General features: G+C 38.6%; 3 protein-coding genes across 7 annotated transcripts in view; 2 read left to right on the forward strand and 1 right to left on the reverse strand.

The window, feature by feature from the left end:
- The window catches only part of ITGA6 (integrin subunit alpha 6), a 66353-nt gene extending 66022 nt beyond the window's left edge, over positions 1-331 (forward strand). The window contains exon 26 of the mRNA XM_083351834.1: positions 1-331. This exon is cut by the window's left edge and continues 3246 nt beyond it. The gene's annotated coding sequence lies outside the window, so the exon portion shown is untranslated.
- Positions 332-5445: 5114 nt separating this feature from the next.
- Positions 5446-26149, forward strand: PDK1 (pyruvate dehydrogenase kinase 1). Of its 3 annotated transcripts, none has more exons than XM_083351844.1 (11): positions 5446-5789; positions 9381-9522; positions 10725-10796; positions 13014-13198; positions 13714-13809; positions 14985-15062; positions 18538-18614; positions 19218-19316; positions 20472-20582; positions 24356-24469; positions 24571-26149. In XM_083351844.1, exons 1-11 carry the CDS (start codon positions 5669-5671, stop codon positions 24709-24711), a joined length of 1236 nt encoding a protein of 411 aa, XP_083207970.1. In that variant the 5' UTR covers positions 5446-5668; the 3' UTR covers positions 24712-26149. The 3 variants fall into 3 exon arrangements, with proteins under 3 accessions (XP_083207970.1, XP_083207972.1, XP_083207971.1); XM_083351845.1 differs by lacking the exon at positions 5446-5789 and adding an exon at positions 8506-8602 and having other exon boundaries at positions 24571-26148; XM_083351846.1 differs by lacking the exon at positions 24571-26149 and having other exon boundaries at positions 24338-24441.
- A 106-nt stretch (positions 26150-26255) lies between these two features.
- On the reverse strand, positions 26256-87511 carry LOC310636734 (neurabin-1-like). Of its 3 annotated transcripts, none has more exons than XM_083356821.1 (18): positions 86951-87511; positions 83727-85633; positions 75343-75475; positions 72325-72445; positions 70630-70734; positions 69882-69999; positions 67169-67312; positions 64432-64485; positions 63020-63249; positions 61067-61160; positions 60809-60980; positions 60066-60217; positions 56874-57186; positions 52557-52638; positions 48425-48496; positions 46923-47118; positions 34651-34839; positions 26256-31438 (listed from the first exon to the last, which is right to left on the reverse strand). In XM_083356821.1, the coding sequence occupies exons 2-18, from the start codon at positions 85341-85343 to the stop codon at positions 31271-31273; spliced, it is 3960 nt and encodes a 1319-aa protein (XP_083212947.1). In that variant the 5' UTR covers positions 85344-85633; positions 86951-87511; the 3' UTR covers positions 26256-31270. The 3 variants fall into 3 exon arrangements, with proteins under 3 accessions (XP_083212947.1, XP_083212946.1, XP_083212948.1); XM_083356820.1 differs by having other exon boundaries at positions 86856-87511; XM_083356822.1 differs by lacking the exon at positions 86951-87511 and adding an exon at positions 86474-86513.
- Positions 87512-144179: the final 56668 nt, after the last annotated feature.

Genomic DNA, 144179 nt, shown 5'->3' on the forward strand with positions numbered 1-144179 from the left:
TGTCTCCTCCATCCATTTTATTTATATGTGGCCCATAAAAATAAATCTTAGGTATGATGGATAAATTTTATTTAAAACTCTATCTCTGTAATGGGCTTATTGAACCGAAAAAGTAACTAAACACTACTATAATTTTTCATTAAAACTAACGTTATTCTGGTGGTTTGTCAGGAAAAAATAAATATGTAGTCAATAAGTAAAAGTATCATCTTGAGTCACATCACTGGTATATATTTATTTTCCACATTAATTGTTACTAACATCTAATGTTGCATCATGCCTGAAAATTACCTGTGGATATGTCTAAATGTGTGAAATAAATTTTGTATGAAAACATTTTCTATGCTGGTATTAATTATGTATTACACAGTTACTTTAAATTTCTACATACTTAAGAGTTGTATCACATTTTTTTTAAATTCCCATTTATATCCCACCCTTCTCCGAAGACTCAGGGCGGCTTACAAGCTTAGCAGTAGCCTTCATTCTATGTATATGCCTGCTTATTAGGGCTTTCACACACACCCCAAGCGGCATTATTACAAAGTCAGCTTAATTGCCCCCAACAATCTGGGTCCTCATTTTACCTACCTCGGAAGGATGGAAGGCTGAGTCAACCTTGAGCCTGGTGGGATGCGAACCTGCACTAATTGCAGGCAGCTGGTGTTACTTAAGGAGGCATTAGCCCACTGCTCCACCAAGGCCTCTTTTTTGGTGTTTGCATGACTTCTTAAACCATAAACTCTATAGACTGGATTCACACAACAGTTCAGTTGAAAAGTGGCTGACTGGTTTATGGTTTAATTCTTAGGGCCAAACATGTTTGGATTGAGTAAATACAGAATAAATCCTCAATTTATCGTACCTTAGTTTAGCAGATTTCACAAGCAGCAGGCAGAATTTATTCACTATTATCTATGCACAAACAGTATTATGCATAAATCAAATCCCATTTGCAATTTTATAGCTTTTAACAATGATCTTTTTCCCTCCCGTAATCTGTTAAATCGACTGTTTGCTCTAACTCCCTCAACATACGCTCAACAAGTGAATTGGATAAAAGCTTGGGAGATTTAAAGCTAGCAAGCAAACTTTTGGTTTAAATTTAAATCCAGGAATTATGAGCAGTGGCAGATATACAAAGTAAAATTAAGACAGCAGAAGTAAATATGAGTATTTTAACTATAAAGAATAATTGGTTAAAATAAATTCTTATAAGCGGAATAAAACAAAATATGTAGGGATGGTTAAATTATGCTGGGATGGTTAACTATTTGAGCTTGGGAGGACTGCAGAAACTAAGATGTACGTGCTACCACCTGTTTCTGACATATTTACCCCACTGAACAAGTAAATTAGGAATCCAGCACTAAATTTCTTTCCAGCTGATTTATGGAGACAGCTCGGTTATTAGGCAGAATTACTTAAATCAGTAAACACTAGGGAAAAAGGTAAGTGGCAAGGCGTGGAAAGGGTTGTAAGATAGGAAGTTTGCCTTGTAAACTCCAAACAAGGTCCTTACTCATGGGCATAACAGAATGTTATCCTGTCATCTGACTGAAACAAGACTTGGTTATTAATTCAGCAGGCATTGTCTTTTGTTGGTCCCAATCAGTGCTTTTTTTGTAAACGAAAAAGGTGCCGGAACTCATACATTATTATTATTTTATTATTTATTAAATTTGTATACCGCCCTTCTCCCGAGGGACTCAGGGCGGTGAACAGGGCACATACAAATAGAAAATACAAAAATTAAAAGGAATTAAATAATCGCCCAGATAAAAACAATAACAGTATAAAAAACCCCATTAAAAACCCTAACATCCCCCATCAGGTCAGGCCAGCTTGTTCAAATAAATGGGTCATCAGACCGCGTCGGAAGGAGCGAAGGTCCGGTGCCGTCCGGAGCTCGACCGGCAGCTGGTTCCATAAAGCCGGAGCGCCCACAGAGGAGGCCCTCTCTGTGGGAACGCACAGGGTAAGTAAAATATGTTTTATAGCAACATAGTTTAAATACATGTCATACAATCTGCCTTGCCTACCCTACAAGGTTCCATCCAAAAAAGGTGCCGGAACTCCGTTCTGAGCGTTCTATGAGGAAAAAAGCCCTGGTCCCAATTATTCAAGGCATACATAACTCAAATGTATTTAAACTATGTTGCTATAAAGCATATTTTACTTACCAAACTAAAGCTATTACACAATAAGTTACTTTATAGCATTTTGATTCCAGAACTTTAAAACTTTTCATTTTATCCATTAATTTTAAAAAGGCCCCAAACCCTTTAACTACCACTAGCAAAAGAAGAAATCAAGTCCTAACTAAATGTGGCATTGTGATATACATAACTATTGCATGCCTCCTGGTTGTGGGTACTTGCTAAAATTAACTGAAACCCTATTAACCCTGAGAGATTTCAACAGGATTTCTTTCTCATACTTCAAAGTCCTGTTTGGCTTTAGAATTTATTTTGTTCTCCTTTATTTTGCCTCTGAGATAACATGACTGGATGGAATGAGAAGAAGATCAGTAAAAAATATTTGGTTAATAATTAAATAACCGTGTAATTTATAGGTTCACCTGATTCTATAGAGTTAATATTCGCCTATCTTGATAATATATTGCTCTCCAATAGAGGGCGGTATTCCCAAAGTCTGTTTCAACCTACACCACCAGTTCTCTTCAAGTCTCTCCTTCCTCTGAACTAAATGCTATGCTTTGAGTGGGAGTTCCAATCACTGTGAGCACTTGCTAATAAAATCAGACTATAAAATAGGCATTTCTATACAGAGCCCCAAATGAGAGTAGAAAGTTGGTAACGGCACTATAAGATTTACAATACTTGCAAATTATCACATAATTAATCAGCTCCTACCTAAGGCCCCAGGCCTGCACATAGGCTGTTTTTTTACTGTACTGCGACTTAACTAGGCTTAATGAAAGCCAATAAAAAGTGTTTGAAAAGCTTGGTCCTGCATGCTTCTTCTGTCAATTTTGTATCATTAGCCCAAAATCTTAACTACCACAGAAGATTGCCTTAAAGGCAAATAAGGCACGTGAACTTGTAAAGCAGACATGTCAAACACAAGGCCCGGGGGCCAGATCAGGCCCGCGAAGTGGTTTCATGCGGCCTGCGAAGCCATCCTGGAAACAGTGAGGGAACGGCCCCCACTGCCTTGGCCCCGGCCCAGAGACCCTCCTTCTGCCAGAGACCCTCAGATCTGTCCCACTCCTGCCCAGGCCCCCATAGGCACCCTTGATGCGAACGATGTAGAGCTGGCCATGCCCACCCAGTAGGCCATACGCACTCTATCCACGCCCACCCAGTAGGCCACGCCCACTCTGGCCATACCCACCCGGCCCCTTGAGGGCAACCGCAATGCTGATTTGGCCCTCAATGAAATTGAGTTTGACACCCCTGTTGTAAAGGAATTATCTATCTATTCCCTTCCAATGGATAATTACATACCATGCAAATTTGCTGAGAAATTCCAGACTTCATAACTATTGTCTTCCTTATATTTTATTATTTATTTTAATTCCATTTATATCCCGCCCTTCTCCGAAGACTCAGGGCGGCTTACAAGCTTAGCAGTAGCCTTCATTCTATGTATATGCCTGCTTATTAGGGCTTTCACACACACCCCAAGCGGCATTATGACAAAGTCAGCTTAATTGCCCCCAACAATCTGGGTCCTCATTTTACCTACCTTGGAAGGATGAAAGGCTGAGTCAACCTTGACAGCACACGGACCAGATTGCAGCACATATGTGCATATTTTCTTGGAAATTAGTGACTTGTACACATTTTTATTTCAGCAAAGCAAAATACAGGAAGTCCGTGACTTACAACAGTTCATTTAGTGACCATTTGAAGTTAAAACGGCACTGGAAAAAGTAACTTATTACCATTTTTCACACCTTTGACCATGGCAGCACTCCCATGGTCATGTGACGAAAATTCAGATGCTTGGCAACTGATTCATATTTATGACGGTTGGAATATCCTGGGGACATGTGATCCTCTTTTGTAACCTTCTGAAAAGCAAAGTCAATGGGGAAACCAAATTCACTTAACAACTAACTTAGCAACTGCAGGGATTCGCTTAACAACTGTGGCAAGAAAGGTCATGAAATGGGACAAAACTCACTTCACAAGTGTCTCAGTAACAGAAATTTTGGGCTCAGTTGTGGTCATTAGTTGAGGAATATCTGTACTAAAATAATCGAGAATGATTAACAAACTAGAGGAATTTTAACGAGTTTTTTTAATGGAAAAAAAACAGTGCACGGTTTTGTGGTATATTATGCCTGCACACATACAGAAACTTTGTCCAAAGAAACATACTTTAATTCTCCAGTTGCTACAGAAGACCCGGGAGATTAACATAATAAATTGGAATTGATTTGTTATGAAGTTCTGGTTCATAAATCTCCAGGGAAATGGACAGTAGAGCCACCCTGAAATGAATACAGCAAGGTAGTCCTTGACTTACAATTCATTTATGACCCGTTACAACGGCTGTGAAAAAGTGACATGACCATTTTTCACACTTATAATCATTGCAGCATGCCTGTGGTCACGTGAACAAAATTCAGAGGCTTGACAACTGCTTCATATTTATGACTCTTGCAGCATCCCGGGGGTCACACAATCCCCTTTTGCCACCTTCTGACAAGCAAAGTCCATGGGGAAGCCAGATTCACTTAACAAGAGTGTTATATTAACAACTTGGTGGAGCAGTGGGCTAATGCCTCCTTAAGTAACACCAGCTGCCTGCAATTAGTGCAGGTTCGAGTCCCACCAGGCTCAAGGTTGACTCAGCCTTCCATCCTTCCGAGGTAGGTAAAATGAGGACCCAGATTGTTGGGGGAAATAAGCTGACTTTGTAATAATGCCGCTTGGGTGTGTGTGAAAGCCCTAATAAGCAGGCATATACATAGAAAGAAGGCTATTGCTAAGCACATTGATTTGTGCTTCTTAGATTGTAAGCCTCTTCGGAGAAGGGCGGGATATAAATGGAATTAAAATATAAAAAAATAACTGCAGCGATTCACTTAACAACTGTAGCAAGAAAGGTTGTAAAATGGGACAAAATTCACCGAACAGACGTTTCGCTTGGCAACAGAAATTTGGGGTTCAACGGAGGTCGCAAGTCGAGGGCTACCTGAACCGGCTAGATTTCAGGCAGGGCTGCTGGCCTTGCCCCCCCCCCCCAGGGAAACGGAGGGCAAGGGAACCCACCTCCTCGTCAAGGCAGCGAAAGGTTTACGAAGCAAAAAAAAGCGGGGAGGATTGAACGCCTGGTTGCGGGACCTGGGTGGTTCCAGCTCGGAGGAGCGAGCGAGGGCTCTCGCGCTTCCTTCCCACCGCGGGCCTCCGCAGTTTCGCTCCTCCCGGGCGACCCAAGCGGCTCCGCCTCTCCGCCCGCCTCCTGCCCTCACGGAGGGCAAGAAATAGCCCGGGCCTTGGCCCGTGCTGTTGCTGCTTTAACGCTTCGGCCTTTCCTTCCCGGGCCGGGAAAGGAGGCCTAGTGGGGGGCGGCCGTTCCCTCTCGAGAGGCTGCAAGCGGCGGCTTGGAGCGAGCTGAAGAGGGAGGCGGGAAGGCCAGCCGCCGCTCGTCGTCCCTCTGCTCTGCCCGCCGCCCCGCCGGGTGGGCCGCCGCCATGAGACTGCTGCGGGCGCTGCTGAGAAGCGTCTCCCCGGTGAACACCATCCCGCAGCAGGTGGATTTCTACTGCCGCTTCTCCCCGTCCCCGCTTTCCATGAAGCAGTTCCTCGATTTCGGTGAGTGGCGGCGGGTGGGGGGGGGGTTCCCTTCTCTCTCCCGGCCCGGGTTGCTCCTCCTCCTCCTCCTCCTCCTCCTGGCTCCTTCCTCTGCAAGCCTCCCGCCCCCCCTCCTCGGCCCACCATTTTCTCTCCCCGGAGGGAGACCCGCCACCCCTCTGAGGGAGGAAAGGCGCTTCCATCTGCCCGGGCCTCGAGGGCGCCGAGCCGAGCGAGGTCTCGCGCGGAGGCTGCAGCCGAAGCCGGCCCTTTGCGCTCCGGCCGCGGAGAAGTAGTGTGTGTCCTCGCCCTGCCTTTCTCCACCGACTTCAGGGACACGGACAGAGATGGAAAACGGGGTATAGGCGCGCCCCTGACCCCCGAAATGCAACTCAGAAGTTGGGCTTACAAAAGGCGTTGTGCAATGGAAGGTGTTGTCATGCAAATAAAATAATAAAATAAAATCCTAGACTCGTGTCATATGCTCCTGCCCAAATACTTTTGGACCGTACCGTATTCCTGGTCATTGATTATGGTGGCCGGAGTTGAAGCGGGAGCCTGAAACATACGGAAGTTTTTGGCTATGCTAAGGTCACAGGCGAGTCCTTTTCAAGGGCGACTCCTGGGTTTAAAAGACCATCCCATTTCCCAGAGGATTGTTATTTACTAATACTAGCACGTCATACAGGGACGCGGTGGCTCAGCGGGTTAGGACGCTTGAGCTTGTCGATCAGAAGGTCGGCAGTTTGGCGGTCGAATCCCGAGTGCTGCGTAGCAGAGTGAGCGCCTGTCCCAGCTTCTGCCAACCTAGCAGTTCGAAAGCACGTAAAAATGCAATTAGAAAAATAGGGACCACCACGGTGGGAAGGTAACAGCGCTCCATGTGCCTTTGGCGTCTAGTCATGCTGACCACGGAGATGTCCTCGGACAAGCACTGGCTCTTCGGCTTTGAAACGGAGAAACTAGCACGCATGTGCGGGGGAACCTTTACCTTTAGCACATCATAGCTCTGTCTGAAGAGTTGGATGTGCAAGGTTGTTCCTGTGTATAAAAATTGCGCTTGGGACACACATTTGTCCACAAACACCCTTGGTGATTATTTTTCTTTTTCTTAAAAAAAATAATTGTTGCTTCAGCAAAATGATAGACCTACTGTTATACCTATTACAGATAGTCCTCGACTTACGACTACAAGTGAGCTCCAGTTTTCTGTTGCTAAGTGAAACATTTGTTAAGTCAGTTTTGTCCCCCCTTTATGACATTTCTTGCCATAGTTGTTGTTACATTGGTAACGTGATTATTAAGTAAACCTGGTTTCCCCATTGAGTTTACTTGCCAGAAGGTTTCAAAAGTGGCTCCGGGACTCTGCAACTGTCATAAATATGAGTCAGTTGCCAAGCATCTGAATTTTGATCACATGACCATGGGGATGCTGTAATGGTCAGGTAAAAAAACAGTCATCTCACTTTTCTCAGTGCCGTTGTAACTTCGAACAGTCACTGAGTGAACTGTTGTAAGTCGAGGATTATCTGTATTGCTTTCAGAAATTGTAATATTCTGCTGTATTAATATGCATACAACAAACTGCCAGTACTATGTAGTCCTTCTAAGCTTACTTAGAATTACTGTTCCATTTCACAACCCGAAGGAAAATAGGATTGTGTTTGAATATTTTTCCCCCCCTGCAATCTCTCTCAAAACTGCAACTGCCTCTTGCTTCATTCAGTATGTTTGTTCGAGGTGACAGAACTGATAAGTTATAGTCTAGGAATGTAACTCTAATGCAGTGTTGCATGAGAAAAATTGGAGAACCCCTCAGAGCAGGAGTGTCAAACTCGCAATGTCACGTGATTTGTCGGGATGTATCACGACTTTTTTTCCATTGCCGGCAATGGGGTGAGTGTGGTTTTGGCATGACGCATCCGGCCCGTGGGCCGGCAGTTTGACACCCCTGCCTTAGAGGGGGGAAAAAAAAATCACACTGTAATTCTTTTGGTTCTACTGAATGTGAATTATGCAACATGACTAGAATTTCTACTGAACTTTAGTAAAAATATTCAACTGGATATTGCCCTGATAACTATAAATACTGTTATTTGGCCTTAGATGTTTTAATACATAATGATATTGGTATTGTAATCAAAGCAATCAGATATCCACACCAATGTATCCTGCATATATTTTACATTGAGTAATAATAAAGCTTCAGGAAGTTTCAGTTTATATTATTACATTGAAAATTCTGTTGTTTGTATATTATGTCTCATTATCTCCTATTCCTAAATGTAGGAGTAGCTGATGAGTAGCATTATCTCCTGTATCTTCCTTTAAGGATATCATCTTTAGGAGTGGTGCCTTCTGAGATGGCTTTTGAAGGCAGATATCACTATTGCCTCATCACCTTTCAAGAAGATCCCCTCTTGAAATGATGAATGCAGAACATTTAAGAGGAAGAATGAGACAATTCAGGGGGTGCCCTGAACCAGATTCTCTGGTTGGGAGGGCAGAAAGCAGGTCCTAGGCCAGTTCACCAACACATCCCAGTTTGCAATCAAAAAATGCTGCTTTGTTCCACCTAATGATAGGGCTGTTCCTGTCATTCATGCTCCATCAGAGAGATTATATTTTAAAATATTTTAACACAGTCCACAACACTTTTTCTTTTCTCTTTCAAGTAGCTCTAACCCTGAAATGGTATTCCTTTCGAATTAGCTGTAGACTTTGTCACAAAGCTATACTCAACTGAAGACTTCTGATCTGCTTTGATAATTTCTTTCCCCACATCTGTATCAAGCCATTGTTTTCTTCAGAAATGGCTGTGCTCTTCAACACAGGTAGTACTCAACGTACGACTACAATTGAGCCCAAAATTTCTGTTGCTAAGTGAGACAGTTGTTAAGTGAATTTTGCCCCATTTTACGACCTTTCTTGCCACAGTTGTTAAGTGAATCACTGCAGTTGTTAGGTTAGCAACATGGTTGTTAAGTGAATCTGGCTTCCCCATTGACTTTGCTTGCCAGAAGGTCACAAAAGGTGATCCCATGACCCCGGGACACTGCAACCATCATAAATATGAGTCAGTTGCCAAGCATCTGAATGTTGACCACGTGACCAGGGGGATGCTGCTACTGTCGTGTGAAAAACATCATAAGTCGCTTTTTTCAGTGCCATTATAACTTTGAACAGTCACTAAATGAGCTTTTGTAAGTTGAGGACTTCCTGTAATGGAGAAGAAGAAATTATTTTTTTAATATCTTTCACTGCTCCATAGTTTCTTCAAAAAAAGAATAGTTTAAGATAAGTAAAAAGCCGCAATCAATAATATAAAATGTTATGCATCTTGAGCTTTAATATGAATGTTAAGAATCCAGCGTGGTCTTCGTGGGAGATCAAGCCACATTAGTCCAACTACTAGTACAATTTTGAACATCAGATTACGTACTACTTTCTGAATTTAATTAAACCTATTTTTACTGTAATGATAAAATATCATCCAGGATTTCATAGAGAAGCTGTTATTATCTACCACCCTGAATGGAATTGCCTAATGAATTGTTTATAATCTATTCACTGTGGTTTCAAAATTGTTTCCTTATGATGTTTTCCCCATAGGATCTGACAATGCTTGTGAGAAAACCTCTTTTATGTTTCTGCGACAAGAGTTGCCTGTAAGATTGGCAAACATAATGAAAGAAATAAGTCTGCTTCCAGACAATCTTCTTAAAACACCTTCAGTTCAGCTTGTTCAGAGTTGGTAAGAACCCATTTCTTTTTTAAACAAAGCCTCATGAAGCCAAATTTGAACATTTTGCAAAGATATGTGAAGATGCAGAATATTAAAAGCTGAGTCTTATGGCTATAAGGTGCCTAATAGCATCCATGCACTGAGTAGACATCTGGCTTATATTTTCTCCCTCGCCACCTACATAGCTCTGTGCCAGAGGCAGGAGATACCAACACTGGTCATGAACACACAGCCGAGACTCCTAGCATATCATCTGTCAGCCATCATCATTTACTTGAAGCAATCCCAAGGACAAACATCTTGCCCACATATACAACTTCATCTTGTGGTTTCTGAGCCTGACTTCAATTAATATTAATATTTACAGACTGAGACCTAGGCATCAAAGCGTGATGCAAATGAAAAGTCCTCCTGGTTGAAGAGAGAACATACAGACCCTTGTCTCATTCTGTTTTTGTTTTTTCTCCTCAAGCATATTGTGCCAAATTGGCAGTAGCAATAATGTTACATAGTAATGTTTTATCCTTCCCCAAAAATTGTTCAACAAGTCAGATTTGGCCCATTTGAATTAATTACACCACCTGTTTGTTCTCTGCACCCAATTATCTTTTAGAGTGCTGCATGCATGTAAACAGTTAATTTAGTAAAGCTTATTTCCAAGTGAATGGACATGGCATTGCAACATTAGAAATTGATTTTGAATAATTCTTAGAAAAAGGGCCTCTGTTGTAGGATGGAAACAGATTTACACGATGAGAAAGTAAGGGTTTGCAAAAGGAAGGGGAAAGCTGAAAAAATACTCCCCTTTCCTCTTGAAGGAGTTTCTTACATATTGGAGGCCCTTTTGTTGTGAGGGGAAAAAAATCTTCACTAGTGGGTGGCTAGACATAGAACAGTAAAGCTAGGAAGTGTTTTACTTTTGAAAATCCATGTGCTACTACCACTATTGCTACTATCACTACTACCACAACTGCTTCTTGGTTGAGGTAAGATATAATGGGCATTCAGACACACTTGTAGAAATGGATAGAACTTATTATCTTACATATGAAGGCTATTAAAATTTTAAAAAAAATATTTAAAAAATTAGAATGTGCTGAAATTTGGAAATATTACTTTGGCAAATTCATATTCTTGTCCTTATTAGGTGAGAGGAAATTATTTATTTCTCTTTATGACAAAGATCAAACTTACCGAAATTGTGTTTTTAGGTATGTGCAAAGTCTGCAGGAGATCCTTGATTTTAAAGACAAAAACGCTGATGATACAGAAGCTGTTTCTCGGTGAGACATTTTGGCTTTCTCAAGAACAGTGGATTATCTTACGTTTTTTACGCCAGTCTTGTAGCATGAGACATTCAGTGCCATGTATTATATTTGTTTTATTATATAGATCTCAAGAAACAGTATGGAGATATTAAGTAGGAAGAAAAATCTCTCTTAATTTATTTTTGTAAGTTATCAGGGTGGTCTAAAAATAATAAACTCATAATCAATGTTTTTTAATTCAATTGATTAGTAGTCTGTTAATTTTCTTTAAAGGTTATTAATAATGAAGTGATATTTTGAGTTCACCCATTGAAATTTGCTTAGAATTTGAGTAACTTAATTTTAATGGCTCTGTTTCAAATTTCAGTAGCTTCAGATGCCATTGTTCTATCCAAAACAGGCATTCATCCTTAAGAAATAATCTTAGTGAGATATAGGTGGTAATAAATAGTTACTTCTATTGTCATGTATCTCTAGCTGTGAAGAGATTAAATTATGCTTTTCTGAGGAAAAAGGCCCTTAGGGTATATAATCTCTCAGAGATGAGATAGAATTATGATAAGAGTTTATCTGTTAGAATTTGAACAGCTGCTGAGTTGAAAAATTCTGATTGTATTTTGTGTTAAAAGAATTGTGAGATGGACTTTGGAGGAAGAAATGGTGGACTAAAGACGGCTGGGTGAAAAGTGGAGCCAACAACTTTAGCAAAGAATGTAGCTTGGCTCTTTGAACCTCTCTGGAAAAAGAAGATGAGAGATCACCCACAAGTACTCCCGACAGTTGATCCTTGTGAGGAGTGCTTTGAGCACTGTGGGATAAGGAAATAGCCATGTTTCTCAAACCAGAGTTAATGTCTTTAAAAAGACATTACATTTGCATACTTCCTTAACTAATCCTATTCGGAAGTTGCTTATTAAGTACTTTGCACGTATTAGAAACCATTGGGTGAACAATAATAATAATAATAATAAACCTTTATTGTCAAAGTACAACATGTGTACATTGAGATTAGCTGAGCCCCCCCCCCCGTGCTCTCTTCCCCCCAACACACAGTGACAACAAACCCTCCATCCTACCACACCATGTGAACCAACTACACCACACACCGGCCTCCCAAGTCAATTCTGCATAAGATTATGTCCCATTTAAAAGCCTAACAGCCCATGGATAAAAGCTATTTTTCAGCCTGTTGGTACGGCAGGCTATATTCCTATATCTCCTACCGGATGGTAGGAGAGTAAAGACATACCGTCCAGGCTGTGAGTCATCCCTGAGAATTTTCCTCACTCTTCCAAGGCAACGAGCCCTGGCAATGTCATCCCTTCAGACCTTTTTGAAAGAATTTTTAACTTACTGGCTAAGAAGTTTAATTTCTTTAAGATTTAGAACTTAATTAAAATAAACAGCAAAAAGCTAATTAAGATTTTGAGTTTAGAAAATGATAAATGGATTAGGAGTTCAGATAAATTTGAAGTAAGTTTTGGAATTAATTATAAAGAATCCTTCCCACCAGAAAGTCAACTTGTATTGAATTTTCTCTACATTAAAAGGGCCGGGGAGGATAAAAATTGGACTCTATTAGAGGACTAAAGTTTTTAATTAAGGGAGAATAATAATATATTTGATTAACAGCTATAATATTGGAAATAGTGAAAGATACTTTTGAAAAAACAAAATAAATAAGCAGTGATGTTTGCTTCTATGGATAGATTATATCGGAAAGATGTTTTGGAAGAAATGATAGAACAGGAAGTAGTTTTGTTTGACAAAGTGAAATTGAAAGTGGACTTTTGCTTTCTGTTAGCTTTCAAATTCCTGCTGACAGATATCGGTGACCTCTGCAGCCCACGGCTATCATTTCCCCAGACCTAGGGAAGATATTCATAGGGACTACTGGGAGAAGAAATTGATTGTTGGGAACATCCTGTGAGCTGAACTCTATACACTCAATCCCAGCCATTATTTCTTAAGTATCTAAACCAAAGCAGGACATAACATAAATACAGATGATAGACTTCATCTAAAAATAATTGTGTCTATGCTATTAGAATACCTTGAATTTAGAAGCCCAAAATCCATTTAAAAAGATTGCTTTCTTGTCCTGTTTTAAACACAACCCAATTTTTGTTGACGAGTGGGATGCTTCCTTTAGTTTCTTGCTTTTGCAGTAGTTAAAATTTTAGTGACGGGTGTATTAGTATTTTAATACAAGTATACCATACTTGATTTCAGTTTTAAAGATACTGTGATAACAATCCGGAACCGTCACAATGATGTCATTCCTACCATGGCTCAAGGCGTGATTGAGTACAAGGATAACTATGGGGTTGACCCAGTGACGAGTCAGAATGTGCAGTATTTTTTAGACCGCTTCTTCATGAGTCGGATTTCAATCCGAATGTTGCTTAATCAGCACAGTAAGTACATTGATTGATTGATTGATTGATTGATTGAATGGAGTAGGGTAAGAAAACCTTTAGAAGTGAAGGATTTCAATTAAGACTTTGGTGAGCCAAAACTTGCAGTGGGCATAATGGTGATATTGAGACTGCAAAACCATTTCATGCATGCAAGCAGAGCTGGGGTTTTCTATTTTTGCATCTTAAGGCTTTGAGGGGAAGTTAAAACTATGGTTTTTCTGTGACTCAAAATGGCAGGAAGCAGTCATTAGTTCTTCCCGGTCAGAGAGGGGAGTCTGGGGGCAATAAAGTAGGCCACAGGATGCCAATCACTAATGTAAAACAAGGTGCAAATAGTTTCGTTTAAGAATAAAAAGGAATCTTCTATGCACTTAGTATCATCCTTTTTATGAAGTAATAAATCCTTGTCCTTTGTTTTTGTTCAGTCATTATCATCTCCCTACCTATAAAATATGTTGTTCGTAGCCTCTTTACTGAAATCATTTGTGTTACTTTGTTTTTGTTGTTGGCAGCTTTGTTGTTTGGAGGAAACGTTGAAGTTAACCCAGCACATCCCAAACACATTGGAAGCATTGACCCTAAATGCAACGTTGCTGAAGTTATAAAAGGTACATGGTGAGGAAAATATATAGGGCAAGAAAACAGTCTTTCTGGGCTGTTGACTTTGTACAAGCTCATTCTGTCAGACATGGAAAATTTCTATTCTGCTGAGACCCTGTGTTTATCCTTGAGATGTCATTCTGTAGGTGAAAAAAATAAATAAATACAACTTGATTCAAATTTTGTAGTAATGACCTGATATTTGGGAGACTTTTATGTAGTGTTCCTATTGCCATTCATTTAACGTAATATATTATTTAATAAGGTAATTTTTATTCTAAATTGCATTTTGAAAATCAAGACAGGTATGCCATACCATTAAAAGCTAGCAAGCACAGTGAAAAAGACTTCTGAGCAAACATGCATAAGATCATGCAATTATTGGGCTATATATAAGGGTGGAGCCATTTAGGTTTCCTCAAATCGCTAGCCTTTCCAAAAGAAGGATCAGTCTAAAATGCCTGATAGAGGAAGGACGGTGTGCAGCGTGGGAATTTCCAACAATATGGAGATGGAAAATTCCCTCCTCTTACAATACAATTGATTTTGATTCTAGGTGCAAAATCAGAGATAGTGCATTCAATCCCTCCTCCATCATCTTGCCAAATCCCTGTAGCTACACGTCCTATATTTATAGAATTCAAGAGTACAGAGAGCCTCTCTGAGGGAGATGGGTGGTTCAAAAATGTGATGAACGAATGGATAGATAAATGTAAAAAAAAAGCTTTTGGTATAATTTTGCTTGTTTGAATTTGTTGGACTGAAGGGGACTTGAGTAAGAAGTAACCATCGATGTCAGCGAAGTCCCATCTTTCGACTACTGGAAAGCTTTGCCGTCTGAGATTTGTACTGGACATCTTCCACCTGTTTTAAGATATTAATTTAGGCTATGCGGGATAGATAAATGCTGTTCTATTTGTGCAGAGAATCCAAACATAGACATAGTTCTTGTTAAACTGGTAATTGAAGTTAGCCAGAAGTATGCAAGAGAAATGTCACTTGCTATTCGTAGAATACAACAGTAAAAGTTGGAATGTGAATGACTGTTTCTTCTCAGAACTCTTGTTTTAAGAATTGCTGCCAGCTAATTGAATAAACTCTGATGGGGTGAGGTCTCTCTCTCTTTCTGTGTTTGTGTATCTTTGCGTGCATCTTTTAAGCAAAATTGTGTTGCTGTTTTCAGATGGTTATGAAAATGCAAAGAGCCTCTGTGACTTATATTACATGAGTTCTCCAGAACTTATTCTTGAAGAGAAGAATGGTAAGTATGGAAGGGGGAGGATTGGCTTATTCATGGGAATTGCCTGTTCTTAACCAATTCCTAGCAAGTTTTACCATATCCCTCTGCTTTGCCTTGGACGTACTTTAAATATTTCTGTAACAGATAGTTTTTTAATTGGTTAGAGAACTAGCCTGCTTATGCTGTAAAATACTCTACTTGGTGCTTTGACTCTGTCATGAGAAATGCTAGAATCTTTTGACAGAGAGATGGACAATATTTAGTATATGTTCAGAGTACATCCTAGAACAATAAATGTTTGCACATACTCATTTCACTGCAGAAATTGGTTTTTGGAAGCCAAGTGCAATTATCTGTGTCATGTTTTCAAATGTGCCTATAGGTTATGGCTGGAATTCAGTGTACACTAATATGCTGACTAAAAATGCATGGTAGGTACATTTATCTGGAATTTGGGAAACAGCCTTCAGTATCAATCAAGCTAAACCTAACTTAGAGTTTCTCTAATTACTTGATATATTCTGTCATACGTTACCTCAAATGGTCCAATAATGCCAAGAAGTCTTTCATTTGCTTTTATTCTTTATTCTTTTGACATTTTAGCTAACTTTTATTCAAAATGCATTTTGAACGTCTATATCTTGATGTATATGTAGCACAGTTCTCTGTTCTCCATTACATTTGGACATCTTATACATCATATGGAGAACTTTTGGCTCATGAAAAAGCTGCAACAGCTTTCAGTGATTGTGACTAGAAGCAGGTATGGTATGTAATGACCAATATGGACATATCACAATCCAAATGGATATGTAGTATGAATTTGCGAAAGTATTTAGGTTGCCCCAGAGATTCTGTGTTGTTGTATTTCTACCTTTTGATCTTTTGGCAGATGATATTTCAGAAACCTTGGTGGTGGTAATAAGGTAAAGGTTTCTCCGCACATGCGTGCTAGTCGTTTCCAACTCTAGGGGCTGGTGCTCATCTCCGTTTCAAAGCCGAAGAGCCAGCGCTTGTCCGAGGACGTCTCCGTGGTCATGTGGCCGGCATGACTAGACGCCAAAGGCGCACAGAACGCTGTTACCTTCCCACCGTAGTGGTCCCTATTTTTCTACTTGCATTTTTACGTGCTTTCAAACTGCTAGGTTGGCAGAAGCTGGGACGAGTAACACGCTCATTCTGTTACGCGGCACTTGGGATTCGACCCGCCAAACTGCTGACCTTCTGATCGACAAGCTCAGCGTCCTAACCCACTGAGCCACCGTGTCCAATAGTAGTGCCTATTAATTTTTTGCTGAGAATATTATTTGCTTACTAATATGGAGGTTGAGAGTTCAATCCTAGGCAGCGGCAGATGTTTCTCTATCATAGTGCAAAGAGAAAATACCTGTTGCAAACACCGTGTAGGTGTCAGAAAGGGCATCCAGCCAGTAAACTTTCAGCTCCATTCAGTCACCCTGACTCTACCCCAAATAAAGGTATTACAGATAGTTCATAGAAAGAAAAAGATCACTTGCTTTTGTATTCTTATTCCGATCTTCATCAGTATCATTTGAAGTGTAATAACAATTTCTATTGTCTATTTGGGGTATTTGGTTGTATTAGTCATTTTATACAGAAAGGTAGTTTAAAAATAATTGAAATGCATAAATGATGTATGACTGCAGTATTAATGTGAAGGATTAATGTATAACCTGATAAGTGCTGCTATTAGCTATCAACTCAGTGTTGACTCTGAGCAACCACATGTATAGATCTTCTCTAGGACTATACAGTATGTTCCAATCCAGTCCTTCAGGTCTTCTAACAATGTGGTCTGTGTTTAAACCCATATTAATAAGAGAAGAACTGTATGGAGTAGCTTCATATGCATAAGAGTCCTTTTGTAGCTTTCATGTCATTTAAACAATAACAAACCATTTTTGGAAAGGCATAGAACATAAAAGATTATCTAGCTTCTAGTAATTACTATTACAGTAATTAGTACTGAGTTGTCCAATGATGTTTAATCCTTATTCTGGGTTAGTTTTAACACTATACATTTTAGCATTCTATATGTGTGTGTGTGCGCACACGGGCACACACACAGGCACAAGTATCTCATAATCTGTTATATCTTGAAGAATTATCGAATACTGATTGCTAGACACAGTCACATTAAGAATGTACATTCTGCTTCAGTCACGGAGTCTAAAATCAATATAAGGAGAATGAGAAATTTTGCTCTGACCCGTGATACCTACACGAATATGCTAAATTGACATTCTTTTTTAAAATGTACTTTAAATATCTGCTGTTGAGAACAGAAATTTTCTCAAACATAGGCTTCGAATAAATTTTCTTAACAATACTTAATACTTATATATACTTATGTATATATGTGTCCCTTACTTATGATCCAGTTTTGAAGCTCTGGCAGCTTCCCCACCCCCCCCAGTCTTGTGATTCCATTTTGGGCTGTTGACCACATTTATGGCCATTTGCAGCATCCTGCAGTCCACATTACTGTGATTTTTGCCATTTTTTCCTAAAAAAACAGCATTTTAGTTCCAGTTTTTGGCAAAAAAACCCCTCCTATTGGGTAGAATGGATTTGTTTAATGACCGTGGCATTCGTTTAACAACCAGGGTGTTGGTTTAATACCACCACAAAAGTCATAAAAACAGGCATAGTTACGTGACCTGCTTAACCTCCATGATTTCCAACCATAATTCCAAACTCAATTACAGTCATAAGTAGAGGATTACAGGTATATACGTGTACAGACATAGACTTAGTCTATTGACTAAGACTATAGACTAAATGTATAGACATTTATAGACTTACAGTAAAATGTATTGGGATCCCAATAAACATGAAAGTAATTCCACTTGCCCATTTTATCTCTTTTATCTCCCAAATGACAGACTTCCACTACTGCAAGAAAGGCTGCTTTTAAGAGAATTTCAAATTGAGTTTGCAGTGTTCTATGAGTGAGAGTAGCAATTGGGGGGAGGGGGGAGGGGGGCTCCATAACTCTACAGGCTCATGTGAGCCCTTAGGCAGGACCAAAGTAACTGGATCTTAGTAATCTTTCAGCTATACCAGGGGTGTCAAACTCAATTTCATTGAGGGCCACATCAGCACTGCGGTTGCCCTCAGGGGGCCGGGTGGGTATGGCCAGGGTGGACGTGGCCTGCTGGGTGGGCGTGGCTAGAGTGTGTATGGCCTACTGGGTGAGCATGGCCAGCTCTACATCGTTCACATCAAGGGTGCCTAGGGGGGACAGATCTGAGGGTCTCTAGCAGAAGGAGGGTCTCTGGGCCAGGGCCAAGGCAGTGGGGGCCATTCCCTCACTGTTTCCAGGATGGCTTCCCGGGCCACATGAAACCACTTCGCGGGCCCGATCCTGCCCCCGGGCCTTGTGTTTGACATGTCTGAGCTATACGGTTGACCCATGAGGATAACAGTGACCGTGGGTGTACAACTGATCCTTTCCATTCATCTTGTTTTGCAGTAAAATCACCAGGGCAGCCTATGCAAGTGGTATACGTGCCATCACATCTCTACTACATGGTTTTTGAACTTTTCAAGGTTTGTATTGATCTCTTCTATGTACTCTTCCTGTTTCCCTTAGCCAGATTACCCAAACATAATAATATCTCCCTCTTGATCTGTTAAGAACTGTGTGTGGGGTGGGGTGGGGTGTGTGTCTGTGTATGTGGGGGTGGGTGGGTGGGGAGGTGGGAAGATTTTAAGGGCAGTGACTGTAAATTCTATTCAGCACATGATCTGTGCATTCATAGAAGATTTATTTAGGTGCTCTGCTGAACTTTCTGTCTGATTCTCCCTTCAGGAGCATTGCCAGTCTGCTGGCTGTTTCTGTAAATGTGACACACTTTACCTGCACTTTAGAGCCAGGTGTGTCTCTCCACACCCTTACAGCTCTCCACTGAGGGTGAGACAGCCTGTGTGTTTGGGAACTTTCAGAAAAGCAGATAAATGGATAATCCTACATCAGGGTAGGAAGGCCACATTATTACGAGAAGCCAGAATTCCTACATTGCCAAAACAGATGCTTCTCTCATATTTTGAAAACGAGTCGAATACATTTGTAGAAAATACTGTCTTTACTTAGTAGGCAAAGATGTGTATAAATTGACTGTAAATTATTATTATTTTTTTAAAAAAAATTAGAATGCAATGAGGGCTACCATGGAATATCATGCAGATCGGGGCATTTATCCTCCAGTTCACGTCCAAGTCGCTTTAGGCACTGAAGATTTAACTGTGAAGGTAAAGTCTTTATTTATGGTCTTACATTTTCTGTTTGCAAATGACTAGCAAAGCAATTTGCAGGGCTTAGAGCCACAACTTCCTTTTTTTTAAATAGGACTTATTCTCTGACCTGATCAGATGACTATGAATAATTTTACTTCTAGTGTTTGATTATTTTTAGCTGCCTACAGGTAGTCCTTGACTTATAACAGTTCATTTTGTGACCGTTTGAAGTTGACAATGGCACTTAAAAAACTGACTTATGACCATTTTTCACATTTACAATTGTTGCAGCATCCTTGTGGTCATGTTGTCAAAGTTCAAGCGCTTGGCAACTGGCATGTATTTATACAGTTGCCTTGTCCCATCCCAGGATCGTGTGATCACCATTTGCAATCTTCCAAGCTGGCTTCCAACAAGCAAAGTCAGCGGGGAAGCCAGAGTCATTTGTTACTAAATTAACAACTGCAGTAATTCACTTAACAACAAGAAAGGTGGTAAAATCAGAGCAAAATTCACTTAACAACCATCTGGCCAAGGAACAGGAATTTTGGGCTCAATTGTGGTTGTAAGTTGAGGACTATCTATTAGTTTTCTATATGCTTTATATAGATGATTTATTGTTTGTGTTTTGTTATACTTGTTGTAAACTGCCCAGAATTGCAAGAATAGGTGACATTCAAATAATCAGAGAGTGAAAGAGAAGGGGAGGGTGGGGAGGGAGGGATCCTAGATTTAGCATTGCCTCTACGTATTCATATAGAAGCTATGAACGGAAAAGTCTTGTACCAGCTGCGCCTTTTTTTGCAGAAGGACTAACCTGGTCACAATCGTGGATGCTTTATTTGCATCATGCTCTAGTTAGCTTTTGTTGCATTTTCGAAAAAAAACTTTTGAAGCTTCGATTCATTTATTTTACATCATTTTATTGAATACTAGAATAAAACATAATTTAATAACCTTTTTGTCTGTGCAGACTACGGTTGGAGTAAGCGAGAAGAGTCTGTTGGTCTCTTTACCTAGATCAGGGACCGGTTGTATGATTACAATTTGTGTGTTGTTGTTTCTAGAATTTATTCTTGATAGTGACCCATTGTATGTAGATATAGAATCACACCAAACATGCATAAAGGAGCTCAATACTATACAGTTAATTTTTCCCCCACAATTTAGATGTGTGACCGTGGTGGAGGTGTTCCTTTGAGAAAAATAGACCGACTGTTTAACTATATGTATTCAACCGCACCGCGTCCCCATGTTGAGACGTCACGAGCAACACCTCTGGTTTGTAGTCCATATAATATTTTACGTTCTCAGTTTTGAGATGAAAAACTCAAGTTCTTATTATTTTTCCTGTAGCTTTTTTTAAAACATATGATGAAAAAGCTTTAATCACAGCACGCTTAAAGCAAAATGAATAAAGAAATTCTCGGACATTCTACATATAGAAATAATTTTTTCCACAACCCGTTCTTAACGCCCATAAATAGTTTGAAGGTGGTCCATGATTGCATTTGCTTTTGCTCAACTCAGAAAGGTTGGGGAAAAAGATAAAAGTATGGTCTTGCCCTAAATTGTTGCAGGTCCTAAGCAATAAAAAATCCCACCCATGCCAATCCCATCTTAAAGGGGGTGGGGGTGGGGAAAGTGAAACATTCTCAGTAGCTTAGCAGTTTGGATACTGGCTGGTTTCCTTCTGAGAGAAGAGAGACTAAGAAGTGCTTGCCAGTCTTATCCCTGCTGATTTTTGTCTAGGCTATAGAGAGACCTGGGTAGCCATTAAGACTGGTATTATCCTTGCAGCCCCTGAAGTGTAAGAATTTTCTCCAGGGGTGTCAAACTCACCACGTCACATGACTGTTGTGACATATCGCGACTCTTTTTGCATTGTCGGCAATGGGGTGGGCGCGGCTTCGGTATGATGAAACCGGCCCACGGGCCGGCAGTTTGACACCCCTGAGCTGAAGCATCTGCAGATGAACAAAACACTAGGTCAGCGGTAGTTTTAACGACTGGAAACAAATAAGTACAACTGCTAGTATTGTTGAAACCCCTGAGCCCTGGAGCTACTTTGAAACTGGTGCTGAATTCTAGAGTAAAAAACCTGTCCTGTGGGGGTTTAGAGGCAAAAAAGAAAAAAGAATTCCAGGAGAAAAACAGAGCTTTAATCATGAGCTCGGGAAGATTCCATTTTGGGGAACTTAAAACAGCACGTAACTTAGTTAGCTAATTTATTTGTCTGCTGCTTTCCAGTATAAATCCCAAAGTGACTTGACAATAATTTAAACTACAAATATTAAACAGTAGCTTTAAAACAGGGTAACATAGTATCGGTTTTAGAAATAAAAGAACCAAAGCAAAATGATATATTCAAAGCATTCATATAAAGACAGCTTGGTTATGGGTCTTTACAGGCACCCGCTAGATTTCAATATAGTTGCCCTATGAATTTCAGCATTTCAGAATGAAGGTGCCTGTGCATGAAGGTGGTCTGCCTTCAGGAGGACATTTTGGGAAATGCTTTGAGTCTGACTCAGTTGGCAGTTAGTGTAATTGCTTCAGTAGCAGAATAATGTATAGAGTTGGTTAATCATTTAGCAATCTGGCCGTTGCATTCTGCAGTAGCTGCAGCTTCTGAAAATGGAATAATCCACTGTAATCCCATTATATTTAATAAAGGAAGGACATATTCAATCTGTCATTTGAACCTGGTAAAGCAAACATCTAGTAATGGAAATCACTTGGGTCTCTAGGACCTGTTCATTCCGAAGAAGCCCAGCTCCATTCAGAGCAGGCAAATTGTCCAATTTCCAAATCCATCATTCAGCAACCCACAGTGCCTATGTTTTGTCAGGTTTCATGGGCATTCATCCAAATTTTAATTTAATTTCATTTAATTCTTTTTTCATCCTGGAATTCTCCTACAAGTCCAGGGTTTGCCTTTTTTGGATCAACTGAGCATTGATCCATTGGTTGTGACATAAATTGGCAACTGGCTTGTCAACTCAGCCCTGTCGTTATTGGCTAAGAGAATGGCTTTCATATGTAATGTGGGACTAGAACTCATAGTCTCCTGGTTTCTAACCTGCTGACTTAACTACTAGACCAGAGTGATTTTATTTCTCATTTACATACTGATTTGATACACAGCTTTTTGTGATTTACAAGTCCCCAAACTCCTAATAACTACACTTGTGGTTTCACAGAGTGTCCTCAAGGCACTATTGGCATAGTTGCTACAATATAGAGACATAGCCATCTGATGCTGTTCTTTTTTTTAATCTTAATCCCATTTATATCCCGCCCTTCTCCGAAGACTCAGGGCAATCTAAGCACAAATCAAATGTGCTTAGCAATAGCCTTCATTCTATGTATATGCCTGCTTATTAGGGCTTTCACACACACCCCCAAGCGGCATTATTACAAAGTCAGCTTATTGCCCCCAACAATCTGGGTCCTCATTTTACCTACCTCAGAAGGATGGAAGGCTGAGTCAACCTTGAGCCTGGTGGGATACGATGTTGTCCTGCAAGTAAGATTAGAATTAATGGAACTCAGTGTCTCCAGTCCAAGAAATAATTCAAGACCAAACAAAAATCAATGATAATCAAAAGTACCCAAGTGATCAAACATGATCAACAAGTCAGAATCTGTCTTTTCTCCTGCAAGCACTTATCTAGACAATTAAGGCTGAATTTAATTCAAAACCAGGCCTGAGCCAACCTTGAAAAAGTTCAAGATAGTTGGCTGCCTTCCAACTTGTTTGACATTGTGGGTAAATGTAATTTCTCTTTCCTCAATCTTATGTTCTAAAGTTTGGTTTAACTGTACAAAATCACACTAATTTTTAACTTATTCCTGACCAAGTTGGCTCATTTGGACTAATAAACCAGTTAACTAAGTGATCTAGTTGTGTAGGACATGTACGTGTTTGAAAATGGAGCTCAGGGATCACTTTGATTATAAAACTATTTTATGATGGTTTGTTGTATGTCAAAAAAGGCACAATGTCATTTTCCTAAGTAGAGCTGGGCTCCAACATTAGCACTCTTCACTTTAATATTAGCACTTACATATCTTGAAATAGGTATTAAGTTTTTAAAGACTTACCAAGAGATCTACTGTGAGAGTCCCTATATGCTCTGAAGCGCCCCTCCCAAATTGGAAGCATTGCATGGCCCTAGTTACTGTTCCTGCATCAGTATGGCCTTGGAAAACAGTATTTTGTTTCTGAGCAATGTAGTGTTGCTCTCAAGAGGAGTACGAAAAAGGCTTTGGAAATACTATTTTCACATTTTCTTGAGAAGAAGCACAGAAAAACTTCAATCTCATTAAAGCCCTGATCATTTAATAGAGCAAAAGTGAATTTAAAAAGTGGCTTGCTGTTTGGAGGGCGAAGGCAAAGGGCCGTCAAGTTCAAACTTTTTTAAAACTACTTTTTTGAGTACTTGTTACATGGTGGGGGAAATTATTTAATGTGTTCTGCTTCTAACAGCAGCTTGTTTTGTAGTCGCTGGCTGATGAAACGTCTGAGTCACAGAGATAACATCTTCCGTTAACATTAATAGACATAAATAATTTTACAACCTTATCTGTGAGGGCTAGTGGTTAGCAGCAAAACAGAAACATGGATTGCATAAAGCTGCAATCCCAGCCTAGAAATAACCCCACTGAACTTTGAACATTCCTGTAGGGCAGGGCTGTCAAACTGGCAGCTCGCAGGCCGGATGTGTTATGCGCAGGCCACACCCACCCCGGCTTTGCAAAGGTAAAAAAAAACAACACACGATACGTCATGTGACACAATCAGGTTTGACAGCCATGCTGAAGGGGGAAGCATTTCAGGAATTAGGAAGAAGAGAGAAGGAAAGGGCAAAATGCGAGTTGTGCAAAAAATTCCTTGGCATCAGTGGGAAAAAGAAACACAGAGAATGTTGGCTTGTACCTTCATGTTCTTCTTTGTGGTTAAAAATAATGTTTTAGTCTCTTCATCTGTCCTTTAAGCATTCGATCTGCTTCAGATGTTTCAAAATTTTCAGTTTTTGTTTTTGGCTTAGGCTGGATTTGGTTATGGCTTACCGATATCGCGCCTCTATGCTCAGTACTTCCAAGGAGATCTGAAGCTCTATTCTCTAGAGGGTTATGGCACAGATGCTGTTATCTTTATAAAGGTATGTCAGGGACCAGTTGTGGTGGCAGATTCCTTTCTGTTTAAAATATAAAACTTGTTCATAGCAAGGGATTAACTCACTTCTCCTTTCTTTTGCTGCAGGCTTTATCAACTGAGTCTGTTGAAAAATTGCCCGTGTATAACAAATCGGCTTGGAAACATTACACGGCCAATCACGAAGCCGATGATTGGTGTGTCCCAAGTAGCGAGCCAAAGGACATGACAACATTCCGCAGCACATAGCAGCAGGAAGCCAGGTTTGCTGAGCCAAAGATGGATCCTGCCACCAATGGTCAGCCTACTTAGTACCACTATTACATGTTTAATGGGGACGGATGCATCTCCGTATCCAAGCTGGAGTATGAAAACCACATCATTGCCTAAAGTTTTCTGCAGTGTTCATTTCTAAGAAGTGAAGCTTTTCCATCTTAAATTACTTCAGCAAATGCACCTTAGGTTACTTGAGCAAAGTCTAGATGATAAAAGACCTGAACAGTGTCTTCAAATATTGTTCTGCTTCACCACCAGTCGTTCCAGTGAACAATTCATGGGATGTATGATTTTCTTTTAGACACCTCCTCTGGGATCAGTTGCACTAGTGTAGCTTTTTGCTCTCAAGGACTCCAAAAATGATTTTCAGTGTGAGAGAAAACAATGTGAGCTTATCTCGTTTGTTCATTTTTGTATTAAACATTATGTGGAATTCATTAAATTGTTGCCGTTAGTGTAAACAACTCTTTAGCTTTATGTTTATAGGTATGTATTTACAGCTAGACGTAGGACTGCTTGAGCCTCATTCATTTTGTTTTGAAAATGGAACCATTTCAATCTTTGTCACTGAAATAAATATTTCAAGCACTTGGCTTGTCCAGGTGTAGTGTTTTCCCAACTGGGGAAAGCAAAGCTGATCTTTTAAGAATGCAGGGCCACCCGAGACCTCAGAAAGGAATCCGACCCCTGAGTTACTACCAGGTTAAGTAGGCAAAATCTTAATTTCCTCTGAGATATTAATGGAATTTAAAAGTGTATAACTTGGGCTGAATTTTCCATTTATGTTCAGGGAACTTAGTGATGTTGATAAAACCCTTCCTAATAGAATGCCACTCATACACAAGTGCTGCCAAATACAGTTGGCCCCAGAGTTAGATCACAATATGTGAGGTAAGGGTTGACATATGATTGCAATGAATTAGTTTCTTTTCACATTTTTATTCTGATAGTCCCATAGAACCGTGAGATACGCTTGCGTTCTAAGAAAACAGAAATTGGAACATTATACCAGGTGATTTATGTTCCTTTAGGTATATTCTAATGATTCCAGTTGTGTTTTCCTATCTGCAAGGCAGGTTTGACAAATGACCTAGGTCAGGGGTAGGCAACCTCGGCTCTTTTATGACTCATGGACTTCAACTCCCATGGCTCAGGAATTCTGGGAGTTGAAGTCCATGAGTCATAAAAGAGCCGGGGATGCCTACCCCTGACTTAGGTTAAAAACAAATTTCATTCCACTGAAATCAGTTGAATACTGATATCACTGCTAATCTTTTACTATTGCAGTAACTTACGAGATATGTCTACTCAAAAATAAAATCCCGTTGCATGAGTAAAGGACGTAGCGTGAAGCAGCAGACTTAAATACATTACATCAGAGGTCTTCAAACTCGGCCCTTTTATGACTCATGGACTTCAACTCCCAGAATTTCTCAACCAAGCATGCTGGCTGAGGAATTCTGGGAGTTGAAGTCCATGAGTCATAAAAGGGCCGAGTTTGAAGACCCCTGCATTACATCATAAGTTCCATTGAATATGATTGGACTTGGTAGGACACAGAGAAGAAGATTGGCTTAACTCCCTCGGCCGATACTTGGGAAAACATCACACACATCTTGAGTGATGTGAAGCCCCACACCACTGCAGATTGGATTTAGGACCCATTTTCAAGTCAAAAGATTGCTAGAACATTTTTGTCTTGACAGACTGAAATGAAAGATTCAGGAGACCATATAAGGAGATGATATATAATGAATTTCAGACCAATCAGTACAGAATGGGTTGTGTGCAGAACGAAACAACATAACTTTGAAATTAAAACAAAACCAGCCCCTTTGCAAAAAATGCCTGTTACAGCTTTGGGTTTCTTTCATCAAGGAGGCTGTTGTTGAGCATTAGTTTGTAGTCATTGTACCACTCCACTTGGAGATAGGAGACAACTTTCTGTCTTCTATCAGGATTCGTGAAGGAATAATTTAAAAAAAATATTGGTCAGAAGATGAAATACATCCTCCCAGCGAAATGAGCCCTGGATCGTAAAAACTATTGCAGATAGCTAATAAGGATAATTAAAACAAGGGTGCAAAGCAGTTACAGTCACTAGATAGATACATAAAATAAGCTTCTGCCTGCAAATAGAACCGTTTACTCAATACTAAAATTAGTTAATTTCCTTCTATTGTACTTTGTTGTGTTTCAGTGATTTCAATTCTCAAGCTTTTTATTTTAGACATGCACCTTTTTATATCCCTCATTATTATTTTTTTTCATACTCCCCAGTTACTCAGGCAGACTGTCCCCAGATGATATGCAGTTATCCTCATCTGCAGTTATGATAGAACATTTCAAATAGATTTTGATGGAACAAAACTTCACATACTGGGAATCTTTTTCCCCACAGTGAACAATGGCAGTTCAAATTAGCTTCATTGTTTTGTCCTGGAAGCACCAAAGGTGGTGGCAGTCCATCCTGTGTGCTTCTTACCACAGAGTAAATAGCCATGTTTAAAATGTTTTGAAAAACTTCCAGTCAATAATGAAAACAATTGTTCAGCATAGCCATAGAACAGAGGCCAGTGAGGCAGCACCGTCAGTGAACTCGGGTCAGCCATTCATGGCAGAAAGGTAACAAAATGATAGAAACACCTCCATTACAAGGAATTTTTAAAATTCATCATGCTTACCTCTCTTCCTTCTGTCCAAAATAAATCTCATTTGTCTACTGGCCCATAAACCAACCTTCTTTGCACTGGTTCTTTCCTGCTGAAATAGCTTTAGACAATAGCAGAGATGGAGCCTGTGTCCCTTGCGTTATGAACTACTGCCTTCATTATAAGCTCCATGTTTGGGAGAATGAAAGAAAAGGTAGATCAAAGGTGTGGAAAACCGGCTTTTTTGTTCCATGTTTAGCAAACTTGAAAAAGCAATTTTGAACGCAAAGCATTTTAAATGTCTTGGCGCGAGTGTTACGAAACACATTACATTATGCTTTTTTATTTTTTAAAAAAATGGAAATTGGTGATCACTTCTAGGCTAACTGTTGAAATTTCTTGGGGGAAAAAAGTTCTGAGAGTAGCCCTGTTAAAATTCCTTATGAAAAAGTTCAGGCTGTTTTGTGGAAAAAAATAGTTTCTATTTTGAGTTCTGTCCCCCCCCCCCCTAGGGCAATTGTTAGAAGAATAATGGAAAGGCTAGAGACAGCAACTAAGGAACATCCCTCTCAATTACAGTGCTTAAGGCCATAATCCTTAACACATTTTTACTTAGGAGAAAGCCTTAAAACATGACAGTGCCAACATATATATGGATTTTAGATGATCAAGGATAGCAGGCTAAAGCTACCTTTGTTTTGGGAAACTTTACATTTCTTCTTATCAAAAACTAAGCTAAATGTACTAAATCACAGGATTAGATTACCCTTTCAATAACCGGTAGATCAGTGCTGGAGTTTTCAAGTGAGCTACAGTACATCGTAAGCCTACATTATTTAATTAATCATTGTTGGAAGGAAATAATTTGTTACATGAATCATCAATCAGGAGCTTGATAGATGGATTTGGCCCTTGAAAAGTTAATTTTTCAAGCTTGGGTGTTCATTTGAACCTCAAGAAAATATGATCTTGGGTAAGGGAACAGAGAAAGACTGGATTAGTGTTATGTATCCCTGAATGAATTACAAATGTCAATTGTACTCAAATAAGCCTGTGGTCTGATAATCCAATAATGAAATTATCTGCCATGTGCCAGACTGAAAATGATACAAATAGGTTTAACAGACACCACTAGAGTTGCATATAGGCCTTAGGTTATATGTATATGTTGTCCTTATTGAAATAAGATAATATTGGTGTTTTGACAATTCAGATTACTGAAAGTTTATAGAAAATAATTGTTCATGTTACAAAATGGATTTATTTGCTATTTTGAAGTTTGATTTCTATTTAATACAGTATTTAAAATAATAAAAATACACCTTTTGGGGAATTTCTCACATTGATAGTACTACCAACAAAAATCATTATCCTTATAGTTGAAAAGTAAAATGGAAAGCAATCACTTTTTGTTTTTAGAATATTAGTCTTGTAATATGAAGCATTGGATTTGTAAGAAAAATTACACTAATTTTTGAATAAAGTTTGATTTTTTTAAAAACAAAAGATCTACAGTGTATTTAATGAGTGACAGCTCCTGTTTCAGATGAATTTTCAGTTCATTCTGGTCAGAAGAAATGTTTGTAGTCTGCTTCTCTGAATATATGACTATGCACCGAAACATTTACATTTTATAGAGAACAGAAAGAAATCTCATCCCAAAAGACAAGTGAAAAGAAAATTTAATCTGATCTCACAGTCTGGGTAGTGGACAATCGGATTCTGAACATTCTGAATGAAATTGTTGTCATTTGAATTTTCTAATTCTCTCTGTTAGCTACCCACTGAGTGGTCGAATCAGTGCAGTTAGTCAAAAGGTTGTGTGTGGTATTATATAATTTCAGGAGTTTCCTGTGATTAATTGTGTCATAAGCTGCAAATAAGTCCTTTGACTAGACTTTATTGAAAGCCATCGTCTATATGCTGGACAAGTTTAAGTATCTGACTTGTGAAGGACTTCCCTGACCATAAAGCAGCCTTTTGGTAAATAAGAGTTAGTTCAATAACAGGAACTATTCTCTCTCATAAGAGTTTAAAGGGATGGCAGATGAGGGAAACTGGACAAAATTTCTTGTTTGGTTCTTTCCCAGATTTCAAAAATTAAAAAAACCTGGGCTTTCCTCCAGGTCATTGGAATACACTTTGAGGCCATACAAGCATTAAAAAGTGAGAACCACCATTGTTTTATTAAAGTTTCTATTTTTTTATTTGTTCAACATGAATATCAACCAATCCCATTTTTCGTATCTTCGTATCTTGAATTGCTGTTTCTGGTTCTTCTCTATGAAAGGCCGAGTATAATTATACACTGGCCTCCCATTTTCCTTGGAAGCCTGCATTTCTTAAGTTTCCCCTTAACCCTGCCATTTAACAACGGCTGATGAGCTATTTGGTTTGCCATGATGTTCTTACAGTGACATGAATTTGTTGGATCATTATTCAGATGTTTCAAGTCGTCTGACTATTCTTCGTCAAATCATTTGATTCCAGGGTAGCCTTCCATTTCTGCAAGGAGTGCCATTATATTATCGTCAGCTTCAATTGTTTCTTCAGAGAATGGGTTTTCTTCAAGAATAGAAACTATTCTTCTAGAAAGTTATTAAAATGAAGAATATCTGGAGAGAGCCCTGGCACAAAGTGAGTTTAGCACCCTCTAAGAATAGATTTTCTAGGCTCAAAACGTACAGATTTAACAAAAAGATCATAATTTTCTGTGGAAGAAAATGTGAAAAGCTTATGTGAAAAATGAATCATGATTTGGGTTCTTTGAAACAGTATTTTTTCAACAGCTTGCTTATTAGATTACATCATTGTGCAGCTTTCACAAGTTAATAACATTCCAAAATTCAGATTTCTATTTTTTGAACAAAATTTATTCCGTTTTTCAAAAGTGTCATTCTAAGATAGTGTATTTTACAAAAGATTGTGCTGCTGCTCAATGGCAAATCCAATTGTGATTTACACCATTCTGCAGAACAAATAATTATTCATGAAAACAAAGACATGTTTGAAGTCTACAGTGTAAATACGTATAATGCAGATACCTCATGTTTAATTTAAATGGAGAGAGAGAATAATTCTATCTGTAAATTGTAAATCTAGAAGACCAACAGCATGTAAAAATCATCAAAAATATCATTTGGTCCCCAAACATTTAAGTAGGAAAGGGTTATGCATTCTGACATTTATCACATGAACTATAAAAACATTGTATACAAAAGTATATAAAAGATAACTTTTGAAGTCATGCTTAACATATTCAAAACATAGAAAAATGTATTTTAGAAAATATTAACGAATTATATTATTACAATGCTTTGAAATTAAAATGAACTCTGAAAAATACAGATTGTAAACACTTCATTTCATTAGATTAAATTAATTTTCTATTACTTTTTAAAACTTAATTTCTCTCTATACAATACTATGGGCAACAAACTATCTCCAACAGAACATAATGTCCTAATAGCATCTGTTCACCAGATACCCCTGTTATACTGTAATTTGTAATCTTGTGTTTTAAAAATTGTATATGCCATTTCCAAAGACACTTCAGGGAATTAGCCAGACACATATATATACATATTTCTTAAAAATAGTTAATTTAATATCCACTAGTACAAGTTAATAATCTAAATATAAAAATTGAAAATATTTTAATGCAACTGTATAAATGGGAAAGGACTATAGAAATCAGAGGTAAACTAAGTTTGTTACTGTAAAACTACCATTTTCTTCCCTCCATAATTGTACAGAAATATACAGTTGTTACATTTTCTCAAGTTAAGATTCTTATTCAATAAAGACTGAAGCATTATACTGGTATAGCTCTACTTTAGTTCCAGCTATTCCAGAAGAGAGTAGTATGGCATCAAATCATGTTAGCAGTTTGATTCCACGGCAGCCACCAATTTGCCAGTTTTCCGCACTTCCTTCTCTTTCTTCTGAAACTTTTCTTTCTGTTTCTCCAGTTTTTCTTGTGTTTTTTTAATATCTTTAATTTTTTTCTTTATTGTTGCTCGGTCATTTTGACTGGATACTCCTAAAGCCTTTAAAAGAAAAGTTACGTTGAGCAGAGCAGAATACAGTAAAAAAAAAGAGTCTTTTATTGTGGCATTAATTTTCATAAAACAAAAAATTAATATTTCAATTTTTAAAATATTTTCCTTGTATCAGCTATAGCAGAAATAAAGTCCAACTTCTATGGCTTCCTCTACATAAGTAACTGACAACATTATCGAAAAGAAATCATCAATATGTGGGCAATATCCAGTTGTTTATCATCACTCTGAGCTAAATGACAGGTGTGTTAAACATCTGACTGGTGTTTGGAAGCTATCAGGTCTTGGATTAGGAATAACACGCTCAGACCTAACCCAAACAGGGTGGAGGAGGATTCAGAAACCCATGAATGAATGAACCTTTATTGTCAAAGTACAACCATGTATACATCGAGATTGGCTGAGCCTCCTTTTGTGCCCCCACCCCAACTTACAGTGACACAAACCCACCATCTTATTACACCATGTGAGCTAATTGCACAACACACCAGCCTCGCAAGTCAATCATGCATAAAGTTTATAAAATTATATCCCGTTCAAACAGCCCATGGATAGAAGCTGTTCTTCAGCCTGTTGGTGCGGCTGGCTATACTCCTGTATCTCCTACCCGATGGAAGGAGAGTAAAGAGATACCGCCCAGGGTGTGAGTCATCCCTGAGAATTTTCCTCACTTCCAAGGCAACGAGCCTTGGCGATGTCATCCAGTAGTGTTGGGACAGCCCACAATGTCTTGTGCTGTGCTCACCACCCTCTGTAATGCTCTCCACCCTCTGTAATGCTCATCATGACTTAATGAGGCCCCAGGGAGAGAAAACTCACAATCTAGGTGTACTTGACTCAGCTCTTTCTGGAAGGTGGAAGTCATGGCTTTTACCCAGTTTTGGTAAAAATGGAATGGAATGATCTTACTTGTAGTTACAGGCACCAGAAATTGTTGTTGTTGTTGTTGTTATATGATTACTTTGGTTGTGGCTTCTTATTGTATACATCACTAACTCCATTTTAGACCAATCCCATAAACAAACAAATGTAGCAAACCTATTAACAGTGTCATGATGATTTTTGAATCTTTACTGGTTTTTTTGAAATTCTTACACTGTTCCAGGTGTAAGTCTGGATTCAACCCAATGTGTTTCAATGTAACTAATATGCACTGGACTACAAAAAATCTTTTCAGAATTTTTCTTCTAAAAACCATTAGGTTGTCCTATAGAATCTAAAAAACCAAATGGCCAGTTCTAAACATGTGTTCTCACATTTGTAAATAGCAGCTGCTTTTTATTACCATGCACAGACTGCTGCGAATTCTGAGGGAGCTTTCAAAAATGTATTGTGGCAGAGAATTTTGAAGGGGTAAAAATGGAATATCATTCAGAGACTAAGTAAGTAAACCGATGTACCAAATGTAGTAGCCAATAGAAAACAAATAGGATTCTAATACCAGACCATCTTATTTGTCTCTTGAGAAACCTATATGTGGGCCAAGAAGCAACAGTGAGAACTGGACACGGAACCACTGATTGGTTCAAAATTGGGAAAGGAGTCCGGCAAGGCTGTATACTGTCGCCTTGCCTATTTAACTTATATGCAGAGCACATCATGAGAAAGGCAGGGCTAGATGAATCAAAAGTTGGAATTAAGATTGCCGGAAGAAACATCAACAACCTAAGATATGCAGATGATACCACTCTAATGGCAGAAAGTGAAGAAGAACTAAAGAGCCTCTTGTTGCGGGTGAAGAAGGAGAGTGCAAAACTTGGGTTGAAACTTAACATTAAGAAAACCAAGATCATGGCATCCGGCCCTCTCAATTCCTGGCAAATAGATGGGGAAGAAATGGAGGTAGTGACAGATTTTATTTTCCTGGGTTCCAAGATCACTGCAGATGGGGACTGTAGCCAAGAAATTAGAAGACGCTTGCTCCTGGGGAGGAAAGCCATGGCAAATCTAGATAGCACACTAAAAAGCAGAGACATCACCCTGTCAACAAAAGCGTGTACAGTCAAGGCTATGGTCTTCCCAGTTGCAATGTATGGCAGTGAAAGCTGGACCATAAAAAAGGCTGAGCGCCAAAGAATTGAGGCCTTTGAACTATGGTGCTGGAGAAGACTCCTGCGAGTCCCTTGGACTGCAAGGCAATCAAACTGGTCAGTCCTAGAGGAGATCAACCCTGACTGCTGTTTAGAAGGTCAGATCCTGAAGCTAAAACTCAAGATACTTTGGCCACCTAATGAGAAGGAAGGACTCACTGGAGAAGAGCCTCATGCTGGGAAAGATTGAGGGCAAGAGAAGAAGGGGACGACAAAGAATGAGGTGGCTGGATGGAGTCACTGAAGCAGTAGGCGTGAGCTTAAATGGACTTCAGAAGATCGTAGAGGACAGGAAGGCCTGGAGGAACGTTGTCCATAGGGTCGCGATGGGTCGGACACGACTTCGCAGCTAACAACAACAATACCGCCTCAGTCATCAAGATCACTCTAACAGCAATTTCTGGAATAACTTAACTTCACAGGACAATTGTCAAAATTAAAAGAAAACACCTCACTCATATAGACCGGGCTGTATTTTTTTTTAAAAAGATAGATGAAATCATAGTAATGTTATAAACAGATGTAATATATTTTTTTATCAACAGATGGCAACCTCTGATAAGACTATAAACCCATTTTGGCTTTTTTTAACATTACATCATGCACTTATAATTCTCAACCCAAATAAAACTTAAAATGAATTTGGACAGATTATTATCTACTGCTTAATAGTGAATAATCCTCACTGAATACAATGAGACTTGCTTGGATTGTTTCCTATAGTTTAGGAGGTAAATCCTAAAATGGTTTTACAACATAATCCTGAACAAGCTGTTTCCTGAGAAAACCAACTGTGTCAAATGGGATGTCTTCATTGATGAGCAAGCATATTGGGCTTGCCTTCCTATGGAATATATAATCATTTAGGGAAATACAATATTCAATGTATTATTCTGTTCTGACACGGAGAGAGTATGTAGACTCTAGAAGAAACCACAAATTAATGTTACAAGCCCTACATAGGGAAAGAATATTACTGCATAATTCAGCAATAAAAATCCATTTAATACAAGGTACTGTTCCACCCAGGATTTACTAAATACAGTAAAAATTGTAATTTATACTATTACCTCAAGTCTAATATAGATTTACACAGAAACATGGGCTTACCTTCAACTTTTCACTGTCAAGCAGCATTAACTGTTGCCCATCAATATTTCTGCTCGTGAATTCTGAGATGTACTGCTCCATGTTCATTCCCATTAGCCAATGGCAGACCTGTTGTGTGGTCCATTCAGAAATGGGCCTGTTGTGCCACTGGTTTTGTTTTCCAGTAGCTGAAGGTTCATCATCTATGGTCTGATTAAGTAAAATCAAATTAATCAATTTTCCCCAATAAACAATAATTTAATTTTATTGACTTTAAAACTAGAAAACAATTTCCAGTGTTTTAGAATCTTACAAGGCTTTCACAATGGACTTAACTTGAAGATTTTTAAACACACCTGTGTCAAAACAAGTTTAATCATTAGATCTCTGAGACCATTCCTTACATTGTTCTCCATATAAAACGTTAACATCTTTTGAATAGATGAGTCAGTTACTTTTTTGAAGTTAAGTAACATTCCATGCTCTTTTTATGTGCGTAACAGCACAAAGTGAGCCTCATTAAGACAATGAACAAAACTTGCCAAAACCCTGGCAAGAGGCTGTTGCACTTCCAAGAACAGTTTGATAAATTACAGTTGCAAGAAAAAGTATGTGAACCCTTTGGGATTACGTGGAGTTTTGCATGAATTGGCCATAAAATGTGCTCTAAACGTCATGTAAGTCACAACAATAGAAAAACACAGTCTGCTTAAAATAATACTACACAAACATTAGCTGTTGTCATGTTTTAATTGAACGTAAGATGGAAACATTCACAGTGCAGGGTGGAAAAAGTATGTGAACCTTTCGACTTAATAACTGGTTGACCCTCCTTTGGCAGCAATAACCTCAACCAAACGTTTCCTGTAGTTGCAGATCAGACCTGCACAACGATCTGGAGTAATTTTGGACCACTCCTCTTCACAAAACTGTTTCAGTGTAGCAATATTCTTGGGATGTCTGGTGTGAATCACTCTCTTAAGGTCATGCCACAGCATTTCAATCGGGTTTAGGTTAGGACTCTGACTGGGCCACTCCAGAAGGCGTATTCTGTTCTGTTGAAGCCATTGTTTTGTTGAATTACTTGTATGCTTTGGGTCATTGTCCTGTTGCATCACCCATCCTCTGCGGAGCTTCAGTTGGCGGACAGATGGTCGTACGTTTTCCTGCAAAATGTCCTGATAAACTCTAGAATTCATTTTCCCATCAATGACAACAATCCGTCCAGGCCCTGAGGCAGCAAAGCAGCCCCAAACCATGATGCTCCCTCCGCCATGTTTTACAGTGGGGATGAGGTTTTGATGTTGGTGTGCTGTGCCTTTTTTTCTCCACACATAGTGTTGTGTGTTTTTCCCAAACAACTCAATTTTGGTTTCATCTGTCCACAGTATATTTTGCCAGTAGTGCTGTGGAACATCCAGGTGCTCTTTTGCAAACTTCAAACGTGCTGCAATATTTTTTTGGACAGCAATGGCTTCCTCCGTGGTGTCCTCCCATGTACTCCATTCTTGTTTAATGTTTTCCTTATTGTAGATGTGTCAACAAAAATGTTAGCATGTGCCAGAGATTTCTGTAGGTCTTTAGCTGACACTCTAGGATTCTTCTTTACCTCATTAAGCATTATGCGCTGTGCTCTTGCAGTCATTTTTACAGAATGACCACGCCTAGGGAGAGTAGCAACAGTGCTAAACTTTCTCCATTTGTAAACAGTCTGTCTTACCATGGACACATGAACATCAAGGCTTTTGGAGATACTTTTGTAACCCTTTCCAGCTTCACGCAAGTCAACAATTCTTGATCGTAGGTCTTCTGAGAGCTCTTTTCTGCGAGGCATGGTTCACATCAGACAGTGTTTCTTGAGACCAGTAAACCCAAAACAGGTGTGTGTTTTTAAAGGGCAGGACGGCTGTCAGCAACACATCCAATATTATCACACTGATTGGAGTCAAGGTTGGCTCACTCCTGGCTCCAATTAGCTCATAGAGAAGTCATTAGGCTAGGGGTTCACATACTTTTTCCACCCTGCACTGTGAATGTTTACAGGGTATGTTCAATTAAAACATGACAACAGCTAATGTTTGTGTAGTATTATTTTAAGCAGACTGTGTTTTTCTATTGTTGTGACTTACATGACGTTTAGAGCGCATTTTATGGCCAATTCATGCAAAACTCCACGTAATTTATTTATTATTATTTATTAATTAGATTTCTATACGGCCCTATTCCCGAAGGACTCAGGGCGGTTTAAAGGGTAAAGTTAAAAACAGTTAAAAAAGTACAAAAGTTAAAATACAGTTAAAATTAAAATAGAATTAAATAACGTTAGCCCAAATTTAAAATTTAATTTAAAATTTAAAAATTTAAAACCCCTCAGTCCAGGCCAGCTAAATCAAACAACCAGGTTTTTAGGTCCCAGCGAAATGAACGAAGGTCAGGGGCGGTCTGGAGTTCCACAGGCAGGTCGTTCCACAGGGCAGGCACGCCCACGGAGAATGCCCTCCCCCTAGGGATAACCCGCCGGCACTCACTGACCGGCGGCACCCTAAGGAGGCCTTCCCTGTGGGAGCGCACAGGATGATGGGAGATTGATGCTGGCAGCAGGTGCTCCCTAAGATAACCTGGACCCATGCCATTTAGGGCTTTATAGGTCATCACCAGCACCTTGAATCTCACCCGGAGGGCAACCGGAAGCCAATGCAGCTCGCGGAGGAGAGGTGTTACATGGGAGTGTTGGGAAACTCCCATCACAACTCGCGCGGCCGCATTCTGCACCAGCTGAAGCCTCCGAGTGGTCCTCAAGGGCAGCCCCATGTAGAGAGCATTGCAGTAGTCTAACCGGGAGGTCACGAATGCATGAGTGACTGTGCGTAGGGCATCTTGGTCCAGATAGGGCCGCAACTGGCGCACCAGGCGAACCTGGGCAAAAGCCCCCCTGGTCACAGCTCTTATATGATCTTCCAAAGTGAGCCGTGAATCCAGGAGGACGCCCAGGTTGCGAGCCCTATCAACGGGGGGTAACACATCATCCCCCATAATTAAAGATGGACAAAACTGGTTCATCAGAGATGCCAGTATGCACAGCCACTCAGTCTTGGCGGGATTGAGTCGAAGCCTGTTTCTCCCCATCCAAACCCGGACCGCCTCTAGGCAATGGGACATCACGTCGAGGGCATCGCTGGGTTGGTTCGAGGTGGAGAGAAAAAGTTGGGTATCATCAGCGTACTGATAATACCCCACCCCGAAACCACGAATGAGCTCGCCCAGTGGCTTCATATAGATGTTGAACAGGAGGGGGGAGAGGACCCAAAGGGTTCACATACTTTTTTTGCAACTGTACATCTGTTATTAACTTCACTAATTATATAATTAAATTGGTCTAACACAGAAAAATAATTTGAAATTAATCATAAAAACCCTTTAGATTCTGGTCTTCTAAGTACAGAATAATGATTGAGAAATCTATGATTGTTGGCTTTAGATTGCAAAGCTTCCTGGAACTTAAAGATGGACCAATTAGAAAAAAATAAAAGAAAAAAATCTGAAACCATTTTTATACTGTTTGACTTAGACACGTAATTTCTGTTAATTCATTGAATGGGCCAATGGAAGCAATTGTAATGCTTAGTTATATATACATAATTCTATATTGGTTTTAACATATAATTAACTGCAAAGTATTCTTTTAATGGAGAATTGGTTTGTTTGCCCTAATTTGCAGTATCTCATGAAGATATTGTTAAGGGATAAAGACCACATTCTTTGTCATTAGTATCACTTCTAGCAACAGTAAACCCATATTACTTTACATATTTCTCCTACAGCAGATTACACTTTTAGCCAATAGCTGATACTTTGATCAACACATTTGATCCTGGAATTTCATCTTGTTTGCTAAAAACTGGTAATCTACTATTTTAGTTTGCATGTTCTTTCTGGACCAAGATATGCCATTCATTTCAAATTCACGACAAAAGAGGAAGTCTAAAATGCTTCCAGTTTAAACTCAATTACTATATTAATCTTGGTGGCCCTGCTCAGACTGAAGTATAAACTAGCTTGTACATTGCATAAAGCCATAACATGAATTAGAATGAGTTAAAGCACAACTTGAGTCAAATCACACAAGCTGGTATGTCTGGCCAATAAGAAACATTCAGATAAAGGTAATCAGCTAGTACTGTAAATCAGTGGTCCCCAACTTTTGTGGCTTGGTGGCCCGGCTCTGGGGGAGAGGGGAACTGGGCTGCACGAGCAGTGAGCCAACCCACATGCGTAGCCTTTATGCACTCGTGGAAGGGCTGCACGTGCATGGGCTGGCCCACTGCTTGCGTAGCCCAATTCCATATAGGTCACAGCCCAGTAGTGGGCTATGGCTCAGGGGTTGGGGCCCCCTGCTGTAAACTTTAAAGTATTTTTGTTCATTGTGTTTAACACGTTGTAAGATGGGAGTTAAATAGCTGGGCCAATCCCATTTTAATTTTTTGGCTACAGTACCATTATTCAGGAGTTAATTACCAAATTTCAATACATACTGCAAAATTGGAGACGCTTGGAGACGATAAGCAGTGTACAAGCTACAGATTGCCTTTCCCTACTTTAGTGTATCAAGCAAACCAGAGAATTCAGTTTATTTTTTTTAAATAGGAAAGCCATAATTTTAAACAAAACATGTATGGAACCATCATTCTCATCCAACCAAAATCAACTCCTGTTTCCAACAAAGAAAATAAAGAGCCAAAAATAATTAAACTGCTCAAAAAATACAACACTCGTAAGACAACTGGAAGACACAGATACAGGGGGGGAGAATTAAAGTCCAAAATAAAATTCTTACAAAGAAGCCCCAAGAGCATAAAAAAAGAAATTACTAGCAAAAATGTTGTGTTAGAGCAAGGGTGTCAAACTCAATTTCATTGAGGGCCTCATCAGCATTGCGGTTGCCCTCAGGGGGCTGGGTGGGTATGGCCAGGGTGGGCGTGGCCTACTGGGTGGGCATGGCTAGAGTGTGTATGGCCTACTGGGTGGGCGTGGCCAGCTCTACATCATTCGCATCAAGGGTGCCTATGGGGGCCTGGGCAGGAGTGGGACAGATCTGAGGGTCTCTGGCAGAAGGAGGGTCTCTGGGCCAGGGCCAAGGCAGTGGGGGCCGTTCCCTCACTATTTCCAGGATGGCTTCGCGGGCCACATGAAACCACTTCGCGGGCCAGATCTGGCCCCCGGGCCTTGTGTTTGACATGTCTGTGTTAGAGTAAACTACATGCAGGGATGTTAACACTTATCAGCAAATGCTAAGCTTATCTTTTATTACAAACAAAAACAAAATAAAAGCCCTCACTCAATCCTGCATAATTCTGAAAGACGCAATTTTCCCACTTTAAAAAAAAAGGCTTCAAAAAGACTCTAAAATAATTTCAACGGCTAGAATTATACCTTATGGTCCAAAGACTGAAGAAGCATCTTAGAATGGAAAATAGCAATTGAGAACTCTGTATTCTGTTAGAAATGCCATTACATGCCATTCATATCAATCCTACCAGCAGCTTCCTTATGAAGTATATTGGATTCATTAGAGCTACTCAGAATCAATAAATCATAGATTTGGGTTGCAATTTTAAAATGTTGTGTATTGGACTCACGTTTGAAAAGATAAATGTCTTTATCTTTTCAAAGATATATTTTCTAAATGATGGTTTTGTTTTTATATGGACTGTAACATTTACTACTGTTTATTTTAAAATAAATTATAACAAATAATTGATAAAACTATCACTTCATTTAAATATTTAACGAAAAATATCATTTATTATATTTAGAAAAACATGCAATAAATGCATTACACATTTATTATTTTATTTACAAAACTCCACAGAAAATGGTAATATTGACAAAGAAAAAAAATAATGTATTGAATTTAACAGGCCAAAATCTGGCTAGGATTACTAATGCCTATTATTGTTATGTCAGACAAACTGAAATGACAAGGTGGTCTGAATTGTGACATCAACAACACACAGAGACACACTGAAACTCACCTCATCTGAAGAGAAGGTTAAAGTGTGTGAACGCCCTGAAAGATTAGGCTCTGCCACTAACCCTGACAGATCACAACTTGGCTTGCTATGATATGAATCATCTATGAAAATTCTACTCTGCAAACAAGTGAAAATAATGTTTTGTTAACTTATCCCTTGGAATAAATCACAAGGAGACAAAGCACCTTTTTTAAAAAGTAAAAATAAAAAAGCACCTACTTAACAATAGCATTAAGCTATATATATCTATGATATACATCATTTATACAATCATTTATGTATTCTTCCCAACATATAAAATATATAAATATTGAGAATTTATCAGTGGGAGTGAAGGAAGTCTTTTAGGAATACAGGGTTAGTGACAGTTATTCCTTGAAACCAGTGGCCATCTCAGATATGAAGTTTTAAATCTTAAAGGAAAACCCGAGATTTCCACCAGCAGTGTTAGCTACTGGCTATTTCCAATTAAGCAAAGGAAAAGCAATTTTGTTGGCTGACCCTTCCCGTTGCAGCCATTTTATTTTGAAGTTTCCTTCTGATCCTCAGAAATGTATTTTACTAAGAAGTGCACAAATGGGCAGAGGAGACAGAAATCCTCTCTCCTGAAAATATTAACACCTAAGCACTTTGCTCAAGTCTTATGGGAAACGTGTTTTAGGATTTTGCTCATCACAGTTTAGATTACAAATCTGAGTATTAGTTTATTTAGCCAGAATAGTCATCCAAAAGGAAAAAAAAAGAAACAAAAATTCATAATTCCAAGCTTTTGTAGGAAAGTTAAAGCTCTCCTTAAAACGGGTGATTTGTATTATTATTATTATTAAGTGTGTAAGTTATTTGATTCTGTTGTAAGTCTGGGTGACATCTAAGTTTAAAATAATAGAATCTGAGAATGGAAATGTCTGAAAAATATTAACAATTAAATCTCACAAATCAAACATCATATAAAAAGCTACCACCCATTGCAACTCAAAGTTGGAGGAAAAGCCCAACTTTAAGGGCTTGTTTAAACAATGGGGACCATATAAATATCTGGGAAGAATATTGTTTCAGAGAGCAAGTGCTATGACTGAGGTGGCCTACTTCCTATGTCCCTTTGTGTGATACTGTTTAATTGATGGGATATGGCCACTCTGCTCAATTATATAGGATGGGCAGAAGCTATGGAATAGTAGTCCCCAAACCTTTTTGGCACCAGGGACTGGTTTCGTGGAAGACAATTTTTCCACAATCTGGGAAAGGAGGGAGGAGGAATGCACAATCAAAATCCAGTGCATGTGCAGTTTTGCTTGCCCACCGCTTACCTCCGGTGTGGCCCGGTTCCTAAGAGGCCACGGACCGGTACTGGTCTGTGGTCCATGGGTTGAGGACCCCTGCTAAAGATAGGTAGATAACCAAACCTATACCAGCCTTTATAGGTGATCACTAGCACCTTGAACAATAACCGGAAGCTTACTAACAACCAGGGCACCTCAAGAATTGGAGTTGTTATGTGGGCATGCCCATCATCACTACCCATGCCACTGTATTTTGGATCAGTTGCAGTAAGTGATCTTTAGGAGCTACTCATGTACACTACTGCAGTAGTTCAAACATGAGGTGACCAAAGCATGATATCAATGTTTTAAAGGTTCCTGGTCCACATATGAACACGAACACTTGAAGAATCTGTATGAAGGCCATCTTGGCCACAGCTGTCCTCTGCTCTTTCAGTAGAAACTATAGTTCGAGAATATTTGCAAGTTATGTAACAGTCCTAAAGAGGAAGTGTAACCTCTTTCAGGGTAAAAGAGAGAACATTTCTAGATTTGGTGGTCCAAAAAAAACCCCACACCAGTTATTCAGTTTTGTCATGGTTAAGCTTAAACTTATTCCTCCCCATACAGTTCTCCACACACTTCAGAAAATTTTGACAACATCATCTGGTCAGTGAGGGGTTGATATGTACAACTGGGTAACTTGGAAAGAAGGAACAAAGTGACAAAATAAGAAAGGTTAACTATTTTGATCCTAATTATGCTTGTCGAAAATGAGTTAAAAATCTAAGTACATACTTGCATATAAGTTTAAAGGGCCTAGATTATATTTATTTTTATGCCTATATCCTGCCTATCTGGAAGAATAAACTTTTTGTCCCAGTTTGAAATACATTTAATTATTTATTTTTTCACTGTGTCAGGGAAATAATGTTTGGAAAAGAAGTAAATATCTTGCTCCCTTCCTCTCCATCTTGGTCAATTTAAATTCAAATTTAATGTCTCTATTTATTGCATTAATGTTTTATATTGGCATTTATATTGATTTTAAATGGCCTAGAGTTGCCTTTGGCAAGATGAGTAGCATATTAGTTTAATAAATAAATACATTCCAAATGTATATTATAGCTGCTGCTACAAAGGTGAAAAATATGCACAGGTCGTCCTCAACGTACAATCGTTCACTTAACAACTGTTTGAAGTTGCAATGGGCTCATTGCAACTTCATGTTTATATTTATTTTTATGCCTATATCCTGCCTATCTGGAAGAATAAACTTTTTGTCCCAGTTTGAAATACATTTAATTATTTATTTTTTCACTGTGTCAGGGAAATAATGTTTGGAAAAGAAGTAAATATCTTGCTCCCTTCCTCTCCATCTTGGTCAATTTAAATTCAAATTTAATGTCTCTATTTATTGCATTAATGTTTTATATTGGCATTTATATTGATTTTAAATGGCCTAGAGTTGCCTTTGGCAAGATGAGTAGCATATTAGTTTAATAAATAAATACATTCCAAATGTATATTATAGCTGCTGCTACAAAGGTGAAAAATATGCACAGGTCGTCCTCAACGTACAATCGTTCACTTAACAACTGTTTGAAGTTGCAATGGGCTCAAAAAACGTTATCTACATCTTGTCCTCAAAGTTACAATTGTGGCACCACCTGGCAGTCATGTAATTGCATTTTGGACACTTGGCAGCCAACTTACATTTACACCTGGTTGCAGCATCCTGCAATCATGTTTTGTGATCCCGTTCCCCCCCCCTTTTTTTTTTTGCAAAAACACCCATTGGATGAGCTTGATTTGGACTTACGGTCTTGTGACTTGTTTAATGACTGTCATAAAAAATGGCTGTAAAATAGAGTCTGATAATATGATAATATGGTGACTCAACTTATGGCAGCAATGACTTATGACCAAAATTCCAGGCTCAATTGCGGTAGTAAGTTGAGGACTACCTGTATCCGTTTAGCTACTTAATATTTCATAGCCCAGAGACACCGAACATCGTTAAAACTTTTAAGTCACTCAACATTACATGCTAGTAAAACTCATTTAGTATTTGTTATTTTGGGATGCATTACAAACAAATACTGCAAAGGATTAATGATCAGAATCACCAAAGGAACAAGTAGCTTAACTGAAATTAGACTACTTTACTAATACTTTTATTAAGATCTCAGTCACTAGGGATTTGAAGAGCAATGGGCAGAATTGATTGGGAACACACTCTAAAGCTCCTATTTTCCTTGAAGAGGTTCAGCTTTTACATCAAGAAACAACATGAGAAAAATGTTAAACCAGGGACTTTAATAGTATGTGATAAAAGGTAAAGGTTCCCACGCACAGGCGTGCTAGTCGTTTCCCACTCTAGGGGCCGGTGCTCATCTCCGTTTCAAAGCCAAAGAGGACGTCTCCGTGGTCATGTGGCAAGCATGACTAGACGCCGAAGGCGCACGGAACACTGTTACCTTCCCACCGTAGTGGTCCCTATTTTTCTACTTGCATTTTTACGTGCTTTCGAGCTGCTAGGTTGGCAGAAGCTGGGACGAGTAACAGGCACTCACTCTGTTACGTGGCACTTGGGATTTGACCCGCCAAACTGCCAACCTTCTGATCGACAAGCTCAGCGTTCTAACCCACTGAGCCACCGCTCAGTGATACTACTTGTTTAATAGACATACTTGTTTAATAATTTGCAAAAAGCATTTGCGCAATAGCTTACTTATGCAAGAGGAGTTATCTATATGGATTCAATATTCGCACAAGAATCAAACGGGTGATTCTACAACTATTACTTTGCACCAGCTAAATGATCCCATTTGATATGACTCAATCAATTTGTATTTCATATTTCTTGCATTAATATATTTAATGTACTACAAATATTAATTAATTTGGATGGAAAAAGGGAAATGCCAGTCAGGCTCTACAGTGGGGATATAATAGCTGGGTAAGGGGATCAAACAACCAAGAGTTTGCTTTGCATCCCAGAAGACTCTTAGACAAACATACATGAATGTATGCATTGTGCTAATGGATCCACAGAATGGTCAGTCTGGATCCAACCCATTATTGCTTCACTAATGAATTACAAACTGCACTGGCTAAGTTCACACAACATCCTAAATCAAACAAAACTATATTATGGTTTAAGTTAAACCTTAGGATGATTGTGAATCTAACCAGAGAGCCACTTTCCTTATTGATTCACTTTATTTTGTCAGCTGAAAAGCCATAAAACACAAGTTTTCCCTAGTGAAAGGAAACCATTCAGCCATTTGCAAGCAGGCATAAATTGGTTAAAATTATGTTGGCAAATACTTTGCAAGCTTCCAAAATATAAGAAATGATCTGCCAAAGAAAAGTAAGACAAAATGAAAAAAAGCATGGTTTGGATTGCATACCCAAGATTATCACAAACTTGAAATAGCAAATGTATCTGTAAAAGAAAACCAAGCTACAGAAAGATTTACCCACTAAATTTGAAATTAACATTATCACAAAGGATGTAGAATGCAAACTTATAAACTCTGTATAAGATATAAAACAAAGCACTAGACTAAATGATGACATTATTAGATTCAGCTTTGGAATAATTACTTTCTGTAAGCACAGAAAATGTAGCTTTTAACAGATTTAGCTATTTATTATTTATCTAAATATCAACTCTTGATACATAAAAATATGCAAGAGCCCCTCTCAACCATAAACAATTTCAGCAAATTTACTTAATATTTTTACTTAATTCTATAATATTTTTATTATAGTAGAGGAATCCCATGGTCCTCCATGTGTTACTGCTTAAGAAGTTTAGAAGAAAAATTTGCCTGAAGTTTCACTAAATACATTGAACAATTTTACTATTTTTAATATGTTATTTGCATCTTAACCAAGAAAGTTGCAGTTGATAGAAATTTCTTCTAAATGATATGATGGATCACTGGTATCAAAAAGTAGTTTGTTTACTATGATTAATTAATATTGATTAATTAAATTAATTAAATTACTGCACAGGCCACATATATCAACTTTCTGACTCAGTACTTTAACAGTTCTGTTAAATATGAAGCAGGGAGTTTAATAGTAATGTTTGATTTAACAACAAAAATAAAAAAGGCATGGATTCATGCCTTCCCACATTTCACATTCTTTTTTTAACAACTTGACAGCCATCTTGCAAGATCTTGGATCCATCATTACTAATCAAGATTTGCCAAGGAGAGACATGTTAACTTAAGGAAAGTTAGCATTAGTAATTTTTTTTCTATACTTGTGGTTAGTTGCTTTAACTGTTGTACAATTATACATATCTTTATAAATGATTGGAAAAGCTGTCAGAAGCAATTTGTTAATTTTTTTAAAATAAATTTTTAAAAAAGCTAGGAGAAAGAAATAGTTCTTATAGTTTGTAATAAATTACCTTTCATAAACAATATGAAAGGACCACTGAACCCAGAAAGATTTTGATCTAACAAAACATTTCTCCTGTTGGGACCGAGCTCAACAATTCTTTCTCTCTTAGCAGAGTCTTTTACACTGCTAAGTCCAATGCCCTAAGGATTGGATTATTCCTTAAATAGAAGATTTGACTGAAAAGAAAGAAAGAAAAGGCTCTCTTTCCCATGACTTTAATTACTCGAAATGAAGTACTGCCTTGTCAGGAGAAACCTGAATCCAACCCTACATATTTCAATAGTCCTTTCTGGACTGTAGTGTAGAAGCTAAATTTTGCCTAGCATTTCATGCCATACTGAAATTTCACACATTGAGAGATCTCTATAGTTTTAACATAAACATCCCCAGAAATGTCAGTAATATGTACAGTGATGACTAACTTGTAAACTGCATTCCCAGGTTGTATACAAGATATAAGGTAGTCCTTTGGGTTCAAAGAAGACATAAGATAGCTCTAGAAAATCCAAGCAATATTAACTATTGAGGAAGTCAGTGTATCTAAAATGCATAATATATTCAAACAAGCTACATTTACCTTGCTTCTGGTCTTCTCTTGACTTTGTTCAATGGCAATATCCTGCCCACCCTGAGAAAAACTCAGGGTGCTACTAGAGCTATGTTCCTTATGGCTGTCTCCAAACCAAGAGAAAGGCATACAAGTAGGAATAGGTGAATCGGAATCTGAGGCAGATAAATTGTTGTCAGGGTCTTCCAATAATTCTCGGGAACCTCTGAAATAATATCATGTCCATAAAACCATATATCAACATTTACTCTACATGCAAATCAAGCTATTTAATGTGTTTGTCACAGTTCCTATTTTAACATTCAGTATAACCATTTATAACACAAAACTAAAATAAATTTAATAAACTGTGAATAAGCTTGGCTTACTATTTTTAAAGCATTTTAAAAATAGTTGTTACTAAGGGAACAGAAAAGAACTGCCAGTGCTGAAAACCTTTTAGCAATAACTTTGGAGTTGGTACACAGAAAATGTATGTAAGTAAAAAAAATATCTGATTATGTTACACTTTTCTTTTTTTAGGAAAGTTTAAGATTGGGTATAGAAACAGGAGGTGTTGTTTTCTGTATGGAAAAAATTACCTCACAATTTAATCCATGAAATTCCCTTTTTCATCTCACTGTTAGCTTATTTTATTTTATAAAAAGGATAGAGTTAAAACTGCTGCATCTCTGAAATCTAAAACATGTTTATAAAGTTATTTCCAAATTAAAAGCAGAAATACAAATCTTTTAAAGATATAAATTGGACACAATAAGCACAAATGAATCATTTGTACAATATTCTGAATATGAACCCAAGTTCTTCAAACCTTAAACCAATTTTTTAGTAAATTGCTGTATAATAGTATCAGAGGATACTACAGCCAAATGATAAAGCTTGCTGTTAGACTTTGAACACAGTGTGTAACAAGACACAGGAACAGATTCTTCAAAAATATAAGAAATGGTTCTTAAAATACTACATAAAATACTTCATCCAATTGTACTTTCTCACATGGCTCATAGTTATTCATTACTATTCCGGACAGTGTGTAATAAAAAAAGGAATATTTACAGTGATTTAGCAATACAATATAAAAAGTTTCACCAGAAGTTATTATATTGTAATCCTAGGATTAATAACTTAAAAATATATAAAGGAAACTGCAGTGCAACTTGGACTTTTAAATATAGAATTTAAAAACAAAACAGTATAGGACATTTGTCCACTTTTCCATTAATATCACTTCCAATGAAGTACAAGAAAAGAAATTCATTGAAACTTTGGTACAGTAAGTGTTTGGATTCTAGATTTTCTGGAAAAAGATCTTACAATTTATAAAATTGTTAAAAAAAACCAACATGGAAAAAAAACTATATTATGTAGATTGATAGAACACTTTCACCTGAAGACTGAAATTCTCAATAAAGTGTGCAATACTGAACTGTGAATTCATTCAGAAAAAACATTCTAGTTCCAAAGAAATATTTCAACTTGGAATGTATCAATAAGAATGTATCTATGTATACCTGCTGTCCAGAGAACCTCTTGCATTTTCTTTTTCTTGCTTCTTGCCTTTACCACCTGATTTTCTTAGGCCCCTGAAATTATATTGAACCAATAAATTAAGCACTTCATAAATCTTAAATTGCAATCCTTACCTAGAAGTAAGACTTATTCATTAAAGCACAGATTTGAATAGACATCTACAGGATTGAGTTGTTCTAAAGTATTCACATTAAAAGCCAAAATATAGCAGTTTTATCACTCTACTCTGATAAACACATAAATCACCATGTATTTTACAGTTCAAAATGTTCACAATAGAATATATGCTACACTGAATACTCTTTTATGAAAAATTATTTATTGAAGAATGAAAAAAACAATACAGTATAATATAAATTAATAATATAATGTAAAGAGAAATGTTTTTCCTAGATTCCCATAGATATGAGGCCTCACCCAACCCTAGGGCATTCCCAAATTTTAGGCCACAAATGATTTGATTAACTCGAGTATAATGCTATTTATTATCACCGAGAATTCCTATGACTTGTATACCAGTAGTGGTTCTGAGTACTTTTCAGCATTATGTATAACACAAGATAGAAAAATGTGGGTTAGACAGCATCATCACCAGATGGATTTGTGGCTGGCTGACCAACCGTACTCAGTGTGTGGTCCTCAATGGAACTGCATCTACATGGAGGGAAGTGTGTAGTGGGATGTCCCAGGGTTCTGTTCTGGGCCCAGTGCTCTTCAACATCTTCATCAACGATTTGGATGAAGGGATAGATGGGGAATTCATCAAATTTGCAGATGACATCAAGCTGGCAAGAAAAGCCAACACTCCAGCAGACAGGCTTAAAATACAGGAGGATCTGGACAGACGTGAACACTGGGCGCTGTCTAACAAAATGAAATTCAATGGTGAAACAATCACTTGCAGTCATGGCCAAAATTGTTGGCACCCCAGAAATTTTTCCAGAAAATCAAGTATTTCTCACAGAAAAGTATTGCAGGAACACATGTTTTGCTATACACAGGTTTATTCCCTTTGTGTGTATTGGAACACAACAAAAAAGGGAGGAAAAAAAGCAAATTGGACATAATGTCAAACAAAACTCCAAAAATGGGGTGGACAAAATTATTGGCACCCTTAACTTAATATTTGGTTGCACACCCTTTGGAAAAAATAACTGAAATCAGTCGCTTCCTATAACCATCAATAAGCTTCTTAAACCTCTCACCCAGAATTTTGGACCACTCTTCCTTTGCAAACTGCTCCAGGTCTCTCTTATTGGAAGGGCGCCTTTTCCCAACAGCAATTTTAAGATCTCTCCACAGGTGTTCAATGGGATTCAGATCTGGACTCATTGCTTCCCACTTCAGAACTCTCCAGCGCTTTCTTGCCATCCATTTCTGGGTGCTTTTTGACGTATGTTTGGGGTCATTGTCCTGCTGGAAGACCCAAGATCTCGGACGCAAACCCAGCTTTCTGACACTGGGCTCTACAGTACGACCCAAAATCCTTTGGTAATCCTCAGATTTCATGATGCCTTGCACACATTCAAGGCACCCAGTGCCAGAGGCAGCAAAACAAACCCAAAACATCATTGAACCTCCACCATATTTCACTGTAGGTACTGTGTTCTTTTCTTTGTAGGCCTCATTTCGTTTTCGGTAAACAGTAGAATGATGTGCTTTACCAAAAAGCTCTATCCTGGTCTCATCTGTCCACAAGACGTTTTCCCAGAAGGATTTTGGCTTACTCAAGTACATTTTGGCAAACTGTAATCTTGCTTTTTTATGTCTCTGTGTCAGCAGTGGGGTCCTCCTGGGTCTCCTGCCATAGCGTTTCATGTCATTTAAATGTCGATGGATAGTTCACGCTGACACTGATGCTCCCTGAGCCTGCAGGACAGCTTGCATTCCTTTGGAACTTGTTTGGGGCTGCTTATCCACCATCCAGACTATCCTGCGTTGCAACCTTTCATCAATTTTTCTCTTCCGTCCACGACCAGGGAGATTAGCTACAGTGCCATGGGTTGCAAACTTCTTGATAATGTTGCGCACTGTGGAGAAAGGCAAATCTAGATCTCTGGAGATGGACTTGTAACCTTGAGATTGTTGATATTTGTCCACAATTTTGGTTCTCAAAATCCTCAGACAGTTCTCTTCTCCTCTTTGTTGTCCATGCTTCGTGTGGAACACACAGACACACAATGCAAAGACTAAGTGAACTTCTCTCCTTTTTATCTGCTTTCAGGTGTGATTTTTATATTGCCCACACCTTTTACTTGCCCCAGGTGAGTTTAAAGGAGCATCACATGGTTGAAACAATCTTGTTTACCCACAATTTTGAAAGGGTGCGAATAATTTTGTCCGGCCCATTTTTGGAGTTTTGTTTGACATTATGTCCAATTTGCTTTTTTTCCTCCCTTTTTTGTTGTGTTCCAATACACACAAAGGGAATAAACCTGTGTATAGCAAAACATGTGTTCCTGCAATACTTTTCTGTGAGAAATACTTGATTTTCTGGAAAAATTTCTGGGGTGCCAACAATTTTGGCCATGACTGTAAGTATGAGCCAGCAATGTGCTGCAGCTGCCAGAAAAGCCAACACAGTGCTAGACTGTATTAACAGAGGGATAGAATCAAGATCATGTGAAGTGTTAATACCACTTTACAATGCTTTGGTAAGGCCAAACTTGGAATACTGCATCCAGTTTTGGTCACCACGATGTAAAAAAGATGTTGAGACTCTAGAAAGAGTACAGAGAAGAGCAACAAAAATGACTAGGGGACTGGAGGCTAAAACATGTAAGGAACAGTGGCTGGAATTGGGTATGTCTAGTTTAATGAAGAGAAGGAGGAGGGGTGACATGTTAGCAGTCTTCCAATATATCAGGGGCTAGCACAAAGAAGAGGGAGTCAAGCTATTCTGCAAAGTGCCTGAAGGCAAGACAAGAAGCAATGGATGGAAACTAATCAGAGAGAAGCAACCTAGAACTGAGGAGAAATTTCCTGAAGTTAGAACAATTAATCAGCGGAACAACCTGCCTCCAGATAATCAGCGGAACAACCTGCCTCCAGAAGCTGTGAATGCTCCAACACTAGAAGTGTTTAAGAAGAGACTGGACAGCCATTTGTCTGAAATGGTATAGGGTTTCCTGCCTGAGCAGGGGGTTGGACTAGATGATCTCCAAGGTCCCTTCCAACATCATCATCATCATTATTACAATTATGTTAAATTGTCTTTTACCTTTAACAGAAATTTGCTATATAATAAAAAACCTGATAGCTATTTTTCTAGATTTTAGGCTACTTCAAACACATTATATGCAAAGATCTAGCTCTCTGGAGAAGAAGTGGAGAAGCTCCACTTTTAATTAAATCTAGATCCAAATGATAACCTCCTTATGATGTTAAAAAGTAATCTGAACCAAATAATTTGGTTTCATTATTTAAATGTATACAAGTAGTCCTCACTTAACAAGCATAAATGGGTGCAAAATTTTGGTCACAAATTGTTGCGATTGTTAGGCAGATCTCCATAGGAGATCTTAAAGTGAATCACCTGTTCATTAAATGAATCCATTCTTCTGAATGGGTGTTTTTTGCTGAAAAATGCCAGAAACTGGCAAAAAAATGTCACACATTATGGTGACATGGTCATGGGACACTGCAATCGGTCATAAATACAAGCCAGTTGCCAAACTCCCAAAATGTGATCACATGACCATGGGGGGGGGGGTAATTTTGAGGTTGGGTTATAATTTTGAGTCCATCGTAATTTTAAAAGTAACTGGTTATTAAGCAAGGACTGCATGTATCATGTATATATTACACAATAATCATATTTCACTCACATCCTATTAAGCAGCAAAATAATAATAATATTAAAACTGTAACTGACATCAACACAAAACTCAAAATTCAATTTTTGAAGATAAACAATACTCTCTAGTGGCATAAAGCAAAAAAAAAAATTTTTTCCACGACAATAAAAGAAATTCCAGGACACACTTAAAGTGGTATTTTAATATATGTATTATCAGCATTAATTATTCAGATAAATATCTAACTTCGAATGTAAAGAACTATAGTTTAATAAACCAATGCAACTTTCTGTTGTTAAAACCAAAAAACCCATACCCAAAATCTGGAAAACGTCTTTTGGATTTTCCCACAGAAGAACCGTCCCCTGATTCAGCCTTTTCGTCAGCTCTTTTGTCATCTGTAATAAATATATTTACTGACATAAATTATGTACCATAATGATAATTTAATCAAATGATGTGAGAAAATAGAGCAATTCTACATAAGGATAAACAAGAAGTTATTGAAGAACACTTTCTTAAGGTGATAATGTTAAACTCCTAGATCTTAAGAACAGTGAATAAAGTGCAGTAAATATTTCACAGGAATAGGAAAATTAAAACAAGCTTTCCCCCAAGATAAAAAAATTAGATGTTTTTAAAATATCTTTGCAATTACCAATGGTGAAGACAAACAAAGATAGCAAGTTCTCAAGACAAGGCCTAGTTAGTATTTATAGGTACATTCTGCCTATCCAAGTTTGAAAGAAGCACATAATAAGACAGGAAATTATGCCCACTCAAAAGTTGGGGGAGAAAACCCTGATTCCAGTAAAAAGTTGGGTGATTTTGAGGCAGTGAATCTCTCTCAGCCCAACCCATCTCATTAGGGCTGTTGTGGAAAAAGAGGAGGAAGGTGTGTGTGGAATATATTCATCATCTTGAGTTATTTGTAAAAATAATAAAAAAACCAATAAAGGCAGGATAGAAACAAACAAGCTCCCAACAGCATCCCAATACCAGCCTTCAATGACAAGAACCTCTACTGCTCTGAGAAACAGCAATCGATTTTTTTTATCTAATGTGGCACCCTGAAAAAAAATACAACCCCCATAATTGACCCTCAAGGTAAAAACACAGAGTATAGTAAATTACTGCTGAGGACAGTTTTAGGAAATTGTATGAATCCCTTCAAACCAGAATGATATTTAGACTACCGTACTTAATGATCACTAAATATTGAAAAGCTTTTTCATTGCTCTAGTTTTTCCATCGGCAATTCTTGAAGGCCGATACAGGAAGGTCCCAGAGAGAGAGAGAATTTCTGTTCATGTAGCTCAGGGGCCACTGAATCCTTGTCTCACGACCTGCTTCCCTGCATTTTCTATACACATCTTAGAAGCTTGTAACTGTATTGGAGCCTTTATTCCCTGGCCACTCAGGTGAATTATACGTTCAATATTTCTTATTAAATAAAGGTCCCCAAATAACAATTGCTAACATTGCATTACTAGCATGGGCTAATATAGTTAAAACATAGGTAAAGAATGACAAACAAAACAATATTATTCTTTCCTTTCTTTTTCTTCTTCTGCCCTCTTTTTAAACAATTTAAGTCCTGGATTATTAAGGTAAAAACATACATCCATGCATTCTAAATACTTTTTTTTAATATCCTTTGTTTTTAATCTATTGGACAATGTAAAACCTTAACAAAAATGTTACTTCTGAAATGACCTAATGCTTCATTATTCTACACTGTAACTGTCTCCAAAGGCATCCAATTAGGGGATGAAAGATAGTTTAGTGTTCATCTTATACTGTAAAATTTCAGTGATAATGAAAGCATTGTGATGTAATGGCATGGTTAAGTAGGGGCTCAAACAAAAAAAGTTCAAGATCTCTTAAACTCTGCAGAGATTCTCAAATCTTCAGGACATGCCAAAATCAAGATTTCAAGAATCTTGAATAAACTGCAGCAAAGTTGGAAGATTCGCATTACGATTGAGAAGTAGAAAGTTGCTGAGTAATACTGAAAATATTTCATTTGTGGAACCTTTTTGTAACAATAGCATGCAAACAAATAAAAGTATACAAATGTATATAACAATACTAATGGACCACAGGATTAATATAAATGAAAAGAAAAAAGAAGGCCTAAAAATTGCATTTATAAGTAGCTACAAAAACTGACAATATTCCTTGAAGTCTTCTTTGCCGAAAACAAGTTGGTAAAGTTGGTAAAAACACTGTTGCAAATCAATTTTAATTTTTCCTTCCAAGTGCTGTCTAATTCTTCTGGTCAACTCCCACGCTCTCTAAACCCACTATTTTTGTACAGTATCTTGATATATTCCAAATACTGGGGATACAGCCAAGAATAATATACACATTCTTACCATACTGCAATAGAACCAGAGTCATATTAATAATCTTGCTGATGTCGGCCCCAAGCACAATAATAACAGGATACAGTCAAATCATATGTTTATTTTCTGATTCCTAAGGGAATCTACAATTACCCAAACTTTAATTGCAGTCACCTCTTTTCAAACATTCTTTGAGGTGTCCAATATACATGACGTATATTGTTGTATTAAAATAATTTTAAGATAATAGGAAAATAATGTCATATGATTTACTGTGATCCTCCATTGACTTATCAGATTAAGACCTTTAAGCTCTTTATAGCCAAGGCCTAGAGGTAACTACTGTGAAATTCTTTCAAACTTACTATAAAGAGTAGGCTATGGAGCAGCAGATAACTTTTCCGGAATCTCTAACTATTATGGGGCTTCAGAAGCAGTAATTACATATTAAATCAAACAAACTAAATAATGTGCATAAGTTGAATGTACTGTTAAAAACCAGAGAGAGATTTTTTTAAATTCATGTTTTAAAAACACTTTCTTCAGACTTGGGTTGACCCAAAGTGATAACAATATTAGAGTTTACACAAAAATCAATTTAGATACTATTTTGAACCTGAATATTTTATTACATGTTATGGAAACATCAAGCATATCATAATAAAACAATGAGATAAAATACAATGCAGCAAGATGATCAGAAAGGCAAAAGATACAGTAAGAAAAGGCAAGATGCACCATTCTAAAGCTGTGCAGAATATTTTGGTCTATATAGCATACACCAAATTAACTTGTTATTAGTAAACAATATATTCTGCAGGCTGAATGTACACACTTACCAATGGCTTGTGTTATCTTAAACTCTTTTGTCTTCCAGAAATATATTATTTTTAACTGTGATTACTGATGACATGAGAACTTTTTACAGGTAAATGGTTCAGTTTTATCTGTGACTAATTGGTGTTACAGTGGTACTTTGGTACTCAATGTTAATTGGTTCCAGGAGGTGCAATGAGTACCAAAACAATGTCCACCAAACAAATTATTCCCATAAGGAATAATGTGGTGAGTTACAAGGCAGCTGACACTGGCAAACTCTAGCTTTTGAATGGTGTACCAAACAAACGATGAGTACTGGGACAAAATTTTCACATCAAAATGCATTGATTTACTAGTTTATATTTTTGAGTTATTCTTAATTTAAAATGGCAGGAAAAGGGGGGGGGATAGATATCATAAGATGAAAAGGAGATTAACCCATTAAAATGTAATATGTACTTTTAAAACTTTTGAAAAATTATTGAAACAATGTAATTTGAAAAAAATAGAGGAACATCGTATTCAGTTAAAGCATTTATTATGTCCCTGGTAGGACCTTGATACTTTAGCAGTCTCTGGATGTATTGTGTAAACTGAATAATTCTTTTATCCAGGTTAAACTGATAATTCAATATAAACAACCAAACAAAAACATTAAATAAAGTTTTATAATATAAAAGTAATTTTAAATACAGAATTGGAGCATCCCATATTGCAGAACCAGTATCTTTCAGATTTAAGATGCAATGTTTCTTAAGGACTCATTTAGTCCAACAAAAAATTCTCTTTAGTGGTATATTAAGATTGTTTAATTGTTTAAAAAAGATTGACTGTCATCTTCTTTTTTTAATGCCAGAGGTGCAATTTAGTAGAATATCATGTGTTTTAGGGTTATCTGTTGGTTACTGTGATGCGTCAGATTCATGGAAGTAAGTTCAGAGATGTAAGTATGATATTAATATTCCCCCAAATGTGACATTGCCTATGTGTGAAGAAAGGGACATGGTGGCTCAGTGGGTTAGGACGCTGAGCTTGTCAATCAGAAGGTCGGCAGTTTGGCGGGTCGAATCCCGAGTGCCGCGTAACAGAGTGAGCGCCTGTTACTCGTCCCAGCTTTTGCCCACCTAGCAGTTCGAAAGCACGTAAAAATGCAAGTAGAAAAATAGGGACCACTATGGTGGGAAGGTAACAGCGTTCCGTGCGCCTTTGGCATCTAGTCATGCCAGCCACATGACCACGGAGACGTCCTCGGACAAACGCTGGCTCTTCGGCTATGAAACGGAGATGAGCACCGGCCCCGAGTCGGAAACGACTAGCACGCATGCGCGGGGGAACCTTTACCTTTACCTTTATGTGTGAAGAACAAAATATATCTTGCTCGGATAGTAGTGAAAAACATAATTGTACATTCTTGGAAAAATATGTGAACAGCAGATCTTAATGTGACACAATCATTTTAATATTACCTTTGTTCACTTTCCCCTTTCCTTTTGATTCTCTTTGCTTAATATTTCGGCAATATCCAGCAGGGGAATTTGGAGCAGAATCATCGTTAGGCAGTGACTGAGATATTCCAGCAACGTCTTCTGTCTGTAGTTTATACACTGGAGAAGAGTGCACAGAAACTGGTGGACTTGGTTCCAATGAAAAGTCACTGTTTTCAGCACATTCCAATTTATCATTTTTTTTATCTGTATCACTTTGCTGTGATGAAATGACCTTTTCTGTCACATCCGAGAACCTACTCAAGGTATCTTCTTTTGTGTCATCATTAATATCCTGAAACATAAGAAAGAAAACAACATTAATACTCTAAGCACAGTGATGGCGAACCTTTTAGAGACCGAGCGTCCATACCACAACCCAAAACCCACTTATTTATTGCAAAGTGCCAGGGGTGCATCAGCATTATGGTGCCCTTGGGGAGGGGTGGGCAGGGAGGCACCTCTGAGTGCCGCCTCTGGCACGCAAAAACCAGGGGCGCAAAAATGGGCCACCGTGCTGCAAGGCGCTAATACAAGGCGCTGCACCACGCAAGAATGGGGCAGGGCTAGTGAGTACCACACAGGCACTAGCCCTGCCCCATTTGCAGCGCGTGCATGCTCACAGCCCCGTGCACGCACGCACGTAAAATGCTCCCCCCTCCCTTTTCTTCCAGTCCGCCAATCAACAATGGTTGGTGACCTCTGCTCTACCATTTCTACTTGAGCTTGCTAGTCAGCCGCTTTGCCTCCTTTGTGCTGGGCGGGGCTCCTGCTCCGGGCAGTGGTGGCGACTAAATGGACCTGCTGCTTCCGGCAGTGGCACGTGTGCCAACAGAGAGGGCTCTGAGTGCCGCCTCTGGCACTGTCTAAGGAACTTTAGGACTATCATTAACACCCAGGTTTTCCTATACTGCTTATTTGTTAAAGCTGTTATCCATAATTCTCTGTGAATCACCTTGCCGAAATAACCTAAGCTAACATCAAGACATTATACCAGGGGTGTCAAACTCAATTTCATTGAGGGCCGCATCAGCATTGTGGTTGCCCTCAAGGGGCCGGGTGGGTATGGCCTACTGGATGGGCGTGGACTACTGGGTGGGCGTGGCTAGAGTGCGTATGGCCTACTGGGTGGGCATGGCCAGCTCTACATCATTCGCATATGGGGGCCTGGGCAGGAGTGGGACAGATCTGAGGGTCTCTGGCAGAAGGAGGGTCTCTGGGTCAGGGACAAGGCGGTGGGAGCCGTTCCCTCACTGTTTCCAGGATGGCTTCGCGGGCCACATGAAACCACTTCGTGGGCCGGATCCGGCCCCCGGGCCTTGTGTTTGACATGTCTGCAATATACTTTCTGTGATGCTTTCATTGTTGTGAAATGTTTTTGCTAGAAATATTCCCTTCCTGCATGCCGCTCTTTCTTTATAACACCAACTCAAATTGCTTAAGTTGGCGTACCAGAACCTGTGGCTTAATTTGTTACAATTTCCCTTTCATCACATCTTTTCATCTCTATGTACCTAAACATATAAATGAGCAATGTAATTATATTAATATGAAATAAAATGTTAAAATGCAACTGTAATTACACATTCTATTATGCAAACATTATATATTGCTTTGTAATAACATGCACAATTCTTTACGTTGTGTAGTGACATACAATTAAACAAAGTCAAATAAAAACAAGAAAATATCACCAGAAAATATCAAAAATATCTTTTGATATTTTATTGCTCTGAATTGTTCAAATCTATGTATATTAGATTGGAATTCTTCAAATCTATGTATGCAGAAAAGCATGTGAATAAACAGCTGTTACCCAAACATACTTTTTTTAAAAAGATAGCAAAAAGAAAAATGTCTTTTTCAACCATAATAGAAGTTACTTTTGTCCAAATTTCCAAACATTTCAAAGTTTGTGATTCTTATATTCTACAAAGGTGTTTAAAAGACTAATTTACAATTACTGTACAATGTAACTTTTAATTAATATCAAATTTGAAATAACCATAAAATGATTTAACGCAAACCTTTGTTGAAGCAGAGATAGGTGCATTTCTTTAAAAAAATCTTATATTGCGCCATGGGGGCATAGTGGTTAAAATACAGTATTGCAGGCTAATTCTGCTGACTGCTGGCTGCCAGCAGTTCGATCCTGACAGGCTCAAGGTTGATTCAGCCTTCCATCCTTTCGAGGTCAGTAAAAACAGGACCCAGATTGTTCGGGCAATATGATGACTCTGTAAACCGCTTAGAGAGGCTGTAAAGCATTGTGAAGTGGTATATAAGTCTAAGTGCTATTGCTATATAAATAAATGCCAAATTATTTCCCCCCTAATCAGCTGTTTCAGTATAGATTATAGAGCTAATCACTGGGCTGTATGCTTTAAACTGATTTTTAAAGTCTTTCCACATTAGTAATGATTTCCATAGAGCTGAAATAAATGTAAGAAAAAATCAGTTTTATGAGTGAGAAATATGTATTTCCTTAAGCAGTAGAAAAAGGTCTGTGAAATTATATACCTTCTAGCCAAACCCAAATCCACAAACAAAATGTAACAAATGTAATCATTACTTTATCCTCTTCTACCCAACTTAAGTCAGCTATTTTCCAAGAAGGAAAGTACTTGCACATGCTGGAAAGAAGTGAGACTAAAGAGATAATATAAAACCCCTTGTGTCCCTGTTAACTCAATCCATTTTTAAGGAACTGTATATGCCTATTAGCCTAATATTTCTCTCAAAATCTGTCAAATGCAGCAGCAGTTGAAATCTGATAATTACTGGAAAGCTGCAGAAGAATGAACAGTACCTACATCAATTGTAAGACATCCAGAGTTACTCGGTTGAGTTAGGCGGCTAGAGAAAATGAATGAATAAATATTAAATATGGCTAAAAACACTTGGTTTGAGAAGCTGGGAGAACAAGGAAATAAGTGACCTTTTAGGTCAGGGGGTGGGCCAGATGCGTCATGGTAAAACCGCGCCCACCCCATTGCCGGCAATGGGAAAAAAATTGCAATACTTTGCGACATGTCATGTGACGTTGTGAGTTTGACATCCCTGTTTTAGGTCATCTGCCAGAAATGCTGAGTAAATTATGTATTTGATATCATGTATACTTTAATCATTAAAAAGTACCAAATTATACCTGGGAAAATAAAATGAATACTATACCTGTGAGTTTCTATCTGTTTGTTTGGCACCAAGAGATTCCTTTAGCTTTGACCGAGAAGGTGGCTGACGTTTTACTTTCAAGGCAAGCTGTGCCTTAGCTTTATGAGCACTTGTATCTAACCTTGGTGGGTCTCCAACAAAGTTATCAAAATCTGTAACAAATGCATAGTCACATTAAAAACTATAGTCATCACCCCATTTTATTATGAAATTATTCAATATTTCTTTTTATTTGTAACAATTAGACAAATAATAATTTAGATTCTGACACATTGTTTTACAAGAAGATAAGTATCACTGTACCAGCTCTAGTAGAATGACAATTTAATGTCATGTTATAAAAATGTGTTGCAGGTCATTTAGTATAAGTGGTCCTCTTTAATGACAGTTCATTTGGTGTTCTGTTCAAATTTACAATAACAAGGAGTAGTTACAATGGAACATTATAGTCCCTGCAATCTTGATTGTGGGCTTGCAAATTATAACTTCACAGCTCCCATGATCAAGATTTTCAATCTTCCTTGCCAGCTTCCCACAAGCAAAGTTGATGGGAAAGCCAGCAGAACGATGGAAAGCAGTCTGCCTTCTCACCATGTAGTCACATGTTTTTTCAACTTATGATCACGTTACTTAACAATGAATTTTTTAGTCACAATTAGTATAGTGTCTAGGAATTAGGACTTTACCAGAGGTTTTGATATCATAATTCACAGAGCATACCAATAGATTTCTTTATTACTCACCAGAAAAATCTAATTTCTCCACCGAAGATTCAATTTCCTGCATATCATCCTTAATTTCAAAATGTTCTGCCAGTTGTTCAGTATTTGGTGTGACAGAGTCTAATAAAATACCATTTCCAAACATAAAGGGGAGTTTCTCGTATATTTTTAATTTTTCTTCAAGCTCTGTGATCTGAAGACGATAAATATCATTTTAAAAACTGAGACGCATTTACAAAGATCTTTAAAACAAAATTTTAAATATCATTTTGTCTATACCTTCTCCTGCAAAATTTTTAATTCATTTGCATGTTCTTGATTGTTTTCTTCAATAATTTTTGTATGATCTTCTTTTACCATGAGTTCTACTTCTCTGGAAGAGGGAGAAAACATATGATTAGGCAACATAAAGGAGTAATAAGAAAAAAAAACCTGAAGCAGTTTATTAAATTGACCTTGTTAGCAACCAATAATTTTGCTTCTTTAAAAAAGACACAATTTCCTCTTATTTTCAATTCATTGTTTGTATTGTAGTATTCAATAGTCATATTTGTCTATAAATATATATATGACATAACACACTTGGATCGATGGTCTTAAATGTGACATAGTTTCAACCTCTTCCCTGCTTTTTCCTCTCCATCTGACCTTTATCTTCACCATTCTCTCTTTCCCACCCTTTGCAGAACAGATTGCTTCTTTTTACCAGCTAATACCAATCTCATGAATATTGCTGCTGAGCTTAATAACCTAAGTAAAACACAAAACCATCCCTCACTGTAAAGTTGCATCTGCAAAAATGTGTATGATTAACATCTTTGTATGCTACATACAGGCAACTTTTGGTAAGCGTTCTGGGAGGAAAATATACGGTGGGTTCTGAGTTTTTTTTTCTTGTATGGTTAAATTCATCCCAATATTTTAAAACTGAAACTTTTTAATGGAAGTACCACACAAATATCTTAAACAAGATTAATTCTATGTTAAATTAATGTGGACATGGCACAATTCATAGTTCACCTTTTTTGCTGGTTGTTTTAAAGCTCTTTTATGCCTTCTCTGGGAACATCTGGATGGCTTTTAGTGATTTATTTGTAAATAACAAGAACAGTCATAAATTATCTCTTCTGGAAGGACATGCAACTAGAGAAAGCTGGTTTAAATATTTTTCTTACTTGATATGCTTTCGCAATTTTGGAAATAGATTCTGTGTTTAAATGCCATATGCTCTCCTAATTATTTTCATTTTAATTATTTTCATTTTACTATGCTATACCTTTTAAACTACTATTCTTTCAAGGCACTCAGGTCATTTGTTTGATGGACCTATGTTAGATATATAAGCAATTAGATTTTTTTAAAAAACACCCAGAATTTAATTGTGTTTTGAGGCCTGAATATCCTATTTTGAAATTGTTTAATATTCTTTGAAAATAACCTCAATTTAATGACATTACATATCAGAGATGAGGATCCTAGGACCTCTAGGTTTTACTGAACTATAACCCAGGGACGCGGTGGCTCAGTAGGTTAGGACGCTGAGCTTGTCGACCAGAAGGTCGGCAGTTTGGCGGGTCGAATCCCGAGTGCCGTGTAACAGAGTTAGCGCCTGTTACTCGTCCCAGCTTCTGCCAACCTAGCAGTTTGAAAGCGCGTAAAAATGCAAGTAGAAAAATAGGGACCACTACGGTGGGAAGGTAACAGCGTTCCGTGTGCCTTTGGCGTCTAGTCATGCCGGCCACATGACCACGGAGACATCCTCAGACAAGCGCTGGCTCTTCGGCTTTGAAACGGAGATGAGCACCGGCCCCTAGAGTCGGAAACGACTAGCACGCATGCGCAGGGGAACCTTTACCTTTACCTTAACCCATGGCAGCTTCAATCAGTCCAACCAATGATGAAAGATATAATTGGGCAACATCTGAAAGAACACATTCTCCATCTCTAGTTTGATAAGACTGCAATGCCATCACTGCGTACAATATATGTTTTCAGTTATTTGCTTCTTTTCCCTGAATTATTTAATTCATGTTGTCCTACATTTTTCCCTAGCACCAAAATAAAGCTCTAATGCTGTATATGTTACTTTAACCTAATTCAGGACCCTGATGCAAATTGCCCAGTCACATACAGAAACAAAACACATAGCAATAGCACACAACATCGTACATATAAGAAATTACAAGCAGATATCTATGAGCTTAACTGACAAGAGCATAACAACACACTCACTTCTGTTGATACTCTTTGAGTAACTTCTTCGCTTTGTTATACTTTTTTTCCAGCACATCATATTGTTCTTGAGTTTCTTTAAGATGCTCATTTACTGTTTTGCATAAACTCTGGGCTTCTAACCAGTAGGTTTCCAACTTCTTAATTTTTTCTTTGTTCTCATCTATTGTTTCCTGGAGCTGTGATTTCTTTAACTCCCATTCATCCTTTTCAGCTTCTGTTGCTTTTAGCTTAAAAAAAAAGTTCAGATTTCTCTCCAAAATGTAACAAGGAACAATTATTAATTTTGCCTTAGTTTTAGGTATCATTTTAGTTTTAGGTATAAAATCCACACAGATTAATTGATTTTATAGTAATTAATGCTTTTTTTAATCTTTGGCCATCTAAAAATGTTGCCTTTAATTTCTAATATTCAGATTGTTTTAACTGGTATAAAAGATCTACTACCCCAAAAGCAAAATAAATATTTACCTTATTTTCCAAAACTTCATTTGTAAGCTAAATTTTATGGATATGTTTTATATATATTTTTTGCTGATACTAATATGTTAGCTTTGAAACAAATGTTCTCGCTCCTACACAATTGCCTAGTTTCTTTATGGCCATTTCTCATAGGTTGCACTATGTGAAGAATGTATATACTAAATATACTAAATGAAGAATGCATATAAGTAAGGAAAACATTCCTACACAGTATTGTCAAACTCAAAACTTCAAGGAACATAGTCAGCAATTTTTTTGTTTCATTACTAGAAAACAAACTACTGGATTACCTATTACTTTTCTATCACTGCAGCACTGTTAGAGACTGTTTCCAGTTTATACTGCAAAAGTTTTAAAGTTGTAGGAGGCCATCTATTATTTAGATCCAGTAATTCAAGTCATATATTATGTTTTAATTACAAGAAAGCTAATGGCCTACATTTAAATCCATACACTAGGAAATATGTTGACTGCCTTCTCTTCTATCAAAAATGCAGTACAAACAGTACATCTCGTATTACACTGGAACATCTGTTTAACTAAATGGGAAAGGAGGATTTTTGTAAAAAGTTGTTCTACGGCAGATTAAAAATCTCAAAGTATCCAAACATTCTAACCTATGTACCCTAGGCACTGCCCTTACTTACAAATGAAATGTTATCCTTACAAAACAAATTATTCCTCCAATCTTTTTGCTTTTGATTTGCATGCATCTAGCTATGCTTATTTTTATTTCGACAAGTGTAATGAAATTCCAGAGAAAATATTCTTCACAAATTACTACAAATTGCATAAATAATAATGTTTTCTATTTTTAGTTGAAATTAAGAATTTGGTTTTACTTTGTTTGTCTTCAAGATATTCAATTTAAATTTACAAATGACTGAATTTAAATATATTTTTTTAAAAAGTATATATTGAAGATTTACCTTTTCCTTAAGTTGATTCACTTCAGCTACTGTAACTGCGTGTTTTAATTGTAACTAGAAAAATGCATAGAAAGTTTTATTGAAGAAAAAAAGGTGCAACTGATATTTGAAAATTCGTTTTATATATCTATTACTGTTCACATTTTTTTCAATCACATTTGAAACGATAAGGTTTCATAGTCTCAAAGTGCCCACTTGCTCGTCTCCTCAAGCAAAATAAAGCCACTTGTTTATTATATACTTACACCAGACCAACTGGTCTCAGGATACTGCTAGGCTATAGTTCATAAATTATCTCACTACTAGCCATGCTGACTTAAATCTTCTAAGTGATAAAATTCAGCAATATCTGAAGGGACGGAGATTGCTATTCAGTGGCTTACAGTCAATAATTTTTCCAAACATAAGAGGCACATTACTAGAACCACGATGTAAAAAAGATGTCGAGACTCTAGAAAGAGTACAGAGAAGAGCAACAAAAATGATTGGGGGACTGGAGGCCAAAACATATAGGGAACGGTTGCTGGAACTGGGTATGTGTAGTTTAATGAAGAGAAGGGTGAGGGGTGACATGATAGCAGTGTTCCAATATCTCAGGGGCTGCCACAAAGAAGAGGGAGCCAGGCTGTTCTCCAGAGCACCTGAGAGCAGGATAAGAAGCAACGGATGGAAACTAATCAAGGAGAGAAGCAACCTAGAACTAAGGAGAAATTTCCTGACAGTTAGAACAATTAACCAGTGGAACAACCTGCCTCCAGAAGTGGTGAATGCTCCAACACTGGAAGTTTTTAAGAAGAGACTGGACAGCCATTTGTCTGAAATGGTATAGGGTTTCCTGCCTTAGCAGGGGGTTGGACTAGATGACCTCCAAGGTCCCTTCCAACAACTACTACTTCTTCTTCTTCTTCTTCTTCTTCTTCTTCTTCTTCTTCTTCTTCTTCTTCTTCTTCTTCTTCTTATTATTATTATTATTATTATTATTATTATTATTATTATTATTATCTAGTCAGAGGAAGTTCTAACTTGCTTTTCCCACCAATTTTGCTAAAATCCAAATTTCAGTCAGCCCTTCCTCTCTTTCAATTGTTTCCAGCTGACAATTATATAACCCACTTATGTAAGATGAATATGAACAGAGGCATTGATTGATTCATGTTAAAGAATCATGATACATTGCTAGATAAAAATAGCTCCAACTGATATATTAATATACTTTCCCACATACATTGCCTGAAAATGTTTCTTTACATAATCAGCGTTATTATTGTTGGCAAGAAGCATTTATTAGGAGGCTTAAAAGATAAAAACTAATTCTCTCAAGCCTACTAAATAACTAAATCAAAACAAAAGATATAAAGATATGCTTCATACAAAAAGGATATGCTTTTTTTCTTCTTTCAAATGACTTAGAAGAGTATCAGAGTGTTATTAGCTAAAAGTACAGTGGAAGGTAGTCAGAGAGTCTGAGAAGGCAACTCCTTTGGAAGCAGTCGACTTGGGGTGGGGGTGGGGGGACAGTGGCACATCAAGAGCATTGAGGCCACAACTGTTTTGCTGAGGCAGCCAAAAGCAAGACAGTGGAGACAGCACAGCAGTTGGATCAGCTATCTGGATTTTGCCCCAGAAAGGACTGAAGAATGAAATGGAAGGGGAGGATTGGGAAGAGGTAAAGGTAGAACATAGTGTAATCCCATAGGTGATATTATGTGGAAGATGTTGCATGTACTGAACAGTAACTTATACCCTTATTGTGCTTACATTTTTTAAAAAAAATCCCATTTATATCCCGCCCTTCTCCGAAGACTCAGGGCGGCTTACAATCTAAGCACAAATCAATGTGCTTAGCAATAGCCTTCATTCTATGTATATGCCTGCTTATTAGGGCTTTCGGGGGGGGGGCCCAGCGGCATTATTACAAAGTCAGCTTATTGCCCCCAACAATCTGGGTCCTCATTTGCTTGGATTTGTTGCAACACAGGTACTCCTCAACCACAATTGAGCCCAAAATTTCTGTTGCTAAATGAGACATTTGTTGAGTGGATTTTGCCCCATTTTGCGATCTTTCTTGCCACACTTGTTAAGTGAATCACTGAAGTTGTTAATAACACAGCTGCTAAATGAATCTGGCTTCCCCACTGACTTTGCTTGTCAGAAGGTTGCAATCATGTGACTCCGGGATACTGCAACTGTCTTAACTACAGTCCAGTTGCCAAGAATCCGAATTCTGATCACATGATCACATAGATGCTGCAAAGTTCATAAGTGTGAAAAATGGTCATTAAATCACTGTTATCAGTGCCGTTGTAACTTTGAACACTCACTAAATGAATTGCTGTAAGTTGAGGACTATCTATATTGACTTGGTATTGTTCATGCATTAATGATTTTGTTATGATTTTGATTATGTACTACATTTATCACTTATTTAGATATGCTTACTAAACAATATTTCTCAATGAACGAGATATATAAAGTGGTTTTTCTGGAGTTATTAAAATGAACATAATTCCCAGGTTATTTTATATTTTGAATAAGAAGTATAATTCCTACATATACATCTTGAAAATATTTTAAAAATACAATATAATCCATGAATTTTTATTGGGTTCTTCAGTTCCAAAGATATCTTTGTAAAAGTTATAATTAAATTGTAACATCAGATTTTCGAACATACAATAGTTAATTCACAGTAAACTTCCTATCATCCATTTTAAGAGATAACAAAATTGCACTCTACCTCCTTAAATTTCAGCATGAACTGTGTAGAATCCATGTCTAACGGGAAATTAATATCTTCATTTTCAGGAAGATAAAATACTTCTACTGATTTTTCTTGCAAATGTGATTCAAAAGAAACTTCATCTTCATCATAATCTTCATCCTAAAACAATATTAAACAATATTTTATTAAAGCAAAATAAAACTTTCTTAAAATGGTTTTAATACAACAATAAACATTAATGCTATTTTTATGAACCTGCAAAGCTTAAAATCTTTAACATTTTTAAAAATAAATGCTTAATAGTTTATATTTACATGTTTAATTGTTGGTTCATATGACATCGTAAATCATCAAATTTGATTACATTGGTCTCAGATTCAAACTTTGAATCTGAACATCAAATTTGGCTGAAAATATATTTTGTGCAAGAAGTCTGCTAGTCCATGTTGCCTGACTGTTCTCACTTTGTTCCTCTTTTTGAGCAAAGGGGATTTACAAATCAGGAAAACACAAATGGATACAAAGAGTAGCAGAAGAAAAATAAAGAAAATGAAGAAACTGTACGGTTGCCTTGCTTTTAAGTTTTTGATTTAATGCTTAAATAATTACGTATTTAATTTATAGTCCAATGTGATTTTTATCAGGGAACTGCATATGTTAATACAAATATAACCAACCACAGACTTCCATTTATTAAATAACAGCATTTGTAAGAATATAAAATAATAGCTAAATTGTATTATGCCCATTGCTTTACTAAACCAAGATGCATGGCTTATTGTTTCAACCAAATGCAGCCCATTAACAATTTGTATTTTATCAGAGGAATCAATATAGCTGAACATGAGAAGTGCTCAGATTCGCTATCAATTTGTGTAACTACAGTTTCCTCACTACACATCTTATAGCAGACATGTCAAACACAAGGCCCGGGGGCCGGATCCGGCCCGTGAAGTGGTTTCATGCAGCCCGCGAAGCCATCCTGGAAACAGTGAGGGAATGGCCCCCACTGCCTTGGCCCTGGCCCAGAGACCCTCCTTCTGCCAGAGACCCTCAGATCTGTCCCCCATAGGCACCCTTGATGCGAACGATGTAGAGCTGGCCACGCCCACCCAGTAGGCCATACACACTCTAGCCATGCCCATCCAGTAGGCCACGCCCACCCAGGCCATACCCACCCGGCCCCCTGAGGGCAACCGCAATGCTGATGCGGCCCTCAATGAAATTGAGTTTGACACCCGTCTTATAGCATGAACATCTACTGTCAACAATCCCTTTCAAAAGGATTTTACAGATCTATAAAGTGATCTTAAAAAAAATGAAGAGGCAATCCTCCATATTTAAACAACAAAACTGTGCATGGGGAAGGAGAAATGAGAGGCAAGTTTGAGTTGCAAATCAAATTTGCAAAATTACTCATCGGCTGAACCATATTTAATTACTGAAACTGAAATATGTAGGTAGGAGGGACATGACCAGGAAAATTTTTCATAGTGAGGATCACAGCACATGGGCAAAGGTAAGAGGGAAAACGATATAATACTTATTTATATGATTTAAAACTCCACCCGACTCAACCAATGTGATCATGGGAAACGTACAGCCTAAAAATGAATAATATAGCAAAGAGCATAACAATAAGCAATATATCAATATCAACTACAAATGGCAACCCTAACACAGCAGTCACAGGGGACTCCCACTCAACTGGCCCCTAAAGGCAAAAAAAAAAAAGTTGGGGCCTGTGAAATATCTCGGGCTGGGTGTCCTTCCAGAGAACAGGGCAACCACAGAAAAGGCAGGTTTCCCAGGTCTCATTAAATAACAACATTTAAAAGAAGGAACCTGTAGCTTGTCCATGGTTGAAAGAAAAATGGGAGACAGGGAGGAAAAAAAATGCAGCTTAATAAGAAAAACAAAAAGAAAAAAAGAACAAAATACAACATTCCACAGGGAAGAACTGGGAATGATTTTGTTAGTCTATGAATGAGACAAAAGGGGCAAATAATGCAGGATGCAATGAGGACACAACTCTCTACTCGTGTCCCTGTTTTTTCTTGAAGGGCTCTGTCCCTTTTAATTAAAAAAAAAGTTTGACTTGCCTGCCATGTAATCTCTTTGTCAAATTCATGCAATCCCTACATTGCGGTTGAGGAAATATTTTTTATCCTTCTTCTCCCCGCTCCATTTCTTTCTTCCTCAACTGATTATCATCTCAGATAAGAGTTCATGAATGATTTCTAACTGTCAGATAACAGCCTAGAGAACTTTTTATATTTGTTGCTCCCTGTTTTCCAAGGTTTCTGAGAAACTCATTATACTTTATATATATATATATATATATATATATATATATATATATATATATATATATATATATATATATATATATATATATATATATATGGATCTTTGGTTATTCGGGTTTTTCCCCACGTAGAATTGAAGGTGTAAAAGCAACGTTTTGACGAAATCCCATCCGTCATCATCAGGCTGGTGGCTTCAGCTTCCTTCTTCTGGGAGAAGCTGAAGCCACCAGCCTGATGATGACGGATGGGATTTCGTCAAAACGTTGCTTTTACACCTTCAATTCTACGTGGGGGAAAAACCCGAATAACCAAAGATCCACATACAAACACCCGCGAAAACCTCAGAAAACAAATACACACACACACACACACGTGTGCATCTATATGTACATACACACACACACACACCATCTTGTTACCTGTTCTGTTTCATGGGCATATTGTTGCTCATATAAGTATCTCTCTTGTTCCAATGTCTCGCTGATAAGGCGAGCTACTTCACTCTGACTTCCTGGTTTTTCTCTTCCAATCAGAAACCTAAGGAGAAAAATTAACCAACATTAATGCACCAATGGAAAAAAATGCAACGGTGCTTTTAAAATTTTATTGTACCTTGGCCACAGTTAACCGTGCTTTGTTTTCTTACATGACATTTTGATAACGGAAACTCACTTTACATGAAACAATCTTTGAAATATGGTCAGAAGTTGCAATGGAGCCAAAGTGCATCATGATATAGATAGCAGTAGCACTCAGACTTATATACCGCTTCGTATCACATAATGCTAGTATTAAAATATCTGCATTAATGGGCACAATATGAAGTTTTCACTTAAATGTTCCTAAGATGTGCGGACCAGACTATCCGAAGGACTGCCTCACGTCCCATTAGAACTTGTTTGGATTTATGGTCTACAGGACAGTACATTTGGAAGATTTCCCTGCTGTCAGAAGTTTGCTGAACCTTTTCTTGCATTGCTCCCAAACTATGAATAGCATTCTCTCAAGAGTTGTGTTTGCCTCTCATTCTCTCTGAATTTAGAAAATGGATAAAATGTACTTTTAGCATTAACTTAATTTTATCTATTTGGACTATGGTTTTGTTAGCCGCCTTGAATGTTCATTCATATATATTATAAGGGAATAAATCAATGATTGCTTTCATACCTGACTGTGCCTTTTGTATTTTTTAATACAGTTGCTGCAAAAAACTGGGTTACCCCCACCAGACTTATCCCATCAACTTCAACAATCTGATCGTTTACTTGGATTCTGCAAGGCAAGGAACAAACATTAGATGTTGCATATTGCATTATATTTGCTGAAAAAAAGTAAAAAGAATATCATATTTATCACTTTCAATTAAGCATCTACGTCATTTTGCAGAGGAAAATTAATGAATAAACACCCTGTGACTTACAGGATTTTTTAAAACACTTAGCTTAGCATAAGTAGAAGATGCAGATCAACTTGATGTGTGTGAGATATCTTCAATAGAAATTACATAAAATAATATATGCCTTTCCTATTCACTATTCATTTGACTAGTATTATGGTATCCACTCTCAAGCTTACACATGAGTTATATCTGTAGGATCTGAATCAGTAAGTGGCAGATGTATAGATCCCTATGAGGAGACTGGGTCATTAATCTTTCCATATAGTTCACGAACTGGAAAAAATAACATTTTATAGCTTTCACTTTGGTAACATTACTATTTTCACTTCTATTTTACCTTGATGACAATACTATTCTTTTATCACTAGATAATAATGCATTTCCATCATTGGTCAGAGGGCACTATTCTTGTTCAGTGTGCTGTATCACTTTATTTTAATGAAAATTTGAAAACAGGAAGTAACCAACTAAGAAGTCCTATCTACACTACAATAGCATTTTTATGTTCTGGAAACAAATATTTCAAGTGGCATACAGGTAGTCCTCAATTTACAATCATTTGTTTAGTGACTATTCAAAGTTCCAACAGCACTGAAAAAAGTGACTTATGACAGTTTTTCAAACTTACAATCCTTGCAGAATGGCCACACAATCAACATTTGGGCATGTGGCAATTGGAATATATTTATTGCAGTTGCACTGTCCTAGGGGTCATGTGATCACCACTTGTAACCTTCCCAGACGGATTCCCAAAGTCAAAAGGGAAGCCAGATTCATTTAACAACCACACGATTCACTTAAGCAATGATAACTGTGGCCAAAAGGTCATGAAAAAGGCAAAATTCTCCTAAAAATTGCCTTGCTTGGCAGCAAAAATTTTGGGTTCAATTGTGATCGTAAGATGAGGACTACTTGAACATGACTGCACACAGCCAACAGAGAAACTATGTCAAATTATCTTAACACAGTTAAATTAATTACTGAATTAAGCATATTAATTCAAGTCGCTGAACTGGATTTAAGGAGTAAAAGGGAAACCTCAAATTCCAAATAGACATGACAACAAGACAGTTTAGATGTGTTATTAGTTGAGTTTAGATACTGTTCGTGAGTTCATTTAAAATCCTTGGTATTTACATTGGTATATACATAAACACACTGAAATACATTTGTAATTTTAACTTCCTATACTATTTAAGTTTGGTGTATGAAACTATACCTTTATTCTAGTTTGTTCTAAGTAACAAGAATCTAAAAAAAACCCCTATGGTTTTAAATTTAAAATTCATAAAGAACCCAGATTGTCTAAAACCTATTCTCATACGGAAGTAGAAGAGAAAGGAACCATTCCATATTCATGTTATGTTATGTTATGTTATAATATTATATTATATTATATTATCTTTTATTATAACATTACATTACACAGGCTAAACAAACAAGCAGTCCTAATTGAAACTTACCGGCCATCTTGCTGAGCAGCGCCACCTTCAGTTATTGTTTTTACAAATATACCCAATTTTTCCAGTCCCTGATCTGCACCAACACCCATTCCTATTATACTGATACCCAAGCCATTGTCACCTGTAAGAAAAACACAACAAGCCAAATGATCCTATTTTTGTAATTTGATAAGTCTTCTGTTATCATAGCTAATGGCTGAGACTAATGAAGTGGATGGGACAGCTGGAACATAAATCAAGGAATTTCACAGTCGGGCACAATGATTTGAGGCCCATCTGAAAGCCTATTCTGAAACAATAAAAGCAGAGAACACAGCTTACTTCTTGGCTTTCACTGCATACAGCTCAAAAAAGAGTTTGTTCCATGCAGTGAAGCATCTTTTTCATCAGATTTGGGTGTGAGGAGGATCAGGAAGAGCTGGAGAATCTTTCTGACAATTTGCATTCTTTTTTTTTTTGCAAATGAAGTCAATGAAATCTGTTTTGAATGGAATTCCAAGGGTTCAGTCGAATCCTAAGGAGGAAACCTCAGTAACAAGTTGTCCCCTTATTTTGGATTCTTTGGGGCTTGTAGAAGAGTTTCAATAGGATGGATTCCATAGGAATTTATAATCAATTAGATACTCCTGGCAGTTCACAATTATAAAAACACTGCACAGAAGGGGTGGGAAAGTGCCCCCTGGAAAACTATTCTTTTAACATTCTCTAGTACAGCGATGGCAAACCTTTTAGAGACCGAGTGCCCAAACCGCAACCCAAAACCCACTTATTTATTGCAAAGTGTCAGGGGCCACATCAGCATTGTGGTGCCCTCAGGGTGGGTGGGTAGTGTGAACCACTAGGTGGGCGTGGCTACGGTGGTCACTGCAGACTGGTTGGGCGTGGTCACCTTGATGCTGCTCATGGGGGGGGGATGCCTGTGGGGCCTGGGCAGGATTGGAGGAGATCCAGAGGGTCTCTGGTGGTGGAGCGGTGGGCAGGAGGCTTGTCCTGCAGGGTGAGGCAGGGGGTAGGGTGGGGGTTCCATTGCTGTAGGGCAAGGCAAGGCAGGGGCAGATGCTGCCTGACACCATTGGCCCCCACACACAGAGGCCAGCGAGCACATGGGGGCGTGATTTACCACCTCTACTCAAGCTTGCTAGCTGGCTGCTTGGCCTTCTTTGTGCTGGGTGGGGCTGCTGCTCAGGGCGGCAGCGGCAGCCTAATGGACCCACTCAAGCTGCTGGTGGCAGCAGGTGTGCCCACAGAGAGGGCTCTGAGTGCTGCCTCTGGCACGCGTGCCATAGGTTCGCCACCACTGCTCTAGTATTTTCTGGAAGGAGCAAGACTAATTTTTGAGAGGAAATCATTTCATGAGGCCAGAACTGGAAGGAGAAACTAGCACTTCCTGGCTTAATGTGTCAAAACTAGTACTGTACCTTCTACAGGGAAACATACAGGCAACCAATAAAGGGCAAACAACAAAGGTATTATGTATTTCTGGCGGTTAGTACTTGCCATTATGTGAGCTGCCACATTCTGCACTTATTGCTGTTGTGGTGTCTTCAAAGCCAACACAACAGCAATGTAGAGCACACTGCAGTAATCTAGATAGGCAACGATCAAGACATGCGTTACAATAGAAAGATAGTCTTGTAGAGAAGTAAGGCTGCAACTGGGGCAACTGCCTGCCCCTTGATAACTATGCATCAAACCAAGAATCACAGTGGATCAACAGACATTCCCTTTTGCAATGATTCAATTTTAGTTTTTTTTCCCCATCCAGACTGCAGTAGCTTCTAGGCAATGAGACAAAAGTTTCAAAGCATTGCATTCTCTTCTGACAAGCACATCAGCAGCCTGAAAGTAGTCCTTGGTTTACATCCATTATGATCGCAGGTGGTAGATATGCCACAATATGTTTGCTAGGCTAATTTGACAATAATTATCTATGTCGTCATTGTATCTCTTCTTGACTACTTCAATTTACTTTACATTGAGTAACACCTTGTCACAAATGATATATAAATGTAAGTTATGTAAGTTACCAGATCACAAGATGCCAGTAGAACTTGCTAATTGCTCATTGGCAAAAGTTAATGTGTTACTATGACCTTTGAACCCTGAAAAACTTAGGGACTATTTCCAGTCATATGAACAGCAAAAGAAGGCCCTTTTTTGAAGAAGTCCATGCCTTCAGAAATCTGTCTATCTATCTAGCACCTATTGATCCAAGGCTATGGAATACAGCCCCTTGGGAGCTGGGTTCAGTTCCCACTGCCCAGTGTAAAAAGGAAAATAAAAGAATAAAAATAGATTTTCTTAGCCAGGTTTTTAATTTTTAATGAATCAACTTTTGGCATTATTTTTATATTTTAAAAGTAATAGCTTCTTTGATTATTTCCTTAAAGCTAAGGTAGATATTAAAAGACAGATCAACCTATCCTTATAATACAAACTGAAATATTGAAGTATTTAAAGACTCCACAGAATAAAGTATGATGTCAATCTAGGTAATTTTTCTACTATTCCTGCAGACTTAAGAACTGGAATTTGCATTACCAAAATTAAGGAATTAAGCTTTAAACTTGGTGGTACTTAACACTACTATTTAAATATCAGTTGACATCAAACCTAATACTACTTAGCATAAACACATTTCTCTAATCCTCACTCTATTTTTCTTGATGTATTCAGAAAACATAAATCAGATAAAGTCTGAAAGTTCATACATTACCTTAAAGTTTGCTAATGACATTGCCTCGAGTTTTGACTTTTTCTTTCATTACTAATATATTAAAAAGGATTAGTTTTTATAGTGCAGTATTAATTTTCTTTTCAGCTTTTATAAAATATTTTCCAGCCCTAATACATTCAACTTTTTAGAGGACAATTTTATTTTAAGCTTAAGTAATTCATATTCTTGACTTTATAATGCTAAACCTAATTAGAAATTTTGCAGTATCAATGATGGAAAATTAAGATATAAACATTAAAAGGCCTTGTTGTTTCTCCAGGATAGACATTTGAGATTTGTACCTTTTTCAATTTCCACAGGAAAAACCTCCATTTTTTCCACCCTTTTCTCAAGTTCATATTCCGCTGATGCGGCCACAGGGTCCACCTCTTCATTGCGTCTATCGTAGTCTTCATTTGAGTAAGTACTGAATACCTAAAATAATACAGTATTTTCAAAGAATACCCATGCAAGTTGAATAGATTTAAATGTCAATTAAACAACAAATTAGAACATGCACATGTTATACTTATTTGCAAATCAATGTTTGAGAGTATGTGGACAACATAGCAAGTTGCCTTCTGGTAATTTTTTAAAGCCAATTATATAATCTTTTTAAACATGTCATTTCAAAAATGATTTTTTTCAATAATAGGACTATCTCAATAATAGGACTATGCTCATAATACAGCTCTTCAATTAAAAATATTATTAGAGGAATTATATTATGTTATTCTATATTATACTTGAAGCAAAATGTACTCGGTCACATGAATTAACAGAGTTAACAAAATCAGGAACTGATTTCAGAAACTGATACACATTTACACACAAAAAAACAGCATTGCTATATTTAAAACCTCACAATGGAAAAATAGACCAAAAAAGGTGATAAGCATATAAAAATCCATGCTTTCTAACTTTTTTCCTTCGTTAACAATATTTGCCAACTCCCACTGAAACTACCGTAATCTCCTGCAACAAATGTGGGCATATGAGCAAACACACTGGAAACAGAAGGAGATGGATGTATATTTTCTTTTTCTTTGCAAAAAAATTGACACATACTTTTCAGCTGAGCTACAAGTACAAAAATCCCTGTTTTGTGTGTCTTCATCTTGAGGCAATAATAGTTTAATTTTTAGACTAAGAAGTATTTCTGTTTGCTCACTTATGCTGTACCTAACATCTGCAATCATCTTGAGAACATAGTCTAGAAATACAGGTGACAAGAGTATGCTTTAATAGAAATAAAAAAAATATTCACTAGTCTGAATTTGAAGACGAGCGGCCACATAATGTTAAAATGAATAAATTCGAATATGCTTTCAGAAACGTTTCAAAGAAAAGATTCTAGCACTGAATGAAGTTCGAAGTTAGTGACTGAATCCGGAGTCAACTTAACGTTTGCTTGTTTGGAGGGCAGCACAGTTTTACGAAGACAGTGCTCAGTAAATCATACGTAGGACATCTTTGCTGGAGAAGCTACGGTAGGTCCAAAAAGAAGACAGCAAAGTGCTTCTGCTTCGGGTGTGGCAGCTGGGCTCAAAAGGAGAAAAGTTGGTGCAGAAAAGGGCCTTGGTGGAGCAGTGGGCTAATGCCTCAAGTAACACCAGCTGCCTGCAATTAGTGCAGGTTCGCATCCCACCAGGCTCAAGGTTGACTCAGCTTTCCATCCTTCCGAGGTAGGTAAAATGAGGACCCAGATTGTTGGGGGCAATTAAGCTGACTTTGTAATAATGCCGCTTGGGGTGTGTGTGAAAAGCCCTAATAAGCAGGCATATACATAGAATGAAGGCTACTGCTAAGTTTGTAAGCCGCCCTGAGTCTTCGGAGAAGGGCGGGATATAAATGGAATTAAAAAAAAATGGGGGAAAAGGCAGTTGGGTGAATGAATGCTTACTGGGGCTTCATGGATACTGCAATGCTGAGGAGCCATGTGTAGGAAGCTGGAGAAGTTGGAGTGCCCAGAGTAACATAGTGGACAAGGTTCCAAAAAGGAGACTGCAAACACAGCAAGGCAGCGAACACTGCTTTTCAGCGGCTGGGCACAAAGGTCAGTGTGGGACACTGAGAGAAGGCAGCTGGGTGAACAAATGCCTGTTGGTGCAGGCTGGGGCGGTTGAGGCTCCCCAGAGCATGGGAAGCAGTCCCAGAACCACGTAGTTTGGGGGCTGCTTGCTGCCGTACAAGGCAGGGTGCGCAGCATCCAAAAGGGAGTAAATGGGAAAGAGATAGGCAAGCTGAAGGAACTGAAGCGCCCCCTACAGTTTAAATGTGGGCGAGATGCCGAGCCCCTGAATTTTGATACATGATCTCTAAAGCGCTGCAAGTGCCCTAACTTTAGGCACAGGCTGTTTCAGCACTGTCATAACTTTGAACGGTCACTGAATGAACGGTCATACATCAAAAACTAGCTGTAGTTTGTACGTCAAAAGAAAACCCGAACCATATCCTAGTTACAAAATGGATAAAATGGTTTCCGAGAAGAATTATTGTTATAAATGGAAGGCAGGAGAACGACAGAAAGCAAAACAAGAAATGGAATAGGACATGTTTCTAAAACCCTGACGATTTGAGGAATTTGTGCCTTCATTTTCATGCCACAAACTATATAAGACATCTTATTTGGGAACAGTTTAATGAAAGTTCTTATATGACGTCTGAGTAAGTCAGCCAAATGCAAACAAGCCTGACTTAAAACATCAGTATAAAAACTGCATCTGTCTTGCAGATGCTAACAGAAGCATGTCCGAACATGCAGCATCCATACATTAATAAATATCTTTATGCCACCGCATCCTTTTTTCTTTTCCAAGGACTGTCTGCATTCCAGTTTTTATGTGGCCTTATGAATTCTGATATGTGAATAGCAGTCATTATGGATTATGCTAATTTTACTACATTTAAGCAAAACAGGTGTTTCTTCTAACGTTCCAATTGCATCAGCACAAGCACCCTGTGATTCTGAAAGAACAGTAGGTATATTAGCTTCCTTGACTTTTGTTCATGAATCCATTTGAACCAGTTGAAGGCTGAATTCTAGTCCTGCCTTAGGCGTGAAAGCTGGCTGGGTGACTTTGAGCCAGCCATTCTCTCTCAGCCCAACTCACCTCTTATAGTCGTGGGGAAAATTGGAGGAGGAAGGAGTATTAGATAAATTCATTGCCTTGAGTTATTTATAAAAATAATAAAGGCAGGGTTAAAAAGTCTAAAAAATATAAACAACATTCCAATAACTGGGTACCTGTTTTTTGTTTAACGTTAATTTTTTTTTACTTTCTATTAATTTAGAGTGTTCTGATAGTGGTATTTTAACCATGCCATGTATGGCAGCCCTAGTATACCACCACAGCGCAAGAACAAAATGCATCCTGTAGAAATTAGTACAGATAACTTTATAATTAAAAAAAATGTAAATTACAGCAAGAAGAAATGTATTTAAAGAAAAAATACATATTTTATAGAACAAATTCATTTTCATACAGAACACATATTTTAGTCACGTAACTGATTAAACAGATTGTCTAAAAGATTAGATATTGCAAGAGGGTTTTTTTGTTAAATTATATATGAACTACACAAATATGGTAGTCTAGATGGGAAATTGTTACAATAGGTCTTAATGTGAGCAAAAAACAGAGTAATTCCATAATATGTTTTTATGTATCAAGAAGCATCTTCCTTACTAAAACAAGAAATAAATACCCTGCTAAATATTTATAGATGCTATGAAAATGATAATTGTAAAAAAAAAAGATCTAAAGAGCACAGTTGTGGATAATACTACAATGTAATATATCACAAGAAACTTAGAACAAAGTGGAAAAGTCCCCAAATACCATAGAAATAAAATGTTCACTTATTGCATTTCCTAGCTATACATTTCATTGTTTAAGAAATAAAATCTCATTTATTAAAAAATAAATAAACAGATGGATCTTAACATGGGGTCAGAGAGAAATATAGAGCATTTGATAACCATCCTAAAATCTATTTTTAGGGGGGGAAAAGTTAGGGTAACCTTGAAAAACAAAAAACAATAGACAATAGTAAGAATTAAACACAGACATAAAACAAAGGAAAAAAGCCCTGTCTCCAACTAATTTTCTTGCCAACACCAGAGTCAATTTTTAACTGCTAAAGAGGAACTGACTGGGATATAGGCATCCAATCAATCTTCCACAACATCAACTAAAATTTGATGGGCTAAGCAAGAGAGTTGTTAAGTGAATTTTGCCCCATTTGATGACTTTTCTTGTCGTAATTGTTAAATGTATCATTGAAATTGTTAAGTTAGTAATCCAGTTGTGAAATGAATCTGGTTTCCCCACTGACTTTGCTTGTCAAAAGGTTGCAAAAGGGGAATCACATGACCCCGGCACTCTGTAGCCATCATAAATAAATGCCAGTTGCCAAGGGCCCAAATTTTGATAATGTGACCATGGGAATGCTACAATGGTTGTAAGAGTGAAAAAACAGTCAAAAGACACTTTTTCCAGTGACACTGTAACTCTGAATTGTCACTAAATGAATGATTGTAAAGTCAAGAAGTACCCGTACTTCATTTTTATTTTGAAAAGTGATATAATATATATGGCAATCAGCTATTTTTTCTATTACTTGGAATGATAATCTGAACTAGGTCAGCCTCAAATATTGATTTATTGCATTTATTTATTAAAATTCTACATTGCCCATCTCACCAAAGTGACTCAGGGAGGTTTACAACCATCGTGCATAGTAAGTTCATTCTTTATCTCTGTTTTCCTTAGTCCAGAAATGAAAAACAAGCAATCTTACTTTTATAGTTTGCATATTACTCTCAATTTTGAATTACTTCCAAATTTAAAAAATTCACCACCAGGAAAACTTCACTTAAATGTTTCCAACATAATGATCTAACTAATATCCACAAGTATTTTTTAAATATACAAGTCTCACTCACTTGGAACCTACAGCCAAAGACACTTTATCACTCTAGGCAGAAAGATTAAAGAGAATCTTAATTAATATATTTACTACGTTAACAATGATATTACTACTGTGCTAAAAGATGCTGATTCATTTCTCTTTTAACATACTAGTAAAGTTTGCACATTTTACTGTATCTGGCTTCCATGTGATGTTCTCTCGATAAGCTGGAATTCAGCTTGCATAATTGCTAGCTAACCTGCTCTTTGCCCACAGTAGTTGAAAATGAAAAGAATGTGCAATGTATCTGTGGGCGAAGCATTGAAAAAGATGAACTAAGTCATAACTTAGTATGGCATAAACAGGGACGAGCCAAATGTCTTGAATTCGCTTACTTTTTTCTTTAATTTTTTTTAAAAAAACATAGCTGACATTCATCACAGTTAATCAGTTCAAATAACGTAAGAGATTACTTACAACCTCTGAATTAGCACCACGGAAAACTGGTGGAGATTTAGTGATACAGACCCCTCGTTTCATCTGCACCTATAAGATATCCCTGGGCAGAACTGCTAGCCAGCAGAGGTGATTTGTACAGGTAGTCCTCGACTTAGGACCACAATTGAGCTCAAAACTTTTTGTTGCCAAGGGAAACATTTGTTAAGTGAATTTTGCCCCATTTTATGATCTTTGGTGCCACAGCTGTTAAGTAAATCATTGCAGCTGTTAAGTTAGTAACACAGTTGTTAAGAGAATTTGGCTTCCCCATTGACATTGCTTGTAAGAAGGTGACAAAAGGAAACAAATGATCCCGGGACACTGCAATCCTCATAAATATGAACCAGTTGCCAAGCATCTGAATTTTGATCAAGTGTCTACAGGGATACTGCAATGGTCATTAAGTGTGAAAACCGCTCATGAGTCACTTTTTTCAGTGCCGTTGTAACTGAATGGTCACTAAATGAAGTAATTCGAGGACTACCTGTATATTATTGCACAAGTGTACTTAAAAGAAGTTACTTAGCACAGTTTTGCACAATGCATCATTGTTATCGTTAATTACTCTGGCCTGCCACTTATCTGTTACTTATCACTTTAAGATAAACAGGAGGACACCAGCTCCCTAATCTAATACCTGCCAAGGGAAGTAGGAGTAAGAGCCATGCTCCCATAAACTAGATTCTAGTTACTAGAGAGTCCATCTTTCCTAAAAATTCTCTGTAGGGATTCCACTGTCTAAATTTATGATCAAGTCCCTGATAAGAGGTGCTACTAAGCCATCTCCATCTCTTGTTTATACTCCCTGTTTCAAGAATAAAATGTAGTAGAAGAATTCAGACAATTTGAACCTCATCATCCCTGGGAAGATGTGGCATAACTACTGTAGGTGTTAGCTTCTAGAGCAGACATGTCAAACACAAGGCCCGGGGGCCCGGATCCGGCCCGAAAAGTGGTTTCATATGGCCCATGAAGCCATCCTGGAAACAGTGAGGGAACGGCCCCCACTGCCTTGGCCTTGGCCCAGAGACCCTCCTTCTGCCAGAGACCCTCAGATCTGTCCCACTCCTGCCCGGGCCCCCATAGGCACCCTTGATGCGAACGATGTAGAGCTGGCCATGCCCACCCGGTAGGCCATATGCACTCTAGCCACGCCCACCCAGTAGGCCATGTCCACCCTGGCCATACCCACCTGGCCTCCTGAGGGCAACCATAATGCTGATGCGGCCCTCAATGAAATTTGAGTTTGACACCCCTGCTCTAGAGATCTGCTTGCTACCATTTGAGGGCTGCTAATATATATACCAAAGGACATGGATTGGTATATATTTCTCTATTAAATCTTTTAATATTTGCTTGGAACAGGATAACAGAATAATAGAGTTGGAAGGGACCTTGGAGTCCAACTCCATGTTCAAGCAGGAAGCCCTATACTGTTTCAGGCAAATGTTTGTCCAATCTCTTCTTCATGCTCCATCCAGTTTTGATCACCACGTTATAAAAAAGAAGTTGAGACTTTGGAAAAAGTGCAAAGGAGAGCAACTAGGATGATTAAAGGCCTGGAGGCTAAAACATATGAAGAACAATTGCAGGAATTGGGTATGGCTAGCCTAGAGGGGAAAAAAAGGACTATGGGTGACATTATAGCAGTATTTCAATATTTGAGAGGCTGCCACAAAAAAGAGGGAGTAGTCAGTTTATTTTTCAAAGCACCAGAAGGCAAGACAAGAAACAATGGATGGAAACTAATCAAGGAGAGAAGCAACCTGGAATTATGGAGAAACTTCCTAACAGCGAAGGCAATTAACCAGTGGAACAGCTTTGCCTCCAGAGGTTGTGGGTGCTTCATCACTGGAGATTGGACAGCCAGCACTTGTCTCAAATTGTATGGTGTCTCCTGCTTGAGCAAGGGGTTGGACTAGAAGACCTCCAAGGTCCCTTCCAGCTCTATTTTAATCAACTTTGTACTAGACCCTTAGATATTAGAACACTGCTATCATGTCAAACCTTGTCATTTTTTTAAATTCTTTTTTTTTGGCATTTCACTCTGATTTCAGCCTACTGTCTTTAAATCTTAATGAATTTATTGCCTCCTGACTGGCAACCAAAATGCCAATACACCACCTTCCTCACTCATTTAATATAGTATAGAAAAGCGTTCTATACCTCTCAAAAATTTATACTATACTCACATAAGATATATCTTCAATTATTACTACTATTGCTATTACAGGTGGTCCTTGCATTCATTCAGTGACTGCTCAAACTTATGACAGCGCTGAATGAATAGTACTTACAACTGGGTCTTGCCCTTAACATTGGTTGCAGTGTCCCCATGGTCACGTAATTGCAGTATGACCTGGCTTGCAATTACAATGCCCTGCGTTCACGTGATTACAATTAGTGACCTTCTTTGCTGGTTTCCTACAGGCAAAGTCAATGGGGAAGCCAGCAAGATGGTGCAAATAAGTGACCATGAGATATCCTCACTTAATAACTTGTAGTGATTCACTTAATAGCACTAGCAATAGCACTTAGACTTGTATACCCCTTCACAGTGCTTTACAGCCCTCTCTAAGCGGTTTACAGTCAGCATATTGCCCCAAACAGTCTGGGTCCCCATTTTATGGATCTCAGAAGGATGGAAGATTGAGTCAACCTTGAGCTGGTGAGAATCGAACTGCTGATAGCCAGCAGTTCAGCAGGATCAGCCTGCAATACTGCATTCTAGCCACTGTGCCAGCACGCCTCTTATAGATCTTAACTGGAGATGGCAAATGTACCTCTCTGGAAAAGCCGTTTCATAAACAGGTCCTTAACAATTGGGAAGGCCTTCTCCCATATAGCTACTACCACTGGAAGCTCCAAAGATAATTAAAAAGCCATTTCCTTTTGTTTCATGCCATTCAGGGCTTTAAATAACAGCACCACAACTGAGCCTAGAAGTTAGTGCAGCTGAACAAGACTATCAGTCAGTACAAGATATGAAACACGGGCATTATATGCTTAGCCTGTCCCAGGCAGTCTCATTGCTCATGATTCTATTTCAGATTAACTGAACCGATATCTTTTTTTAAAAAAAAGAAAAAGTAAAAGCACTTTAGAACTCAAAATATTTTAGAAATCCTTATCTGGAAGGGAAACTGTAATTAAGGGACCAATTTCAAAGCATCCGCATAGTAATGAATATACTAATAGGCTTCCTTGTTATAATTACTATGTTTAAACAACTAGCAACAATAATTAGATTTTATACCCGTTCATGAAGCTTTACCTTGATTGGGGCTGTAGAAAACTTCACTTTTCTAGCTGGATCAGGATCTTCTTCCTCAGAAAGTCCAGAAAGTTCTTCGTAATCACTATTATAGTTATATTCCTCCTCTTGCAAGGTGTCTTCTCTTTCAGGGCCCTGACTAAGTAGTTCTGGTTCTCTGTCATCATCAAAAGCTGCATTCTCTATCCCAAAAGCGCTGGAAGAAACCCCACTAAACTTCTTTCTCTGTTCTTGTTTTTCCTCTTCACCATCCCCTACAGGTTTTACGTGGACCTGCTCTTGTTCTTGAACTTTGTCCAGAAACACTAACTCTCTTGCTCCTTTTTGATTAACTGCACTGTCCTCGTTAGATTCTTCCATTTCTTCAAATGTCCAGTCATTTTTCTCATCTTCCCAACTTGGAAATCTGAGTGATTTTTCCTTCTGAAATACATTAACTTCCCCAGTAATTTCATTGTTATCCCCTAAAGTTTTGTTCTGCACCATTATCAGTTCAGCTCTAGCTATTTCTACTTGGGAAATTTTTATAGGGGCTCTATCCACTTTAGAGCATATGCTGGTTTTGTATTGTTGCTCCCTTTCGGAAATTTGATCTGTTTGAGAAGTTACTTCAGTTGCATCACTTAACTCACTCCATTCGGTAGAAGTACTGCTTATCAAAAGGGAAGACTCTGCAACAGGCTGATTTTGCTGCAAATATCCCTCTTTCCTAACTACTGGCGATTCCCAGCTGCAGAACACTGTTTGAAGAGGGTTTGGGATATCTTTAGTTTTCAAAGTATCTTTGAAGTCGTCATGGTCAATGTCAGCCAAGAAACCCTCCAGTCTTCGAGATATAGGTCCTGCATTCAGTGAAGGGGATTTACAACTGCCAGTAGATTGCTGTACCTTTTGATCACTATTTTCTTGACTCTCCGTTTTATCTACAGCCAGCTGAGAAGTTACATCAATATTGAAATTAAATTGATCTGCCACACTACTGCAATCGGAAGAAGTAGAACCGTGTCGCCTTCTGTCTTCAATCCTTTCATTTTTAATGGGAGTACTTCTATCCAATGAACTTGGTTTTTTAATGTTCCTTTCAAATAGTTTTCTGGTCTCGGAAAACTTCTCTGCTAGCGTAGCTTTGTCTAAATTTCCCTCTTCTTTGCTGCAGATAATTTTATCAGTGAATGAACCTGCAGGTAAAGGATCCTGGGAACTACAAAAAGAACCGCTGTTGAGTAGGTTATTTTTTTGAACACAGAGGTAAGATGGGCTACTAGGAGGAGGAAGTGCAAGATCAGCTGAAGTTATTTTATTAGTAATTCGGGGCTCAGAGGGTGAACTGTTTTCACAACATGGTGCATTGGAAGAACCACCCATCTGCATGAACATGTTTTTGATCTTGTGTACTCTGTTGCCATAGTTGACAGCTCTGCCACGAACATGTGGATCATTACCTTCTCCATTGGATGAGTTGGTCAACTTTTGCTGAGGACTAGACTTGTTGGAAGCATTGTCAGTATTCACTGAATCAAAACTGCACTTAATTGCATGAAAATCAGTTTTATAGGTATTTCTGTGTGGAGAAGCACTTCTTAAAGTTCTGTCTCCTTTGCCTTCAGTCTTCATCATTGTCAAATGGAGAAAGCCTTCAATTTTTTTACAAATGAGAGTCTGAAGAGGTAAAAACCAACAGCAGCTGCCAGTGCTGCTCCCACAATGTGATACAGTCCTCTTACAGCCTGGAGAGAGAATGAGACTGGAAGACGCCTCTCACCATTTTATTCTTCCATAAGAGCAATGAAATATGTGGTGGGAAGGAGGAGGAGAGGCGCACACAAAAACAACAAGCACTCCAGGAATGTATGTAGAAAAATGAGATGCTAGCACCACAGCTGATCCATTCTTATCCTGAAAGATATCTGCAAAAAAAAAAAAACCCCAACACTTTGTGAGCCAGAGACGTCACACATTTATACTAAGTATTTCATGCTTGTGTTAAAATGGAATTCCATTGCCTAAGGAACAGGGAGCAATTTATTTAAAATGTTGGTCTGTCAACCAAGGGACAAATAACTAAAAAAAAAATCTTTGAAACTCAAGAGAGTCCACACAGGCAGATCTTACAGAGACTCTGCCCCCACAGAGTGAAAGGTATTGCCATTGCCAAGGCTTGCCTTTGGTAACCTATGAAATAGTAAACAAGGAAAATCAGATAATGGCTTTCAACCTGTGCCAAAAATAAGCGGTTCTTCTTTTCCTCTCCGGTGAGCAACTATGGCAAGTTCTTCCGCTTTCAGGATTAAGGAGTCTAGTAGGACTGAAAGTGCAAACCGTAACACTTTTCACACGAAAAGAAACTGTTTGAACAGTGAAGTTTCTTTCCAGGCATGAAGCAAAATCTGAAGGTTTGGGCTCTCTCTCTCTCTCTTTCCCCCTGCCTGTCCTCCCTCCCACAAAAAAACTCTTCTTTTTTTTCCCTTTCCAAAAGGCAACTGAATTAACTAGCCATCATTTCCTTGCAAGGCCCACCACTTCTGGATCTCTTTCCCCCTGAAGAGAAGCCGGCAGAAATCAGGTAAATAAAAAAAAAAGGGGGAGACGGGAAGGCGCGACAACCGACCTCTCTCGTTCCCGAAGCGCTTATTCCGCCAAACTTTACCCCCCCCCAACACACACACACACGCACAACACACGCACTCCCCGTCCTCCTCTCTTTACCCACGAATCTGGGTTTGTTTTTTGCTTTTTTGCTTTCCTACCAGAAATGCGAATCGATTCGGCTAAAATCGGGGTTCCCTCCCGGATGACCGACGAGAGCCACCCACCCACCCCACCCCCGCAATTCCTCCCTTCATTCTAGCACACGGCGCCTCTTCGGCCGCAGGACTCGGAAAGGTGGAAGGAAGGCGAGCGAGCGAGCGAGCGAGAAGCGATTTTTGAGCGGCTCACAATGGAAGCCGCCGCCGCCGCCAACTCTCCCGACTCGGATTCTCCTCCCTCTTTCCGTCCCGGTAGCGAAGCGCTCGAGGCGAGCTTTGCGGCCCTGGCCCTCCTCCCTCCAAACTTTTCAAACTTATCCTCCCCCCCCCTTTTTTTTCTTTTCTTCTCTTCCTCCTCCTCCTCCTCCTCTCTCGCACTTACCTGAGGTAAACAGCGGATACCTACGCGGCGGCGGCGGCTCTTCCCCTTTCTTTCCCCAGTTATAATTGCAGCTTCCTGCCCTGGCTTTCCCCTACCAGCAAAGCCGCCCAACGGACCGTCCGACTCGCGCCTCCCCCCTCGACAGCTGCCCCCGGCCAGCCGTTGTTTTTCATCGGTTGTTTTTTCTTTTTCTTTTTCTTTCACGCCGCCTCTCCTCAGCTCCGACTCTTCCACCGCGCCGACTCTTGGTCTCGCGCGCCCGCCCGCGCGGCCGCTTTAGAATCCCGCTCTTTCCTCTTTCTCTCTTTATTTTCTCTTTGCTCTTCTTCTTTTTCCCTCCCCTTCCCTCAGGCCCGCGCGGACGGGCGAGCGAGCACGCGCTTCGCTTCCCCGCACAAAGAGCCCCAGTCCGACCCAGCGCGAGCCCGGCTTCCCTCCCCCGCGAGGGAAGCGAACGCAGGGAAGCTGGGGGAGGGGGAAGGGCGGGATCAGAAGGTGAGAGACCTGAAGAGGAAAGGCGAAAAGCGAGCGAAGTCTTTAAGGAAACGCCTGCATCTGTTGGGATGTACCATCCCGGGATAAAGGGGGTTGGGCGATACCAACCCTGGAAAAGTCCGGGAAAAGCTGGTTGCCTCCATTGTTCTGAGTTTTCACCCCTTGCTGGCGGTTTGTTTTGTGTTTGTTTTTTTCCGCTCCTCTGCCTAATAAAAAACGTGACAGGGCGTAATTATTCAAAATAAATAAATAAAAAGATTGTGTTTTCCCATTTCCTAGGCAGTTCAGAGTAAATCAAGAACGGAGGGAAGAGGCTGGCTTTCAACAGCACGAGAGGTTGGCATTTCGGGGCCAACTACCCCTCCGTTCACTTTTTGCACTTTTTTGCTCAGTAAAGGATATGAGGAGCTGGAAATGTTTTAACCTTAGCAATACATAAATGTTACACGTTATTGAATTTTACTCATAATTATTTTTCAGGCTAACTCCGCAATACAAACAACGAGATTTTTTTAATATTTATTGTTTTATCATAGAGAATAAAATACAAAACAATGAAAAAGTAAACAAAATGGAACAAAACAAAAGCAACGAAGAAAAAAGAAAAATAATAAAAAAATGGTTAATTAAATTTAACATTTAACATATACATACATGCAGTGCTTTTTTTGTAAAAGAAAAAGGTGCCGGAACTCACACATGTCATACAACCCGCCTTGCCTACCCTACAAGGTTCCATCCAAAAAAGGTGCCGGAACTCCGTTCTGAGTGTTCTATGAGAAAAAAAGCCCTGCATACATGCATACATACATACGTAAAGGTTCCCCCGCACATGCGTGCTACTCGTTTCCAACTCTAGGGGCCGGTGCTCATCTCCGTTTCAAAGACAAAGAGCCAGCGCTTGTCTGAGGACGTCTCCGTGGTCATGTGGCCGGCATGACTAGATGCCAAAGGCTCACGGAGCGCTGTTACCTTCCCACTGGAGTGGTCCCTATTTTTCTACTTGCATTTTTATGTGCTTTTGAACTGCTAGGTTGGCAGAAGCTGGGACAAGTAACAGGCGCTCACTCTGTTACATGGCACTCGGGATTCGACCCACCAAACTACCGACCTTCTGATCCACAAGCTCAGCATCAGAATACACTTGCTTAGTCCCAGACATGGGACAAATCTTATTTCCTGTTTCAGCCTAGCCCAAGGCCATCCACAGGCAGTAGCCACAGCAGTGGCAGCTCATATTTGTGTAAAAAAAAGTGAAAAAAGCCAAAAAATTATATATATCTTATAACTTGTTATTTTCTATATATAGAGAGAGAAAAGTCAACATATTGTGTTAAACACTACACTAATCTTCAAGTCCCTCTGTTATCCATCTGTTATTATATTTAGTGCGTAGATGGTCTACAGTTTCCAGTCTCTTATAAAACTGCCTAGTCTATTATCTCTAAAAAGTCCATTAACTCTAATTTTGCCATCTCTGCTAGTTTAGTCAATTTCAAAATCCATTCTTCAACAGTTGGCATCTCTTTTTCTTTCCAGTGCTTAACAAGTACAATCTTCACATCCATCACAATTTGAAGGAATAACACCCCAAATTGTTTTCAAGTGGCTGGTCTATCACACCTAAAAGAAAAGCTTCAGGCTTCATTAATATTTGTATCTTAAATATTTTTGCATTGTCATTGTTATTTTATCCAGTATGTTTTCACATATTTGCAAGACTACCACATATGATAAAATGAGCCTGGATTTTTATTACATTTCAATCAATACCAAAGCAAATGCACATAATTTGTAATTATGCGCTTTAATTTGTAGTCCTTTTGCTCTGTTATCCTGTCTAATACCTTTATTTAACATTTCCAACCCTAGAATAAATAATAAAGGAGATAAAGGACAGTGCCTGTCTTGTTTCCTTCTGGATTTCACATGGTTTTGTAAAGTCTCCACCATGATTCAAGATTTCTGAAGTGTATAGATGGACCCTGTATAAAGCCCAATCCAAAATCCATCTTTTCTACTACTTTAAACATAAAGGCCTAGTTCAAGTTGTCAAAAGCTTTTTGTGCATCCAGAAAGACTAATGCAACCAGTCTGTCACTACGTTGTAGTAAATATTCAGTTATATTCAAAATTACGCTTACATTATCTTTTAGTTGTCTTTTAGGTAAGAAACCACACTGATTTTTATGTATATAATCCTGTAAAACTTTTTTAAGTCTTTCAGCTAAAATAGATATAAAGAGTTTATAGTGATTATTCAGGAGAGAAATTTGCCTGTAGTTCTTCGCAGAAGTTAAAGCCAGTCCATCTTTGGTTATTAAAGAAATGTAGGCATATTTCCAAGAGTCTGGTATAGGGTTCCCTTGTAAAATAGAATTCATTAAGCCCATTTGGAAGAAGTAGTTGATCTTCAAAAATTTTATAGAATCCGCTCAGTAGGCCATCTGGTCCCAGAGCTTTGCCCGTTTTAGCTCTTTTAATTGCTTCTATTATTTCAAAAGTTGTTGCTGGTCTATTCAAAATTTGCTTGTAGTTTTCTGATAGTTTAGGAAGATTTTTAGTTGTCATATATTCCTCCATAGTATCTAAAGAGATTTCTTGTTCATTATATAAATCGGTATAATAATTTCAAAAAAGTCTTTAAATGTTTTTGTTATTCATATAAGTCTTATTCCCCTCTTGAAGCTCTGTTATCATCTACTTTTCTGTCTGTTTTCTTAGTTTGTATGCCAACCATCTCCCTGGTTTATTTGCATGTTCAAAAAAGTGTTGTTTTGTATATTTAAGTTTCTTTTCAATATCTGAAACAGTCAACAAAGAAATTTTGTTGCAATAATTTTAGTTGATTAAGTATGTTAGGATCTTCTGGTGAATTCTGGAGTTCCCTCTCCTTCAGTTTAATCTGTTGTAGCACATTTTGGATTTTTTCGTTCTCTTCCGCTTAATTGCTATATTGTATTGTATAAAATGTCCTCATATCACAACATTACAAGCATCCCAAACTGTTGTCAAATTGGTTTCCTTACCTAAATTATTATTAAAATAGTCTTGAAGTAACTATTTACATTGTTTAACAATCTGTGGTCTCTGCAAAACAGACTCATTTAATTTCCATTTAAAAGACTAAGGACCAAATGTAAGATGTAAAGACACTGGATTACGGTCAGAAAAAGTTTTTGGAAGAATAATAGCTTTAGTTGCTTTGTGAAGCAGATTTTTTGTAATCCAGATCATATCAATTCTAGAAAAGGATTTGTGTCTCTCTAAAAAGAAGATAAAGTCTTTTGTTAATCCATTTTTACACCTCCAAACATCAAACAATAAAAGTTTGGGGCAGTTTCCCATGTGTTTCTTTAATTCCTTTATCAGCTGATCTATCTACTTGTGGGGTTACTATCCCATTGTAGTTTCCATTTACACACCAATACTGAAAAGGAGAGACCTTTTCAGACCATTGTTTAAAAAACTTGCCTTTTTTTGATGTGGAGTATATAATCCCACCATAATAGATTTTATTCACTGTAATTCAATTTGCACAATTACATACTTACCTTTATCATCAGCAAACAATAAATGTGGATGTAGTTGGGGTTTTATATACAAAACAATCCCATTGATTTTTTTTCTTTGAGTTAGCAGAAATAAATTCCAGACCCAAGATGTTATTTGTTAAATACTTTTTATCAGTCTCTTTCATATGAGTTTCTTGCGGACATATCGTGGTTCATTTTTTTCAAATAATGAAATAACTTTTTTCTCTTTTGTGGGGAATTTGCCCCATGAATTTGCCCCTATGTCAAAATCTTATAATCCATCTGTTATGAAGAGGAAGTTCCAGGGATTCTAGCTGAGGCTCCCATCTCCATAGCCTCTCCTTCATAAGCGTCAAACCTCTTTTTATCTTTTTCTTTCTGATCTTTATCTTTTGAAAAACAGTGTAGTTCCAATCCATGTTTTTCAAAAAAATCTTGTGCTTTAAGGATTGAATTTAGTCTATACTGTTGATTTCTAAAGGTAAAGATAACCTTTCCAGCTTATCCCAGCGAAAGGGAATATTATTTTGTTTTAGGAGATCTGTCAGAAAAAAAAATATTCTTTTTGTTTCCTTAATATTGTAATTGTAATTTCTCTGAATCTTTTCCAGAAATGTTAAATCTCTGCTGGCAATGTTTCTGAATTACTTGCTCTTTAATATATTTTCTTATAAATTGGATCATAGCATCTCTTGGCAGTTGTCTTCTGGCTGTGTATGCTGAATTTATTCTGTAAATCTTGTCTATTTCTTTAGTGAAGTCTACTTTCTCATCATTAAACCATTTAGTCATTTCTGTTTCAATTACATCACTCAAGTTGCGAATTTGCTCAGGAATTCCTCTGAGGCACAGAAAAACTTATTTCTGTTTCAAATCCAGTAACCAGGGCTTTTTTTGTCATAGAACGCTCAGAACGGAGTTCCGGCACCTTTTTTGGATGGAACCTTGTAGGGTAGGCAAGGTGGGTTGCATGACATGTGTGAGTTCCGGCACCTTTTTCTTTTACAAAAAAAGCACTGCCAGTAACAGTAAATTTTGGTTAAGAAGATCTGACCTTGTGTCATCTCATCCATTCTAATCTGTATACTTTAACATCTTTTTAAGTTTGTTTTAACTCTGATGCTAATAATTCAAATCTTTTATTGGATTTTTCATTCATCTCTTTTACTGTGTCATGTAGCATAGAAAACCTTTTCTCAAATACTTCCATAAGGAGTTTGGTGCTGGGCTTTTCTGAGTCATGTTTTAATTGCTTCAGTTCCTTCTTAGGGGGCATTTTTGCAAATATCTTCTCTTTTAAACTGTTGCTGGAAGCAGAAAAGCAGGCAAGAATACACCGGTCTCTTTTCAAGGTCAAATAAGGAGTTCCAAATGCAAAACTAAGCAACTGGCAGGAGAAATAGTGTTGATATGCAAACTCACAGAGTAGAGGGGGGGGGAAGAGGTTTCTAAGCTTTTAATGCAGAAAGCTGAGAATTGTATGCAGAGTGCAGAAGAAATAGAATAAAGATATAAAATATTTTCTAGTTGATAATATATACAATCTTAGAAGTTCAATGCAGTTAAATCAGTAACTCTTTTTCTCAGTAATCTAAAAAAAACTTTGCTAATTAAGCCAAGGAATGCCATCCAAGAAGCTTCAGGACAATTCCATGCCCCTCCTTTTCCAATTCAGGTGTGAAGTAGCTACAGAGACCTGCTCTGTAGCTATCAAACCAGCCATTTGTCTAGCAGAACAAAGTTTTGTGCTGCTAGTTCAGAGCAGCATACTGGGCGAACAACTTAAGATGTTTTAAAGCAAAAACTATATAAAATATTTTTACTGAGATTTAGTTACCTGTTTAATTTATAAGCCATAGCAATTGTACAAGCAGGTCTAGATAGCAAATCTTTTTTTTTAAAAAATGACAAAAATAGAAAAATGGTAACGACAATTAAAACAATACCAACATACATTAGTAACGTCTCTGTCAAAGAAGAAGGAATAATTCATCTGGACCAAATTTCCACAGAATTTGTCACCTGCTTTCCTCCCCCAGTTTTTTTTTAAAGTTTCACCAACACATTTTTATATCAACAACAAGTTGAATTTATAACTGCAATCACAGCACATTGATTTGAAAGTAAATTGTATTGAAGTCAATGTGTTTATAAATTTACATTTTGTATCTACATTAGGAATATTAATGGAGAAAAATTAGAGAAAATGTGTTGGGTAAGGTTGTGTACACCTCAAGAAATGTCACCATTCAATAAATTTACAGTATGTTCTCTTTTTCCTCTATCCACATGCCTATGGAGGACAAACAATTGTCTATATTGTCTATGTCTATGATAAGATCTGATATACTTTCTTTCATATGTAGCCTAGCTGTACTGACTGACAATTACAGGAATTGTGGGAAAATGCATCTAGGGTCAGCCATACTGAAAGAGGTAATGTAAGGTATAACATTGTCACTTGTTTAAGTAGTAAAACCATGGAAATCTGAGCTCTGACTTCATGAATGAGCTGTCCCTCATCTTCATCTTACTCCAAAGGTTGGGGAACATATTTCAACATTGCAGTCTGAGAAAAGTCTTGAAGAGGGTGAAACTAAGGTCCTGTCATATGGAATTTCTCACATTCTCCTGTTTTTCAATTTATTGCCAGTAGAATCAAATCTGGAAGATGCTAATTGGAAAGCAGTAACTGCCAATAATGCTCTAGGGAAGCTAGTTATCTATCTCCAATTTCATACTGCTGCTTACAAGCTACTGCTAAGCTTGTAAGCCGCCCTGAGTCTTCGGAGAAGGGCGGGATATAAATGGAATAAAAATAAAAATAAAAATAAAAATATCAAGGCAAACAGCTATGAAAAACAGCAAAATATTTGGTCTCAAGATAGGAGCTAATATTTAAACTCTTGGTTTGAATATTCTGTTTTTTTCCATTGAGGTCATAATCACGATAACTCCTCAGAACTACAAGACGTTGCTCAATGTATAATCATGCATAAAATGCAGTCTAAATTTTACTGATACAGTAGGTACTGGGAAAAGAACACAATAACAAGAGTCTTCCTGAGCCATAAACATTCTTGAGATTAGGAGACTGATGGTGTTGTGTATTGTGGGCTGACCGTCAGACACAGATGACAGGACACTGTGTTAGAACGAAGGTTTATTGTGGTTGGAACAAGGAACTCTTCACAGCTCTGCTCTTATATACAGTTGCCGGCTAGTCGCTGGCCAATCCACATACTTGAATGATCCCACCAAAAACGGTCGGACCAATAGCATACTGTTGCTAGCTGCTGCCCAGCTGGCTGTCAAGTTTAACCATAACACTAACATATAACACTGAATATATAACAGATGGCATACAATATTGCTCTATTCCTGAGCAGGCAGCTAAAATGGACAAACTTCTGTTTTGGAAATAAATTGTATTTCATTTCCTCTGTCCTAAATCTTATTTAATAGTTTTTAAAGTAGTCTGCAATAATTAGCACATGTAGAAACTTAACTTACTTAGTATTTAATGAATTTTTCAGTTTCTGGCTAAAAGAGGGATTTTTCTTCATAATAAACTTTTATGTGCTTTGTTCTGAACATACAGTATTTTAAAGAGTATGTTGCGTCAGTTTCAGTTTTCTATATGGTTGTTTTGCCACATTTTTAATAAGACTAAGAAAGCTTGATATTTCTTAAGAGTTCAAATAACCAAAATAGAATAACAGAGTTGGAAGGGACCTTGGAGGTCTTCTAGTCCAACCCCCTGCTCAAGCAGGAAGCCCTATACCAATTTCAGACAAATAATTGTTCAATTTCTTCTTAAAAACCTCCAGGAATGGAATACCCACAACTTTTGGAGGCAAACCATTCCACTGGTTAATTGATCTAACTGTCAGGAAATTTATCCTTAGTTCTAGCTTGGTTCTCTCCTTGATTAGTTTCCATCCATTACTTCTTGTCCTAACTTCATGTGCTTTGGAGAATAGGTTAACTACCTCTTCTTTGTAGCAACCCCTTAGACATTGGAACACTGCTATCATGTCGCTCCTAGTGCTTCTTTTCATTAAACTATATATGCCCAATTCCTACAACCCTTCTTCATATGTTTTAGCCTCCAGTCTTCCAATCATCTTTGTTGCTCTTATCTGCACTTCTCTGGCACTCTGTATCAAAAAAGGATGCAAACAAAAACAAAAATTAAAAGATAAAGGGGTGAAAACATGATGTCATATGCCAGGGGTGTCAAACTCAATTTCATTGAGGGCCGCATCAGCATTGCGGTTGCCCTCAGGGGGCCGGGTGCGTGTGGCCTGGGTGGGCGTGGCTAGAGTGCGTATGGCCTACTGGATGGGCGTGGCCAGCTCTACATCGTTCGCATCAAGGGTGCCTATGGGGGCCTGGGCAGGAGTGGGACAGATCTGAGGGTCTCTGGCAGAAGGAGGGTCTCTGGGCCAGGGCCAAGGCAGCGGGGGCCGTTCCCTCACTGTTTCCAGGATGGCTTCGCGGGCCACATGAAACCACTTCGCGGGCCAGATCTGGCCCCCGGGCCTTGTGTTTGACATGTCTGTCATATGCTGTCAATATGCTATACAATTGAAGAACATCTTATTTGTTAAAATGCCCACTGAAATTTATTTTTTAATAAACTGCCTCCCACAAAAATCATTCTTTCACTTAAGTAGTCAATATTTAAGAGGCATTTGATTCAGATAACTGGAATAAATAAGTAATAGAAAAGAAAGCAATAAGTACCACAAACAAATAAAAATATATTGCATTGTTAAATGCCAAGAGGTGAGCTCCTTGTATATCATACCTCCTACTCTTCCCATAAGCACTCTGAGTGCATACTTTTATAAAGTTATTTACTTTATCTAATGTGAGACTGATAATGTGAGATTCACATTTATTCTGAAGAAAATCCTATTTTATGCAGTCAATGAAGCTTTCTTCCTAATAAGAAAGTTTAGAATTGCAACCTTAATTTGAATGAGTTATAAAGATTGTTTTAGTTAGATATATAATTAATCTCATTAGTGTTGTAATAATGTAACAGCTGTTATTTTTTAAAATTTTTTACCTTTGTTGAATTTTCACAAAATAAAGATTAAAAGCTACAATTAGATCTTGGTATGTTTTTGTATTATTTTGAAAGCATCCCATTTTTATTTAAAGATACGTTGAACTGTAGGACACTTATGCAGCACAGTATAGATACAAAATTAAAGAAGATGATCCTCAAGGATATTCAGAGAGATTGTTCAAATCTCTGCTAAGACACTGTATTAGATCAGCTGCATCCTTGAGAGGTCTCATTTTGAAAGTATATAAATGGATTGGATCAGTATACAAATCTAGGAGGGTTTTAATGCTGGAGAGAATCAACCTAGAATCAAGGAGAATTTTCCTGACAGTTAGAACAATTAATCAGTGGAATGACTTGCCTCCAGAAATTGTTGGTGTTCCAACACTGGACATTTTTAAGAAGAGATTGGACAACCATTTTTTCTGAAATAGTACAGGGTTTCCTGCTTGAGCAGGGGATTGGACTAGAAGACCTCCAAGGTCCCTTCCAATTCTGTGTTTCTGTTCTGTTATTTCTGCTGGTGTTAAAACTGTGTCCACCAAAGTTTACAGTATTCTTTTGTGTTCTGGTGGAAGCTTGGTTCACATACTAAGTCATGGTGTATTTCAGACATGTCAAACACAAGGCCCGGGGGCCAGATCCGGCCCGCGAAGTGGTTTCATGCGGCCCGCGAAGCCATCCTGGAAACAGTGAGGGAATGGCCCCCACTGCCTTGGCCCTGGCCCAGAGACCCTCCTTCTGCCAGAGACCCTCAGATCTGTCCCACTCCTGCCCAGGCCCCCATAGGCACCCTTGATGCGAACGATGTAGAGCTGGCCACGCCCACCCAGTAGGCCATACGCACTCTAGCCACACCCACCCAGTAGGCCATGCCCACCCTGGCCACGCCCACCCGGCCCCCTGAGGGCAACCGCAATGCTGATGCGGCCCTCAATGAAATTGAGTTTGACACCCCTGGTGTATTTTAATAAGTTTGTTGGACAAAGCACAGTATTTGAGTTCAGCTAAGTCAAAACTAAACCAAGTTTTAAGTTGAAGAGATGCCTGAAACTAACCAACACGTTGTGGTTTGTTTGCAGTTGGTTTAATATATTGCAGTTGGTATTTTGTTTGAACTTAATCATTGTGGTCTCTACGTCATGATATATGGCTTAACGTGTTGCATGAATCTGGCCAATTGAGATTTAGTCCATTAATTGTAGTGCATGATGTTACGTTTAATCCAACCCAAAAGATTTTCTGTTCCAATGGAGAGATATCTAGGGTCCTTGAGTTGTTGCTCCAACTCTACTTCCTAGCTTTTTGCAGCTAGCACTAAGGGCCCTAGAACAGTTATTCAGCAACATGATTAGGACCATAGATTCTCCCTCCTTGTTTTTCTTTCTTTTATGAATATATAAGAAAATATCACTCACTAAGGAATTAAACATGCTCCCATTTTCCAGTTAATGTAAAGGCATGGGGATAACAGATAAATATGAAGTTCTATTTTAATTTACTTATATTTAAATTATAATTTATTGAAATTTAATATAATAACTTTAAATCTACTAGATTACCTATGTTTATGTCCTACATTTTTGCATTATTCTTCTATCTCTTAAAGATTTTATAGACAAACCAATCCCTCTGAAATAATAGTGCATTTCTACATACTTATAGCTTTAGAAAAGCTATAAGAAGGAAGAAACCTGCCTGAAAAAGTTTTTTTTCCAAATTTTAACTTCTCTAATTGTTTGCACAAATAGGTGTAAACAATTAAAAAGAAGCATGCTCTTTTGTATCATATATAATAAAAGGAAGTGTTTGGGATTTAAGCAAAGCTTACTGGTTGGAGTGGTATCAAGTTTCAATTGTAGATTGCTTAGTCAATTGAAAGGCAACAGAATTTCTCCTTATATACAATTAGACCACAATTTCTGTATGCTTAAACTAGGTCTGTAATTATAGATTATACTCCAGTCAGACCTGAAGGTTATAATTTAAAACTATCATAGCAACTGTTAAGTCGTGGGCTCTTGGGTGCAGGAATGACGACACAAGGCTGAGTACAGGATAACTCATACTTTATTCTTGCTGGAACTGTACTGAAACTTGGGCTGCAACCAGCCACAATATATAGTCTAGCCCCTAGGCAGCAGCCAATGGGTTTGAACCCACTCTTGCCGCCTGGGTCTAGCCAATTGCAGGACCGGAGACAGCCAGTCTAGGTTGCTGGAGAGCCATTGGCTGCTCCAGCAACGCATGTGGTGTATCACCACAAGCCCAGTACATAACAGCAACTGTAGTTCAAGTTCTACCAGATCCTATTATGGCGATTTAGTGCAAGAATGAAAATAAAACCTAAAAATGTAGTCACATCTATTTTTAATAAGACAGTATGAAGCAATGACTAATATTCAGGGCTTTTTTTCTCATAGAACGCCTCAGAACGGCGTTCCGGCACCTTTTTTTGCAAAAAGAAAAGCTCCCTCTGAAAGCCTATTGCAGGGCTAGGCAATCTTGGCCCTTTTTTATGACTCGTGGACTTCAACTCTCAGAAATCCTGAGCCAGCCATGCTGAGGGGAAAGAGAGAGGTTTCCAAGCTGAGCCATGCTGGTTCAGGAATTCTGGGAGTTGAAGTCCTTAAGTCATAAAAGAGCCTGCACTAGAGGAGCACATTAAATTATTTACAGAGTTACTTCTTTAGGAACTTAACTTTTAGAATCTAAAACAGCTAATTCAAAAAAGCCAACAGGAAAGAACCTCACATTTTTCATCTTCTGTCTTTTGGAAGGTAAAATTAGATAAAAAATAATCTATTTCCTATGTTAACATCTCTGCAATGAAATCAATAAAGGTAATAGGAAAGAAATGAGAAACATTTTTCTCAATGTAATATGTCTAATTTAGCTGATGCTAGAAAAAATAGTATCTTGTGTACACACTCTTGAAAACTATTTTGAATCTAACCATCTATTACAACTAAACCACTTTAAATTAAACAATTCTTAAGAATGAAATATTCTTAATTTGGACTTTACTTTTACTGTTTGGACTGAATATCAAACATTCAAAGAAACAAAAATAAGTCCAAAATATCTGTATTACATGCAGAAATGCCAACTTTGCAACCAATATTTCTCATCCACAACTATGGCACCCTAAGGATACCTGCATACATGCAAATGCTTCTCTGGGATCAGTAACACAGCAGGGATTGCTTTTTCCTTCCAGTAACAGATTGCTGGGAAATACGAAACATGGCCTTAAGAATTCCAATGTTTGTTACAAATTTTTCTGGATGTGGTTGGAAAGAGGCCTAGAAATGCCAGCACAAATACATCACAGTTGCTGAACGTGCACATGCAACTAATTACAACCTTCAATTATATGTGATATATCCAGAGCTTTTTTTCCCATAGAACGTTCAGAACGGTGTTCCAGCACCTTTCTTTGCACACACACACAAAAAAAAAGCTGAAGGAAACTGTTCCGGTCAGCCAAATTCTCCTTAGGCAGCCAGGTTGCAGAGCAGCAGAATGCATCACAGCAACAGGCCTTCAGATGGCTCAAATCGAAGAAATGCGATCTGTACAGGCTAATTTAAAAGTGGGAGGGTAAGAAGGGCCGAGTGTGAGCAGGTTGCTTAGCAACCTGCTTAAACAGTCTCTGTAACTTTGAGCTCCCGGTGTCTTGCCTTTTTTAAGCTGAGAAGTTGAAAAAAAGGCTAAAAAGAAGGCAATAGAGTGCTATCAAGGAAAATGTATAGATATAGCCAGCAGACATTTAGGGAACCTTTATTTTTCATACGCTGTTTGAATTTTGTTTTAATGCCATGGTGATACACAATCAAATGTAATCAGTCTTTTTTTTAATCCCAAAGCATCTGTTCATTAAATACAGTATAACAAAGTTTTAGATGATGGAATTATTTTTTATCTAAGGATAACTTTACCTAACTAATGATAACAGCTCTTAAATTTGTTATTTTGTTTTATTTTTGCACAAAAATTGTATAATTTGCATTTGCATTCATTTACAAATAGAATATGTTGTTAAAATGTATTGGTGTTGAAATAATTAGTGCACACATATTCCTAATATTGCATTTGGCAATTGTACTAAAAACAAATCTCATTGTCAACCAATATAACTCATTTAATTTGAAATCAAGTGAAATATTGATTTAAATTATTTTATTAAAACAAATTAATGGCAATTCTTTTATATAAGAAGTTGCCTCAAACAAAATGAGTTTGACATGCTTGCTCTAGATAGTTGAATGCTCCAAAATAAATTCTAGACCAGGCCTGTACATGCAGCCTACCAAGCACCCTTGGACAGAGCACAGACTTAAAAAACAAAGTAATAAAATCACCACCACTGCCCTGAAAGTCATGTTGCCTAGTGCCTCCATGGCTTACCATGACCACGAACTCCAACACTGTAGATGCTCTTCTAGTCATCAAATCATTGATTAGCCCACCAGCATTCCTTTGCAGACCACAAAGATTTTTAATTTATCAGTTTGGGCCTTTCCCTTCTACAAGTTGCACAGACCTCTTCTAGATTTTCCTCTTGCCTTTCCAAATTAGCTCCTTGGTCTGTCATTGAGCAAGAATTGACTTTGTAGGGAAGCATATTATCATTTGATGTATATTTAACATATGTTCTACCTTTATTTACCAATTATATAATATTTGTACGCAATCCACATGGTGAAGTTTGGGGCAACTTAGAATATTTTTAAAATCATAGGATTAAAACATAAAAGCAGAGCTTTTTTTCTCATAGCACGCTCAGAATGGCGTTCGGGCACCCTTTTTTGCACACACACACAAAAAAACTTTTGCACAAGCTATGCTACTCCCTCTATTGGCTTTCAAAAGCGTATTGGCTTTCGAAAGCCAATAGGAATTGCTGCTGAGCATGCCAAAAGACCTGGCCGGCAAACGTTATACCGGCAAGTTGTCTGCAGTGAAGGCGAGTTGGCAGGAACTTTGCATCCCTCCCTGCTGCCCAACTACACCATCTCAACTAGGTAAGTAAGAGAGGACAAGGAGTGGTAGGTGGGTTCTGCGGAGTCCATGTGCACTCCTTCCTTGTGCTCACCCATGTCAGCCAGGCTGGTGGCCTACCTGGTGCTGGACCTGTGCCACCATCGCCTTGCCCTGCATACCTAAGTGGCCGCTCTGCATCGCCTGGCCCACACCACCTCCATCACCTTCCCCGCGCAGCCCCGCAATATAGAGCGGGCCCCGCTTCTCCCACAGCACCAGCCATGCTGGTTCTGGCCCCAGGGGGCAGCCCGCCACCAACACCCCTTCCACATGTGACTGCAGCAACGCCGCCCCCCCTGCCCCCCTGCCTCCTGTGCCTGCCAAGATGAGAGTTCCAGCACCTTTTTTTTTTTAGAAAAAAAGCACTGCTAATACTGTACAATTGTAAGCCAAAATGCGATGAAAAGCTGATCACAATTTGTGTTGTTACATCAGCTATAAAGTATTATGCAGTGCATATTGTGCTGCCACTATGTGGTCATTTGGGAACTATAACATTTATGTTAATCTATTCAGCCAATCCCTCCCATTTTGTGACGTACTTCCTCCTTCTTCTTAACCCTGAATGTTCTATCACTTCCTGGGCACCATTCACATGCGGTCTGCTCTCATGGTAGGACCATTACTGTCTTTGACCTTGAAATACCATCCATTTCATCATCTACTACATCTTGTCTGCTGTAATCTTCTCTGAATGCAAATAAAGATCCTCGTGGATGATAAAAAGGTAATTTCATGAGTTCAGCTATCTGGCAACACTGTCAGCAGTGATTGTATCCACTTACACAGGCCAGGCACAGGGGTCTCAGCAAGGGGATACATCATTAAACAACGGTTGGAGTCAGAATACAATTGTTTTTCTAAACCACAACGTGCAGTCTTAACTGTGGATTTTCCTTATAATTTAAAACATTTAACATGTATCCAAAATATGCTCTAAGGAAAAAGCAGAATAAATTAAATTCAGCCTTTCTTAATTTGGAAAATCCAGTTATGTTGGTTTATATTCATTCTCCTTTAGCCTGGCCACTTTCACTTCTTGGTGTGTTCCATAAGCGTTTATAAAATGGCTATTAATTTGCATAGAAAGGAAGTTACTGTATATCACTACATATATATTTTGTTTACTTTTCAGAGTCTACCCAGGATTTTAACCAGCTGTTCTTTTAGCCTTGTGTGGAGTGCCACAGACTGGAGCAGATCTGGTATATAAAAATACATGCTAAACCAGAAAAAATATTTATTTCTTTTGTTTATACATTTTATAGACAAACTATCTCTTGTTTTCAAAATGTAAACTTTTCAAAACTTTCAGGCTACTAGTCAGACTACCAACAAACCTGTTATTTTCTCAAGGACTTTTTTTTAATGCTGCAAGTGTAATTCCCTCTTGCCACTGTTCCTTACCTTCGCTAAAATAACCAGTTTTCTTGTTTAAACTTCTTTTTGATAGTTCACTTTTACTTCATTAATGCTGTATGTCTAGACAAGAATATGAAATCATCACAATGCCCTAGGTTTAACTGTTTAATTTTGTTTAATATGATTCCAGCTCAGGTGAATATCTGCTGTAATTAAACTTTATTTGGAAAAAAAAGACATCATGCCTTAAAAATGTTCCATTCTGCCATGAAAGTAGAGTGGTTAAACCAGAATTTTAGTCCACATCAGACCATGTTTCTATCTATTTATCAATCTATCAAAAATATTAAAAGTTACCTGAAAAAAAATCATGAAAATGTTAGAGCTTGTGAAATTTGGGTGATCTCATAGGATTTTGCACATTTTATTTATATATATATTATATCCTTTACAATATATTCCCCGCTTTAGTAGATCTGTGCAGTCTTTAATCACATTAATTATTATAACAATTATACAGTACATTAAAACCCATCTCTTTAAACAAGCTGGCCTGGCCTGATAGGACGGGGTGGGATTTTTAATTAATGAATTTTAATCTTAAATTTGTATTAATTTTATGGGCATTGTTTAATTATGTTTTAATAATCTTAATTTTTGTATCTAGTTTTTTATGTATTGCCCTGTTCACCGCCCTGAGTCCCTAGGGAGAAGGGCGGTATATAAATTAAATAAATAAATAAATAAATAAATAAATTTATTCTATAGTTACAAAATAACTCTTCAAGTCAACCACATGGCCAACCAGAGATAGCACTGACCCTCAACCAACCCACCCAAGCCCCACCCACCCCCGCCAGCAGTTCACTTTCCAATGACCTTGGACCTGAGGTAATCTCTCCATCACAAGACCCATCACAAAACTCACTGATGGCTCACACCTGGCCCATCATACGACCCATCACAGACCCTCACTTGACGCAACCACACCTGAAGCCCATATAAACAGAACACTGACGCTGACATCCACTTAACTCTGCTGAAGGTGTTACCTACAGCAGCTTGGTAATGAAACATTCAGAAACCAACCCACAAGCTCGAAGAATGAACCTTCACCCTCATATCATAAATATCTATGCCACCCAGATCATAATCTTTTAATTCCTTCTATTTCTCAGCAGCACCCACTCTTTCACCCAAAATAATCAGCAAGCTGCAAAATACAGTTTCAGATCAGATAGACCCAATCCTCCTTTTTTCCTTTGCATCTGGTAACACCTTATATTTAACTTAAGATTGCTTTCCATGCCACACAAATTTAAGTAAATCCTCCTGTCCCTGTTTAAATGCTACATCATTTGTCAAAACGGGCATTATCTGAAACAAGCATAATTCTAGGAAGAACATCCATTTTTATCACAGAAATTCTCCTCGCTAATGACAATTGTAGTTTTTCCCATCACAAGATGGTCTGCTGCAGAGTGCCTTAGAGGAAACAGAACCCTTTCAGTCATGATCTGGACCTGAGGCAGCATTGGTTGCTGTGGTAGATTATCCTTTCTCAGAACCTCCATGGGGGCACTCCATCCATTACTGATCACTTGTGAAGGTTGCGAATACTATTTTTGATATTTCCAGTCCTTCCTAAACAAGAAGTTCCAATCAAGGGCAGAGGAGAAGAAAAGTTGTTGCAACAATCACTTCCATGTGGCGTCCTTCAGGATTACATTCTCTTCCATAGGTTTTAATATTTACACGATCCTGCTTGGGGAGGGGAGGCATTATCTGTCAATTTAGGATGAGATAACATCAGAACACTGGTGGTATTTAGCTCTATGTTTCTTCTGAGATACCATGAACATCTTGATCTGTCACCTGAAAGCTCTAGGAGTCTGGATAGGATGAAACAAGCTGAAATCGGTTAGGACGCTGAGCTTGTCGATCAGAAGGTCGGCAGTTTGGTGGGTCGAATCCCGAGTGCCGCGTAACAGAGTGAGCGCCTGTTACTCGTCCCAGCTTCTGCCAACCTAGCAGTTCGAAAGCACGTAAAAATGCAAGTAGAAAAATAGGGACCACTCCGGTGGAAGGTAACAGCGTTCCGTGCTCCTTTGGCGTCTAGTCATGCTGGCCACATGACCACGGAGACGTCCTCGGACAAGCGCTGGCTCTTCGGCTTTGAAACGGAGATGAGCACCGGCCCCTAGAGTCGGAAACGACTAGCACGTATGTGCGGGGGAACCTTTACCTTTTTTTTAACATCAGAACACTGGTGGTATTTAGCTCTATGTTTCTTCTGAGATACCATGAACATCTTGATCTGTCACCTGAAAGCTCTAGGAGTCTGGATAGGATGAAACAAGCTGAAATCAAAGCCTAACAAGAGGAAAGCCATTTCTCCTGTGACTTGGGTTTCCTCCTGAATTCATTGCTACTGCTGTTGGACTGCTGGAGACCATGGACAGAGACAATCTTGGACATACAATATAACAGCTGTTGTCATATGGGATTGAGGGAACATGGCAATGGTATCTCATGCTCTCATCACCATCAAAAGAAATTATGGCAATGCGTACCACACGGGGCTGCTTTGTGAAATGTTTGGAACCTACAGTGGCTGCAATGTGCAAGTGTCCACATGCTGGAGATTACAAAATACTTTGGCATGTTATAGGGAGCTGCAGGTCCTGTACTGGTTGCCATGCCAATAAGTTTCCAGGTAAAGTTCAAAGTTTTGGTTCTGAGGTTTAAAGATTAAAAATAGGTTAACATCTAGCTATCTTCAGAAGTTAGGGGAAATCATCTACAATACCTTACTCTGTGCAAATAGGGCCCTCCTATTTTAAAGGTTCTTTTTTGAAGGGAGTGGAGAATCTAGTCTTTTTTTCAGACCCCACCTGAGATGCATAATACTTCTCAGAATAGATATTGTTGTTCAAAGTGTACAGCATTGCAATGTTGTAGTCTCTTTGAATGTAATCTACAACTCACGTTAACACTAAAGATTAATATTTATTCTCTGGGAATATGGCCAAGGGAATTTGCCTTGACTTGCACACCTAAAGGATCAAGAGAAATCTAGGCTTTGTTGGTACAGTACAAAATTCCTCTTATTACAAGGAGAGGGATAGGCAACATGGGCACTAAAATACTAACAGTCTCCCTTTATGCCTGATGATTGTGTGCGCCTTCTGTTTTTTAAAGTATTTTTTCACTCTAAAGGAAAAGCTTTAAAAGCTATAGATGCCCATAAATATTCTTAGAAAATGAAAATGGGAATGGTTTATGAAGAAATCTGCCTATATGTTCAGAAGAAATGTGAATGCTAAGCAGGGGTCATAGAGAATATTCTGGAGGGCTAGAAGGGATGGCAAGGAGTACTTTCACTCATCAGTATCTGGTAAATGGATGTTAATGCAACACTCCAGCAGACATTTTTGAATGTCATCCCCTCTGGCCCTAATGACTGACACGTTGAGAGTAGCTCTGGCAAGCTAGTGGCTCAAAAATATCACTTGCCCTCATGATAATAGTTATAGAAGTAACCAAGCTCCTGCCTTCTTTATGGTCTAATCCACGGGTGGCCAAACCCCAGGCCGTGGACCAGTACCGGGCTGCAGCATGCCAGCAACCGGTCTGCATAAGCAAGCAAAACCCCATCTGCAGGATGCAGGCAACACACAAAACTACGCACCCTCCAGTCTATGGAAAAATCTCTCTCCACAGAACCGGTCCCTGGTGCCCAAAAGGTTGGGGACCTTTGGTCTAATCCATGAAGTCCATCTGATGATCATCCCTCTTGAGATGAGATTGGCTCTGCCCTTGCTGTCCTTATGGAAGAGCCTGAAGCTATGGCTTTGCCATCTGGCCTGGAGATCTGGTGACATTGTTGAGAGTCTGCTAAATGGTTGTGCTTTTGAGGAAATGAATGGTGCTGTCTTGCATCTTACGTTTTTTATGGCTTTGATTTTATTGATTTTAATGTTTTAATGATTTTTGTGGGTATTTTTTGGTTGTTTTGTACTTTGGGGGGGAACCTTGTAGGCTGCCCAGAGTCATGCAATGAGTTGATGGCTATATAAATTTAATCAGTAAAGTAAGACCACTATTAATGCATTTTAAAATATTGCCCAAATTGCCCTTTCTGATCTTGCCTTAGAAAGGACTGCAGTGGCAGTGAGATGGGTAGTGTGTAAATTTAATAAATAAATAAGAAATAGCTTTTTATTACCACATTTTGTATTACTAAATAAATATGAAGGCAACCTGTGACAAAACAAGGGACCCAGGGAGAGATTTGTTCAGAGTTTGCAAAAAAGATACCACTGATAGATCTTCTATACTAAAGATTGTATATTGCTTTCTGATAATTCTTTCTAATATATGTATATATTGTTTGAAGGAGAGAAAAAAAGAAAGTAGAGAATATTGTATATGTCTCGTGAGCTTTTAAATGAAAGGCAGCAAATAAATCTGGCTAATATGAATATTCACAAACATATCTGACTCTCTCTGTGAGTGAAGTATCTGCTATCTGTGAAAATTTTAAAACATGGCAGTGGATTATGGGTATTATTCATAAGCAAAGCTATGGAGCACTCAAAACTTTGGGGCCTATGGGAGACTTCCTTGCAGCACTATACTAGCTTCAAAGAAGCACTTTGAACTCTCTCGGCCATCTGTGATTCTGATAATTATGTGCTTCCCCCAGTGACCGACCTTTGCACTTTCCAGAGCACCAGAATGGACTTAATGTCACCCTTAATATAATTTCAGAATAGTAAATCATACCAAAGGATGAAGAAAGGGAAGCGATCTGTTGACAGCTGATTCTAACTAGGGTTGAACCAAATTTCTCAATGCTCAAATTTCATGTGACAGTTAAGTGGATCAAAAAAAAAAGCCTGCTGAATTTTGGGTGCATGGAGAGAACATTGGAGAGTGTCAAAACTCACCACTGTTCTCCAATGGTCTCCATTTCCCTGCAGAGCAATATTAGTGTTACCTGTCAAGGGTTTTAGAAATGAAAGTCATAGCCATCAGAAAATGACAGTCAGTAGCATTGCCAGGCAGAAAAAGGAGTGATAGTGGATAAAGGTTGAAGCTGAACCAACGAGACCGAGGTTCATGTCCCCACTTGACTTATTAATTTACTAGGACTAGGTGATTCACATGGTTATGGTTAGGGTAGACCCTCTTGTCAGCCACCTTAGGTTCTCAGAGCAAAGGTGGGGAATAGATGCAATAAAAAAGTTAAAGGTAAAGGTTCCCCCGCACATGCGTGCTAGTCGTTTCCAACTCTAGGGGCCGGTGCTCATTTCTGTTTCAAAGCTGAAGAGCCAGCGCTTGTCCGAGGACGTCTCCGTGGTCATGTGGCCAGCATGACTAGACACCAAAGGCGCACGGAATGCTGTTACCTTCCCACCGTAGTGGTCCCTATTTTTCTACTTGCATTTTTACATGCTTTCGAACTGCTAGGTTGGCAGAAGCTGGGACGAGTACCAGGCGCTCACTCTGTAATAGGCAATACATATGCACAAATGCAATTGCTCCTCTCGAATGTGACTCTCCACTTTCCACCTCTTCTTGCCCATTGCAAACTGGGGATAGTAAAATGGAGAAGATATTCCATCTATTCCAGATGCAATAGAGAAGGTACTTATTTTCACCAAGTCTTATTTGATTTTATGGCTTTGCAGATCCCCAAACATCAAGAGATGAAAAAAGATACCCGCCTCCCTGCCCCATACAATATGAATTTCTTGCAAAGAACTATGCCATAGCCCACCTGCATGAGTAGCCATTCTATGACAGGCTACAGGCAAAATCAGCTATTTTAATCTCTCTTCCTTCCCATGGCTTCGCTCTTCAATGTACTGGACATACTGATTGTTATAAGAATGCATAGTAGTTTTTTACATAATTTTAAATGCAGTCTTTAAAATGCCTTTTAAACCTGTAATTCAGAGATGTTATACTCAGCACTATATCTTCCTATCCTACTACCATCATGCTGATATTCCTTTGTTTTTGAACAATGAAAGCAGATGTTATTTGCAACGAAACCTTTAATAACAGGATGCATGACATCAGCCTAGGTAAAGTGTAACGAAGTTGTCCCTAGAGAGGAGGGACAAATTCTCTGCAAATGTCATATTAGTCTGTACTTTGTATCTGAAAAAACAAAACCCCATCTATATTATTTGATAATTTGCATAAGTAGGAGCTACAAGTTTTCTCTTGGGCTCAGATCTTTTCTTCCAATATCTAATTTTCCATAGAACTGGAACTTTGCCATTTACCATAAACCGAACGGATAGAGTTTTGACAGGAGACCAAAGTTTCCAAAAGCCAACAAACCACAAAAAAACATGCTCTGAGGTTCTGAAGACATTCGTATTAGTTAATACTGTACTTACATTTCAGGCTCAGCATGAATGATGAACTCTCAGCATCATAGTTAAAGTATTCAGAGAGACTGTCAATCATTCCGCCTGTTTGCCCTGTACTTTTCAGCAACAATTTGGAACTTGGAAGCGTTCACTTTCTAACAGACCTAGTACCACACTATTTCTTTCTGTGCTGCTTTGTAGGTCATCAAGTACCCAGATAAGTAAAAAAAATCACTGGTTTTTACTACTATTTGGTCAAGAATGTTTTGTTCTCTATATATTTAAGTAATCATGTATGAGCTAACTTATGAGATGGAACAATACTGACTACTGTATCCATTCATAATGGGCTTCAAGCACTGAAATTCCTGGTGTTCCTCTCCCCCACCCTTAGCACCCCCCCAGTGAACCTGGGGAAAACATTGTTGAATTGGAGATTAAAAAGCAGTTGAAATATTATCATTTGCTACTTGCAATATTTCTTTTTCTGCACTTTGGCCTTTGAAATGACAGTTCCAGCTTTTAGATTTTCAGGAAGAGTTTGTTGGCTACCAGGGTACTACTGCTAAGTGTTTCCCATCCTAGTGCCTTATAGATTCATTGGGACTTCAGCTTCCAAGCTGCTTGGACAACCTAACTATTGTCTGGAATTTCTTTGATTAGTAATTACAGAGTTTTACTTGAGAAGGTATAAGGTTATGCATTAACAAGAATATTTTAATTAATTTTGGTTGTATACATATTTCAATGTACATAACAGATAATCTGTATTTATGTTCTGCAATCTGGTAGATCTGGAGGGTGTGCGTGTGTGCACAGATTCCCAGGTGTACACGCATCCATTCCTATGGATTGGGATTAACAATTATTGTGGCCATTGGTGGCATATTCTCAAGGTCAAAAGCAGCTTGTGGGATTTGCAGTTAAACTCCTTTCTGTGCAGTGTTTGCTGTCATCACACACTTGAACAACTATTTTAAAAGCAAACGCAAAGGTAGATAATAATAATAATGACCTAAACAATGCCTTCCATTTTAACTATAATAATAATAATAATAATAATAATAATAATAATAATAATAATAATAATAATAATAATAATAATAGAGTTGAAAGAGACCTTTGAGGTCTTCTAGTTCAACCCCCTGCTCAGGCAAGAAACCCTATCCCATTTCAGACAAATGGTTGTCCAATCTCTTCTTAAAAACTTCCAGTGTTGCAACATCCACAACTAGAGACAAGTTGTTCCACTGATTAATTGTTCTAACTGTCAGGAAATTTCTCCTTAGTTCTAGGTTGCTTCTCTCTTTGATTAGTTTGCATCTATTGCTTCTTGTCCTGCCTTCGGGCGCTTTGGAGAATAGCTTGACTCCCTCTTCTTTGTGACAACTCCTGAGATATTGGAACACTGTTATTATGTCACCCCTAATCCTTCTCTTCATTAAACTTGTAATATAACTTGTAATATTTGCTTCTTGCTTTGGTACATTCTTTTGAACACAGCTAGTCTAGATGAATCAGGAGAACCAAAAAAATCTAGTCTCTTGGCCCCAGTAAGCTTGGTCTATTTCAGCAAAAAGGTCAGCAAGAAACTTGTCAAATCAATGGAGAGGATAATCAGGTATCATGGCACTCTAGTTCAGGGCTTTTCAACTGGTGGTGTGCCTACCACCGGTGGTACATTGGCACTTGGCAGGTAGTATAAGACTCTGTCTAACCAAGTGTAGCGGGGGGGAGGGAACGAGTTAAAGTGGCACAGCACAGGACTTGCCATCAGGAACTACAGGGCTGCTGGGCCTAGACTAAGGCCCCAGGATCGGCACTTCTGGCACACCCTAAAGACAAAGGAGGAGGAGGGCGGAGACAGGAGAGGCTATAAAAGGAGGCAGTTTTGGGGGGAGAGGGAGAGAGAGATAGATTCCAGAGAAAGATTCGGAAGAGAAAAGTCTTTTGTCAGAGAAGTGATGAGAGAAAGGCTTTTGGGGAGGTGTGTGTGTCAGAGACAGAGAGGAAAGACTTTTGGGGGAAAGCAGTGGTGGGATTCAAATACTTGGCGCCAGTTCGGCAGAACTGGTAGCTAATTTTTTGTTGCCCAAGCCCTGAATGGACTTCTGGAAGCGGCATCCACACAGAGAACCGGTTGTTCACATATTTGAATCCCACCACTGGGGGGAATTGTGTGTGTGTGTGTGTGAGAGAGAGAGAGAGAGAGAGGCAGAAAGGGGGGCTTTTGCGAGCGAAGGATGAGGAGAAAAAGAGAGGAGAGGAAGAGAGGAAGAAGGGCTGACCAACCAACTGACCATCAAGGTAGCGGTGCATTTTAATAAATATTGAGAAATTCATCACACATTTGTCAGCGTAAAGGGAAAGTGATTCAGCAAATGAACCACCACCAAAGAAATTAAAACTGGTACTTTTTTCTTTTTTAATTTTTTTTTTACAATTTATAACATTTTATTAGATTATGGAATCAAATACAAAAGGAAATAGCAAGACACAGTGGGGAGGAAAAAGGTGGGAAAAAGTGAGGAGGAGGAGAAGGGAACAAGAAAAGGCTTTGACTTCTGACTTCCTCTGTTGCAGTACCAGGAAGCATTAATATTGAACCTCAACTTTTTTCTTTTCCATAATATTATAAACTAGCGATTTCTATAACAACAAACGAATCTAACCAGTAAAAGTCAACCCCCCCTTTTTTTTAGTCATCAAGTTTTGGCACTTTGCTAAGCACTGGTGGTACTCGAATATTGTCCTGTCCTAAAAGTGGTACAATCTCTGACAAGGTTGAAAAGCCCTGCTCTAGTTGATGCCATGGCCACAGGAAGAAGACAATATGATGCATGTCCTTGCCTTGTTTGCCAGCACATAAACTGACCAACCAGTGGAACTTTTAGTCACCCTTCTTCCTTCGGTCCATATTTGAAGCAGTGAAAGCCTGCTCCTCCTCCCTTCTTTCAGATTTATTTTGCTATTGAAGATTCCTGTTTGGTCTTGTGACAAATTGGAACGAAATGATACAATCCTTCTCTCTTTCACTCTCTCAATCTTACCAGCTTTCCAAGTTCCAATACTTCCCCTTTCTTTTCCTTTGCATGTTGTATGAATACTGCCGCTCTCACCCAACCTTGATTATTATTCATCGCAATTTACTTTTTATGTCACATAATAATCCTCCCCCTTTATCCTTATTCTGTGCTATTGTATATGTACTAAAACAAACTAGTCTCTGAGCCAATTCGTCTTCCGACTGGAATCTCTTTTCTACCACTGCAGTAAAGGATTCCTGCAGCAGTAGGCTAATTTCCTTTGTTCCTGTTCCAGAAGGGTTTATTTATATTATATTTATTATTTGTAGAACAGTCACCATTATGTATGTATGCCCTAAATACGAGCTGATCATAATTCCCTAATAATTCCCTAACTGCTACGATCCATTTTACTGACTATCCCCTGCACTGTGCTAAGCCATGTTTTAGTTAAATATAGATCACTGAATAGACCATATTTGGTTGAGTCACACACTATAATAAGCCATAAACCACACTGTACAAATCACAGTGGCTGGGTTCATAGGTTAAGCCAAAACCAAATTCCATTATGGCTTATTACAAAAATCCACAGCCTTTCAGATCCCTAGGTGTACATGCAAAATATTTTGCAATATCTCAGGGTACCTCTAACCTTATTCCAGGTCTCCCAAGCATGCTATATTTTGGGAGATTTTCATAAACAAATAATCTTACATGATCTTGTGTAAGAAATTCTCTACACCATGTTTGATTGGTAAACAGGTTGACGGATCAATTTGAAATGTTTCCATTATTCAGTGATAAACAAACAATCCATACCTTAGCAAAGGTTTCAGACCTTGTTTAGTAGCCATCAGTAGAATTAGGAATCATGGCAGGTTCATTAGTAATGGGTCCAACACAACTGAAAAGTATCCAGTTTGTCTTCACTAACTACTTGTATATTAGGCAATATAATCTTGCTCAGATAAACTCTAACAGCCCATATCGCACTAGGAATAGCATTTACACTTATATGCTGCTTCATAATAACTGTAATAACTGCTTCTTTGTAATAACTGCTTCTTTGAGGGAGGGTGTATTCCCCGCCGCCTTGAAGGAGGTGGTGGTGAAGCCCCTTCTCAAGAGGCCTGTCCTGGACCTGGCGATTTTGAATAACTATCGTCCAGTCTCCAACCTTCGCTTTTTAGCGAAGGTTGTTGAGAGTGTGGTGGCGCATCAGCTTCCTCTGTTCCTGGAGGAAACTGATTATCTTGACCCATACCAATCGGGTTTCAGGCCCAGGTACAGCACGGAGACGGCATTGGTCGCGCTGGTGAATGATCTCTGGCGAGCTCGGGACAGGGGATGTTCCTCTGTCCTAGTCCTATTAGACCTCTCAGCGGTTTTTGATACCATCGACCATGGTATCCTACTGCGACATCTCAGAGGGCTGGGAGTGTGAGGCAATGTTTTACAGTGGTTCTCCTCCTATCTCCTGGGCCGTTCGCAGTCGGTGTTGACAGGAGGGCAGAGGTCGGCCTCGAGGTCTCTCGTTTGTGGAGTCCCTCAGGGGTCGGTCCTCTCTCCCCTCCTGTTCAACATCTATATGAAGCCACTGGGCGAGCTCATTCATGGTTTCGGGGTGGGGTATCATCAGTATGCTGATGATACCCAACTTTTTCTTTCCACCCTGAACCAACCCAGTGATGCCCTCGACGTGATGTCCCGTTGCCTGGAGGCGGTCCGGGTTTGGATGGGGAGAAACAGGCTTCGTCTCAATCCTGCCAAGACTGAGTGGCTGTGCATACCGGCATCTCGGGTTAACCAGTTTGTTCCATCACTAATGATGGGGGGGTGAGGTTACCCCTCGTTGATAGGGCTCGCAACTTGGGCGTCCTCCTGGATTCACGGCTCAGTTTTGAAGATCATATAGGACCCGTGGCCAGGGGGGCTTTTGCCCAGGTTCGCCTGGTGCGCCAGTTGTGGCCCTATCTGGACCGAGATGCCTGACGCACAGTCACCCATGCACTCGTGACCTCCCGCCTAGACTACTGCAATGCTCTCTACATGGGGCTGCCCTTAAGGACCACTCAGAGGCTTCAGCTGGTACAGAATGCAGCCGCGTGAGTTGTGATGGGAGTCCCCCGATACTCCCATGTAATACCTCTTCTCCGCGAGCTGCATTGGCTTTCAGTTGCCCTCCAGGTGAGATTCAAGGTGCTGGTGATGACCTATAAAGCCCTAAATGGCTTGGGGACGGATTATCTGAGGGAACACTTGCTGCCGGCATCAACTCCCCATCATCCTGTGCACTCCCACAGGGAGGGCCTTCTTAGGGTACTGCTGGTGAAGGATTGCCAGCGGATGACTCCCAGAGGGAGGGCCTTCTCTGTGGCCTGCCCTTTGGAACCAACTTCCTGTGGAACTCAGGACTGTCTCCGACCTCCGCTCATTTCGCCCGGACCTAAAAACTTGGCTCTTTGAGCTGTCTGGCCTAGACTGAGGGGTTTTTAACTGGGTTTTAAAGTTTTAATTTTTTAACTTTTGGGCTTTAAATTTAATTAATTGTTTTAAATTTATTTTAACTTTTGTATTGTATGGTTTTAATTGCCCTGTAAACCGCCCTGAGTCCTATGGGAATAGGGCGGTATACAAGTCAAATAAAATAAATAAATAAATAAATAATGCTTTACAGCCCTATCTAAGTGGTTTACAGAGTCAGCATATTGCCCCCAACCATTTGGGTCCTCATTTTATCAATCTCAGAAGGATGTGGAAGGCTGAGTCAACCTGGAGCCGGTAAGAATCGAAGTCCAGGTGGTGGGCAGAGTTAACCTACAATATTACATTCTAACAACTGCACCACCACGGCTCTGATATGATTCAAGCCATCATAGGATTATTGAAGTTATCACATTATAGACAGTGATGACTTTTGATGATACGAAACCAAAATACAGGACTTTGGGACGGAGGTAGCCTTTTAAAATGTAGACATCCTCTGGTCTGAACTTTTTAATTTCTAGTACTCTTAAGGCACAATATCTAGTGAAAGACAACTGTGGGAGTTGCAATCCCAAAATTTGGTGGGGGGTCAAATTGCCTGTTTTTGTCATAGGGAAGTTCCTTTTTTTACTTCAAGTAACGTAGTTTGGGAAACGCTTAGGCAGTACTATCACTCAGTCCCAAAAGGAGCAATGTTTGGGAGCAATCCTAACCAGCCAGCTGAGGAGAATGGGGACTCGGCCTTGAAATCGTACACTGAATGCACCGTGTGAGGCAATCTAGGTTGGTCCTAGCCCAGCATTGTTCTTGTATGTCATGTTTCTGAATGCAAAACAGCCACAAAGGAATGTAGCAATAGATTGTCACGGCTAGAAATTCATGTGGTTTGTGGTTTGCATACTCGTTGCGGTTTTCTGGTTTCCTTTATAATCCCTCAGTACACCCACAGACAATAGTAGGCTCTCATAAGACTGAACAGTTTCTTACTATACCACTGTTCTGCTTGCACGCATAGGTATAATCAGAGAGATGGATATCTCAATTCCTTTAGTTGTAATTTTTTTATCAGTTGCTTCTCAGAAATAATCATTCAGATTATACTGTTCACTGCAAAGCAGATTTGTAGGAATGACATAATAGCTTAAGCATTTTAGAATAGCCTTGCACGATTCTGATGAATATACATTCAAGATAATTGGACATAAGTCTTTTAATGCTTCTGTAAATATATATTTTCCTTGCCACATTAATGTGTTTGTTTAATGTGTTTTTTGTTGGTTGTGTGAGTTCATTGGTTGCAGAAATCTTCTTTCGTACTTAGGTGGTGCTTTTGAAAGTTGATCTGAAAACGAGAGCGAAGAAGGGAAGAACATTTCCTATACTATTATATTGTATGGATTACTGCTTTCTATTTATTTCTTGAGCACTAGTTTATTAACAGTGATACAAGGCACCAGGCTAGAAACTGAAGTCTATGAGTTCTAGTCCTGCCTTAGACAGAAAGCCATTTAATTCCTCTTTCTCAATCCTAGGGAGGGAGCAGTGGCAAACCACTTCTAGAAATCTTGCCAAGAAAACTACAGGGACTTGTCCAGGCAGTTACCAGGAGACAAGACTGACTTGAAGGCACCAAAGATAAAGAAAAAAAAATATCTTCCTCTGTATAGCATTTCAGCTATTTAATTTCTTGGATTTTAACAGGAATACTTAATACTTAAGAGCTGTGGTGCCACAGTGGGTAGAATGCAGTACTGCAGGCTAATTCTGCTGACTGCCAACTGCCAGCAGTTCGGCAGCTTGATTCTCACCGGCTCAAGGTTGACTCAGCCTCCCATCCTTCTGAGGTGGGTAAAATGAGGATCCAGATTGTTGGGGGTAATATGGTGGTTCTGTAAACCCCTTAGAGAAGGTTGTAAAAGCACTGAAAAGTGGTACATAAGTCTAAGTGGTATTGCTATTGCTATAATGCAAAATGTAGGAGGAAAGCCATATTAGTTTATAGTAGCAAAAAACAAAAAACAAAAAAAACAGCCTGTAGTGTCAACTCTGAATAAAAGTCACATGTTTTTTTGAACTGCAGGATGCGTCTGATGAAATGAGTTGCAACTCCCCAAAATAGTGTGCCTTTTAACAAAATTTGTTAGAAAAGGCACTATGAGTCTTAACTGGGCTGAACAAACTGAAATCCCAACCCACTCTTTAATGTCAATCAGATGATCTATGAAATACAAATTCAGGGGTTTAATTTATTTCTTGCCTTTGTGGAACTATGTGATCGAGCTATAAGCAAGACAGATCTAAAACTCCCTCATAGACGTGGGTGTTTGTTAATATCACCCGTTCAGGCAGCTTTATGGATTGAGTTTAAAAAAAATATATATTCACAGAATGTCCTCCTCCAACTTTATACCTGAAAAGATGAATTCAGCAAACACCTTTTAGATACAAACAATGCAAGTGAAGCCAGGCACCACCTTGCGACATTTAGCCTCCAGCTATGAGTCAATGGAGGTGCATGTTTGGAATAACTAAAGGTAGTGTTTATTCTTCTGGGTGGATAATGTCTTCCAGGAAAGGCAGGTCACTTTGATATGCAGCTCGGCCTTATCTAAACATTTTTTGATTGTGTTAGATGGGTTGAAAAGTGTATTTAGGACTATGAGTTTATTACCTGTTTTGCAAGTGAGGCCTAAACTTGCTGCTCAACGCACTTATAATGAAAGACGCACTGACAGTAATGGGGGTACCTTCAAGGGGAAAATGCTTAAATCAGGTGTATATTTCGTGCATGTGTACAGTCAGTGTAAAAGAACATTGAAAGGGTTGAAAGTCGTGGCTCTCTTTTTCTCTCTGCATTTCCATGCCAGCAGGAAAAAAAAACCATTGTTTGTTTTGTTAAGTATCAGAAGTTAAAAAAAATCAGTAGGTTAAGGATTAAATGATCTCTGAAACTAAAACAGTACTCCACTAAACTTAAAGAAGACACCTTGCTGTGTCTGTAAACGACAAGGGCTGATTCAGGCTGCCCTTAAAGAAGGAAAGCTCCATGAGAAATGTAACCTAGTTTAGCTAGCTGTGGCAATATATTACTACAGTGATTGTTGAAGTTGGGATGAAATAAAAAGCAGGCAGTCCTATCTGTGTGTGAGTCTCATGAGGAAAGCAAGCCTTAAGAGGCTTGTCTTTCCTCTAGCATTCCAAGTGCCTGAGTAGCTTTCTTGCTTGCTATTATGGCACAAAAATCCAGTTCTTGCTTAAAATGAGTTCCTAGTCAGTTTGGGAATAGCCATTGCTTGCAGTATATTTTTTGGGTCACTCTGCCCAACATACCAGAAGATTGCCAAATTGGGGAAGACTGAATTGAATTCTAGTATTTGGGAAACTTAAATGTCTTCTAATACAGGTAGTCCTCAACTTATGACCACAATTGAGTCGAGAATTTATGTCGCTGAGATGTTTGTTTTGTCCCATTTTACGACCTTTCTTGCCACATTTGTGAAGCGGATTGCTGCAGTTGTTAAATTAGTAACACAGTTGTTAAATGAATTTGGCTTCCCTGTTGATTGTTTGTCAGAAGGTAGTAAAAGATGGTCACAGAATCCTGGGACGCTGCAACCATCTTAAATATGAACCAGTTGTCAAGCATCCAAATGTAAATACATGATCACATCAGTTTGTTGCAGCAAAAATCATGAAGCGTCTTGTGACACATAAAATAAGCAAGTTTTGACACAAGATGTTCATTCCAGAGTGGCTAATCTTTTTTTCCCTTAAGCTTGATGTAGACTTGTCCACAACTTCACATAGGCGCTGCTGCAGAAGGGTTGATGGATAAGCATAGACTGCAGATGGTTGCAGACAGGTTGACATCCACACCTCCCACACCTCAACTATATGTTGTGTGGAGATGTGAATTCTGTATGCTGATTAGTTGATCCAACTTCCTGTTGGGAGGCGAGCGGATGACAGGGTGTTATTCAAACAGCAAAATGGAGCAGCTAGAGCAGGGGTAGGCAACCTCGGCTCTTTTATGACTCATAGCTAACTCAGAAATTCTGGGAATTGAAGTCCGTGAGTCATAAAAGAGTCGAGGTTGCCTACCCCTGAGCTAGAGTATAAATGCAACAACTATGCAACATCATTGAATGAGACACATACATTCACTGATGTGCAGTGATGCAGAATCTGGTCCAGGCTTTATTTTTAACAATGCATCTGTCTAGGTTCCAATCCATGAGACCAAATAAATCAGAGCTCCGAGGCAAGAAAATTCCTCAAAGGACATGTTTATTGGATACATAATATCGGCATGGTCAAAAGTGCAACCAGATCTAAACTCCCCCCCCCCCAAGAATCAAATTCCCATCCCTCTACTCATGCTAGCCAATAGAAAGCCTTGGCGGGATTTTTGACTCAATGATCCTTCCTCTCCCTTCCGGTTTGGGAATGACCTTGGTTCCCACAAGATTTGCTCACGTTTAGACTACCAGAAATATTTTTCCCCCTTCCCTTTCTTGTGGCAATCGAGAATGACAAAAATGGCTGCAGCCAGATTTGTTATAGAGTTGACAGCATCTGTATATGACAGAGTCATCAAGTTGCTGTCTGCTTTCTTTGTTGGTTTTGCCTGTACTCCTCTCAGCTTTTTAAAAACATTGTAAAATATTACTGTTTTGGGGAAGAAAAGAATAGAAATTCTTTATTTTCAGCACACTTTCATGTAATCTTTTTGGTATCTTTTTGCCAGTAATAAGGTATACTGGGCAGCAAAACCTATTTTTATTTTTCTGCAACTGAACACATGTTTACTCTAGAGAACTGCAGTCCTTTTTTTTAAAGCACTTTCTTTTGGGATGCATTTTTTTAAATGCATCTTTTAATTCATATTAAATGTGTTTTTCCAGTTTAGTTTTTTTCAACTGATCACTAAGGACTTGAATAGTTTTGGTGTTAACACTAAGCTTTTCCAAAAAGCACTACCTTCATAGGCGGATTCATTTTTTTTTTGTTTTGTGTTTATTCCCACCTCTTTTCTATTTTTAAAGGTTTGAGCTTAATTTTAGCACAACTTAACATTTTGATTAAAAATAATCGTGCTTAAAGAGACTACTCATGTGGATTATTTTTTCCTCTGCTCATATGATTAGATAATAGTGGGATACATGTGGAAATACAAAATCCCAGCACTCCCCAAGTACGGAAATTTATATTTTGCCAACAGGAGACTTACACTGGAAGAGCAAAGAAGCCCCCACCTCAAAGCAACTCAGAGATGCAACGTAAATTCAATTCCGTTTATGGGATTTTTACGAACTTCTAAAGAGTATTGTTCATGTAGTTAATACCACAGGGCTGGTCAACATAAATTACTTTGCCCCAGTAACACAAGTAGTGGCCACTGACCATTTTTCAGGCAGAAATGAGGCTTTTGACTTCCACCCCACCCACCACTCCAGCAAGGACAACCTCCACCCACTTTTTTGCTGTGATGGGTCAAAAGTTGTGTTTTCTGATTCTCTCTCGTTTGACTTGTCTGCTTCATTTCATGGCCTCCACTCCAACTGGCTGTGTGCTCTATATGCAGACAATTCTCTCGGTCCCTGGTGGTTGCCCACCCAGGCCATATTTTTTTACAACTTCACCCAAGGCATGATGAAAAGCTGCCTCCCCCCCACACACTTTTTTTTTTAACAAGTTCACTGATGGCTCTTTTTTTCAAAACAAAACTGTTACTTTCCCCTTCTAGTCTAAATGGCAGGAATAACGGTAAAAGGTATTGTTACTATTTTAAACCAGCACGCAAGAGGCGTAACAAAGCAGAAGAAACTGCCAGTCAAAGGAGGCATGGACTGAATATCAGGGTATTCCAAAGACCAAGGAGAGAAACCAGGAAAGAAATTCCTTAAAATGGCCTAAAGCAGTTTCAGGCTGCACTGTGGAAAACTCATAGAGTAGACCAGACATGTCAAACACAAGGCCCGGGGGAAGTGGTTTCATGTGGCCCTCAAAGCCATCCTGGAAACAGTGAGGGAACGGCCCCTACTGGCTTGGCCCTGGCCCAGAGACCCTCCTTCTGCCAGAGACCCTCAGATCTGTCCCACTCCTGCCCCCATAGGCACCCTTGATGCGAACGATGCAGAGCTGGCCATGCCCACCCAGTAGGCCATACGCACTCTAGCCACACCCACCCAGTAGGCCACGCCCACCCTGGCCATACCCACCCGGCCCCTTGAGGGCAACCGCAATCCTGATGCAGCCCTCAATGAAATTGAGTTTGACACCCCTGGAGTAGACAATGCCGAAACTGCAAAGGTTGATGCGTCTTCATTGGGAAGAAGCTACCCGCTAAGTAGTTAAAAGCATTTTGGACTCTTGTTCCGGCACTGTTGAGTGGTGAGAGAATAGCATATTCCACCCAAACCCAAGGGCAAGATGTTTGTGAGAGCTTCTAACACCTTTCAGCTGCCCCTCCATCAACAGATTCCCTCTGCTCCTGAGGGAATCTCTTTAGCTCGCTGAATGACGCTGCTGCCCCCACTGTTGCTTTTGTTTAAATAATAGAGAATGTTCTGAGGCTTAATTTCAGCCATTGTGTAGTTTCTTTGAGGGCGGGTGCACAAATTTACTCCATTAAAATATATTGAGGTTCTTATGCTGGTCTATGACCATAATAAATGTTTGTTTGTTGGTTTGATGTTTTACTTAAGCAGCACCAAAGACATATTGCTAGGGATTATTGTTGTCTTTAAACCCCATGGCACTTTACATAATTTGAATTGCAAAAGCCCTGAAAATACTATCGACAAAAGTGAAGAAACTACAACAATTCCCAATAAGAAATTAAAGCTTTAATTTGCTTTTTAAAAATCATTTTTGTACTTTTATTGTATTTACAACAACATACGTTTAAGAGAAGGGGCCAAAATGCCTTTTTTTTTTAAACACTCTGGCAAATTCAAGGCGTCAAATCAGTTGAAATGACAGGAAACAGATAAATAATCCAACTATTTTCGTTCTGAAAGTATTACGTTTATTGTCAGGTGGCTAATCAAATTTTGTTTTACATGTTTTAAAGGAGCACTGAAAAGTGAAGCATAAGAATCTTGTCCTTTCAAACAGATTGAATATGTTTATTTCTCTCTCTCAGGAATCCAGTTCAGATATGAAGTTTTTGTATTTGCAGGAAGTATTTTCACTACACTCGTCCCTGCCCAGATACCTTGGGGAATCAAGTGGCATATACGTACTTACATTATTATAATTAAATAATTATTTTTGGTTTGAGAAGCTGAGCCCGGTATCAAAGAACGTGTTGAGATATACGCTCAAGGCTGAAAGCACGTCACCGATAACAAACCAGGGAAAGAACAGCTGCTGCGAAAAACAACACTACTAGATGATTGTATTAGTGCTGCCTGCTGCCTGCTGGACAAAGTGTGCACCCTCCAAATAACAAGAATGACAACATCAAACAAAGCCTTTATTTTGGTCATTGATCAGCATGAAATGCAAGCAAGAAAAGTCACTCCTATTTCAGTAATGCCACTGAACCTACAAGAGCTAAAAGATCATTAAAAGCAAGGGTTCTTAACACAATACCGAAAAACCAAGAACTAAGATATCTATAGCAATTCTTTTTTTTAATAATATTTTATTAATTTTCTCATTTTACAATTGAGTATTTAAAAAGCAACATGATGACTGGGTTAATCAATAGTTCAATAGCGTACATAAGTCTTTAGTATAAATCTCATGTTACAACATCAAATATTTCTTCTCTTTTTCCCTTAATATCTCCTATCTCATATTGGGCTAGTACAGTTCTTATTATTATCAACTAAATAAAAACATCTTTGTTACAATTATCAATAATTTTTAGCTTATACCTAACTTAACTGCATTTGCACCCAATCCTTATATACAATCAATGTCCTGTTATTGCTTTCTTTTCCAGGCTTTAATTTCTTATCAATATTCAAATTAAAATTGTTATTTATGATTTCCAAGTATTTTATATTTAGGCAACCAAAGTTTCCCTTATCTCAACTTCTCCCTTTTTCCTTTTTCATACCAAAGTCTAATAGTCTAGTTACACATCTTACCTATTTAATTATAATGGTACTCTATTTTCTAAAAGTTATCTATTTTCCACAATATTCAACCATCTAATTAGTAATATAATATCCCTTCTAATAAATCAAAGCCATTATTTTCTTCAGCCTTACTCTGGCTTTCTTCCTTTGCCAGCTAACCTTCCATGTCAGTGCCTTTGAATTATCAATTAGTTCTCCCGCTATTTTTATATATATTATTTGGAATAAGAAAAACCATTTGGCTGAAGTTTTTTTGGAAGAACAAGCCCATTGGTATTCATTAAATCACCTCCCTATTACTCCAATTTCCCACAATTGTCCTGATAGGTTTATCTTCCACTCAGTCTGCTCTTCTTCCTTTTCCTCAAATTTCTTCTGATTTCTTAATTTGCAAAAAGTATTTTCCAGTTTCAATGTTGTCACTCCTTTTTCTCATTTTTCAGTTGGTTGGGTCTGTTGGTCAATTGTGTCCTCTGTCTGAGTGTTTAGTTGTTCCAATTTTCCTTTTGTTTTCTGCATTGTTAGTTCTTTGGTTGTAGTCAAGATCTGGGTTTATATATTTAAGCTAGCACCTTGTTCCTTTATGTTGCTTCTTATTTTGTTACAAGCTGAAAGGATGGTTTAATGTGTTGATTTCAATGTGGAAAGGGTTTTTTCCTGACCTTCATCCATATTCTCTTGACAGTATGTTAAGTTGAAGACTTTAGAATCAAATGTGAAAAATATTTTTTTGTCTTTTGTAGCTGGTTAAGGAACATCTATTTCACATTTTATAGGTGGTCTTTATAGTAGAAATTGTTTATCAAGTAAGAGTTTATAATCCAAGATGTTCCATCATCTCGTACAATAACATATGCATCTCATGTAGGGAAATAGGAAAGCAATTCCCCAGGTATAGCTCTGAAAGTCAGTAAAAGTTTACATTCATAGTTCAAGCAGGCCAGATAAGCCACCCAGAAGTCCCTTCTTTGCAGCTGGGTTTTTCAAAGGTGGTAACTGTCAAGGTCAAAGAAATTTTATCTGAAGTCTTGGCTTCAAGCCAAGTCTCTTATAGGCAATAACAAATTGTAATACCATAATTCGCCACAAGATGTTACCAATGCCGTTTTAACCTTTTTAAGTCCAAAATTTATATGGTGGTTTTTCAAGTCTTATTTTTTAAAAAATAAAAAACAAAAGTCTCCAATGAGAAAATGAATACTTTTAGTCCCCAAGTTTCAAAAGAATATACATCCAATCAGATTAAAATTGTTTTCATAGTTGCTCTATTTCCCCTGGGTTGTTAGTTGCTGCTTTTCTTAGAGGGTGGGGTAAAAATTCCCTTCCCTTTCTTCTTACAGGGGGAAAAATGCTTTGGGCAGCTTTTACAGGAAAGAAAAGAGAAAAGAAAAGAAAAGAAAAGAAAAGAAAAGAAAAGAAAAGAAAAGAAAAGAAAAGAGAGAGGATCAGTTCTCACCCAGTTTCATCTGCGTTGCTTAAAAGTTGCTTGGTGGTGCTTTTGACTTTGGCTGTCAGCAGCTTAGTGACCAGCCATATTGCTATGGTCAGTCATTCCCCCACTGGTTTGGAGGGCTTCCCCAGATCAAACGGAAGGGCCGCTGCCCTCCTACAATCAAACAGGGGTCCCCTCCTTGCTTGTCGCCTCTACAGGGTGACTTTTGACCCTTTCCAGGGTCCCCCAGCAGAATGAATTTGAATGCGAAAGAGAGAGCTTGTCTTCCTGCATCTGCAGCCCCACGATGCCAAGCCGGAAGTCTATAACAATTCTTAATATTAAAACAAAGATTATGAAAGAGAACCTCTAAGGGCCACAAAAAGGATCTAAAAACAAATTAGAATTTTAAAGCATTCAAGAGGAATTCTCAGTAAGTTTACTCATGCTTAATAATAATAATGGCATGTTGAGGAAATAATTATTCATATGTAATTCTGATTTAGGTAGCCAGAGGTTTGGGATTTCAGAGTGGCATATGCCCTTCTTGAAGAAAGCTATAAAGTAGAGAAAAGAGAGAAGTATAGATCAAAACCATGGCCCAAAAGAGAACAAACTTCCGGTTTGCCATTGTGGCACTGGCGGACGCATGGAGGCAAGCTCCATCTCCAGCATCTGGTTTTATCCTGCTGGGGGACCCTGGAAAGGGTCAAAAGTCACCCTGTAGGGGCAATGAGCAAGGAGAGGACCCCTGCTTGATCGTGGAAAGGCGGCAGCCCTTCCTCTCGATCCAGGGCAGCTCTTCAAACCAAAGGGGGAAAGACTGTCACCAAGTTGCTGACAGCTGAAGTCAAACTTACTACTGAGCACTTTGAAAGCAACGTGGATGAAACTGGGTGAGATCTTATTTTCTCTTTACCCTAAATACCTTCCCTTTCTGTAAAAGCTTTTTGAAGTATCTTCCCACTGTGAGGAGAGGGAAATTCTATCACACCCTCTAAGAATAGCAGCATCTGACTATCCACGGGAATCAAAGTATCAAAAAGAACAATTTTAATCTAATTGGATTTATATGTTCCTGAAACTTGGGGACCAAAATTTTTCTTATTTTTACTGGAGACTCTTGTTTTTATCTGCAAAAAAGAAATAAAATTGGAAAAAAACTCTAGAAAAATTCGGGACTTAAAAAACCTTAAATGGTACCGGTGTCATCTTGTGGTGAAGCTTGGTATGGCAATTTGTTATTTCCTAAAAAGAGACTTGGCTCAAAGCCCAGACCCTAGATAAGACTTTCCTGACCTTGGCACCATCTGTGAGAGGCTCAACTGTAAGAGAACAGCTGGGCAGTAAAATTGGCCTACTTGAACTATGAATGTAAAGCTTTACTGAATTTTGCTTAACAAACAACTTTTACTAGAAAGATTATTTACAAACACATGAAAGAGATGGATGAAGACCAGGAAAAGATTATTTCCATGTTGAAAGCAATACATGAAACTATTCTTTCAGCTTGTGATAAAATGAGACCTAAAATAATAAGCAGGCATATACATACAATGAAGGCTACTGCTAAGCTTGTAAGCCGCCCTGAGTCTTCGGAGAAGGGTGGGATATAAATGGAATATAAATAAATAAATAAATAAAATAAAATAAAAGATCAAGATGCCAGCTTAGATGCACAAAGCCAAATTTTGACTACAACCAAAGAACCAACAATGCAGAAAATAAAAGAAGAAGTGGAACAATCAAGACAGAGGACTTAATTGACCAACAAGTACAGCTGATGGAAAATCCAGATAAGGAAGTGACAACACTGAAAATGGAAATGACTTTCTATACAAATCAGAAGAAATTTGAGAAAGAAGAAGAACAGATTGAATTGAAGACAAATATACCACAGCAAACATGGGGGACTGGAATAACAGGGCAACAATTTAATGAATACAAATGGGCTAGTCCAGGGGTAGGCAACTTGGCTCTTTTATGACTTGTGTACTTCAACTCCCAGAATTCCTGAGCCAGCATGACTCAGCTTGGAAACTCTCCCTTTCCCTTCAGCATGGCTGGCTCAGGAATTCTGAGAGTTGAAGTCCACGAGTCATAAAAGAGCCACGGCTGCCTATCCCTGGGCTAGTCCTTCCAGAAAACTGGCAATCAAATGGTCTCCTTTAATTCAAATAACATATATAAGAATGGAGGGAGATTTATTTGATGATCTAAAAGCGCTGATATGGAAGCCTAGTTGGCAAAGGAAGAAAGCTAGAATAAGGTTGAAAAAAATGGACCTTTGATTTATTAGAGGGGATTTTATATTGTCAATTAGAGGGTTAAAAGGAGATGTTGAGATAAGGGGAATTTTGGTTATTAGATTCAAAATAGTTGGAAATCAGTTGAAAATAAGACTCGATTTGTTTTATATTGTAAAATTAGATTTAAAAGGGAAAAGAAAATTAATCATCATGAATATGTTTGATTTATTGATTAACCCAGAGAATATATATAATGGTTTTGATTTATCAAAGGGGATATTGTATTATTAAGTAGATGATTTAATATGGTGGGAAATAGATAACTTTTAGGAAATAGAAGATTACATTTAAATAGGTAAAATGTGCATTTTGGATATTATAGTTTGTTATGAAGTGAGATAAAGGAAATCCTGGTTACCCAAAGTTTGAAAATTATGGACATTAAAGGTTAAATTGGAATATTGATGAGAAATTAAAAATTATGTAAAAATTAATAACAGGATATGGATTGTTTACAAAGATTGAATGTAATTAAGATATGTATAAGCTAAAAATTTATGGATAAATGTAATAATGAGGTTTTTATTGAGTTGATATAATTAGAAATGTACTAGCTTGAATACGAGACAGTAAATGCTAAGGGAAAAAGAGAAGTATCTGATGTAACCTGAGATTTGCACTAAAGATTTTGTTATTGAACTATTGATTAACCCAGCCACCACATTGCTTTTTAAATACTCAAATGTAAAATTGGAATTACAATATGTATGTGTATATATATATATATATATGGATCCTTGGTTTTTCGGGTTTTTCCCCGCGTAGAATTAAAGGTGTAGGCGCAACGTTTCGACGGAATCCCATCCGTCATCATCAGGCTTCTGCTTCCTACTTCTGGGAGAAGCATGTGGCTCTTGCTCTTTGTTCCTCTTTTTTAAACTGCCAGAGGGGGTGTGTTCTGTGGAGGTGTGCTCTGATTGGGTAGGGGACCAAGTGTGTTCTGATTGGGTGGGAGTGTGTTTTGAATGGTGGGGGTGTTCTGATTGGGTGGGGGTGTGTTCTGAGTGGATGGGCTGGTCTCAGCTGCCAGCTCCAGAACTGAGCTGGTGAGTTGTGCTGCTTTTGTTCGGCTTCGTGTTTGTGGTGGTGCCATGTTTTTATAGTGGGTGTCAGTTTGCTTATTGTGTGGTTTGGAGGGGTTTAAAGTGGCTGATGTTGCAGCTGTAGTTAGGTTTCTGTTTTGTGGTTGTGTGTCTTTATCGTTGTGGGTTCGGATTTGCTTTTTGAATGGTTGTGTGGTGGTGATGTCATGTGATGTTATCATGAGTTTGGGTCTGGTATCATTCTTGGTGGTTGGGCTTCGTCTGTCAATCAAGGCGGGTTTCCAAATGGCTGGTAGACGAGAGGTATCATCTCGTTTATTCATGCTGTGGGGGCGTTTTTCTATCTCAATGGCTTCTCTGATTATTCTGTTGTTAAAATGTTCAATTTTGGCGATAGTTTTGGTTTTTTTAAAATCAATTTCATGTCCCGTGGCTTCAAAGTGTTGGACCAGGGATGAAGTTTGTTCTCCCTTTCTGAGTGAGTTTTTGTGCTCTTCAATGCGTGCACTTATTCTTCTGTTGGTCTGTCCGATGTATGTGGTGGGGCAGGTGGTGCATGGGATTTCGTATACTCCTTGGTTTTCTAACCCAATTATGTCCTTGGGGTTTCTTAGGATGGTGGATATTTTTCTGTCTGTGTAGAATGCTGTTTTGATGTTGTGTTTTTGGAGGACCTTGCTGATTCTGTCTGTGGTCCCTTTTAAGTATGGGAGGAGGGCTTTGCCATTTTCTTGTTCTCTGTCTTGGGTTTTTGTGGGTGTCTCTCTTTGGATTAAGTTGGTAATCGTGTTTCTTTGGAATCCATTGGCTGTTAGTACATTAGTGAGAGTGTGTAGTTCGGTTTTTAGGTGTTGTTCGTCAGCTAGGTGTTTTGTTCTGGAGATGAGTGTCTTGGCTACGGAGTTGATCTGTGCTGGGTGGTGGTGTGAGAGTGCGTTCAGATAGCGGTTTGTGTGTGTTTTTTTATGGTAGATAGTGTGTCCTAGGGAGCCGTTGGATTTCTTGTAGACTAAGACATCAAGGAAGGGAAGTTGATTGTTAGCTTCTGTTTCCATGGTGAATTGTATTTTGGGGTGTAGGCTATTGAGGTGTATGAGGAAGTCATCCAGTTTTTCTTTGCCGTGTGGCCAGATTACGAAGGTGTCATCTACGTATCTGAGCCAGAGTTTGGGTTTGTGGTTGGATTTTTCCAGAGCGAGGGTTTCAAAGTGTTCCATGTAGAGGTTTGCGATGACAGGTGAGAGGGGTGATCCCATGGGTGCTCCTTCCATTTGTTTGTATCTTTGTCCATTGTAGATGAAGTATGTGTTAGATAGGCAGTGGTTGGTCAGATCTAGGATGTGTTTTGGGGGGTTGTATTTATTTAGGATAGCTGTCAAGGCTTCTTTGATTGGTACTTGGGTGAAGAGGGATACAACATCGAAGCTCACAAGTAGGTCCCAGGGCTGTAAGTTTAGTTTACTTATGATCTCTATGAATTGGAATGAGTTTTGTACGTGTGAGGTGATGGAATTTGCATAAGGCTGTAGTTGTTTGGCAAGAAATTTGGCTAGATTTTGTAGAGGTGAGCCTATGGAGCTGACTATGGGTCTGAGTGGGGTTCCTTCTTTGTGTATCTTGGGCAGACCATAGAGCTTAGGACATCTGGATGATTTTTCTCTGGGAATGATTGTTTTCTGGATCTCTTCACTGATGGGTGTGGCTTTTATTTTTGATTTTGTGGTTTTTTCCAGGTAGGTGGTGGGATCTGTCTTGAGGAGTTTGTATGTGGAGTCTCGGAGTAGGTTGGATAATTTGGTATGGTAGTCAGATGAGTTCATTACCACCGTGGCGTTGCCTTTGTCTGCTGGCAGAATGATTATGCTGGTGTCATTTTTTAGGTTAAGTAGTGCTGTCTGTTCCTCTTTGGGTAAGTTGCTTTTGGGTGGTTTGCTGGTGCAGAGGATGTTGGTAACTTCGAGTCTGATTTTGTTGGCATCATCAGGGTTAATTTTGGTCAGGCTGGATTCGACTCCGCATATAATGGTTTCCGTGGGAATGTGTTTGGGAGTGACTGCAAAATTAAATCCTTTAGACAGGACGTTGGTTTCGGCTATGGTGAGAATCCTATCTGAGATGTTGTGCACAGTTTGTTTCATGTGTTGCTGTGGGAGAGGAGGGGTTTGTTTCTGGCGTTCCTTTAGTCTTCGGAGTTTATTGGTGTGTGTGTCTGTTTTGTAGGCAGTCTCTGTTTCAGCTCTCCAGACAGCGATTTGTTTGAATTTGTCCCAAAGTGTGGGGTGGATCTTGTTGCTGAGTTTGAGGTGAAGTGTGAGGAGGTCTCTGTTGATTCGGTCCAAGAGGAATCTTTTTGTGTGGAGTTCGTTTCTGATTAGGGCCAGTTCTGTTCTTATCAGGATGCGTTTGATGGCTGCAGAGTTGGAGTGGAATTTCAATTGGAAGGATGTGGGGATTAAATTTTGGTCTCGGCAGTTGCGTAGGAATGTGAGGTCACACAGGATGGAAGCTCTTCGTACTTCGAGTTTTTCGTAGGTCTTGGTTAGCTGGTAGATTTCCTCCCCGTAGAGGTAAGATATTTGTTTTCTGAGGTTTTCGCGGGTGCCTGTATGTGGATCCTTGGTTTTTCGGGTTTTTCCCCGCGTAGAATTAAAGGTGTAGGCGCAACGTTTCGACGGAATCCCATCCGTCATCATCAGGCTTCTGCTTCCTACTTCTGGGAGAAGCATGTGGCTCTTGCTCTTTGTTCCTCTTTTTTAAACTGCCAGAGGGGGTGTGTTCTGTGGAGGTGTGCTCTGATTGGGTAGGGGACCAAGTGTGTTCTGATTGGGTGGGAGTGTGTTTTGAATGGTGGGGGTGTTCTGATTGGGTGGGGGTGTGTTCTGAGTGGATGGGCTGGTCTCAGCTGCCAGCTCCAGAACTGAGCTGGTGAGTTGTGCTGCCAAAAGTTGACAAGATTATCTCAGACAAACACCTTGGATTTGCATTTCCCCTTTTGTCTATAGAGCCAGCCATGACCCCTACATAACCCCTTGGGAATCTGGCAACAGCCATTAGAATATTAAAGGACATGCTTTTGCATAGGAACAGAAATCTCAGATACAAAGCCCCAAAGAAGGTATAAAACCCACCTACTCTCAACTCCATTTTGTCAGCTGTCTCAGAACTACATGCTGTTGTTGGTTCTGCTCGTCCATTTTTTTTCTCCTGGCTTGGAACTGGACCTGATTTTTCTTTCAACAGGATACTACTAAAACTATATCCAAATCTTAGCTGATACTCCAGCTTCTTTTGAATGCATCTATGCCAAACAATTGTGCAAAACCAGATCAGAGTTTTGATCAGTCAGATTTGTCTCCTCCTCAACCAATTCTATGCTAAGGAAAATTATTGGTGGATTTTTCCCCCTCCTGGCAGGTGGCACTTTGAGGTAAAGACAAATGAAGCCAGGGGAATTCAGTAACAATTTTCTTTTACTTTTTTCCCATCCAGTTGCAGAAACTGCATCCGTTGCTACCCACATTACTGAGACCTAGGCAGGAGGGATGGAGGGAGGGACGGGGGGAGAGAGAGAGAGAGAGAGAGAGAGAGAGAGAGATCTGATGCCACCAAAGGGCAAGAGGAATGATGAAAATAGTCACTTACCAATGCAATGCAAGTTCCATCTTTTGAGCTCATGTTATGATATCACATGCACGTATGAAAAGAATGCATTTGATGAAAACAGTGAATCCTGCATCTGTCTATCATGCTGGCTAACTCTTCTGCAAACCCAGAGATTGGAGGAACGTACATTAATGTAATTAAGATAAAAGCACCAGTTGATATATGCTTCTACATTTTAGCCATTTCTTACAATATAATGACATAACTGATTGGTTTTATAGCAATGTTGTCAGGCAAAGAATATTTTTTTAAAAAAACAAAACCCAACACTATTTTCTTTCTGATAGAGCTGTCAACTGGTGGGAGAGTCTACCATCTGAAAAGGTAAATTCTCTGATTTTAGAGGTCTTTAAGCAGATGCTGCTCATCTTTCAGAGATGCTGTAATGGATTCTGCACAGAGTAGGATTTTGGGCTAAATAACCTTTAAAATTTCTTCCAGTTCTGTGATCATCTTTTTAATTGATCAGTACTGACTTGGAAAAAGGCAATTACTTACATGCTTGAAGGAATCTTAGCTCTACATACTTACAGTAAAATATGCCGTTCCATTAGAAACTAATAGTGGAAAATACTAATTTTGGACTTTTTAAAGTATATCTTGAGATTTTCCCCAGCCAAATTTTCCTCCTTCCTAGATCTTTGTGAGTCAAACTGTGCATTTAAATTGTACATTTGTAAGCCCAGATAATAACATTACATTAGTTTCGTCAGATAATCATTTTTTTGTCTTAATTATATGTAAATGCTGCCAAGTGGAGCTGCCAAGGGTTATTGCAACCATGACCTCTTCCGTCTTATCTTCTATGACACAAATTGCATCTGCTATATAAATATGACCATGTGCATTGCTCCAAAAATAAAATAAATAAATAAATAAACACACTACATCCGTCCAACAAACTTCTAATTTAAAATGTCAACATCTGCCAAGTTTCCATAAAGGCAGAGCTTTCCATGCTTATTTTATTTCCATTTTATTCAGTGTAATTGTAGGCAGCCATTTCAACTGGCTGCACAGCTGTACTGATACAATTTTGAGACTCAAAATTTCAAAACATTCCTTGAATTCAGTTAGTGCCAATCCTGTGAGTCTTTGACAAATCAATGGGACAGAAGCAAAGAACTAAAAAGATCTTAAAGATCCGTTCTTAAACAGCTTGCTAATTTTCGCAGGGCAAAATCTGAGAAAAACTGGGCACATTTTGTGAATTTGGACTATGGAAGAAAACTCCAAAAATATCAATATAGTAAGATTGTATAACACATTTTATGTCAATTTGGTGCCATCAGATATGTTGGACCAATGCCTCTAATATCTCTCCAATAGTTCATCGTATTGAGAAAGATTGCCTATTTATTATTATTTTTTAATGTTAATTTATCCATTCCTTACATATTCTATAGTTCTTTAGTTATTGGACAGCCTTAATTGTAATAAGCAAATAGATAAAGGCAGCCAAAAGGCCAAAAATTTGTAGGGGACTTTTGACCAAGAGTCACTTTATAGAGAAGATGAGTAGCATAAAAAATTAATAAAATAAATAAACAGTCTGAGTTATTAATTCAACCTATTAACTTTAAGCTTAGCTGGTGAGGTCAATAAAGCAGAAGAGTTCTTCTGAAAACCATTTAGCATGTTTTCCTGCTTTTTTTTGCAAATGCCAGACTTAAAAGGAACCACTTCTTTCAATGGAAGAGTTGTTTCTAAAGCTGTTAGGAACAATCAGGGCTTTTTTTCTCATAGAACGCTCAGAACGGAGTTCCGGCACCTTTTTTGGATGGAACCTTGTAGGGTAGGCAAGGAGGGTTGTATGACGTGTGAGTTCCGGCACCTTTTTCTTTTACAAAAAAAGCACTGGGAACAATTGACCACGATTTTTGCTAACATTTCGCAGTGTTGATATGCTTTTCTTTCCACAATAGATGATAGACTTGGGAAAGTAATAATTGTGTAAAACTCTATCTTATCAAACTTCTACATTGGCATCTGGCGGCAGCACAGAGGAGCTCTAACTCTTTCTCAAATCGGAGGCATTAACTAGATAATTGATAGTCATTATAGTCAATATATGTTTAAAAAAAAGAAAGGGAAGAATAGGTTTGGGGTTATTATTGGCCCATGTTTGGAACAGATGAAAAAGCACTAACAGGAAGACGTCTCGCAGCTTTTTCAGAACCGCCATTCAAAGGAAATCATTACAAAGTGGAGAAGTAAAAGGCTGGTATCATTGCCTTGTTCTGAAGGATCTGAAAAGTTTTTGTATCGTCGATCTCTGATTTCATTACTCTTAATAACTCATTTCCTGATGGAACCTATAGAGCTGCCTGAAACAGAGATCCAGGTCCTTTTAGCTAAGCCTTTATCTCTTTGTCACTGAAGGTTTCTTCTTCTATACCTCCATTCATCTGCTCTACTGGAAGAGCCACACGGTGTTAGAAAATGGCTGTTCGAAGCTAATATGCATTAGTTTTTTTAAAGCTGTTTTTTACACATAACCTATTGTATTCATATAAAACCGCAAAGGCCATTTCCCCCTCATTTCCTGGGAATGGCCCATTACATTGTGAGCAATCTACCCATGCTTTTTTAAAGAAAAGACTTTGAACTCAATACAAAAGGAAAATATAATCATGTACAACTATAAAGACCGCTTTTTCCCCCTTTTGTGAAGTCTAACTGAGGTGGATGTGTAGCATGGTAATGAAGAGATGGATCGTCTTTATTACCAAGCTCGGTGAAAAAGGGTCTTTTTAGAACTTCAACTTTTCTTACTTTCTCAGTTTTCTCGGTATCTGAAACAGGCACTTTCATTTCTTGACTTTCTTTTCAATGCACCAAGAAGATTGACAAAGCCAGGCCAGGTCAACCTACCAACTAAAAAAGGCTAGAAGCAGGATCAGATAATTTGGATGTTTCCATGTGAATAAAAGTTTCCTTGTATTTCCACCTAAAATGTTACATTTTTTGTTGAGAAATACCCATGAAAAATTAGTGAGTTAATATAATTCTTTTTCTCCAAATGGAAGCTAGGAAGATCTAATGAAATAGACTTTCCCCAATCCAACTATTGCTAAGAGGGACTAGTTATAGTATTTAACCTGAAATAGTTTAATATACTAAGTTTTCCGACAATTATTTGGTGATCTTCAGCTCACTCCCTTCTTATTTTCCTGGAGCTTTTCATATTTGTCCAACTCCTCCTAGTCACTTTCTAGTTTTTTCCTTGTATTTGGCCCATATATCTATTACTAGGCTCTTTTAGTGTGTTCAGAATTCCATTTTATGCTTTTCAATTAAAAATTAAACATAGTTCAATGAAGACCAAATATAATTTAAAAGCTGTTGACCAGCAAGCCAAGAAAATTGTGTTAGTACACCTTCTGTTTTTACAAAGACTGAAAACCAAAGAAGTAACTAATTTTACACAACATTTATTGCATATATACTATTCAATCAAAACATGAACATTGTCAGGTGAAATACAGCAGTGTAGGAATAGAAGAAGACTAGTACAAAGGAGCTATCTTGTCCTTCCATGATGGTTGGAGAGTACATTGAAGTTTAAGATATTTATAGGGCAACATGTTGAGGACTGCTACTGAAAAATGATATTATTGTCCCACTATGAAGACAAATTAATAATTGGTTTTGCTTTACTGGATTCTTCATTTTAGTTTTTTTTCCAATCTACAAGTATCTCTATTTATCATTGAAGGATTGCTATAAAAGAAATATTTTTATACCATGGGAATCACTAGAAAGTTGGCTGGACAATGATAGATAACAGTATTTTATAATATTTTATAAGCGTGCAATAAACTCAAATATATTTTCTCCAGATGGCATGGAATATGTATCAAGAGATTTATGTTAGTCCGGTTGGTTTTGTAATTAATGCTGACTGATCTTCTTCATGTACTTTTAACAGATTCAAGTAAGTTTGAATCCATTGGAAATATCTATTGCTCTGGTTTTTATTCCATTGTTGGGCACACTGATTCAAAAGTTAGTTAGGCTTACTGACTGGGCCTACTCTAAAGATACATAGGATCAGAACCAGAACTTCTTATTTAATTAAAACTCATTGATAGATCTTTAGAAAAATAGATAATAAACTCTAGTTCTTGAATTCTTAAAAATTTCTCTAATTGGATTATATCATTAAAAGTTGAAAGGCTAACTTATTACCATGTGATTTTCTTCTCCAACTTTTGATTCTTTGTGTGTGTTACCTATTTTGAGTCAAATGTTTTCATGGCTCCTTAGGCAATAGGAGCACAAACCAGATAGAATTAATTATTTTAAAAGCCCCATTTATTTAAATTGGGAGGAAATGTTTCATTAAAAACAGTATGATTTAGGAGACTTCAGTGATAGCTGGATTCAGCTCTATGCCAACTTCTAGGAAAACAGCATGTTAAAATCTCTGGCACTATGCACATTACTCTTCCTTCAGCATTACCCATCATCTACTACTTTCTAAATTTTATTCCATGGTACACAGCCAATTAACTTTTATGGGACATTATCTAGTGTAATGGAGATTCTCCAAAGAAGATTCTATAGAAGCTACTATCTCTGACTTTGTCTTCGGTATACAAATTCTGTATCAGACATTTTATTTCATTTTTCCCCTCATGTTACTCCTTGAAAGATTCATAGATTGTTATTAATTTTAGTATTAGTATTGATTATATTTTTGTTTAAGTTATTATTATGTTTTTAATAATTTGAATGTATCAGTGTTAAAGGGGAGTTAAAGCACATTATGAATTTGGTTAATTTTATAATGGATAATTTTAGTTAGAATATGATTATTATATCTATGACCCTGTATTCAGCTCTGGGAAGTGGGGGGAGGGGGGTGGTTTGGGGCGGGTGGGTTTTGGGGATATGTATTGTAAAAAGTTTTTTTGGAAAACTCTTTAATTAAAAAAAAAGATTCATATATCCACCCCTCTTCCTCCTCTTCTTTCTATTTTCCAGACCTTGTATTATTTCAATGCTTTGAGAGTTCCACCCCATAATAGTAATTTAATTGGTCAAATATTAAGTGTTAGAATCTAGGAGTTGTGAAAAAAGATATAGACCATTAAATGACGCAACCAGATAAAATACCAGGGAAATATAGACAGTTCCATGATTGACTCTTGAAACATATACTGCTTGAGCTGCTGAGGTGAAGGTGTAAAATTCAATTATTCATTAACAATGCTCTTATTGAAAAAAAAATCTGCCTCAGGTTTGTCTCAGTAGCACATTGGAATGAGATGGGAATAAGATGGCACAGTTTTGATATGCAGGGTAGGTTTATTATTTTAGATCAGAGGAATATCACATCTAAATGCTTCCCATCTGGAAAGAAAAGAAAAGAATCCAGCCTTCTGCAAATAGAAACTAACTTGACAGGAAGAGTGGTGGACTCTTTTTCAGTGGTGGGATTCAGCCGGTTCGCACCACTTCAGCAGAACCCGTAGCTAATTTTTTGTTGCCCAGGCCCAGAAGGGACTTCCGGACACCACATCCACACAGAGAACCGGTTGTTCACATATTTGAATCCCACCACTGCTCTTTTTCTTCTAAAATGGAAGCTTTTAACACATCAAAATGTATGATGAAGCGATGAGATGTTGCTGGCTATTCTGTAACCCCTGGATTGTATTCAGCTGCTTGAATAGACCAGATGTGCAATGCAGCTGCAAAGTGGTAATGGGTGGGTCAGAGAGGCAGTAAGAGCTCTGTGCTAAATCAGGGTAGATAACCTATGTTTCTACAGATGCTACTGAATAACAAGCATCCTTCACCATTGGCCAAATTGGCTGTGAAAACTGGGACTTGTGCCAAAAGATTATATGGCCATTGTCTTCTAATGAACTAACTGGGCACATTAGGAACATATTTGCATTTTCTTAAGAATAAAATGCCGTATTGCAGCTTAGTTCTGAGAAAATGCACAATCTTCTCATTACAAATTCTTCTTTTGGGGGGGAAAAACCTCATAAGCAAAAATTGCAGGGTCTGGTGTGAATAATTGTCTGAGAGTTGGCAGATGGAATTTTTAAAAAATGGTTTGTACCCTACAGAATGACAAGCAAAAATAGTATAGATTAAGAGACAACAGAAACCTTGATTAATTAGTATCTATTCACTAATGTTTTGCAGTAGAACTATATTTTCTATTTTTCAGGTGTCTCACAGTTGCAGTCTGAACAAAACAATAGCATACTAATGAAATTACAATTCATTAAGGAAGGTACTGTACTGTAAGCAGCAAATCATTTCTTAAAGCATCCTTGTTCGATTTTTGTAAGGTTCAATAGGATCTTAAACCAATACTATCTTGCATAAAAGGTAAAGGTAAAGGTTCCCCCGCACATGCGTGCTAGTCGTTTCCGACTCTAGGGGCCGGTGCTCATCTCCGTTTCAAAGCCGAAGAGCCAGCGCTTGTCCGAGGACGTCTCCGTGGTCATGTGGCCAGCATGACTAGACGCCAAAGGCGCACGGAACGCTGTTACCTTCCCACCGGAGTGGTCCCTATTTTTCTACTTGCATTTTGACGTGCTTTCGAACTGCTAGGTTGGCAGAAGCTGGGACGAATAACAGGTGCTCACTCTGCTACACGGCACTCGGGATTCGACCCGCCAAACTGCCGACCTTCTGATCGACAAGCTCAGCGTCCTAACCCACTGAGCCACCGCGTCCTTGCATATATTTAATCTTGCATATATTTAATCAAATATGAACAAATTATATTATTATATAACCCCAAAATGGGTCTTTGATATGTAATTCACAAAGGAGAAACCTCCCCCCCTCAAAACCCTTTTACATACTAAATACTACACATTAATTTACTTATTATTTTGTCTCAAAGGTGTTTTTTTCAGGAGGCAGCTGGATTTTCTTGTGTTTCTTTAAAAGACTTGCCACCATCTAGTCAGAGCTGAAGAAGCTTCTTGGATGAGAAGCAAAACATCTTCAAAAGAAGCACAAGAAAGTCCAGTTGCCTCTGGAAAAAAAAGCACCTTTGGGACAACTTTACCTGGATGACTGAGAATCACTATAGATATTTATTATTTTGTTGTTGTTTAAAAAAAACATTAACCCAACATTATGGATTTTATAATGTTTTTAAACATTAACCACAAGTCCTCAAAACAGGGTACAGGAGATTGCATGTTTGGATAATAAGCTTGTTTCTAGCAAACATTAAGGAAACACATAAAATATAATTTTGTGAACTGTTGTTTAAAGAAAAGAAAAGCTATTCTTTGTAAGTGCCATACTTATAATTTGTCGGGATCATAATGAAGGAATGGCAAATAAAGGAATGGCAAATAATGAAGGAATGGCAAATAAAAATTCATTGAAATGAATACATAGGTCCTCTAAGAATCCCAGAGGAATATACAAATTATTTTATCCATCCATCCATCCATCCATCCATCCATCCGTCCATCCATCCTCTCATTGTCATGACCTAGAACTGGGCAAAATGGTGTAAAATAGAACAACAATTTTTGAATCATGGTACCTCAAGTGGGTTAACTTACTGAATGTATCCAAAATCCAGGACCCATGACTCCTGAAATAATAAAATTTGGAGAAGTTGTGACTGCTGGGCTGCTGCTATGGTAATGCGATTTTCATTTTCAATGTTCTGTGACAGTTTCCCAGCCAGTCTCATAATCCCTTGCTCCCTTCCCCACCCAGCAGCAAAGAATTCATTCATCATGTGGCTCTTAAAGAACCAACAACTTTAAGGTACATGAAGAAAGGCCTGGATATTTTTATTGCTTTATATGTTCCTTCTGTTGTATCTGCATCATCTATCTACACCCCATCTTTGTTCAGGAACTCAAGGCACATATATAGTGCTCCATCTGTTTACATTACTTCTCAACAACCCTGTGAGGTATGTTGGGCTGAAAGTCACCAAGAGGGATGCTAAGACTGCAGATGGAGTAGAAACTGGACCTCTCTGGAGTCAGTCAAATGCATTAGCTACTATAGCTTTGTCCTTGCCCATCTGTTTCATTTTTCAATTGCTTCCTTCCAACTGAGAATAGACTGGCCCCTTCTTCAGCTTCCAGAAATCATGGAAGATCAGTCCTGCCCTAGTCCTCAGAAACTCACATGATCCTATTTTTAATCTGTCTTTGACAGCTTCTTGCAACTCCCTGGAGAAGCTGGCAGGGGTTTTAAACTGTTCTGAGGTAAGAATGGCAATGTACAGCAAGCACTGTGGTAAAAAGAATAGCAGATCCACCAGAAATGTTGTCATCAAAAGCATCCTTTGTTAAACAAAAAGCATCTACATGTATCTTGCTATACATCTTTCTTCTTTTTTAAAAAAAATGATATTTTCTACTTTAATTTTAAAACTCAAACCATAGCAATCTGCCTGTGGTCATTCTGTTTCTCCGTTTAGGTAAGGAAATATCTCTACAAGGATGACCCAATGAGGTGTGTGTGTGTGTGTGTGTGTGTGTGTGTGTGTGTGTGTGTACATGTATACAGTGGGGGGGGGGGAGTATTTAATCCCCTGCTGATTTTGTAAGTTTGCCCACTGACAAAGAAATAATCAGTCTATAATTTTAATTGTAAGTTTATTTTAACTGTGAGAGACAGAATAGCAACAAAAAAATCCAGAAAAACGCATTTCAGAAAAGTTATAAATTGATTTGCATTTTAATGAGTGAAATAAGTATTTGACCCCTTCACAAAAACATGACTTAGTACCTGGTGACAAAACCCTTGTTGGCAATCACAGAGGTCAGACATTTCTTGTAGATGGCCACCAGGTTTGGACACATCTCAGGAGGGATTTTGTCCTACATCTCTTTGCAGATCCTCTCCAAGTCATTAGGGTTTCGAGGCTGACATTCTGCAGCTTGAACCGTCACCTCCCTCCACAGATTTTCTATGGCATTAAGGTCTGGAGGCTGGCTAGGCCACTCCAGGACCTTAATGTGCTTCTTCTTGAGCCCCTCCTTTGTTGCCTTGGCCGGATTTTTTTTGTTATTCTGTCTCTCACTGTTAAAATTATAGACTGATCATTTTTTTTGTCAGTGGGCAAACGTACAAAATCAGCAGGAGATCGAATAATTTTTCCCCCACTGTACATAAATACCAAAAAAATGATACAATAAAATTAAGAGGCATGGCAATTGAACAGGGAGGAACCCTGTTAAAATGCCAAGGCAAACAAGTTGTTTTTTTTTTCAAATTCAGCATCAAAAAGAACATTGAATTGATCCTAGTTGTAGTTCTTTACATCTTATGTAAACTTAACAAGGAACAAGGACTTACTTTGAAGGGCTTAAAATACAAGAGGAAGAGGTACTCCTCCAGATATTTGGATCTTAAATCTTCTGTGAGATTTAAAGCCAGGCATCAGCATCCTGAAGTGGGCTTGACAGTATATGAGGATGCCCCTCTACATAATTCCTGCAGAATGATACAATATGGCCACACCAGGGTAACAGATTAATATGATCAGGCTATCCCTGTCCAGGAATGGCTGCAGTTTGATCAAATCAGAAGTGTTCCAATTCACTGAAGCCACATACAGTAAATGTCTATTTTTGACAGAGATGTCTGCTCTTTCACAAAATGTTGTTCCAACCGTGGCTTGTTGAATACTTATTCCTGGCTCCACATCACAACATTCCTGTACCCTACCAAGATTATTTATAGGCCCACATCTGACTCATTAAGGATTCAAGACAATAGCTCAGCTCCTCTATAGCGCAGTTCAGATAATACAGAGAAAGTGAACTCATATGGCCAACAATTTGAAATAGATATTAAAGAGCTTTGGGCCAATGGAACCTTTCACTATCCTACCAGCATGGCCCCATCCTCACATTACAACCATTGGAATGGAGTCGTTAGAATCTGCGTAATAGCTATTCTGGATACCTCCTACAGAATTATACCAAAAGTGACATCTAGATCACAATGGATCTTTTGCAGCTTTCTTTCCCAAATGCCTTGCTAACCTCTCACAACAGATTTGCAACCTATCCTTCCTCAACTACAGTGGCTTTACCACATAGAAAACATTGTTTGCACAGCTTCCGAATGGCACTGTGGAGGCAGAGAAAGAGACGAGTAACAAAATTATTGAGATATTGTGCATAATAGGAGGAGTTAGAACTCTGCATTAAAAGTGCATATCTCAGGGTAGATTTAAAGGTCACCTCAGTCAGGAAACAAGATGGGGAATTTTATTTAGTCTAAAAAGAATGGAATTAGCAATTCCTGATTCCACAGGTGCAATTCACTCTAGTTTCCCCTTGTGAGCAGCAGTGAAATATCTACACAACATGGGCAGGAAGTCTCAAGTTCTGCCAAAACATTTTCAGAAAAGAAGTTTTTTAGCTTAGAGGAAAGGGACATTAATTTCATTCTTAGGGAAATCCCACCATCTCCAATAAGGTTTAGGACTTCACAAATCACTCTTACCCAGTGTATGTATGAATTCATGGCCTTGTCTTAGTACTAAGTCATTTTCTCAAAATCATATGAGTCATACTACATTTTTCATTTCCTTACTATATGAAGTCAATTCGAAAATAAACCTCCATTTGGTTATCAATGACAGACAATCGCAGATATAGAACTTTTATTATACGCATTCGAAAACTACAACATTACATTACTTTTTGACATAATCACCATTTAAATTGAGGCACTTGTCATAATGTCTTACAAGGTTTGAAATTCCTTAGTAGTAGTTGCTCGGCACCAAATCTGGGCTATGGTGGTAGTGGGGTTTATCAAAAACATCCCATTGGAACCAGTGGCGTAGCGTGGGTTGTCAGCACCCGGGGCAAGGCAAGTAATTTGCGCCCCTAAGTTCCAAATGAACTTTTCCCTTTAGCCTTCTGTCCCTCCCCCAGATAGTCCCTCGCTCTCTCTCTGCACCGCACCGCATGCCTGGCACCCCCCCTCTACAGTGGGCGGCGACCCGGCGGCTCGGATCGGATTCGCACAGCCAGCACTGCAGTGAGAGAGAGTGAGTGAGCCAGGCAGGGGCAGAGAGCTGCGAGTGCGAGCGCCCCCCCCAGATGTTGCGCCTGGTGCGGCCGGCCCCCCCCTGCACCCCCCATGCTACGCCACTGATTTGAACTGTTTCAAAAGTTCTTGGGTGCATCTAGCGGTGTGCGGGAGAGCATTATCATGAACCAACACCACACCGGAAGTCATGCCCTGACGCTTGTTATGGATGGCTCGTCTGACTTTTCATAATGTTTCACAGTAGGCTTCTGAACTGATGGTCCAACCACACTCCATGAACTTCGCTAGCAGTACTCCTTTGGTATCTTCACATTTGGTGGGATTTTCTATGGCCCCACTTCCGGTGTGGTGTTGGTTCATGATAATGCTTGCCCGCACATAGCTAGACGCACCTAAGAACTTTTGAAGCAGTTCCATTGGGATCTTTTTTGATCAACCCTACCCCCATAGCCCAGATTTGGTGCCAAGTGGCTACTACTAAGGAATTTCAAACCTTGTAAGATGTTATGACAAGTGCCTCAATTTGAATGGCGATTATGACAAAAAGTAATGTAATGTTGTAATTTTCTAATGTGTATGATAAAAGTTCTGTATCTGTGAGTCATTGATAACCAAACGGAGGTTTATTTCTGAATTGCCCTCGTACTTTAGACATTCATTCCTCATTAGTCAAAAGATATAATAGATATTTTTCTGAGTGCAATAAAATATTTAAAACTGCAAATGTATTAACTTGTGTTTTTAAAATGATAGATGTATTTTGACATGTGTGATTAGTGTCTTTTTGTATAGGAAAGAACTATACAGTATTACTGAGTGGATGCAATTACCCTTATATTACATTTCATTAGTTCACTCAGTCCCAACCTTCTACATCTCATGAGCTGGCTTTGTGGAGGTAATCTTTTGGCCTATGCTTCTTATAAAACTCCTGACTGAACCCACCGGCATTGTTTCAAAGACATGGAAAGAAAGAAAACCTGTTGACCGCACCTTTTTTCTATTACTGGTTATTTGAGTTACTCTGAAAAACACTGCACTAGATAGTTGTTGCTCAACCCCCATAGGAGACATTCCTGAAACATGAATTACAGTCTGGCATTTGCTGTTCCGACAGCTGCTGCTGTGGCTGACCAGATCAGCTGTAGCCAGAAGAAAGCAGTTTCAAATAGGAAGGGATTAGATCACAGGTAGGCAACCTCTGCTCTTTTGTGACTCATGGACTTCAACTCCCAGCTGACTCAGGAATTCTGGGAGTTGAAGTCCATGAGTCATAAAAGAGCAGAGGTTGCCTACCCCTGAATTAGATAGATGGGGGTGCATAACTAAGATTGGAAGACCAGCTGAAAGGAGGATGGTAGTGAAATTCTGCTTTTCAACAAAATCTTGGAGAAATTTATATTGTATTATAGCAATTCTTATAATACAATTTATATTGCATTATAAATGTATTATAACATTTCTGAATCAAATGTATTTCTAGATGTGTTAACTGATATGTAACACTGTGCACTACTGAAGGGGTTGTAGCAAACACATGTACAATGCCAAAGAAAAAAGGGAAGGAGCGTATATCTGTGGGAGGTCTGATGTGTTCCATTTTTGTGTGTAGACAGAAGCTAGCTAAACATAACAAGCTAAACAGAGGCCCTAAGCCCAATTAACTACTATCCTATTCAGATGGCCCACCATATGGTCCAGCACTTTTTATATTCAATTAATGGAATAATGAACAAATGTAACCTCAAAAGACAGTTACTATTTTTATCAACTGTAAAGCAGGGGTCCCCAGCCTGTGGGCTGCAGCCTACTACCGGGCCGTGGCCTTTTGGCCACCGCACTGTGTGAAGGGATGGCGTGCACTCATCTCCCCACACACTCGCTCTAGCACTGCCCCGAGCATCCCGCTGGCACTAGCACCAGTCCGCCCCCAAGCGTCCTACTGGCACTAGTGCCACCCATAGCATCCCGCCAGTGCTAGTGCCGCCACATTTCCAGCGCTTGTGCCCATGCAGCCCTGTTTGCGTGCGGCCATTTGCGTGTGCACATGTGCTCACAAGTGGCCCATGTCTGTGTGTGCGCGCATGCATCCATGCGCATGCGCCCATGCGCGCAGCCAATTTACACTCACGTACATAGTGGTGCCTGCCTCCCTTTCCAGGCCGCCAAACCAAAAAGGTTGGAGACCTCTACTGTAAAGTCAAGCTATTGTGACATGTACCTTAATGTTATGTATTCAGGCTGTTTCACACCATACTAAGACATGAATGGTTTAACCATAGTTTCTTGGCTTTCATTAAGTTACCCATAAAGGAACTATACCGTGGCTTAA

Source organism: Vipera ursinii (assembly GCF_947247035.1).
Source record: "Vipera ursinii genome assembly, chromosome: 1".
Lineage (NCBI taxonomy): Eukaryota > Metazoa > Chordata > Lepidosauria > Squamata > Viperidae > Vipera > Vipera ursinii.

Excerpts from the sequence above, each read along its gene's own strand:
- PDK1 (XM_083351844.1), top strand. The coding sequence starts at position 5,669 with ATGAGACTGCTGCGGGCGCTGCTGAGAAGCGTCTCCCCGGTGAACACC. Across the intron at positions 13,199-13,713 it reads AATGTTGCTTAATCAGCACA|CTTTGTTGTTTGGAGGAAAC; the intron begins GTAAGTACATTG and ends TGTTGTTGGCAG. Across the intron at positions 13,810-14,984 it reads CGTTGCTGAAGTTATAAAAG|ATGGTTATGAAAATGCAAAG; the intron begins GTACATGGTGAG and ends TGCTGTTTTCAG.
- LOC310636734 (XM_083356821.1), bottom strand. The coding sequence starts at position 85,343 with ATGATGAAGACTGAAGGCAAAGGAGACAGAACTTTAAGAAGTGCTTCT. Across the intron at positions 61,161-63,019 it reads CTCAAAGAGTATCAACAGAA|AGAAGTAGAACTCATGGTAA; the intron begins GTGAGTGTGTTG and ends TCCCTCTTCCAG. Across the intron at positions 52,639-56,873 it reads AAAGGGGAAAGTGAACAAAG|ATGACAAAAGAGCTGACGAA; the intron begins GTAATATTAAAA and ends TATTTATTACAG.